The sequence below is a fragment of the Plectropomus leopardus genome, chromosome 8 (assembly GCF_026936395.1).
Source record: "Plectropomus leopardus strain MGB_pleo_1.0 chromosome 8, ASM2693639v1, whole genome shotgun sequence".
Taxonomy (NCBI): Eukaryota; Metazoa; Chordata; class Actinopteri; order Perciformes; family Serranidae; genus Plectropomus; species Plectropomus leopardus.
In genome coordinates this window covers 25,193,702-25,335,139 of record NC_142183.1, presented here as the reverse complement: position 1 = coordinate 25,335,139, position 141,438 = coordinate 25,193,702, and the positions used below count along the sequence as shown (strand labels likewise).

General features: G+C 40.3%; 10 protein-coding genes across 25 annotated transcripts in view; 5 read left to right on the top strand and 5 right to left on the bottom strand.

Annotated features, from left to right (window-relative positions):
- The window catches only part of synpo (synaptopodin), a 54,025-nt gene extending 49,547 nt beyond the window's left edge, over positions 1 to 4,478 (bottom strand). Inside the window, exon 1 of the mRNA XM_088081255.1 lies at positions 4,261 to 4,478. The gene's annotated coding sequence lies outside the window, so the exon portion shown is untranslated. The remainder of the gene's footprint in view (positions 1 to 4,260) is intronic.
- Positions 4,479 to 11,028: 6,550 nt separating this feature from the next.
- Positions 11,029 to 24,603, bottom strand: dctn4 (dynactin 4). Of its 2 annotated transcripts, XM_042493425.2 has the most exons (14): positions 24,410 to 24,603; positions 23,324 to 23,394; positions 23,018 to 23,196; positions 22,739 to 22,782; positions 21,960 to 22,067; positions 20,592 to 20,612; positions 19,968 to 20,041; positions 18,301 to 18,413; positions 18,110 to 18,219; positions 17,952 to 18,025; positions 17,472 to 17,526; positions 16,085 to 16,192; positions 13,091 to 13,188; positions 11,029 to 12,951 (listed from the first exon to the last, which is right to left on the bottom strand). In XM_042493425.2, exons 1-14 carry the CDS (start codon positions 24,542 to 24,544, stop codon positions 12,732 to 12,734), a joined length of 1,410 nt encoding a protein of 469 aa, XP_042349359.1. In that variant the 5' UTR covers positions 24,545 to 24,603; the 3' UTR covers positions 11,029 to 12,731. The 2 variants fall into 2 exon arrangements, with proteins under 2 accessions (XP_042349359.1, XP_042349360.1); XM_042493426.2 differs by lacking the exon at positions 20,592 to 20,612.
- A 3,178-nt stretch (positions 24,604 to 27,781) lies between these two features.
- Positions 27,782 to 32,354, top strand: gpx3 (glutathione peroxidase 3). The gene is made up of 5 exons (XM_042493860.2): positions 27,782 to 27,940; positions 29,807 to 29,954; positions 30,034 to 30,151; positions 31,416 to 31,515; positions 31,808 to 32,354. The coding sequence occupies exons 1-5, from the start codon at positions 27,866 to 27,868 to the stop codon at positions 32,024 to 32,026; spliced, it is 660 nt and encodes a 219-aa protein (XP_042349794.2). The 5' UTR covers positions 27,782 to 27,865; the 3' UTR covers positions 32,027 to 32,354.
- A 132-nt stretch (positions 32,355 to 32,486) lies between these two features.
- tnip1 (TNFAIP3 interacting protein 1) lies at positions 32,487 to 51,566 on the bottom strand. Of its 5 annotated transcripts, none has more exons than XM_042493857.2 (18): positions 51,542 to 51,566; positions 45,587 to 45,769; positions 44,831 to 44,974; positions 44,590 to 44,675; positions 44,372 to 44,431; positions 43,454 to 43,663; positions 42,173 to 42,267; positions 40,685 to 40,841; positions 40,387 to 40,479; positions 40,210 to 40,275; positions 38,277 to 38,408; positions 38,028 to 38,156; positions 37,808 to 37,942; positions 37,185 to 37,310; positions 36,989 to 37,072; positions 36,297 to 36,512; positions 35,943 to 36,027; positions 32,487 to 34,165 (listed from the first exon to the last, which is right to left on the bottom strand). In XM_042493857.2, the coding sequence occupies exons 2-18, from the start codon at positions 45,732 to 45,734 to the stop codon at positions 34,071 to 34,073; spliced, it is 2,061 nt and encodes a 686-aa protein (XP_042349791.2). In that variant the 5' UTR covers positions 45,735 to 45,769; positions 51,542 to 51,566; the 3' UTR covers positions 32,487 to 34,070. The 5 variants fall into 5 exon arrangements, with proteins under 5 accessions (XP_042349791.2, XP_042349790.2, XP_087937379.1 ...); XM_042493856.2 differs by lacking the exon at positions 51,542 to 51,566 and adding an exon at positions 46,873 to 46,991; XM_088081253.1 differs by lacking the exon at positions 51,542 to 51,566 and adding an exon at positions 46,873 to 46,991 and having other exon boundaries at positions 36,297 to 36,422.
- Positions 51,567 to 53,203: 1,637 nt separating this feature from the next.
- anxa6 (annexin A6) lies at positions 53,204 to 67,398 on the bottom strand. Of its 3 annotated transcripts, none has more exons than XM_042492860.2 (25): positions 67,024 to 67,398; positions 65,960 to 66,015; positions 63,907 to 63,991; positions 63,649 to 63,743; positions 63,414 to 63,527; positions 63,231 to 63,321; positions 63,055 to 63,134; positions 62,908 to 62,964; positions 62,057 to 62,150; positions 61,177 to 61,272; positions 61,019 to 61,077; positions 60,727 to 60,849; positions 60,579 to 60,637; positions 60,224 to 60,302; positions 59,552 to 59,633; positions 59,367 to 59,461; positions 59,114 to 59,227; positions 58,016 to 58,106; positions 57,845 to 57,924; positions 57,572 to 57,625; positions 57,386 to 57,479; positions 57,203 to 57,298; positions 57,029 to 57,087; positions 55,778 to 55,915; positions 53,204 to 53,668 (listed from the first exon to the last, which is right to left on the bottom strand). In XM_042492860.2, exons 2-25 carry the CDS (start codon positions 65,960 to 65,962, stop codon positions 53,609 to 53,611), a joined length of 1,998 nt encoding a protein of 665 aa, XP_042348794.2. In that variant the 5' UTR covers positions 65,963 to 66,015; positions 67,024 to 67,398; the 3' UTR covers positions 53,204 to 53,608. The 3 variants fall into 3 exon arrangements, with proteins under 3 accessions (XP_042348794.2, XP_042348795.2, XP_087937374.1); XM_042492861.2 differs by having other exon boundaries at positions 55,793 to 55,915; positions 67,024 to 67,397; XM_088081248.1 differs by lacking the exons at positions 63,649 to 63,743; positions 63,907 to 63,991; positions 65,960 to 66,015; positions 67,024 to 67,398 and having other exon boundaries at positions 55,793 to 55,915; positions 63,414 to 63,544.
- A 1,291-nt stretch (positions 67,399 to 68,689) lies between these two features.
- LOC121947753 (cationic amino acid transporter 2-like) lies at positions 68,690 to 77,458 on the top strand. Of its 4 annotated transcripts, none has more exons than XM_088081252.1 (12): positions 68,690 to 68,808; positions 70,693 to 71,063; positions 71,628 to 71,783; positions 71,868 to 72,033; positions 72,160 to 72,296; positions 73,113 to 73,335; positions 74,891 to 75,027; positions 75,123 to 75,225; positions 75,939 to 76,072; positions 76,217 to 76,383; positions 76,462 to 76,570; positions 76,655 to 77,458. In XM_088081252.1, the coding sequence occupies exons 1-12, from the start codon at positions 68,705 to 68,707 to the stop codon at positions 76,786 to 76,788; spliced, it is 1,941 nt and encodes a 646-aa protein (XP_087937378.1). In that variant the 5' UTR covers positions 68,690 to 68,704; the 3' UTR covers positions 76,789 to 77,458. The 4 variants fall into 4 exon arrangements, with proteins under 4 accessions (XP_087937378.1, XP_042348796.2, XP_087937376.1 ...); XM_042492862.2 differs by having other exon boundaries at positions 68,742 to 68,797; positions 70,690 to 71,063; XM_088081250.1 differs by lacking the exon at positions 68,690 to 68,808 and adding an exon at positions 70,125 to 70,280 and having other exon boundaries at positions 70,690 to 71,063.
- Positions 77,459 to 78,942: 1,484 nt separating this feature from the next.
- LOC121948517 (platelet-derived growth factor receptor-like protein) lies at positions 78,943 to 83,475 on the top strand. Its single transcript, XM_042493933.2, has 7 exons — positions 78,943 to 79,251; positions 80,505 to 80,671; positions 80,761 to 80,903; positions 81,022 to 81,173; positions 81,304 to 81,597; positions 82,432 to 82,571; positions 82,923 to 83,475. The coding sequence occupies exons 1-7, from the start codon at positions 79,170 to 79,172 to the stop codon at positions 83,127 to 83,129; spliced, it is 1,185 nt and encodes a 394-aa protein (XP_042349867.2). The 5' UTR covers positions 78,943 to 79,169; the 3' UTR covers positions 83,130 to 83,475.
- A 1,398-nt stretch (positions 83,476 to 84,873) lies between these two features.
- On the top strand, positions 84,874 to 114,363 carry n4bp3 (NEDD4 binding protein 3). 2 transcript variants are annotated; one of them, XM_042493981.2, is made up of 10 exons: positions 84,874 to 85,132; positions 107,380 to 107,651; positions 107,788 to 107,959; positions 109,160 to 109,369; positions 109,661 to 109,782; positions 109,937 to 110,132; positions 110,525 to 110,617; positions 110,709 to 110,960; positions 111,144 to 111,402; positions 111,893 to 114,363. In XM_042493981.2, the coding sequence occupies exons 2-10, from the start codon at positions 107,413 to 107,415 to the stop codon at positions 112,285 to 112,287; spliced, it is 1,938 nt and encodes a 645-aa protein (XP_042349915.1). In that variant the 5' UTR covers positions 84,874 to 85,132; positions 107,380 to 107,412; the 3' UTR covers positions 112,288 to 114,363. The 2 variants fall into 2 exon arrangements, with proteins under 2 accessions (XP_042349915.1, XP_042349916.1); XM_042493982.2 differs by lacking the exon at positions 84,874 to 85,132 and adding an exon at positions 93,831 to 93,934.
- A 2,208-nt stretch (positions 114,364 to 116,571) lies between these two features.
- rmnd5b (required for meiotic nuclear division 5 homolog B) lies at positions 116,572 to 124,090 on the bottom strand. Of its 3 annotated transcripts, none has more exons than XM_088081247.1 (10): positions 123,997 to 124,090; positions 121,808 to 121,984; positions 121,463 to 121,605; positions 121,247 to 121,384; positions 120,954 to 121,054; positions 120,380 to 120,546; positions 119,938 to 120,103; positions 119,655 to 119,757; positions 119,415 to 119,569; positions 116,572 to 118,523 (listed from the first exon to the last, which is right to left on the bottom strand). In XM_088081247.1, the coding sequence occupies exons 2-10, from the start codon at positions 121,944 to 121,946 to the stop codon at positions 118,460 to 118,462; spliced, it is 1,176 nt and encodes a 391-aa protein (XP_087937373.1). In that variant the 5' UTR covers positions 121,947 to 121,984; positions 123,997 to 124,090; the 3' UTR covers positions 116,572 to 118,459. The 3 variants fall into 3 exon arrangements, with proteins under 3 accessions (XP_087937373.1, XP_042349724.1, XP_087937372.1); XM_042493790.2 differs by having other exon boundaries at positions 123,953 to 124,088; XM_088081246.1 differs by lacking the exon at positions 123,997 to 124,090 and adding an exon at positions 123,514 to 123,756.
- Positions 124,091 to 129,417: 5,327 nt separating this feature from the next.
- LOC121948456 (uncharacterized) lies at positions 129,418 to 139,038 on the top strand. Of its 3 annotated transcripts, none has more exons than XM_088081245.1 (2): positions 129,418 to 129,807; positions 130,385 to 139,038. In XM_088081245.1, exon 2 carries the CDS (start codon positions 130,459 to 130,461, stop codon positions 138,484 to 138,486), a length of 8,028 nt encoding a protein of 2,675 aa, XP_087937371.1. In that variant the 5' UTR covers positions 129,418 to 129,807; positions 130,385 to 130,458; the 3' UTR covers positions 138,487 to 139,038. The 3 variants fall into 3 exon arrangements, with proteins under 3 accessions (XP_087937371.1, XP_042349785.2, XP_087937370.1); XM_042493851.2 differs by having other exon boundaries at positions 130,380 to 139,038; XM_088081244.1 differs by having other exon boundaries at positions 130,359 to 139,038.
- Positions 139,039 to 141,438: the final 2,400 nt, after the last annotated feature.

Below are 141,438 nucleotides of genomic sequence, written 5' to 3'. Positions count from 1 at the left end.
CTCTGCCTCCAGAGGGCTGTTTTAAGCACTAAAAAGTCATGCCTGGGTTTCAGTTCCGTGACCCACTTAAAGGCTATGTGCTGGCAAACGTGCCCAAAAGGTTTCTGTCTGGCAGCAGAGCTAGTTTGCTCAACTCCTGCTCTGCCAAAGCTTAGCAACACCACTCTTATTTTTACTCCCCTCTAATTAGGGGCTGGGTGGACCAGGAGGAGAGAAAGAAAAAGGGATGGACAAGTGGAAAGATGGCCAGAGAAATACAGAAAAGGAGTATAAAGTAAAGACGTAAATAAAAGCTGTGAATAAGAGGGAAAACATGAAAATACATCAGGAGAGAGAAATATTTTCAGTCTGTGCAGGAGGCGAAGGAATGCTTTGTTTAGCTTTTCATGAGGTCATGTTATGATAACCCTCAGCATGAAAATATTTATGAACTCAGTGAAGAAAAGGCAAAAAAAAAGGACGTTAATAAAAGATCCTGTTGGACACAAGTTCCTGCTAACAATGTTGTGCAAGTTACACCAGAAACATGAAGTCATTGCAGTCCTAAGGCTTACACCCACACACTGTTTTACTGAATTAAAGGAATATCTCTACAGCAACACAAACCTCTCCATGTGACTGTAATCTGTATGAAACTACGCCTCAGAGGTGGTCCCTCTTTCAACATCCAGCGAACAGAAAGTTTTTTTACGCTGAACAGTGATGTTGATCCAGTGGGGAATGTGTTGCTCTTGCAAGGTCAAGTACTAAGGGGTCAAGCTCATCCATCCTCTGGCAAATGGAAAGATGTCAGGGATGTATTACTGCTGCACGGCCGGGAGTGCAATCCCATACCTGCAGCTGTGGGTGAGCTGCTGTGTGCACACACTTTCCATTTCGTAGCCCTGCTAATGCTCATATTATTGTAGATCTGATGCTGCCTGCTGAATACCATTAGCATCTTGTTTTGGCACAAATGGTTTACAGATGCAGATGGAAGGAAGGCCAGTACAAATGTATGGCTGAAAAATGGAGTCCTATAGACTGTATGAAATAGTGGACACAGTGGTTGCCTTTTTGAAGCCTCCAGTTCAGCATTTCAGCTGTTGCTATATTGTGTTTTTTGGAGCTAGAAGTGATTTGGACAAGAAAGAAGAGCTGTAGATGAGCGAGAAGTGGACTCATAGGCCCCTTTTACACTGACTAATCAAGGCAGGACCTTAACACAGCTATTACGTTCTGTATAAAAGGTACAGTCACAGAGTTCAAGGTAAGAGTTTTCTCACCATGAAGCTGGCAGCAGAGGTAGTAACAGTTCCAAATCAGTGTCTGTGTAAAAGGACAACTGGGGGGACAGGACCATGGATGGGACAGGTGTGGCGTTTTGATGACATTTAAGATATTTGATCCACTGCTGGGAGATTAAAATAGCAGCTAGCAGCAATTAACAGCTAACCCATAGAATAAGAACATCCAAAAATGTCCCCAAATTGAAAAGACAATGAGGTCAGGGACCCCCTTACCCTCCAAACAGAGGGCGAGATCAGTCGCCATATAACAGAGATGATAAAGGATTGTTATTGCCATGTTTTGCCATTGTCAGTGTTTAGAAAGCATTGTAATATGTCACACTAGAGACCGACGCTGTTATGTTAGACATCATGTCCTTCACGCCTCTAATGCCACTGATATTTGGTTATGTGCAAAAATGCAAAGGACACGTTATGAGGGAACTTTGCAGCAGGTAAACATGTTTATTTCTGCTGTGAAAGCAACATTTTAACTTGGGGATCTATGGGGAATGACTGCCTTCTGGAGACAGAATCACTAGCTGTTCAGGGAACAGCAGTTTTTGGCACCTCAACGTTGGCTTCATTTTTCAGCCCCAGAGTTGCCGCTTGAGGAGTCCCTGTTGCTAAGTCGCAACCATTACCAGAGGATGTTAGGCAGGAAAGCAGTGACAGATGATTTAGATTGGTACCAGACCTAAATATTCCACCCCTTTGAAGACATATTTTCTTCCCTCAGGACTCCTTTCTCCCTTCCCGTCCTCCATCTTCATTATTCTTCTTCTGTTTCTTTGACCTTCCTCCACCCTGCAAACAGGCCGAGCCACTTCTTCTGCACTGTAGTATCACTACACTACACTATGTGTCAGACATACTGTATAAAACCAGATTTTTATTAAGTTGTCGCTGCCGGTGGTAGTTGTAAAAACTGGATTATCTCAATTGTAAACTATATTATGTACTACTACCTGACCGACTCTCTTTCTCATTTTCTTTCTCCAATGCACGCCAAGTTTTATCAAAACTAAATTATGAAACCACCTTCACTGTCTTCCAACAGTGAAGGTGGTGGAGGGGAGTTTGGAGGGGGTCTAAGATAAAGTCGTTGTGGCTCACTGAAGTGAAATTCTCTCCCACTAAAGTCAGCGGATTGGCAGCCAGATTATCTTTCCCGCGTAGGCAGGAAATCAGATCTGTGAGCCCTATCAACAGGAAATTAAAGAGAACAACATGGTTTAGACAAGAGCCAACAAACCGCCGTCTACCCAGATCCTCCCAGCAGCAACTTCAACCAGTGACTAGGCCTGGCAGTGCTTGTGGACGTCCTGACAGTAAAACACTCCTCAGTCCAGAATGTAGATAAATAGCAGCCACAGTTCTCAGACAGCAGATATCCTTATGTAAATAAAAAATGTGGAAATTTCCTCCTCCAACACTAGCGAATGTAGTCTCTACCCTCTTGTCAGGCTTATCTGGGCTCATTTTCCTAATATCGCTGTTTCTGCTTTTGAATAAGCTCAGTTAATACAGCCTCTTAGATTTCTTTTTTTTTTACCTACTTTACAAACATACTCTCTGACAACAATTAGCTTTCCCTAATCACACAAACTGTGTGTCATGATGATCTCATTATAGTTTTTTGTTTTATTATTTGAGCAGGGATGGCAAAGTGTAATCGGTCTTGAATTCCTTAGGCATGACTGAAAATGGTAACTTAGCTCTCTGTTCCCTGCCGAAAGTCCCTGTGGGATCTTTATTCTGACTCTGTTTCCACAGCTGAGCTTAAGTATCTATAAAACTCTTTTACAGATGATGCTCTCATTAAATCAGTGGGTGCAGGTTTAGAGGTAGTGGTGTGCAGGTGGAAAACAAGATCACTTTGGACTTAAAGATAATGAACACTGAATCAAAATATAACCCCCGATGTCTGTGGCTGCATCAGCTGCTGGATATTTTGTTGTGCAGGCGATTTAATGAAACCTCACACTCGGTGAGTTTGATAAACTGTATGCAAATATGAAATTATATATGATTTATATGAACATACAGTAATTTTAGGTTTTGTCTTGCATGGCTAGTCACTTCCCAATATTTTATTTATATGAAATGTTGCATGAATGAAGATGTATTCTGTCCTCACTTTGTGAGGCTTTGCACATGTAGTCATCTAAACACACATCCAATAAGGACTGAAGACAGTGAGCTGGCCTTTTAAAGGGGCAGTTTACACCTAAATCAAAAACACATCAATTTTCATGCTATTTAATTATCTAGATTGTTTCTGTGTCAGTTGCAGAGTGTTGGAGATATTGGCTGTTGAAATGTTTCCGTTCTCTCAACTATGAAGGAACTAGATAGCAGTTGGCTTTTGGTGCTCAAAGCACCCAAAAACTCAAAAGCAATGAGTCTTTCCAAAAAACCATGACTCACTCACTCACCCTTGTCAGAAGTTCTGTGTTGGAACTACTTTTTTCAACCAAACTACACCCACTAAACCGTATCACCACCAGAAGAAAGCATGCATCTACTGCTAGCTAACCTGGCACAACCAAGACACCTAACATTACAGCTCAGGAGGGTGCCAAGTAGGTCTACAATGTACCTTGAAAGCATTATTGTTCAAAGTGTAGCCAGCAGGCCAATGATGGCTCTCAGAAACATTTGATGAGGCACCCCCAAATGTGATATTCAGTGCATGCATATTATTTTTCATCAGCGGTCCATTTACTTCCAATATCTCACATTTAATACACTACTTGCCTACTGTATCACACTACACTACCACAACAAACATCTGTAAAGTTATGACAATCAGTAGAAAGCTAATGATTGCATCATGGCAGACACCACCCTGTGCACTTAATACGACTACTTTGGGTCTAAGTCTTAGGCAAACACTTGTCTAGGGTTTCCAGGGTTTAGCTGCATGTATATATAGTACTAGAGGGTGAGTGTTCAACTGCCAGACTAAAGGTAAGGGAAGCAGGCCTACCTGTAGCCTTGCTGTCCCAGCACTGATCCAATGGCTATCACTCAGTGAGCTCGCTATCCGTGGTCCAATATTGCTTAGTGTCCTTCATTGACAGCCCATTTGTAGACATTAAACACCCAGAAAATAACTTGGAAAAAAAGGAGAAAAACTCCAGAGTCTGTCCTCCTCCTTGCAGTCCTTGTAGCACTCAGAAAAATCTGTCATCAACTGCAGTCCCACACCTGGTCCAAATCATCTCTGTTAATTACTCTGGCACACCCCCTTTAAACCAACACATGCTCTGTGCCCAGGTTAGCCCAACCTACCGAGTATGACAGCCATGCAGGACAGCCAGTAGGACAGTGTGCCATGATACTTTGCAACTAGTGGCACCTTGCAAGTGTCACAGGAATTACATTCAGGCAATGCTAGTGCTGTGAACAAAAATCCAAATATTTCAGTAGACAACTCAGCAGGTTTAAGTGAAAGTGAGAAGGAAAAACCTCTGCCAAAAATGTTGAACAGTTGAGGATAAAATGAAGTTAAGCAGAAAAAGGACTAACTCTTACTTCATTGGACCTGGAGGGACAGATAAAGTGATCTGCCTGATCCTCAAAAAGTTAAATGCCTGGTATCTCCTCTGGTAGAGGAGATACCAGGTTTTCCCTGTGTTGATTTACATTAACGCAGGGAAAACATGTACACTGCACAGTCGCCCACACCAGACTTGAACCCACAACCCTCAGGCTGTGAGGCAACAGTGCAACCCACTACACTAATGTGTGTCACATATACAGTACATAATTCATGAAATAACCAGTGGGGTAAGCAGTTCAATGATGGAGAGTTTGTGCTGGACTGCTTGCTGAAAGTAGCTGACATGGTCTGTCCTGAAACTGTGCAGCCCTCAGTGATATGCTGGCTCCCTACACCGGCACACAGTCATCCAAATTTTGAGCACCCCTTCTTTAAAAATATGCTGTCGTTCAGATTTTTTGAAGTGGCTCTGTATGAGGCACTTATCCACAGTCAGAGGATCATCTATGGCGGTCAGCTCACCCCCAGTTTGAAGAAGCAGGCAGGAGTACCGCCATGGAGACTGAGCAGCGGACAAGGGCAGCAGCAGAAGGTATTTTAGCCGCCTAAAAAAGTATCCTTCACATTGAGTGTATGCTGCACTTTAAATGAGTTCAGTGCTTTACCTTGCCGTCAGACAGCCCTTTTCCGGAGGGAAACTGAATGCGTTTTAATGTAGTCAATACACTGACTATGGATGAGTACTTCATACAACCCCACTTGAAAAAAACCTGAACTATCCCTTTAAGGGCCTCTTCAGCCTGTGAAATGTGCCACTGATAGAGTCTACAACAAATCCACATCTACAGTTTGACATTTCATATCCCTGCACGGTAAATCCAATGAAGCTCTCATTGATTCCCTACATTGATTTAACTTAGCCCCTCCCGAGTGAAATACGGCACTGCTCAGTGATGGGAACTTGTGTGTGTATACTGGATGTGGATATACAGTATTTGTGGTGTGGTGGTGGGTCATGTTGGGCTGGGCTACTCAGGGTTTGGCTGCATGCCTCTAGGACGTCAACTGCAGAGCGGAAACCAGCCGCCTCTGTCCTCAGCATCCATCCACAAGTTCTCAGCTGCCAGCACACTTTCAGCAAGACCTAATGGGGCTTAGCTGCCCAGGAAGCCTCCGGCAATACCGACTATGAGACAACAATAGAGCTTCTATTACAAGTGTTGCCCTAATTGAAATCCTCTATTTATTGAACTTGCATTATTGCTAGTGTGTGGCTGAATTTCTTTGGGGCATGTAATTCATTTCAGCAATTAATGAACCTTGTTGGGGTGGATACTTGTAGACCACAGAGGATTATCTTGTGAATTAAGATCTTAGTGTGGCGGGTGCAGAGATTCATCAGCCTTTTTAATGTCAGGGGGACTCAGGCTCTGCAGTGTTTGCTGATACAAGCAAAAAAAAGAGTGTCATTCGTGTTCAAGGGTGAAATATCCTGTGAGTGGAATTACATGTTAGTGTAAAGAGACCCTGAGCATTCTGGAAAATTCAGGCCTAGGTGCAATCGTGGTAGCAAACTCAAGTTTATCTTCAATATGCCAACAGCCCTTAGCAAACACTAGTGTACGTGCCAATGAAAACCACCTCTTATTAAATCCTTTAAGAGCTGGGCAAATGTCTTTCAAAAACATTGAAAGGAGGCAACTTAATAAGAAATGACCCAAAAACTGGCAACAAATAAGTTAAAAGTTACAAGAAGAATTACATTAAATTAGAAAAAAGTAAAAGAACAAAAACAGGAAATGACCGGTTAAGTTGGAAAATAAAATATAAATAATAAACTTTTTTTTCTTGATATTTTTTCCTTTTTCTTGATAATTTTCCTATAATTTTCTAATGATTTGATCTCCTTTTTTAAAGCTAATTTAAGGTAATTTTCTTGTCACTTTTCATTATTATCATTATTATTTTTTTTTTTTTGCAATTTGCAGGACATCTAATGCCAAGATGCTGATTGCATTTTTTGTAAGAAATGTTTTAGACAGAAATCAAATCAATTTGCCCAGGTTTCCGTGTGAAAAGCATCTGAATGCAGCAAAAGAAAACTGATGTCGATCCAGGTCTCAGGGGGTTCATGGGAAATACACTTATTTGAATTTGTACAGAGAGTGTCATGAGAAGATACCACTATCATATCTATACGCAAAGTATAAACCCGCAGCGAGCAGACGCTTCACTTTGCTTAGCATAAATACTGGAAACAGGGGGAGGCAGCTGGCTCTTCCCAAAGGTGAAAAAAAAAATCAAACTTCCAGCATGTCTAATGGTTCAATATTAGATACGGACAGAGCCCTCTGTTCATACTCTGCGTTCATTTCATTTGTATTTGTGCACGTTTTCTGAAAGCTCGGACAAAAGGAGGCAGGGCTCCTGGAAATTGTAAAGGCAGTGTAGCATAATTCAAGAGAGACATGACCATAGGACATGACAAAGTCATTTTAAAAATTAAAGAATCAATAATATAGTGAAAAGAATTCTATTTAATGCCCTCAGAGAATGCTGCCATCTACAACACCACCTTCGTTAAAAGGTATTATTACATCAATGTGGTGTTTGTTGTTGCAGGTATCTGCTGTATGTAGGCAGTGACATTTATGTTTGAAATGAACAGATTTATTTTCATACATAAAGTAAATATAATGAGCACTCTTCTTATGATTGGCTAGTATTCATTGTTTTCATTGGTTAGGTTGGATACTTTTAGGCAAGAGGAGTGAGACTGGTTAGGGTTAGGGTAAGCCGATCAGAGGCAGAGTAAAGCAGAGCAGAGTAGGTCATGCCCTCTCCTTCCTGTGAAAAACAAAATTTTGCTTGCTGATCTTGTTTTGCTGCTTAAATCTACTGCTCAGGCCGGGAAGTGGCCGGTGCAGCTTGTAGAATTAATGGCTTTAAATGTTGGCTTTGCACTTGGCAAACTTTTTATCTCTTTGGGAAGACAGAAAACATCTGTGGAATCACAAGAATACCCTTGAAGGTGAAAAAAATAGCATTTTGACTTTGCTACTAAGGTTTGCAATGAAAAGACTGTGTGAAACGTGCACACAGAAAATTGCGCTATCCAATTTCCCTCCCTAAACTGAACTAATCCCGATTGTCTGATTTCATTTCTAGTCTTGGATCTCCACTGAATGGAGCGCAAATAGCGGACGTTTGGCCCTCCAGTGGTTTCTGTGATTCCCTCGGGGCCCCAATCTGTGGCACTGGCCTTTGCCCCGGGCGCTGACACCCTTGTGCCCTTACAGACGTAATGCACCCGGTGAGCAATTGAGCAAATAACAAATGAAAGCAAAGAGCGGGCTTGCAGTCTGCATGTCTGACGGGGGCTCGGAGGGGGTGTCGAGGGTCAGCTGCTTTCTCAGAGCGATCTTTTTCAACCAGGCGTCCAAAGTCAACATTCCAACTAACCTACGGCCGTCAGAATGCAGACTGAATGAAAGCGAGAGGAAATGGAGAGAAAATGACAAAAGGGGTATCGTGGAGTTTTTTTTCTTCCTGAAAGCTAATGTTTCACAGGTTTGGCTTCCCCAGCTTTGGAAGCCCACATGCCTAAAGTTATTCATCTGGGTAGACATCATCCATTACCTCTAATTAACCAGATGATGGTCTGGTGAGCAGAAAATGAAGGAGGCGATTAATCACTCACAGCACCTCCAGGCCTACTGCTCAACCTAAAAAAGGGGAAGTGAACAAAAAAAGCTCTTGGGTCTTTTTGTGCTTCGCCTCCTCATGCCCAGAAACAGAGCAGGTCCAAACTATTTTGGTCCACAAGCAGGATCAAATAGACTGCTATGAGGATTGTATTGACAATATTTATGCACCTGATCTAATGAAAAAAGTTTATACTTGCACATGTACTGTACACAGTCCATCTGTGAGAGAGGTACCAAGAATGATAGTCGCGCTGGCCATCTTTTTATTAGGTGGAGGAAATTTACTGCCTCTTTTGAGGTGTAGTTTTTCTCTTTTGCTCGCTTGTGTCATGCTTCTTCTGTGGCTGAGTTACTGGTGGTTTGGGCGATGACGTAATTGTGGAAAGGTCCTGGGTGCAGTCAAACTTGTAATTCAGTGAGGAATTTTTCATCTGGTCAAGGCTGGCCGGGTCTGTCTTTATAAATAAAGATGTTAGTCTTCAAAAGAGGAAAAACAGAGAAGGAGGAGAGGAGAGACACAAAAGCCCTTTGCTAACCCTCTTACTTACTCAACACTGCTGCAGAACCATGATATTAATTTCTAATCCCCATAACACGGTCACAGGTCAGATTTCTGTGCTGTTTACAGTATGAGGTTCTACAAATAAGAACACGCTGATGCTGAGCAAGAAATAATTGAAGTCTTGATCCAGGAAAATATTATCCCGACCAGAGGAATCCAGAATTTGTCTTCCAGACGGTGTTTTTGGGGGCCATTCAATCAGTGGCGAACACAGGCTGTCTGAAGGGTAGGAGAGGAAAAAAAGGCCCCCAGATGCATGTGATGGAGCAGCAGTGTGCAGAAAGATTTTGGCAGCGTATATGGCAATGCATCATGTTCACGCCATTTTAAGGCCACCCTAAAGGACAATTTCACATTTTCTCCCCTGGGAGGGCACCCTGAAGGGCATTTTTATCACATTTTCTCCATTGAAAGGACATCCTAAAAGACATTTCATTATGTTCTCTCCACCAGAAGTGCATCCTAAAGGGCACTTCATCACATTTTCTCCACTCAAAGGGCACCCTGAAAAGTACTGTATCACATTGTCATCACTGGAAGCACACCATTAAGGCCATTATATGTTTTCTTCACTGGAAGGGATCCTTAAGGGCACTTTTTCCTCACTGATAGGACATCCTGTGAGAAGTTTAGTCATGTTATTTCCACTGGAAGGGCAGCCTAAAGGGCACTTCGTGTTTTTTCCACTGAAAAAGCACCCTAGAAAGCACTTTATCAAATTTTCTTCACTGGAAGAGCACCATAAAGTGTGATTTAACAAATTTTCTCCACTGAAAGGGCACCCTGGAGGACATTTTTTAAATCACATTTTCCTAACTGGAAGGGCACCATAAAGGGCATTTTATGTTGTTGTTTTTTTCACACTGCAAATGCACCATAAACACATTTTCTACACTGGAGAGGCACCCTCATGGGCATCTTTATCATACTTTCCTCACTGGAAAGATGCTAAAGGGCACTTTATCATGTTTTAATTACCATAAAGGCATCCAACAGGGCATATTTGTTGCATTTTCTTCAATCATGGGGCACCAAGGGGGGTGGTCTCCACTACCATATGCAATTCAGTCATTTGCAATCACTCTCTTCTCTGTTTATCTAAATTAAATTATGACCATGACTATGTATTTACAACTTTAGCATAGCAAGTGGTCCTATTTTTAATACAATATAATATTCCCAGCAAGAAGGCAAACCTCCCAGTGAGTGCAGCCACAGCACACCACTGCTGTGCTCTGGAAGTCAGCTACTGCTATCATCAGCTGTGCTTGAAGTGGGAGTCTGGGCTGTTTCAGTGGTACGGACTCACCCCATGTGTGCTTTATTACCTCATCTTCAGTGGTGATTTATGGCTCTCACACAGGCCACTCTTCTGGGCTGTTTATATCTGCCGAAGATAAAAGAAAATCATGGCTTTATTACCCAGACGGAGTGGGTCTGTTTACACAGCAGACGGGGCTCATTGGAGAGCTGCAACAGGCCTGCATCACACATATCTGATGGGCCTTTTTAGAGGCAATAAACTGTGCCATGTGTGCAAAGCATCACTGCACCGGACTGATATGTGCTGAATACAAAACGGTATCTGTTGAAATACACGTTCCATTATTATCTACTTCTAATGCTGACAAGAGGACATTTTATCATGAGTCACATCCTGAAAAAAAAAACATCCAGGATTGCTTGGATTGTTATTAAAATGTTTACATCTAAAGACTGTCTTGCACCCTGCCATTACTAAAATCAGATGTACTGTTTCAGCTCGTAGGGTAATTCAATATCATCCTAAAGAACGCATGTCCCTGTATGCTCTTACAGCTCTCTCCCATACAGCTGCTACATAAAAACTGTTTGCCTGTAGTGCCATCCTGTGGTGAAAACACCACAAGGTTTGGGATTCAGGGAGGCAGATTTCATGACAGAAACTTTCACCTGCTTTAAAAGTCATCTCAACCCTGAACAATAAAAGACTCAAACGTCTGCTACAGTGTCACATTATTTTATTAGCCGGTACAGAAGATTAACTGTGTTGTAAGGCTGTTTCTCTAACACACTTGAGACCAAAAATGACAGCAGCTTACGATATACACTGACAGAGTTCAGTGATTCTACAAACCAGGAAGATACTTTTTTTTGAATCAGAAAAAAATTATAGTGTCTTAGTACACTTAAATAATGAACACTTAATGTAAATTTACAGAGCTTCTGATACGTCCTCTCCATAGTGCCAGTGAAGGTTACTGTTTGACTTCAGATGATAGAATTATGGGCTGGTATCATCTCTAACCCAAGAAGAACCTTTCTGATAAGAAAACAGTATAGGATCAGTAACTGTGATGACATTGTCTAATGTGTGCGATATTTACTACAGCTGAAGCATGCGAGTTAATACAATATTACAGTCTGCAGAAAAGGACGATGATGAGGATACATAAGCTAGAAGCGCAGAGGCGTGTGCTGCACGGTTAGGGATTGTTCGGATCGTTCTCAATTATGATTTCTGATTCTGCTCACTTATTCTCCATATATAATCTCGTTGTTATATTAATGTATAACCACTCGCTCATTTTTGAAAATAAATTATTTTCTACATACACTAATGACAAATATTCCACACAAAAAACCCCACAGCTAATACACTGAGCAAGACAAAACATACTTTGTAGTTGCTTTGCCATTTAGGAAAATACTGTATGTACCAGAATGACAAATCCATTTTCATATTCCAGCAAATAACAGGGTTCCCACACATTTTTAAAGATGAATTTTCCATAATTCTTCCATAATATGTCCCCCTCTTCCTATGACTTTGGTAAAGTAGTTTAAAATGAGGGTGTTATAGTGATACAGCCATATATTATTGAAAACCAACTTCCCGGGCATTTGTGGATAAGCACTTTTCTTGCTCATCTGACATTCCTGCCACCAACTGTCTGCATGTACACCAGAGGTGCACATGCGGGTAGGGCACAAAATGTCAAGGTGGCGTCCATTTCTTGGGTGATAAAAAACCAAAGAACTGGTATATTTCAATGCATTAAACGTGTTTGGATTATAATCTTGCAAGTATGTGTTTTTGGATTTTTATGAGTTTATTTCAAATACTTATTTGCTATTATTTCCAAACCATTTCCAGGCCTGGACAAAGTTTTTCTCATTTATAAACTTTTCCAGGAATTTCAGAGGGAACCCTGAATAAGTTTGATTTTCAAACAAAGCTGAACATGTTCAATTTGCAATTTTATGTTCATATAAGGTTCTGTTTTCTCTGAGTAACCTCACACTAAAAGTGCTTTTTTACTGAGAGATGGTATCGTTTTTAAATTGAGGATAACAATAATGTGGCAAAATACAATATATTTTCAGCATGTTTGTGGCAAAGACAAAACAAAAACAAAAATCAGTAAGTGAATTTAAACTTGATTTGCTCATCAGACTGCAGTCAGTCATGGTTTCCTGTAGTTTTATAATCGGGGCTATCATGCAAACACTGTATGTTTTACAATGTATCGGATGATGCAACTTAAACTAAAACTCTGAAATAACTGTGTGCCAAGCAGATCGCAGTTCTTACGCATCAATAAGCAGAATCAGAAATCATTTTTAAATTGAATGTGTAAGTTTACAGTTGTTAGTTCAAAGAACCTAACACTAGGACTGTTTGATAGTAAACATAGTATTTGTGTTCAGGGAGCCAGTGGGCCCAGCCTCAGCTCTACATGATGTGTGAGCCAAATGGGCTCAGCGGTGGTGTCGGCTCCCTCCTCGCTCTGCCTGACGGGAGCTGCGAGGTTGCGGAAGTCATGTCGGATCTTAAATGAAACAGTGACGTCCACATCCTCTTCTTTCTGAGGGATCACTTTGATGAAGAAACCAATCTTGTTGGATTTCCTGAAGGCAACGACACTGTGGAAAGAACAGCGGGATCCTGTTAAGAGTGACCTCACATCATGAAGTCTTTGCAAGTGTGTTTGTGTGTGTGTGTGTGTGTGTGTGTGTGTGTGTGTGTGTTTGTGTGTGTGTGTGTGTGTGTGTGTTTGCTTACTCTGGGTCATCCTGGAAGTCCTGAGGTTCAGCCAGTTCATCGTACTCAGCAGCAGCGTCCTTTCCTGCCAAGACCAGTTCTTTGCTAGGGACTATAACCTAAAAACAAAAACAGTTCCAACATTCAGTGACTTTCAGACATTTATATGAGTCAAAGCAGATTTTAAACATCATATAGCTTCTCTTTTTTTAAGCACATCAATGACAATTTATGCATTTTGGAAAAAATAAATCTGAAAAAATCCCCATTGACTCCAAAATGTGTTTTGCTTGTCGTTGCTTCACTTGGAAGTTTGACCTTCACTTTGTAGAGTGATGTATGTGCAGAGTTTGTCACTAGAAGGCTGTTTTATAATGCATCTGCTGAAGGGGAAAAGTTTTTCTGTACTAACCTTAAATGTGAGTTTAGAACGTGTATGTATGAGCGTCATTTTGTGACATCACTTTGAGAGGCCAAGAAAATCCAGTAGTTAAATGTTTCAAGTGAACAATATTTGCATATTCATAGATTCTGCACATTTTCAATAAAGGAGAAGACGTGAATGTCACTGAAAAATGTTTAAATGGGTCATTAAACTTCTTGCAGAAAAACCACAAACTATTAATCCAGGAAGACTATTCTGTTCACATGTCTGGATGGCAATGGTTTGCAAAAAAGTATAAAATACTATTACTGTGACTTTAGTTTTATCCAACACAACACATTTGTCAGTTTGTAAAATGCACTCTGATAATTTTAGAAATGATTAAAGACTGAGCAGAGTCATGATACTAAATAAAATATTAGGGTAATGGTAATAACACAGACACAAATAATCGCTTCACAATTTCTGGCTCCGGTCCGCTCTTCAGGACTATATGGATGACCACCTCAGTTTAACATTTTAAGTTCCTCAGTGTCCTAATAGCGTTTTCTTTCTTCTGAGGGCTTGCATCTTTTTTTGAGCTGTATGAGAGTATAAGGCGCTGCACCCCGTGTTCTTTTTTCTTTTTTTTGAGTGCTACAACGTTTTCTTGCGCAGCCCATCTGAGCACTTCTAGTTGAAAATCTCTGAACTTTGTAGAATGGCTCTGTTATCGTCATTGCCGCTGCATGATATGAGAGTCAGAAACTATCACAACAATGACAGAAAGGCCCATTTGTGCTGGAAGACTGTCTGGACACTGAATGTTGCTGGTGAGGGTTCGCTTTCATCATCATGCACGCTGCTGCTCTTGTACATTGGGGTCCCTGGTGATTCTTGGGGCCCCTAGTGATTCCCACCCCTAAAAAACATTATATAAACACATGAACTAAAAGTGTTGCTGCTTCTTATGGACTTTATGTGAAGTCGTCCCAAAAACCAATTTGAATACAATAGATTTGTTGATATGTCAATCATATTTGTGTTATGTATGAGGGAAAAAAGGACTCTGGATCAAAATTACCTGTAAAATGCATATACTGTACCCTAATCGTCATCAGCGAACATACTATAACACATAATATATATGTAAGAGGTGAGCACAGCTAGGCTTGGAAAGAGCTGGTTGATGAATTCAACCAAGCATAGCTTGCTGTGGTTCATGCTGCCCTCCAGGTGTTTGAACATCAGATCAAGCAGAATGACAGGACTGCATCCTCTGTTTGGCCACAATGTGAATGGAAATGGGTCATGAAGACGCTCTGTTTTGGCCAGGAGCTCTTTCTTACCCGGTCTGGCCCATGACTTCATCGCTAAAGAGGCCAAGACAAACAGCCCGTAGTCACCGAGAGCCTCGCAGCGGCTGCTGGCAACTGGCAGCCCGGCAGACCATTTACCACAGGAACACGGCACTCTTAGCTGTGCGTGTGACAGCTGACAGATGGAGGTAAAAATGGGACCCAACTGCTCTGCATATGAGATGATGACAAGGCTACCTACTCCATAAGGAACAGGCAGCGTGAAGGAGCAGATCACCCTGCGCTCCCTGAAGCTGGCTGGTGAGATTGTAGGAATACTGCTTGATACAATATGCAATATTTAAGAGCAGGCAGGTGGTAAACAACTGCCGCAATCTGTGACTGTGCACACTTGTGTGTTTGAGCCTCGATGCTCTGTCTAGCAGTTAAAGCTCCATGTGGGACCGAAGTACTCCCACACAAGCTGATAAACACAAAGCCCTGACATAATAGGGCCTCATAAAGTGGTTTTAGTAAACAACCCAGGAGACAACATGGAACACAATTATCATCCTATTACAATGTTGCTGACCACCTGGCAAATTTAGGTCATATGTTCAATGGCCTTTAAGCTCAGTTTTAAAATAACTAGATTTGTAGCTGCTGGTTTGCAGAGTTAGGTGATGATCTACTTCAGACCCCAGCGGGAAGAATTTAGTGGCCTCTGGTGGTGAAGCTGCAGACTGCAGCCAAACAGATACCCCTCTGCTCACCCCTCCTTTTCCAGGCATTTAGGAGAACCTACAATGACCTTCAAGTAATGTGAAAACACAAAATGCCCTCTCAAGAGCCAGTGTTTGGTTTGCCCTCTCTGGGCTACTGTAGAAACATAACTGGGCAACGTTGCAGACTCAAGGAAAAGGACCTGCTCACTATGTAGATGTGTAGGGCTCATAAGCAAAAACAAAACAATTCTTAAGTTTAAGGTGATTATACGCTCATAGTTATGAATATCAGTTCCATTTCTGCCAGTGGATCCCCCTAAATCCTACACATTGGACCTTAGATTAGGCATCAACATACAATATATTGTTAAATATTATTATTTTACCTTGAAGTCTCATTAAAGCAAAGACAAACAGGCACACAGCCTCTTGTTATCCTGCCTAGAAGTCAAGGAGCTGAGCAGGATGTACAACATCAGTGTTTCAATCACAGTGTCAATACTGGTTGTAGCTGGCAGTAATGAATACTTGTGTTATTCCTACTACTTGGAAAAACTGATACTTTCTGTGACTTCAGTGTATTTCAACAAATACAAGGAGAAAGTATAGTATAGTTAGAGTTAAATACCTTAGCAGTGCTGTTGACGTCATCAGGATCTTCCTCCTCATAAGCAGCCAATGTGACGTGGGTGATGTTCTCCACTGGGTTGGTCAGGGTCAGCAGCACTTGGCTCTCCTAAAGAGACAGGATGGGGAAAAAAGAGAAAAAAATTGTCTTTCAAGCTAATGGAGTTCACCTCACAGGTCTGCTCTTCTGTAGAGCACTTAAATAGACCATTTAATTCTGTACACGTTTAGAAAAAGGGATTCTTGCTGAGGATGAGGTTTTGTTCTGATCAGGGAGGCTTGTAGCAAACAGGTTCCCAGTGAAGTCAGGTGCATTTCTGCCTTTTTCTGACCAACCATTGTATCAATACTTTGATCTCTCGGCATTAGGCTGATAAGTCCTGAAAGACGTCTCTTTAGTTTACAACCCTGTCTTTAAATGAAATACCACCAATCTTACCATCGTACACTCTGCTATCAGCCTCTGTTCTGGGTTTAAATGTCCTTTATTATCTTTCGTTTTTTATTTAATTTTGTTAAATCTTTTTTCTACTTGGACTGCATCTTTCTATACTTGAAGAATAAAAAGAGAGACTAATTTTAGGTCAGACTTTACCTTTCCTTTTAAAAAAAAAGTATGGTAAGTTTTCTCATATCCTTTATTTCTGTGTTTTTGTGATATATATATCTGAACTTTTTTGAAAAGCACTGGTGTCGTCACTGCCGCTGCATGATATGAGAGTCAGAAACTATCACAACAATAACAGAAAAGCCCATTTGTGGTGAAAGATTGTCTGGAAACTGAGTGCTGCTGGTGAGGGTTAGGCTTTTATCATCATGCACACTGCTGCTCTCAGCAGCATGGTCAACCCTCTGTTCATACTGCGTTACATTGGCTACCTCCCATATGTGGAAGTATTGCTGCCATAGATACACAAGCGCAAATGTTATTTAAAAAAAAAAGTATATATTTTTTTGGTCTTTACTTATTTTACTTTGATTTTTGCATCACTATTGCCATATTGATGTGTTTATTGATTTTATTTAAATTTATTTATTTATATAGTAGTTGTTATTGTTTTGATGACCTCCTTTTTACTGTTTTAAATGATTATTTTTAATCACTATCTCTCCATCTCGTCATGTATAGAGGTATTTACCTGTGTACTATTACTTGTCCAGGAAAGGGAACCGAAACTTAGACACTAAACTATTGATCCATGTATGCCTCGAACAACTCAATAAACAGAGACTGACTTGACTCAAGTTCAAAAAGCGGAGCTTAAGCAATACTTAAGTTTTGACAGCATGTTCAGCCGACTCAGCTTCTGTAGGTCAACATTATGAACAGAATGAATAAAACATGTAAAAGATATACTGCAGATATCAGAATCAGCGCGCACACTGACCTTCATAGTCCGGAGATTTGGAATGGACATAATTCTCACTTCAGGGATGTAACTCCTGCAGGAGGAACAGGCAGAGGGCTAATCAATACACAGTTGCACTCAAAAACACAGACAGTGTTCAACACAACACTAAACCAAATCTACTAAATGCTGGTGGTATCAGTTAAAACGCAATATTTTGCAAACCATGAACTCCTGAGAACATCAGCATGCCATTTGTACAGTATGAATTACCCCAAAACACCATTTTAGATCATGTATAATTTTTTGGTTTTAAAACGCCAAAATGTGTATACAAATTAAGCTACTTTTTCAGGGATAATTTCCTGGACATGTGTTTGTAGTTGCACATGGCTACAATGCAACTTTAGCACCTTGATCTAATTAAAGTACATCAGGCTTTGGGCTGATTCTTATTTTTCATTAATTATAAAAAGATAAGCATCATCATGAAGACAGACTCTGATGACCAATACTCACACAGCCACCAGCTGAATTTTAAACTTGATTGAAGTCGGATTAAACTCTGGTTTGCTCAAGTTGTGCTCACATTTCTGCAGGAGAAAATTAAGAACACAAATGATTTGATCTGCATCTTATAAAGCAGCCTTTGACTGATGCAGTGAGGTGGTACCGACCCTGCAGCGCAGTGAGCGCTTCATCAGAAGGTGTTTGTGTCTGGGGTGAAGCTGAGACGCCCCTGCAGGCTGGAAGTCGGGCTGCAGAAGTCTCTGACGCAGTGTGGTCACTGAAAGGACACCAGAACTTAGATTCAACTTTAATTAGAGACACAAATCATCAGTAATGTTCAGTGAGCTCAAACTCTTACCCTCCGGTAAGCTGATTGGCCTGGTATAACAATCTTCAGGCAGGGGTTCCACTTCATCAAGAGCCTGAGCAGGTTCGATGGTGATCTCCTTCTGGTCCTCACCCTCTTTAAGACTGTTGAAGTTACACAAATATTGCCATCAACACTCTGTTGTATCATTTTTGAAATGATGCCATTTAATGTTAACTGAAAACTGTAAAGCATAGCGAGATATTTTAATGTTTACACCACTAAGACAACATACACAACGCAACTATTTTACTTATAACACGGGTGGTTTTGAAGATTTGAGCACAGTAACAGCCAATGACCTCATACATCCTCCACCGAGCATTTTCCCCGGATACAGTAAGGAATTAGACATATTTGTACTTTCTTGGGAGCCACTGCTTTCCACAGCTTGTAAAGACTTGGCACAATACCTGAGGTAGGTAATCCAGTTAATAGTCAAGCTACCATTCAAGTGTTGGTTAGGGCTACAGCAAATTATTATTGTCATTGTGTATTCTGTATCTGTTGATTATTTTCTCGATTAATCAATTCATTTTTTGGTCTATCAAATGTCAGAAACAATTGCTGATCAGTGTTTCCCAGGACCCAAAGTGAAAACCTCAAATGTCTTGATGTTGGACCATTTTTACTTAATTTTTCTTTAAAAAAAAAAATACTCAAACTAATTATCAAATTAATTGGTGTTTAATTGATAGTTGTAAACTAATCGATAAGTCACTGCAGATCTACACTTGATGCCTTCGGAGATACTTTGACGGCTACTTTACAGAAACTGTTTAAGCAAGATATCAAATTCACTTAATTATCATCCTGGTATCCTAGCTTGAGTCTATCCTTTCCTTGGCCAGTTTTGGACAGATCATATTTTTCTTATTCTGTCTTTAAGTATAAAGGCAAGTATTATATGTGCAGTCTCATGGAGAACGGTTTTATGCAGGAACGTGATTACTGCGAGTTAGCTTAATTAACATTTTGCCAACATGTAAGTGCAAGTATAAAAAAACAAAACCTTATTAGGTTCAGTGGCAGGTTGAACGGTTTGTAACATCAGAAATATGGACTATTACACAAAAGAGTTTCACCCACTTTGACATAAAGAAATTAAAAGATGGATGAAATTACATCAAATGTTTGTGGCAATTAAGATCTCCTAAATTCAAATTTGCATCTTTTTAATGACTTTTAAGGCCTAACATTAATAAAATTCAATTTTTTAAGGACCTGCAGACACCCTGTGTTTTAAGCATCCACTGGATCTGACAGCACACTTTGTCAATACCGCGCTTTCTGTCAGCTGGTTATTAATTTTATGATGTTAAGTAGGGTCCTTGAATGCATACCGGTGGTGGAATATAAAAATGGTGATCGCTCACAACTGTATTACTACAAGGTGATGATGTAAGTTTGAGACAAAATAAGGGTGATGAACTGTTAACCGTGATGGATCACCTATGTATCTCAAGCCAAGTCTCAAGGCTCTGCAAATTGATTTTCATGGCACACTAAAATTAATGAAACAAAGGCTGCTGGATGGTAAGAAATCCATTTCTCTAAGTCACTAATAATATGCATGTAGTTTTATTAAGGGGAAAAATGTTCCACGTGTGGAGTCAAAAGCAGCAGTAATTTCCTGTATATGACAAAAGAGCACTCACGAAAGGCCAGACAGGCTTGATATGGGAGCTCCAGACCTCTGCCTCTGCAGTCTGGTTCCAAGGCCATATTTTTCCTAAATGAATTTAGAGGGGAAAAAAACAAGATCAGGCATTTTGCCCACTAAAAATGAAGAGAGCTCAAGACAGTTAATGAATTACATAATCTACAATCATTTTTCTACGTTACTACTTTTTACACAAGGTCTGGACACCAAAGGGGAATTTTTTATCTTTCACAACAAAATTTTAAAGCTATGGTCTATGTCATTTAAATTAACAATAAATAAGCGATTCCATTGGTCTTGCGGTATGAGACAATAACAGGAGCCTTTCTGCATGGGATAGTGGGAGAGCATCAAGTGTGACAGACTGGGGGTACAGGACTGAATTAGTATAAACATACTTTGATCTAGCAACACAGACTTAAACAAAGTCTTGTATTCCTTCTCTCCCTCTAACCAACAGAAAGACTCCTGTTGTGTGGATCGCAGTCTCATTTACCCAAGGAGACATTCATGTGATCTGTGAGGTCACTCAGTAACAGACTAGACAGGAGAGGAGATAAAGAGAGGACAGTGCTACTGTAAAGACGAGACTAACCAAGTTGTGAAAAATACAACTCACCACCACATGAATAGTGTGTTGCTGGGGGGCAAAAACCAAAATATCAGAGTGCATAAGCAAAGAAAAAAAGGAGAGAATAAAGAACCAGGTGAAACGAAAGCAATTCAGCAAACATTAGTGGCATTTGGTGACATGCAACAGCAACAGAAATGCATCAGTGACGAAAAACAACTGCAGGACATCACAGCTTACTAAGGATGGGCATGTTGAGTCATTTCCATATTTGAGTGCTTACGTTATATTAATACAGCGTACTCAAGTAATTGCAGAAAAAATTGTAAGAGTTGGTCCAACATGAACACCCAAGCTAAGCAGTAGGTGTAAGGACGAGTCTTCCTTTCTGTCCCGCACAGACTGTAGAGATAAGCTTACATAACACATTTATTTCTTTTATTTTGTTGACATACTTGTAAACATTACTCTCACGCCTGGTCACGTTTCTGCCTGTAACGTTATAGATCAAATGATGTCTGACTGAAAACGTTGAACATTATCTACAACTGTGCATATCTATCATTTCTGCTATATGGAACTGTGCAGATTATCATAGACAGCACTTAAATCCCCATATCCTGTCCAAAAAATGTGAACTTTTAAGACAGAACAGGGTCAATTAAAGATTATATTTATTATCAATATGTTTTGTGTTGTTTTTTTGACAAAGAAAAAAAATATGTTGAACAAGTACTGGTGTCTTAAGTGAGTCAAGTTCTCATGCCCATCCCTACAAGTGTTTAAAATGGTTCAAATACACAATAGGAAAGACCAGTTTGCATTATTAGATGTCAATTACTGTGAAAGCAGAATGCAGGAGGTGTTAAACAAGTGCCAACAGGCTGATGAAGCATGAAGACCATGTCTACACCAGGGGGGACTGCATTTGAAAATTGAGTGAATTAGCAATTTTAAAAATATATAATATTTTTTAGATGTTCAATTAAAAAAAAAACTCCTTCATTTTGGCCTGTCAGACTGACTAGGTCTTGATTTTGTGGAAGAACATTTTGAAAGCAAAGCATTTCCACTTAACCATCTGGGCATTGACGTGTAAATTTTACAATCCAGCCAAACACTTCATCAGCTGATTCAGCTAATTATTTCCTCCTGCTTTGTCTGAAGCTGTGCTAATCATATCATGGCACATACTCTGAGTACATCCACAGTTATGTTATTAAGATATAAGGTTAACGTCTATCAGATAAATCACTCAAATGCATGTAGCTGTTGATCTAAATTCTGCTCCAGCAGTACCTGCACATTTTGTAACAGATCACAGTGAGACAACAGCTGTTTGACATCCGAAAAGGTCAAAGAAGAAGGTATGAAATTTTTAAAAAGGCTGAAGTGGGCTCAGCAGGAACAGAGTACCGAGAACGCCAGAGGCATGCACTGTCGTCTCCTGGCCAGCTTCTTCCTGTCTCTCTCCTGCTTCTCTCTGTGGGCCAGCTGCTGGTAATACTCGATCAGCTTGTTGATCTGTAGCGAACAAAAAGTTAATCCAGAGACTTATTTTATAAAACAAGAGTGATAAGAAATGGGTGAAAGTTACCAAAGCCCCCAACGACAGTTTCCCAACACTAAATACTGTTCAGTTACACAACAGTTTAAGGGGTTTGAGGTAAGAAGATACTATTTTAAAGGGAACTGCAAAATACAGCACAAAGCAATTTCACATCTATAAATTTGATGTACTTTATAATAACACAATAATCCAGGACAACAATGCAGGTACCCTTCAAAATAACAGGCTGAAAATATTTGAATTACCTTGTGAAATGAGGAAAAGTGCAAATCAATGATTGATTGATTCAATGACTTTCACTGAGAGAAACACGTAATTTAATAATTTGGTGCAATAATTGAGAGTTAAAAAATAAAAATCACACAAAGAAAAGATATTTTTTGCCTTAACAAGCACTTGTCCTATGTTAAGAACTATAAGGGAGCATTTGTGATTTGTTGTTTGTGGCTCATTTGTGGCCACAGCAACGAAGTAACAACTTTTCCCTTGGGCCATCTGTCTGTGTGTGTGTGTGTGTGTGTGTGTCATTTATTCAGAGACAAATCTATTCCAGAAGAAGTAATGCGTGATCAGGAAACATGTGAGCAACTTGTGAGACTTTAAATGGCCATAAGGGAAAACTTACCCGCTGAGTATGAGGGTTCTCTGGCTCCTGCCATCCACCGCTGGCTGCAGTGAACAAAAATCACCAAAGCATGAAACTTAAGGCAGCCATAAGCGACAAATATTACAGATGACATCTTTCTTCAGGGGCTTAATCAATGAGCAACTACAGCAGGACTTCAAGGCATTATGTTGTTTTGGTACGGTTAATGTGTCTTACTGCTCTTTGTTGTAAAAGAAGTTTTTAAAAAATATTGTAAATATGATGACATTCATTGGTTTAAATTATATCACCACCCACCAACTGATTTGTCAGCCATTCCCACGTCCCTGGAGGTCCAGCGACAGAAGCCGCAAGCCAGGTAGTAGGCCTTCTTCATGGCTGTCTTGGTGGGATCATCAGGCAGAGGAGCTGGGATGTTGGTGGCTCGAGTGGACAGTGTGTGCATGCAACACGGGCAGTCAAAACAATTTGCACATCTGAAGTAACACACAGATAATCAGGATTAAATGAAAGGGCATTAATTACATTAATATAATGGCGTGCATGAGTGAGTGCTGTACCGCGTGTTTGTAATTTTCTTCAAGCGTGTTCATGTCATCTCACCTGTTTTTTTTAAGCTTAGCCTCTGCAGACGGCATGTTCTCCAGACAGCTTGGACAATAGTGGGAGTCCACCTGATAACCAAAAAGTTCAAGAGAGGAGTTGTCAAACTATGCATCCACATGTTTAAGTTTATGTGACACTGATTTTCTAATTTAATCATCAAATGACTTTGATAACTGCCTCATTAATAAATGTGATTTTAATTACATATCATTAGCATTTATTTGGGCAGCGTTGTGCAATGACGGAGAGGGATTTTATTCACAGGATTCCCACATCTTCAAGAAAGTGTGATTTAAGACTTTGTGACTTTTTTCTTTCATCCACCAGGAATTATATATATTTTGTAGTGATGTTAATTATTCTGAGATTTAACAATGCAACATCAGAAAATCTTTTCAGAAAATACTTTCTATGTCTTATCTTTTTTACAGGACTTTTGAACGATCTATTTTAGACATTTTCATACAAATCAAGGCCTTATTTTAAGTTTATTGGATTCGATGCCTTTTCAGACTTTTTAAGGGTCCGCAGAAACCCTGTAATCAGGCCGCGAGATTGGTGGTTTTTAATATTTGCTGGAAGTAACGTTTTTACACAGAAAAGGCACCGACAAGGAATCTGAGGTTGCAATTTGTGTTAAATATGAAGCACTCTGGGTGTGGTGTCCACAACTATGAGCCACGTTAACAAGATGGGTTTTGACAGTGAGGGCGTTAGGGGTGACTAACGTTGTAAAAAACAGTTTTAACTTGTCTAATATATTATTTATATGTGATTAAGGCGAATACTTTCAACGTTAAGCTCAAATGAAAATAAAAGCTAACTAGCTTGTTCGCTCATTTATGCTTTGCTCGACATTAACGCTAACACCAGCGGAAGTACAATCGTCGCAGCCAATGAGACGAGCAGACTGAAAGAAAATAACTTGATTGACAAGCCGCTCAGCCATACAACGCGCGAGCTGGTTGGACTAATCCCACCCACATGTCAAAGCTACTAGCAAACCGGCTAACAACAAAGTAGCTGCTGACTAAATGAAGCTAACAGCTAGCATGAGCACAGTCTGAGAAAACGTCCACATACCTCGTGAGACACACATTCTAGAGACCGCAGCTCGCTGCAGTAGCGACAGAAATAAAGTTGAGATAAAGGGGCTCTGATCTTTTTTTCTCCACGGACCAGATAGACAACTCTATCTGGCTGCAGAAGGGACGCCATCTCTGAGCGGCGTAGGCGAGTCCGGAGGCTCACTGACTGCACTGCTAGTAACTCGAGTCACCGCCAGAAACACAGTGTGCTCAATGTCGACCTCCTGTGGTCAATACTGAAACTGCAAGCCCCGACCGATAGATAGATAGATAGATAGATAGATAGATAGATAGATAGATAGATAGATAGATAGATAGATAAATTAAACAGACAAAATTTTTTAAAAAAAGATTGAAAAAAGTTTTTTTTTTTTGGGGGGGGGGGTGACATTTTTTTGTTTTTGTAAACTGGGTGGTTCTTTTTCTTTTAAATCACATGTCAAAATCCATTATAGAGACTTGCTTTTATGTGATGTAGTCTTATCATTCCTTTCTATTTCTTTTATCTTTTTAACTTATGCTTTATCTATTTTACTTACTTTTATTTGTGGTTTGATTGCTTTTATTGTTTCTGTTGTTGTTTTTTGTCTATGTCTTTGTATAATTTTATATTGACATTATGTATCCTGCATCTTGCATTATTTGTCCTCTGGTTTAATTTTGTCCCCACTCTACCCTAGTTTCTTCTCACTTGTATTCAGTAGGGCGGTTTGGCTTTCCATTGTTGTATCGCCATCTATGTATCCCATTTCTGCTTGCTTTGTTTGTCAAAGCACTTTGTAAACTCTGTTTTTAAAGGTGCTATATACAAGTTATTATTATTATTATTATTATTATTATTATTACCAGTAGGTCATAATGTGGAGAGTTTTCCATGATTTTTTGAGTTTTCCATCATGCACAACCCAGAGCTCAAGCCTTTTAGTTGAATTCATTCCATTTAATGTGGTCACCAGCTCTGATGCTACTGCCCCAGCCCATTGCAGCAAAGAAAATGTTTTTACAACAACATCAACTGAAAAAAGATTTGCAAAATCCTGTTGCTTACAATAAAGGACCAGTGTTTCCCCAGGCCTTTTCCTGTAAACACCCTGCGTGTTGCATTTCCATTCCAGTCTGTTGTTTAGTTACAGTTCCAGGATACTTATTTTTGTCCACCGCCCCCTCTGCCAGGATGCTAGCAGATCAACAGTTGCAGTGAGTCTAATGGGCTTACTGAACCCACGCCTAAGAGAACAAGGGGTCAGGGGGACGACAGCATTTTGTATATTTGTGGAGATGAGTATCAATATAGTTCTGTTTTCTCAAGAAGCTGTGGAAAATGGGTTAAGAGCCTCTCTTTATATCCAGCATAACCCTAAGTTCAACTAAGAAAAACACTTTACAGTTATGATTAGCTTAAAAAATGTCTCTGAATGGCCGAGAGGAAGAAGCAAATGAAATGAAGTGGTGCAGGTGATGAGGTCTTTCATGTGTCAGGGGGTCCAGTGTCTCATGATCTATCCATGCTCACATATATGATCATTATTTTTGGCAATTCATGCAAATAAAATATAATTGATACTGTGAAGCTATTCGGATGAGTTGTAAGGTGTGCCTGCTTTTATTGAGAAACATAATCACTGTTGTAATAGTGTCCTAGGTGTTTGTTACCCTAATGTAGCAGCACCAGGGTCTGTCACTTAACCTGGGATCATAACATGTGTGAATTGAATTTCAAAATAAAATCAAATAATCCTCCAAAGACACTGAACTAATTCAAATGTTGATTATTGCTTTATGTTGCCTTGCTTGTGGGATACTACAGATCGTAAATGAACACTAAGTAAAATACAGTGGATGTGATGCTCTAAACAGACTGGAAATAGGCCTGTCAGCTGCTCACAGGGCATATGGCCAAGTACCAGCTCACCATGGCAACAGCTGATCCCAGAGAGGAGAAATGATCCATGAATAAAAATTAAACCAACAGTAACCTCTTTCTCCTCTTTTCGGGAAAGATGATGCTGAGGTATATGTCACCTTATACTCATTAAAATACTGTAAAGTTCAACATGACTCTCCAATAGACTCTTTTAATCATTCATATCTCATACAATTTCTCAGGGAACGCTGTTTATGAATGTTCACAGTAGGTTAAACACCAGGCATGCTTAAACACACACAGAGACCAAATCAACTGCTTTATTTCTGACAGACCGTCTTAATTAGGGAAAGCGAATGTTGACTGAGAACATCATTTGGTCTAATTAAATAATCAGAGTTCCCAAACAGTGACTCCTAATCATGTGAATGATGTGATACCACAAGAAAAGTTATTACATTCTAACTTTCCATTCATTGATTCATTCATTTGCTATAGACAAAATGAACATGTACTAAACTTCAGGTAGGTTAAAAAATACCACCACATGTAAAAAAGAAAGAAAAAGAAAAAAGGATGACACAAGCATATACGGAGAGTATAGTACCAAAAGGAGATTGCACAAAAATAATATCAATATAATCATATATAATAATATAAAACAAAAACAATAAAGATGCATTTATAAAGTAATTTCTTTGTAAATTAATGTAATGTATTCCCAGACATATATTTTTATTTGATGAATTTGTTTGTATATTTGCAGATATGTTTTACATTTGCAAAATACTTTTGTGAGTTTTCAAGAAAAAAATATATATATTTGTGAAGGGAGGTGTAAATTAACAGATTAGGCAACACATAAACATGCATAGATTGTCTGTTCGTACAAATAACATTGAAACAAATACTGTCTATTGTCTGGATTAGCAAAGGGACAAATAATATTCCTAAAGTCAAAGGACTTGAGCTTTCAAAGAAGTGCGATTCCAGATCTGTCCAAAATCTTTTGGACATTTTACATTCAATAAAAAAAAAAGATTAGAAATAGGTTCTATATTATGTTTACAGAAGAAGCGGGAAGTATCAGTCTCTGCAAAAAAAAATAGCAGGGTATATTTTAGGTTGAATTTTGAGATTTTCTTCTTTTTTCACTCTTGACAAATCAAACATATACAAAACATCGGGTAGGCTGAAAGGCACAACACAGATAAAATAAAATGAAATAAAAATGATCTTAAAAATACAAGTATAAATAACGGCATACAAATGGTAAAGATGATACCGACAAATAAGCAGACGAGAAAATAAATAAGTAAATAAATACAAACATACAAATAAAAATGTAGATTTAGTCAGAGGTTGACACTTTTTTTTTGTTAGATTGTTAATTAAGGTAAGTGATTTACCATTCATTCATTCATTCATTCATTCATTCATAAACCCATCACTGTGTCCGTTACGTCAGCAGAGGGCATCATCTCAGCCAGCTGCGCGCGCCCTCCGCCCCCTGCCAGAGGAGTTAAGTCATCCCGAGGGAGCAGCGGAGAGACAGTGAGCAGTCACCGTGTCGGGGAGGACGCCACGATGCGGCTCTACTTACCGCAGCTGCTGCTGCTCGGTCTGCTGCGACCCTGCACCGCCGGAACCCCACTGACACAGGTAGGCTACCTGTTGACATCCACACACAACACATTATTCATAATATGACTAGATTTCTAAAGACAAACCTGACAACGTGATACCAGATGACATCACTGTGTTTTCTAAACATGCACCGTTTACACCTGACATAAGCTGGCAACGTATATATATGTGTGTGTGTGTGTGTGTGTGTGTGTGTGTGTGTGTGTGTGTGGTGTAATCTAGATATTAAGTAGTTATAGCCTGTGTGCAAATTTTATAATATAGTCATAATTTGACTTATATGTGAAAACAGATGGCTTATCCAAAGTGTTTTGCATGGTATTCAGCACAACTGTTATTTCTTATATTCCATTAGTTTCAGCATAAATGTGTGAGTACTCTCATGGCTTGTCACGCTATTGCATCACATATGACACAATCAATCACAACAAAAAGGCGGTAAACAGTACTGACGGGGCCAAATATCGATCCAGAGTGGTCGTATTCCCGTATTTTGTGTGGCAATATTTTATCATTGGGCATACAGAGATGCCGAGTGTATTTTTTTAAAATAAATTATTAGCTTAATATTGCAAATCCAAATTAAACTTTTGGAAGTCTACAAGAATAATCAAATTTTTTTTAGTCCACTGCATACATTCTGCTGCAATCAAAAGACTGAGGTGAAAAACTTTGTCTTTTTTAAACTTGGTCATGTTGACATGTTACAAGTTTTCCTCCAATACATTGCAATAGTATATAGCAATGTATACTATCACAATACTCAACAAATTTCAAAACGTTTAAAATCGCAATAATATTGTATCGTGACTAAAATATCAGGATAATATCATATTGCAGGGCCTCTGGTGATTCCCACCTCTAGTAAATAGTTAATCCACATTTGGGGTTGGGTAAAACATTTTCTGGAGCTTGGTTTTAAGTAAATCAGCTACAACAAATGTTTTGTAGAATGGCAAAATGCTTCCCTTTAATTCCCAGTGGTTTAAAGCAGACATGACAATCAGCAGGACACCCATAATACAGACTGTAGCTTCTGTTTTTCACCTCTCACACACTCCCAGGGTCACCTCTGTTACAGATGCACTTTGAGACATATAAAATTTAAATTTTTATGATGAGTTGCAAGCTATAAAGTGAGATATGTGAGTGTTGTTTCTCTGGAGGAATGTTTTGCCGCTCTGTTGACACTGGGCTTGTGTTTTGCAGTTGGGCAGATGTCAGTAGTTTAGCCCACATGACAACCGAGGTATGACGAGGGAGGAAGGTGAACGTGCTGAGCTGTTTATGTGTCTTATTTTGTGAAGTTAGAACCTTGGGATCCATTTGCAAAACAAGTTCCTGATATTTGCATTGGAAACTGGTCATACAACAGAGACTTTGAACAGTATCATTGTTAGGATAATCTTCGGGCCTTCTCAACATTTTTTAGTGCTTTAAACATATGATTTGTTTTCAGTTTCGATAGATATACAAAATGTATTTGTGAATTTTGTAGGGCTGCTACCATTTCGAATGCCTGATTAATGTTTTTTTAAAAGTTTGGAGAAAGTGACTCAGACAGTACAAATCATTAAAAGGAGTGGGTGACTGTGTGTGTTACAAAGCACACCACCCAAAAACAAACAGAGCGACAGAGGTCAGTCCATATTACGGGCTGGGAAATAGCCATCGTGCACAATAGCAATCTAAAGCAAATCATGGACATATAATCTCCTGCAGGATAAATCTATATCATATGGAAGGGATTTCTGTATACATATATATCCAGAAGGCCTATTTTGTCAGCAGAAATACTACACCAAAAAAATATTGATGAGTGTGTGCTGCTGGCCAGTTAGAGCAAACATAACCTGCTGTAACCTGCATATCTACCCTCAGCTGTGTGAACACACAGATGGCACCATTTACAACTACCATGCAAAGGCTTTAAACGACAGTCGCACTGTAAGCCTCAGTGACTACAAGGGTAAGAGTGTCCTCTTCATCAACGTCGCCACCTACTGAGGATACACCCACCAGTATGTGGGTAAGAATCAGCTCGACATGCCATCTTTGTTTTGTGTTGCAGTATAAATACTGAATGCATTTTACCTCTCTGTTATCAGAACTGAATGCACTACACGAGGAGATGAAACCTCTTGGCTTCACCATACTCGGCTTCCCCAGCAACCAATTTGGGAAACAGGAACCAGGACAAAACCATGAAATTCCACCAGCTTTAAAGTGAGAGGTGTTTCAGTGCAAATTAATATCAGTTCACTGGATAAAAACACAGCTGTGAATCGAATGACTTTAGTCTCTACAAAATCAAGAAGACTTGCAACCTGACTCGAACTTTAACATCAGTGACTCGTGACTTCACTCGGACTTGAGACTTTAAAATACTTGATACCTCTCCCCCAAGCCCAAACATCAAAAAGTATAGTAAAAGAAAGTATGCCACCAATCATTTCATTTTCTAAATCAATTTAATGCCATCAATTCTCAGCAAGACAAAAAAGTCCCCTTTTTTCTTTCTTTTTTCTTTTAATTTTTTTTTATCTGAATGCTTTCCATAAACACTCCACCAGCTGTGATGATAAACATTAGATCTTTGTATAACTTCCCCCTTACATTTTTTTTGTTTCAAAAAATAAATGAAAAAAACAAAATGGAGGTGATGGGGGATTTTGATGCCGATTTTGAAGATTCGCCAGTGGCTAAATGCTATTTAAAAATGCAGTGTCAATGCTACTTTTTAAAATGATTAATTTCAGTCACACTTTTTTTTTTTTTTTTTACAATTTAACAAATTAGTAGTAAATAAATAGTTAAAAAGCATTCATGATTTTTGTAAATTTAATATATGATTACTCCCTTGTTGAGATGGCATCATATTTATGAGGAGCACATTATCACTTGTTTGGGACTCACAACTCAAAAGTTTAGTACTTGGGATTTGACCTGGGACTTCAGTTTGAACACTTGAGACACTTATATAATGACCACTGCTATAAACGCAAACAATTAAAGGTAAAGGTATACATTATTTTAGTCAGGTAAAAACCTTCTGCCTCAAAAATGTAAGCTTTTTAGAAACGTAGTAGTCCTTTATATTGGATTTTTTTTTCCGCATAGATGCTAAAAAAATGAGAATCTGCTAAATTTGAGTCACAAGCTTCTCACAAGACCCTATATATTGTAACATAAGAACCTCAAAAGCTGGATGTAGAGAGGAATTTGTAATATTGGTAAATCCTCTGTCAATCAACAAAGCCTCATTTAATCAGGGGAAACATCCTTTAGCAGTAGGATCAGCTTCTGTTCGTGGCCTTTCTAAGATGCATAGATTTTATGTCTCAGGTTCCATCACTCATCTTATATCCACAGTAAAGCCAAGCCATAGACTTGTGTTTTTCTCAGCTTGTTGTGAATCTAGGACAGCTGCCAGGCCACAAAGTGCTCAGAGGCACAGCCACTGATAAGCTGCCCTCTTTCTGGATTCCAGGCATGTTAGACCAGGCAATGGATTTGTTCCAAACTTCCTGCTGTTTGAGAAAGGTGATGTGAATGGAAGAAACGAGCAAGAGGTTTTCACTTTCCTTAAGGTACGTTATGGCCTCTGTTAAAAACTTAAGAAGCCTGTTCACAGTTTATATTCCAACATGTATGACTTTTGCCATTTGTGCACAAACTGTTCTAACATATCATATCAGTCACATTGCTATAAACAGCTATTCATAGATAACTGGGTTTGATTATTATAGAATCATTTATATAACATCATAGATTTATTTGTTGTAAACCAAAGTCCTTGTGCCCATAAAGCTCTGTAAGGTTATGGCTGGTCACTTGACTTTGTTGCTCCCTCATTGTAATCCTCTGCTTCCTGCCACGCAGAAATCCTGCCCTGCGGTCGGAGACCTCCTGGGTGACCCTGCCAGAATGTTCTGGGAGCCTGTGAAGCTCAGCGACATCAAGTGGAACTTTGAAAAGTTCCTGGTGGGACCGGACGGAAAACCGGTGAAGAGGTGGCACCCAAGTGTCAACGTTTCCACGGTCAAAGCCGACATTCGCGAATACCTGCTCCAACTTTACACACAGGAGATTTTTAATTAGATCTCTGAGTCATCATACTGTGTTTTGCATCTAATGAAGTTCCTGTAGTGAGATGCTCAGGATAAGTAGAGCTAATGTAGACTGTGAAAGAGCGTTAGAGTAATGTTAACAGATTCTTACACACGAAGATGGCATGTTGAATGAAGAGGAGGCATGAAAACAGGAACTCTGTGGTGCCTCTTCTGAGTCTGGGCTTCATGTCGGCTCTTCAGTGCATTCGAGCTGCCCTGCAATCCCACAGCATCATGTCATCTTCTCCCTCCGGGACCTGTTAAGTCATTACAGCTTAAATGTTAATTACTTCTAATAAATCAAAGAGAGAAACACACCAATGTGCCGACCTTTCTTTCTAAGAAACATACAGCGGGTGTCATGTCATGGAAAGGTGAACACCGTGTAGCAAATTTGTGGCCCCAACATTAAAAATACAAACATGAATAAGCAGCCTAAGATGCTAAGAGACATTTAGAATAGATTTATTAAGCCAGTCAAATACAAAAAGTCTCACATGTGCTTTTGCCTACAGCAAAAAAAAGAGAGAAAAAAGGGCTACAAACCAAGAAAATACAACTGCCAGTAATTACAGCATACCTTTCAAAGTGCAATTTCTCATTTCAGCTCTCACCCATCAGGATTTTGTTCCCTGTAACTTATTTGAAAAAAAAAAACAAAAAACGGAGCCTTTTCTAATTCATCTGCACACATTTTGAAGCCCTTCATCTGACTACCTGACACACACTAAGGGAATCTCAACGGGGATTCAGTTAAAACAGTGGCTTGATTTGAGATCGGAGCTGTTAAAATCTAACACACATTATTTAGTCTGTTATCAGGGCTCTTGACTTCGTGTTACAGCAGCTCACAGGACAGTCGGCACGGCATGGATTGCTGGTTGTTGAAGTGGACAGAGAGCAAAGCCAGACATCCTGGCAGAGTTTTTTTTTTCCCTCTGAGGAGCGGCTGTACTGCTGTAACACTGGATCTAGTGCCTCAAAATACTTATGAAAATCTTCCTCTGTCTGTTGCTTGAGTAACAGGTGTAATAGTTGCACTGATTATAACTCAAAAAGTGGAATAACAGTATGAAGAGGAAGACTGTCATCACTGCTGCCTATAGAGGGTTTTGGTGCTCTAACTTGTAGATACTGTACGTTGGGGCTAAACTGTGGGCAATAGTACAGGATGCAGTAAGATGAGTATGAATGGTCAAATCATTAAATCAACTGTGGTCAAGTAGAAGTGTTGTGTTTAATGAGATTAGGTCCATCATCATGGGGAAAAATAAAGGTTGTGTATGTACTGTGCATTGTGTATTGTGTCTGATACAAACATACGATGTCAATAGCTACAATATATTGGGATTACACTAACAACATAGAAAGAACAGCATTATTAAAGACAATGATTTACACTTAGTCAATGCAACTATCAAAACAGCAGGTTATAAATAAATTATCAATAATCACAATCATGTTTTTGGTATGATACCATCAAAATTCATTTCCCAAAATTTTTGTATTTCAACAACCACTTTTGAACAGTTACACGTATGGGACAGTTCTATAACATCGATGGTACTGAGGAAATCTTCATAAATCAATCAACATTCACATTGTTAATCCTATGATTCAATGTACCTATATAATCATTCATTGTTGGAATGAGTATATGTTGTCTTAGTCATATTGGGGAATGGCTTCCTGTAACCCTACAAGTAACAGACTAAGTGTCAAGTTGTTACATATTTGCAGAGATACAAGCACATAGGTATATTTTCTGGAAAAAAGAACAATGTTAATTATTCCAACCTATTTAACAAATGACTTCAGTTCCTGATAAAAAAATCTAAATAATATTTCATGTATATATTCAGAATAGTGAAGTGTTTCACAAATAGCCTTATAAAACGCAAGTATAAACAACATTACAATAGGATATCTACAGTTCAGTAGGAAAATTATAGATCAAATCACACCTTGTCAACTCAAAAACAAACTGATTTCATGCTACTACCCAGACTCCATTTGGTGGGTACGGTGATGCTTTAGTGCTTTCCAGGGTCAATGTTCTGTCGCTCCCGTTTCCCAAATCCTGCTGCTGCGGCTGCGGCTGCAGCTGCTGCTGCTGCTGCGGACTGATCTGCAGACACAAAAACAACGAGACTGCATTGTTTTCCACAGCCTCAAACTTTGATACTTCACAATTTTCATCCAGAATGAATACAGTAAACTTTTAGCCAGGGCTTAACACTAACTTTTAAAAGTGGTTGCAGAAACTGAAAGTATGGCTGCCGCTTTCAGTCACGTTTTATATTGACTGATTAATCATGAAAAAGTGACGTAAAAGAATGTTTAAACGCTTCATTACATTACTGATGTGTCACTTATCGAGGTGTTTGCTGTTCATGCATCGCAGAGTAATTGACCATCCAGCTCAAAAAATGCTGGAATACTTTCCCTCAAAAGACTCCAAAAAGTCCCTTTTGGTACAGGTTCATCTGGTTCTTTGTCTGCTGACTCCGTTTGCACTGTTGTTTGTGACAATGACAGGTTAGTCATAGTTTTCACCCTGCAGTCAAATAACTTAATTTTCTTCGTCATTGTCACTAAAACAGATGTGCACACACGAGTAAACACACAAATGCATGTGCTGCGGTGTAACGTGCAGCGTTTTCTGGTTCCAGTTCTGACTGTAACAGCCTTATTTAAATCTAATCACTAATACAACAAATATTAAAGGAATACTCATCGGTAAATCAATTAGTCAAGTCATCTTACCTTGAACTCATTCAGAAAAGCATTTTTCTTGCATACCTCTATGGAAAATGGTGAACATATTGATGTATTGATTGACTGGGGACGTTTACAACATTAGTGTTGGACGTAGGGAGCACAGAAAAGTTTCACGTTCAAGTAAGTTTTTAATAGTAAAGTTTTAGCAAAAATGAATTTGTTTGAGCAGTACTGAGCGCCAGCTGCATGAGTTCTGTGAGAACTTGTTAACAGGTGCTTCAATATAGTTTTGCTATTAAATGTGGTCACCAATTAATAAATAGATCAAAATACTGGCGTTTTTCTGCGGAGGCATCCCCCCCAAAAAATCATCTTCTTCACAAATTCAGGTACCATGGCATGACTAATTGATACAAATTTTGCGGGTGAAGTATTCCTTTAAAAAGATGTGGTGTATTCTCATCAGTCCATAAAGTGCTTAAAAAGACAATGATAGTCACATTCTTGTTTCTTTTTTTGACAAAAATTTCTTGTAAGATCAGAACCAAAATGAATTGACTGCATTGTCTGTGCAGCCACTGATGAAATCAGAGAGCGACTGCAGCTACAAATACACTGTTGGTTTTAGTCTTTTGCTGGCATTTTGTTGACCATAATACAAACTACAGCCTTTGCCTTTGGGCAATAAAAGTTTTTTTAAAAAAATGTGATTTCAGGGTGTCTACAGGTATCAGACACTTTTCATTTTTAACCAAATTTAAGACCAATTTTTGAACAAATCATCTTTTTATGGCATTGCAGGTGAGTAGTATATGGGATCCCTGCAGAGTTTATATGACGGAATCTGGTTCAATAGTGTGTTAGGTTAATTTACATTTGCCAACAGGTAAATGCAAGTATAAAGTAAAACATACATTTAGTAGTTTATTTTTAACATAAAATGTGGACTTTAATGCAGAAAAGCTTGAGTGATTTTAACAAAAAAGAAATTAAAATACAGATAAATGAAAAAAAATTAAATGTTTTTTTTATTAAATTTTTTAAATAAAAGACTTTAAATAACTTTTACCACCCAATATTTATGAAATAGAATATAAGACTTTTTGAAGGCCTGCAGACACCCTGGATTAGAAATAAAACAAGGATTATTATTAAAACACCGTACTTGGCTGGCTGTGGCGTACCTGCATTCTCTGGTGGTGGTCTTGAACTCTCTCCTACTGCTCTGGCCCCTCTGGGCTGCGGGAATGACGACTGCCAAGGAAAACCCTGACCAAAGAGAAAGCACCACCTTAGTTCAAATCACCAAATATACCCATTATTCATCACACTTAGCAGCCCTCAAGTTTTGCCGTAGCCTAGCAATGGTTAGTGAATGTAAGCGTGGCAAGGTTGCGCTACAGTTAGACCTAATTACATCTGCTTGTTCCTCCCAAAAAGACAAGGGGAGTAGAGGTTAGAGAGAGAAGAGCCTTGTTTCCTCAGTGAACAAGAGTCACTCCAGAGACAGAGACAGAGGGGCCTTAGAGGACCCTTACCGGGGTAACAGGCTGGAAGTCTCGTACAGGGGGCGGTGCTGCGGCGGCTGCGGCTGTGGCGCCTGCTGCATTGGGCATCCGGGGAGGGAAGTGTATGGGCCAGCCCTCAAGGCCCTGCGGTCCCACCTGCACAAAGGGACCACAGTAGGGAGGGCTCAGCGGGCCGTTCACTGAGCCTGACGTGGGGTCTGAGGTACGTCTTTCCTGCTGCTGCCCCTACGAGGGATCACAAGTACACACGTGATCCCCAATCAGTGCACGGCTGCTACTCTCAGCGAGCGTAGTGGCCCTGTCATGGCATGGGCCGCAGCTGACCTATAACCCCCCTGCAGCTGCCTCCCACTGAGGAGTGTGAATGTCCCACCTGCTGACCTCCCAAATGCACTGACAAACAACCTAACTGGAGTGAGGCTCTTGTCCTAGAGTATCAATTTGTCCAGTATGACCTTATTACAGTCAACTCTATGTGACTGCATTCTGTCACAAGGGGGCGCTCGTTTGCAAGGTTTAACACAACTCATATCCTACTGCATCCCCAAAGGCTTGTAGTGAATGCCTTGACCCTGTTTTTTGGGCTTTTTTTTTTTTTTAAATGCATGGCCAAAAATGACCAAACACAAAACCTATCCAGGCTGATGGCACCATTTCATGTAAAATTTCCATCATGTCTGCTGCACTGCAAGGCTCAGTACCTGCTTGTGATGCTGCATCTGCAGTCTCTCCAGCTTACATCTCTCTGTACGTTCTCTCTGACACTCGTTCTGTGCCTGATGAAGCTAAAACACAACATGAAAAAAGTGCCACATTAGAGAGCAGGAAAAAAAGCTAAAGCATTCAAATTGGCGTCAAAGATACAGAAGAATATACTTTTAACAACACAAAGCTCACCTGATTGGTCAAATTAGTAATCTGACCCTGGAGCCTTTCAACTTGTCGCCTCAAGTCCTCCTTTTCTTCATTCATTCGCTCCCTGTCACTCCTCTCTTTCCTGAAGTCTTCTTCAAAGATCTTCACCTGAAGTACAAAACAACTATGAAGACTCCCACACATTTACACGGACAACATTTCAAAACTTTTCATGACTTTTCAAGGACCCATTATATGTTGTTTTCTTGCCCCACTTGCTCTGTGTGTTTCAAACACATCACATTAAAACTATTCAAATATAACTTCAGCTAGCTGGAATACATGAAGGGAGAGACAGGATGCAGGAAGAGAATGAAGGAACATTTGTGATGATCAACAAAATGGAACACATCCATGCGTGCAAGAGCTGCGTTAACGTCGACAGCTACAAAAAATAAATCTGCTGTTGTTATGTTACTTTACGCGGAAGGTTATCCATGGAAGACTACTGCAACAATGTCACTGAACACAACAAATTCCACAACTTTTTGAAAAACAAAACAAAAAAAAGGTGGTTTGCTAATTCAGTGAATTTTGCAGACCTGGAAAATGTAATTGTGAAATTGTGTAATTTCAACACTATTTGTGTATGTTGCATATCTGACCTGTTCCTTTAGTACAGCTATTTGAGTGAGCAGTTCCTGTTTCTTCAGGTTATTGGCTGCATCAGCAAAGTTACTCTGACCAGGTGGTTGTTGGGAGGATGAAGGGGTGTGCAGGTTTAAGGCTTCCTCTAAAGCCTGAAGACAAAATAAGTATTATTACACAGAAGAAAAAGTCTCTGAGGGAGAGATGAAATAAGAGAGAGAGGTGAGAGACACTCACCCTGTTGAGGCGTTGGATCTCCTTCTCCTGGTACTCCCTCTGTTTGCTGAGGGGCAGCAGCTGATCTTGCAGGTAGCGAATCTTCTGCTTCAGCTCAGTGGTTTCAGAGTTGAGACACTCCTTTTCACCCTGAAATGTACACACCCAAAACACCTTTCTTTGAGTATCATGAAACATTTTTTTCTGTGTTGGTGTGTCCTGGTTTTGAAATCTTAGACCTAATTTCACTTCAGTTGTGTGTATTCTCACCTGTACATTTTCAATCTTGGACTTGGCCAGCAGCAGCTTCTTGTCGTAATCTCGCTGCCTGTGCTCTCGCTCTGCCTCCAGCTCCAGCACAGTTTTCTGGGACTCAGCCAGCCGTTGTCGGAGGTCTGTGATCTGAGGGACAACGCAAACCATTAGGTTGAGGACAGCATTCAGCGAGTCCACTAATCAAAGTTCTAAGATAAAATTCTCATAAACACACACACACACACACACACACACGCACGCTAAAAACTGATTCAGGGATAACAACTCTGGTAAAGATAAACATCAGCTGTTGTATGTGTTAGGATACGGCCTTAGAAACACTAAACCACAGTGACAAGGACACATTTGCAAATGCACGCAGTTCTGTTTTTGTGTAAAACATGAACGAACACAGTGACGCAAATGGATATATGTAGGGTTCTGTGGTTCAAACCAAAGGCTGCATGGTGTCTCCGTCTCAACAAAGTGTGAATGTAAGTTTGTTCATGATTGTGGGCTGTGCACACGCGTAGGTGTGTGAGCATGAGTGTGAGAGTGTGTGTCTCTGCTGCCCTCTGACTGCACCACAGGAGGAAGTCAGCGGGTACCAGCGAGGTGAGGGGAATTCTTATTGAGGTGTGACAGGCCTTGTGGTAAGATAGAGAGCTATTGCAAGATTGCACCTTTCCACTGGACAAGCATATATAGCACACACAAACACACACAGCTGCTTGGCTGCAAAGTGATGCACACAAACATCAGCCCTCTGTTCCTTAAAGATCTGTCTGTGTTAAAGAATCCCTGCCATGTGTCATTTCACTCGTTTAAAAAACATGAGCTACAAAAAAAGGACTGCTCATTTTGAGCACATTTACTAGTTAGGACTGTTTTAAGGAAATCGAAGGCTAAATACTCTCTGTACTGTACATGTAGATGCATCCTTGTACAATTTTTAAACGGTTTGCTTTGCATCTAAAAAGAACGATTTCATGTGGAAGGGGTCTTTAAGACTGACCAAAAACTAAACGCATAAAAATGAGACCAAAGATAGTTGGTGGACTACACTGAAATGACTTGATTCCTTAATAAACCAGGCCTCACATACAAGGACTTCATATGGATTTTTCATACCCAATTTCCTCAAATTTGAGGACCTAATACTGCTGTTCAGATGCAATTACACCATACCATTATAACACAGAGCTTCTATCATGAAAGGTAGGCTTTACAGAAGCTCAGACACAGAAAAGAGAGGGTTAAATGTGTAAATACTTCTCAGCTGTGCTATGTTACTTTGACAGCTGAACTTACTGCCTCTGGATATTGGAATGGCAAACTCTCTGTATTTTTAAAAGTTAATTAAAGACTGGTCTTTTGAATGTGGCTTTTAAATTTGGAGTAACATTACACTTAATTTTAAGTTTTAATCCTGGTTTTTACCTTATATTATTCTTGCTGTTTTTTTCTTTTTACTCTTGTCATTTTCTGTTTGTTTGCTTTTTTTGAATATTTTATTCTCTCATTGTTGTAATTTTCTAGTCTTGAAAAATTTTATGTGTTTGTTATGTTTTAAATTCTCTGTGTTATTTCAGTTTTACAATGTGAAGCACGTTGGGCTGCATGTTTGTATAAAAGAAAAATAAACTGAGCTGTATTCTTGCAAAAAAAAATTAAGCACTTTCAACAACCCATGTCTATATATGCTACCTTGGTTTCTCCCCCTAAGAGTCACAAACTTTAAAGGATTTCAAGGACCCATGAGAACCCTGAAAAGTGAACAGGGGTGTTCAACTTTTTTGAAGTGAGATATGAAATGACAATGTTTTTCAGAGGAATTTGGAGAGAATTAGCTATTAATTCTCCTTCAGCAGCTCTCTATATTTATCAGTGGAGGACACAGCAATGTCTTCCCACGTCCTCCACAACAGCTGTAAAGTCATTACTGTACCTTCTGTTCAAACTGTGACTTCATGGAGTTCCACTGAATGTCCCACTGTTTGTTCACCTCCAGTACCTGTAAGCAGCACCAGAAAGTGAAACAAATCAACATATAGGAAACAAAAATACACAGACTTTCCCCTATGGCAAAAGAGGATGAGCAGTAAGGGCAAAAAAAAAGACTCACATCCTTTCTCTGCTTCTCCAAAAGCTTGATCTTCTTCTCATACACCTCAACATCACAAGGCTTGGTTGGAGTTTTCTCTGCAGCTTTTCCACTCTGAGGGCACACAAACATTTCTTAATCCACAACAGTCCTCTGTTCAGTTCATAAGCTGGGAAGTTTTAGGTCACAAATTCATTGAGAAATCCTTTGATGTATTTGATGAGGGATACGTTAAAAATGAAAATTTGGTGCATATATGTGACAAATTCATAATATGAGAAAAAGCTGTAAAATGTGTCTGTAATTTAATTTCAACTACCTTCTGCGGTGTGGTGGCCTCCATCTTGGGTCTCACAGCGGCTGATTCCTCCTTCACAGGCTCCTCTTTGGCCTCCGGAGCTTCGGTGTCAGATGCCGCTGCAGATGATGCCGCTGCTCCTCCTGTGACAAGCTCCTTAAGTTTCTGATTCTCCTGCCTGAAAAGGCAAGAAAATGAAAATGATAGCGTTTGAGAGCGAGCTCCTTTCCCAGAGTTTGTTGTAGTTGTTACACAGCTTAAGGATGCCCTTTGGGAAGACCCTACAATACCTGCTGGGTGCAATGACGCTGACAGAAAGCAGCGTAATATTCCCCCTTTAAAAGTGAAAGTGTGGTCAATTGCCAACATCCAGGACAAAGTCAAAATTTTGTAGGATTGGTTGTCAAAATAATAATGAAAGAATGATTCATACTTCATTCAAAAAGGTCATGAGAAACAAAACAGTCCCACAGTTAAAACAAAAAAGAAAAACCAGAGGAATGACGAGGAGATATGAGCGTTTTATTTGTAGACAGTATAGATATCATTAATGACAACTATGACTTAATGTTTGTCAGCATCCTTTTTCCCGCCATGACTAAGACGATTAAGCAACAATGTCATTTTACACTAACAGTGACTATATCAACATGCAATGTTGTTGACAAGAAAAGACGGGACCATTTAAAAATCATTACTTTTGTTGACAATGAGAGAGGAGACAAGATATTGCATACGTACATATGCGTATATATATTTATATTTATTTATTTATTTTTAATGTAGCAGTTTCGTGACCTGTGTTGCACGCACTATATCATGACTACACTGGCGGCACACAATGAGCACAGCCAGGAGGACTTGGAATAAAGGCCAAACTACACCGCCACTGAAAGGCACGCATCAAAACAGGCGCCCCTATTATTTTCTATGTAAACTCCCAACAGTGCTGGGGCAAAGCGCATGCTGGCGCCTGAGAACACGCCATACTACCACACTTCGCACCACTCTCGTAACACACTTAATTAACAATGACATGTCTGGATGTATTCCTTAAACTGATACCAATTAAACCACTGGACCAGACATTTTCTGCAAAGCTTAATCTTAATCATTCAAGCACCATTTTTTTTCTTTATCAGATAACAATACGTTATTTTATGGTAAATAAGTAAGATGAGTAAAATGACAAAATTATTGGTTTTGGCTCATCTGGACTGACTAAAATATTAAATATAATCTGATGGCTACAAAAGAGCAAAATTCCCACAGTTTCTCTGATTAAAACTTTACTAAAATAGCTATGTAATGTAACAACATGTAACAAGGATATTTCACATAGACGTAAGGCTAAAGTTAAAAAAAAAGTTGACAAAATTAACACAATTAGAGGAGAATATACCGTAAACATCACATTTGTTCTCTTTGGCCTCACTGACGGTAAAGTTTCTGCCCCAGCAGAAGCAACGTAAAGCCCAGTCAAATGTAAAGGAGAAGGAAACACATTACCTCAGCTGTTCCAAGTCTCGATTCCTGATATGATGATCCTCTTCCATTTTCTTTCGAAGCTCATTGTTCTCCTGTCTGAGCTGCTCACAGAGAGTCTAAAAAAAAACCAAGAAAAAAAAACCAAAAACTACAATATCAAGCATCATTCTGTCAAAAAAGTACTCTGAGTGAAAATTATTTTTGGATTCCTGTACATGTGTACAATAATCCAACACTTTCCACCTCTAAGATGCAATACTGCTCCCTTTTTTAGTTTTTTGACACATGGGCCTATATTTCACATTTTCAGTTCACAAATTGACAAAAATATGTTTTTTAAGGTTTATGCATTAAGTTTTAAAGAGAACATATTTAATATTAAAACAACAAACATGACTGAAGATATGAGAGCTACTGCAAATGCTGTTTTATTTTATGCATCAAAATTAGGCTGTAAAGTGGTCAAAGTGGTGGTGATGCACTTCCACTGGTGCTTGCTATAAATGTCCAACCTCCTCTTCATGTGAACATCGATGGAATAAAGGCTTTAAGATTCATATAAAAGGTTTTTTTATGTTATGCTGTTTTATTCCAAAGCAATACATAACATTGTCTGTAAATGTGCTATAGCAATAAAGTTATTACAATTAAAATGACACTATATATATCTATATCTATATCTATATCTATATATATATATATATATATATATAAATAATTGTATAATATAACAGGAAAGCTTGTGTTGTGTCTTAGCAGTAGTTGTTGATGTTAATGTCATGCAGAGCAAATGCCAAGCCCACACAGACGACAGTATCAGACACCAAACTACTGTTGCAATGATTAAAAACGTTTGTCAGAAAAGACTATAGCTTTGTGCATATGTCATTACATTAAAACAAAGACCTTTGTCCTTTCTCCACACTATCCTATCAAGACTCCTTTCCCAAATCAAAGCTCATGTCTTTTACAATCTGCAGAGATAAAGTATATTTTACTACAAAATGAGGCCCATTAATTGTCACATAATTGCATCTTGGATCATGCCATTTAAGTCAACGTGTAAATCAGCCTGTGAATTAGTACTAATACTAATACTAATACATTACATTTAAAAACTAAATGCATCAGGATAACTCATTTTATGTACACATTTGCTCCCACTGTATGGTGCCAATTAAAGCAAAATTTTAATTGCCTATCAAGCAGTCTTTGAGAATATTCAGCTTAAATGTAATAAGGAGCATAATGGTTGTTTTGGTCCCCCCCCTTCTTCTTTCATATCGTCATTGTGTCCCATACCTGTAGGAGCGAAGTCCTCTGTTCATTCTTCTGGACCTTAGAGGAAAGATGGTGAAACTCCACCGCCATGCGGCCGAGGTGAGCCAACAGCTGGTTCGGGTTGGACTCCTCTGCGAATATACTGAAGGAGCTCTCCAGTCTCTTCAGCTGGCTGGCCAGCTCAATGTTCTCCTGAGGCAGGACGGGGATAACTCCTACCACTGACCCGGCCTGGGGAAACCCACACAGGTAAACAGTCAGCCAGTCCGCCCTCTCAAGTAGACTCAAGCAAGTATGCAAGCTAACAATTGCATACATATTTTAACCAGCACAAGACTGAAACTTGCATACTGTAAGAGTCATCAGTCTATGAAAAGCAGCAGCTGATTTATCTGAAAAGTCAAACCTGTTTGTCCTGTTGGATCTAAATTTAGTCATAGAAAATAGTTGCCTGTGGTAACATTTTTAATAAAAATATTCAGTTTGGGTGTCAAACTGGACCAAAGTAAGCTAAAGACTGTTACAGTATGTGATAGGCAAGTAAATAATATTAATTTTGACAACATGTGTGCCTGACATATTCTGGCTATTTACACATCCACTAGGATGTAGTGTGTGAATGAATCAGCGGTGTAATTCTAGTCAGTAATAATCCTGGACTTTCCCCTGGCTGACTCAGGCTGGAGCTACCAGTATTGAGTTTGTTTGTGAGTCACCGCACCAAGGATATGTTCCTAATATTGAGGAAATGGCCATAAAGAGGAAAGGTTGAATCTAACCTAAACAAATTACACAAAATAACTACTTTTGGGAGTTACCACTAGGAGCATTGTGATATTCTGAACAAATTAAATAACTTAGTAAACATTTTATTTCTTTGGAAGAACAAAAAATTAAGTTCCAGTGGTAGTTGGAAAATTAATCAATTAAATTACTCACAGTCAAGGCGTCTGGAGTCTTCCCATCTACATTCACGACTTCAAACTCTGCTGAGGCCTCCTGAAAAGATAAAAGAGTAAGTAGCACCATAGTACATGCAAAAACTGTGATTAATTCATTAAACCTGTAAGAATAAAGAAAACATCCTCCAGTTATAATCATCACGAGGATGTTTCCGCCTGCACCAAAAGCTCTCACTCGTAGTATGAGTTACTTACATTCGGCTTCTCAGAATGAAGGGTCTTCCCTAAACAGCTTGTTTGCTCCTCCCTCTGCTCTGCAGTTGGGTGTAAGCAAGGTTTACCTGAAATAACACAAACCAAAACCAAAGTTGATGCAAGTTTCAGTAAAGAACAGCAGACTGTATGGTTACAACACTGTCCAGAATAATAGTCCACAAATATGAACACATGCTAACACAATTACATTCATAGCAACCATCAGTTATGTGACACCTACTTGGTGTCTCCGTCTGAATGGGGCCTCCCATACACAGACTGGCAGCAAAGCTGGAGGACTTGAGGGCCTCGTTGTCTCGCACAAGTTCCTCCACTCGCTGCCGAAGCCTTGATGCCTCTGATTGAGACTCCTCCAGCAAATCACCTGCAAGTTTCAGAGAGATCTTGTCTCTGTCCAGTAGCACTTGAATTTCACTTGGTCTTACTTCACCTTTTTTAAACAAACGCTGCAAAGACTATATCTATTAGCATAAGCAGTCATCAAATCTGACAGGACAGTTGTCCACTGAGAAATTCTGTACAAGTTAGCACTCCTTCAGTGAGTTACAAACACAGCAATCAGGCCATACACATCACATGCAAGCTTTTCAACAACTACCGATGAAGATCATCAGGTCTTACTACATTCCACGTCATTTGCTGCACGACAGTTTGACTGGAAAGTCAGTCATGTAATCTGTTATGGAAGACATCATTATGATGCTTTGTGGGTACATTAAATCAAAACATTAATTTAGTGCTGTGAAAACAATGCAAGCTAAATGATGTTTCTCTTATTTTACAAATTACAATTAAGTAATAAATGTCTTTGTACATACATAACAATCTGGAAAAATAACATCCTAAGGTGTTAAAAAAAAAAAAAAAACCACGACAGATGTGTAATGCCAAAGAGCAGCTGGCATTCACCCTCCGTCCACAGCTTTGAGGTAACCTTGCTGTTTTTAGGAACCAGCTCTTAAGTCCCTTAAGGTACCTAAGCTCTTAAGTCCCTTCATCCGCTCCCTCAGTATGCTGTTCTCCTCCAGTAGCTGTCGATAGCTGCTTCCCCCTCCGGCCTCATCCCTGGCCTTGACCTCACTCCCACCTGGATCATAGATGCGGTACGGGCCTTTCCCTTCCATCGCCGTTGCTTACTTCCTAGACATGGTCCTCTGAACTGTGGAAGGAGACAAACTGTTTTTTCAGCTTCATTAAAAACATGAAAAGTACCAGGAACTGCTCAGTGGAAAATGAAAGAACCTAGATTTAAAGTGGACATAGTTCTGATAGTGAAGCCTTTAAACACAGAGAACTGAGAACTGATGGTCCTCGACCCTTAACAACAGCAGTACTTTGTCATTAGAAAGAGTCACATTGAAAACTAAAGTTAAGGCTGTACTGCTCGATTTGAAAGTATAGCAGGTACAAGATGGAGCAATCAACATCAAATGTCGACACCCAACTGTTCATACAGAGGAAAGGAAGCAGTTAACCAGCAGCATTAGAAGTTACAGTGTGAGGAAAAGCAACTTAAAGATTAAAGATCAACTCTTGTTCTCATAGTCCAACTCTAGAGATCCACTTGAAGCGCAGCTTATACTGTAGTAATATTACAACCAATCAGAAACACATCAAATGGTGTTTCAGTTACTTCTCGATGGAAGATAAAATGAATACCACCCACTCAGACATGGCACTCTATGTGCTGAGTTACCCTGCTAGAAAACCCTTTTCCGACCCTTCTCTCAGTTCACAAATTATAGCAGGACGAGTGTAAACTATCGGCGAAGAGAATTAAGACCAACTGACATCTTTGAGAGGACAAAAGCAGCAACAATATCATTATAATGTTATCCTGCCATAGTGAAACATATGGCAAGAATGTGCTAACGTTTGTGATGGCTAAATATGACAACTACAACGTTCATATCCGAGAGAAAAAAGGACAAAAGCTGAGGAAAAAAATACCAAATGTTGCGTGAATCCTGCCGACAAACACCTACCCAATAGAGGAGAGTCAAATACAGCACAATCTAGCAAATGATAGCTACCTTGATTGGCTGAAGAAGGCTAATATTAGTTTTCGCTGTTGTCATGCAAATTGCTAGCAACATCCTCGTTAGCTGTCGGCTAGCTAACACTAGATGACAGTGCGAGATAGGAAGCCGCCAGATCTTCTTTTTTACCCACTACGGACACTTTTATCGATGCAGTAAGTCAGTCGGAAAGCGGAGTTAAACGACAAACAAAAGAACAAAGACGTGTCTTTTGTCTGGATACCTTTCAGCTCGCAGTGGCCTCTCGTCTCTCTGCCAGACATCTATTGCGGAAGTGGTCTGCTGGTCTATGCTGTAACCCGGGAATTTCCACCTCGTTTGATGTAAACAGCGGTTGATTGACAGCGCGGCGGACCAATCAGAGCGCAGCTCTCTGTCAGCGGGGCACCAACAGGAGCACTGACCGTAATGTAAACACTGGAGCAAAATGCTTCACATATTCATATCTGACGGTAGCGATTTTACCAAGATGACACACGACGGATTTATATATGTACATGGACATTCATATATAGCAAGAATGGCCCATAAGACGCAATGACACTAGGATGACTAAAACTGAAAATCTAAACCAGACCCTGCCAGTCACTACAGAAATATATAAAAAAAAAGACATAAACACGAAGTGCGCGTCTTGTGAGAAACACTGGAATTGTTTTATGTCTTTTTGGCATTATTCTCGCACAAATACATTCTGGACAGGACATTTGAAGTTTCATCATGGAATATATTTTAAAGACTTTACATTATTTTGGGGAAATGTGGTGTTTGGCTCTAGCTAATTAGAAAAGAAGACAAAACTTAAAGTAATAATAATAATAATAATAATAATTTGGTAATTAGTTTAAGCAAAGTACTTCATACATAAACTAATATTGTCTGTTTTCCAAAGGACATTGAACATTATGTGAAACTACTCACTAATCTGACTAACAAAAAGGCTACCAAGACGCTTGATATTTGTATGTCTTATAACATTTTTATTTGATGTTATATCCCTATGGCTTTTTGTTACTGTTTTGTTTTTATATGTTAAACTGTATGCTGGATTTTTGTTACACTCTGCTGCATAAATAAAGAATGGGAAAAAAAACAGCATAATTTTGCGCTTGACTCATAATGATTTTAATTAAATAACCTCTTATTCTTTTTTGTATTTCTTGAAACTCATCCCTCCATAGCCCAGGGACAAACCCAACCATTTTCATAGAATGACTTTTGTCTTCATTGATACATTTAGAGAAGGGGCTGGTGGGGGTTTCTGTGATTGCATCACATATTTCCTCTGAACCAGCACGGCAAGCTAATGAGGCCAAGTTCAGGTTACACTGAGCTTTCTAAATCCACACTAGGTTAAAGTAAAACATTTGGTTTGAAAGCTGCTTGGAGATATGTAATGTTCATATTGTGATTACCACAACAAATGATCATTATCATCATTGATTTTTTTAAATGATTAATTCATCATTCAGAAACATATATAAATTTTAAAAAAAAACAAAGAAGCTCAAGTTGCTACTCAAAGTGATTGCTTTGTCCAACCATGAGTCCAAGGCACTCACTTTACTGAACTGAACTGAATTATTCACAGCAATGCACCAAAAATTCACATTTAGGGATTAAAAATTACTTAAAGAATGAATTCAGAGTTATCATTATAATAGTTTTCAGTCAGTCGTCAAATTTATTCATCGATTATTTGTTTAAGCTCTGACTATTATACATTAATATCACCCACAATTTTTGTTATTTAAAAAAATAATGCCATAATGAAGTTTTAATATTTTGTTCATGTGATTCTCTAAGTCAAATGTATGTTTTTTAAATGTTATGTTGGTCACAGGTTAAATGTATGGTATGGACGTGCACTTTGTCACAACTCTATTTCAGGCCTATGACTGACACAACGTGAATGATTTAAAGCAATAGTGACATCTTGTGGAAATAAACAAACAGGTAATCTGCGGTCACATTTTTTCCTCAGGGAGTTGCACAGATCCTTCTTTGGCTCAATGGAAACACAAAATACTTCTGATGCAATTCAGCTTGTGACCGAACACGACTGAACCATATAAGGCTACTTTGTAATACCAACTGAGTAGGCTATTGCATGTTTGTTAGGCTCTATAATGGATCAAAATTATGCATTTAAAAGATACTGTATCTTTCCATTCATTTCAAAATCAAAAATATGTTTTCCTTCCTACCTGTAGTGCTACTTAGCAGTCTAGATTGTTTTAACGGGAGATGTTGGAGTAATCAGCTTTTCAGACGTCTGCCTTCTCTTCAACATAATGGAACTAGATTAATTGCGCTTGTGGTGCTCAAAGCGACAAGAAAAAAAGAAAATTTTTGAATTTGAAAAATTCAATGGCTCTCTCCAAAACTCATGACCTGGTTACTCAGGATAATTCACAAACTTTGTTTTGAGCAGTTTTATGTAGGAACTATTTTATTTCTACCAAGCTAGGCCTGCTGACCAAATCACTGAAGGAAGCGTACATCTATTCGGGCAAGAGAGGTTTGTGCTTGACAGCATGAGATTAAACATTAATGGTGTCCTCCTGGGCTGAGCTGTAACGTTACCTCAGTGTTGCTAGGAAAGCAAGCAGTAGATATACGCTTCACTCATCCAGTATACAGTATACAGTACAGAGGTATACAGTATACTATACAGTTGTCATGTGTAGTTTGGCAGAAAAAAATAGTTTCTACACAAAACTGCTCACAACAAGGTCTGTGGATTATCCAGAATAACCAATTCATGATTTCAAGAAAGACACGCTGTTGAGTTTATCAAAAGTACTTTTTGGCACTTTGAGCACCACAAGCTTAGTGCCATTTAGTTCCATCATATTAGAAAGAAGGCAGACATCTTCTCCAACACTCGGCAACTCACACCAAAACAATCCAGACGAATAAACGGCACTATATGTAAAGCGCAAAAGTATTTATTTTCTATTTTGGGGTGAACTGTCCCTTTAACTGCCAATGTCTTTCACATTTCAGATCATCAGCTTTGGAGGTCTCATGGGGACGCATGCTATCGTAACACAGGAAAGACCCAGTTTGCAAATTATCTTATGCTATTTATGACATGATTTATGATCAGTTTAAATTAATCAGAATCACACACTTGTTTTTCCATCTCTGTGACCGTCATTATTACTTCCTGTTAGACACAAGGGTTTGATAGCAGGGTACAACTTATTGCAATAGAGAAACTGGTTTAGTAATAGCTTATATAACAACATACCTTAAATAGTACCTTCCACAGTTAAGAACTAAAAACAGAATTTCACTACACTGCGTGTGTGTGTGTGTGTGTGTGTGTGTGTGTGTGTGTGTGTGTGTACATGTATGTGTATAAAAGAATTTCTGTTTTTTTATGTAAATCTGAAATGCTTCGTAAGTGTATGTTTTAAAAAGGGCCATAAAAATTAACCATTATTATTTTTTATTATTATTGTTATTATTTCTCTCCTTGACTTATCATCTGATGAATGAATGAAAATCATAGTTTTAATAAAGAATAAGTGAATTAGTGGAAAAACAAGAGAGTGCATAGACTGCACTCTGTTATGTGTGTGTATGTTTATGCTTTAATAACAATGAGTACAAACATAAAACTGCATCTTAAACTGCTTAGATTGAAATGAAGAATAATGTATTTCAATTAAAAAAACACATACCAAAACAAAACGACTGGCAATAACATTTGAGACCATATAGCATGTAGACCAGCTGTGGCCTAATGACCTGAAAACACTGGTAAAGTGTGTGAAAGTGTTTCCAAGACAATTATCAGCCACATACAGTTCACACAGAGTGCCACCAAACACGATGTTCTTGTTTATAGGTGTGCAATGTTTATCTTGGGTTGCTGAAAAAATAAACAGGCTGGTGACTCTGCCCACATAAAAACAGAAGCCAGAAATGTCACCTATCATTTAGTCCTCCTGGGTAACAAACTGTACACTTTGTTTTCTCCTCCCACTTACTTTTTATAAATATTTTTAAGAATTTTTCTCATTGCACAAAGACAGGACAGTGAGCGGGTGATATGTGGGAAATCATCAGCTTGAAGCCCACAGTGTCACAAGTACAGAGTATGCACCTCGCCCTGCTGAGACACAAGGACAGTCCAGTCTCCCATCTCCTAGCAGCAGAAATCAGCAGCTGATAGTCATTTGCTCTGTGTCGCTTAAAACAAAATGTCCTTTTGTTAGCCAACTAGAGGCTCCAGCTGTCTCTCGAGGCCTTAAACCAGGGCCATCCTTACTGAGGAGTCTCTATCAACTATGCAAAAAATGAGGACTACGTGCACAAGCAGCAGATATGCTTCCATGTACAGGCTTTTTATAACATTTTTCACTGCAAATCTGAACTTTAGACTTTAACTATGACCAAGAACCCAGTGTAACAGATTGCCAAGTACATTTCCCTCAGGTTTATCTATAAATAGTAATGATAATGAATACTTTTATGCAAAATAAAATTCTGTTATTTTCTTCTAAGCATGGATTTAGCAACATGTCCATATTCAAGCTGTAATGAATTTTAAAAAAAAAATCATATTTACCAGTAGATAATTTTCTAAAGATTATAAAGCAAGTACATCCTCAGACAAACAATATAATAAAATCAGAGCTCATGGCATTTTTATAGGGTAAAAATCAATATTTTCAATATGTTACATTGTTTCCCATATAATGTTTCAAACACACAACATTTGTTAAAGTAACAGTATAAATCTATTGGCCTTGCTTTAATTAAAAGAAAAAAACTCAAAACAAACAAAAATAAACCAATGCCACAAGAAATTATAATAAATTTAACACGTTCTGTGACTACTACACTTCAAATGTTAAAACAAATAAACAACAACTCACCCACACATTCAGCTTGTGTCGGAGAGAGGCAAGGAAACTGGTGAATAGGGGGGAAGCAATTTCACTGTCAGACTTGGGGAATTCCCGGCCATAACCCAGTAAAATGGCCTTATACTGTAAGCTAAGCCTTAACACAACCTGGTGTTTGTCCAACTGTGCAGCCTATTCTTTACTGGGTAACACAAAATATGAAAAAAAAAAAAAACCTGAATGCATTTAATTAATCTTTGCACAGTGCAGCGCCAGGTTGCACACATTAATGCATATCAACAAAGCTGAATGAACAGAGGAGGCCACAAAAATATGATGCAGGACATGAAGAGAGCAGCACTTAAGAAAAATATAAAAATGACTTTTAATAAATACTAACTTATGCACACAGTACATACAGTATGGTGTGTTTGCATGATCACAACATGATGCAGCTATAACTGTAAAGACTGTAGATTTAAAAAAAAAACACGAATGCAACACCCACAACTCTCTCTGAGGACATAACAGTTCTGAAATATAAAAACTTCCATCTTTTTATTTCATGCTGTGCAAGCTGCACAGAGCACCTAAGTACAAACATCCCCCAGCTGTCAAAAGGGAAATTCAAAAGTGTATATTTTGACATTGGCTGCATTGTAACAATGTGCTATATCTCTTAATCTCTCCTAATTATCATCAAATGGAGCAATTTTATGTTGGGTGTGCCATTAAAACCAGAGTGTGACTGACTGCTGCAGACTCTATTTGTTGGATTTTGGCGTACTGCAGGGGATTTCCTCGCCACATACGTCTTTTTTTTTTTCTTCTTTCCTCTTTTAACTCAAAGATGGCCTGACAACAGCTGCACTCACAAATATGCAATGAAGTGAGACACTGACAAGAACAGAGACAGCTGTGTCGCACTTTTCTCCTGCATTAACAAGTACGCAAGTCCAACTGAGATGCATGAAATAAGGCATTAAGTGACACGTTAATATGGTGTAAACAACACATTTTCTTTGTGCTCATTTAAATGTGTAGATGAGTGTTTAGTCATGGTGGGTAGTCACACTTTACCTTTACAGTGTGTTTGTATGTAAAGATCCAGAGTGGGTGAAAGGGCTTACAAGAGCCTGATTTGCTTATATTTAAGCCTACAACATTAGCTGCAGGCTGCTATCCAAAATATTAATCAAAATTAAATGAAACTTATAAAAAAATTTTTTTATATATATATATATATATATATATATATATATATATATATATATATATATATATAAGGAGTGCTTCCTGGAGTCAAAAGTATGTTTAAATGGATTGCTATTATTCTGTCACCACTTCACTTTTCATCACCACTTATTTACATGTGGTTAACTTTTATTAACAGTAATAACGTCTGAGTATCTTTTAGTATGTTAAGCAGAAGTGGCATTGAATTGGACTGGGAGTTTCCTGATGTCAAATATTCTAGTTCTCACTCTGCTCGGCCCATTTCTATTGCCAGTATCAACACAGTTAATCATTGAACTGCCACGCCAAACACAAACCAGGCCGCCCCACCCAGAACACATACTGTGCAAAGAGAAGGACAGTGAGGGAAAAGCTAAATTTACAGTTAACATGAACTTAATTTGTACGTAAAATGTTTTTGAGTGTTTTCAAAGAAGAAGAAGAAAGAGAAAAGACTTTTTTGTTTGTATTTTTTATCATTTTATTCAGGTCTATATGATACCTTAAAATCACAGTAATCATTGGACGGCCTGCAATCTGAAGGCACTATTTAACCTTTTCAGTATGATGCACATGTGAAGCACCTTTCTACACCAATGTGAATATCTTTGTGTTACATATTACTCTGTAAAAAAAAAACACCATCCTGATGGACAGAATGATCGGACATGAGAGCAAAAACTGGCTTGGAACGCTGGGAGGTCATAGGTCATTTGGTTTGGCTGAGGGGTGGCAGCAGTTTAGGGACAGTGACAACAGATACTGGTGTTAACCGCTGCAGTTTCACTCTGTGATCAGGCTCGTCTTGTGTTTTTTTTTTTCACTGAAGTCTGTGAACGGAGCTGCAGAAACTTGATGGGTTTAATCTTCCCCTCCACAGAGCACCAGTAGTGTTTTACGGTAGTCTCCCGAAGTATCACCCTGAAAAATGATGGAGAATAGCACAAAGAAGAAACTTAAATTAAAAGGAAATACTGCTTTTTGTCCACTGACATTTGTTCAACACAGCTAAAACTTGAAAGCAGAGTTTCTTCTTCTCGCTCGCACAATAGCAAAACATTGTTCATCTTTCACTGATGGTAAATAAATGTGAGTCATAAGGGAGAAGCAGAACTGACAAGCCACGAAATCAGCCAAAATCAACAAGGGAGTTAAAAGTGGAATTACCCTTTATATCAGCTGACAGTCATAGATAGCCTACATACTTCTATCTTTACAATCATCATCACAAATATTGAGACAAAATGTTTTTGAAGGCTCAGTTCCTCATTTTGGGTACTACAGTCATTTGATTACTTGCTAAGTAATAGATGAGAAGCCTGATAGCTGCCACTTCCACGTCTATACGGTAAATATGAAGCTACAATCTGCAGCTAGTTAGCTTAGCTTAGCACAAAGAATGGAAAAAAACAGGAAACAGCTAGCCTAGCTCTGTATGAAAGTAACAAAATACACCAGAGACTCAAGCTGGAGCTGGCAGCTTTAGAGGTGCTGGCAGGTGTACAGACATGAGATTTGTATGGATCTCCTCATCAAAGTCTCAGCAAGAGAGCGAAAAAGCATATAATATTCCAAAATCTCACCTGTTCTTTTGAATATTTTTTAACGCTTTGTTTCCACCTAGCTCTGCGTACATATGCCAGTCAACAAATAGTCCATTCCGCTGAAAAACTCATTTATGATGTGCTTGCAAAACTTCTTCCTTTTTTTTCTGTTCACAATTTGCCTCAAGTGACTTTTGCTACAGATTTCGGCCAGTAGGTATCGCCCACCATCAGTCCACAATCAGCCCCTTGATCCAAAATCGGAAGCCAAGTTAAAAGAAAGGTTAGGATTCGGTTAAGGGCTACATCTCGTTACTTAGTAAATCACATCTTAATGTCTTATGAAAGTTGTAAATAGATTAAGTGGATAATTGCTACATTTGGCCTCAGATATAATCATTGCAAGGAATGTTACAAAGTTCAAATAACCATTGCGTTAGTGGGTTTGCGTTGTATTGTTGGTAGGTGTGGTTTGCAAGTGGTGTGTAGTGTAGTCTCCAAATGGACTGTGACTGCAGTTATTCACTTTCGGACAGATCGTATTTACTGTGCCACAGGAAGTTTGCAGAAAACAAAAATGCTAAGACTGATGAATGTAGCACAGTTTTATTTATTTATTTATTTTTCTAAGTGGAAAGTTTGACGGTATGGTTAGGTAGCAAACATTGGTAAGACATGTTAGCTGTGTAATATATAAAGGTGTATGCATAGTGGATCTTTTAACAAAGTATTTCATAAAACTAGCCATACACCTGATAGGCGGCTTTTTTTGTCACCAACCTGTTTTTGTTTCTGTACTGCTCCGTGTGCATATATCACAAGACTAAATGACGAAAATTACTTAGCCTAAAACTTACTTTTATGCAATTTCTGCTAACCTGCTAACTACGAGATGTCAGAAATAAAAACCTTTTTGTAAATTGGTTGAAATTCACAGATTTTGTATTAAAAAATTGTTTAAATGAAAGCATCTGTTGCAACTAATACTGACTTCCTAAAAATATAAACAGAACTGCACAACTCTAAAAAATCTTTGTGCAAAAGATTGTAATTTTTCCCTTTGCAACACACTTTAAAAATAAACAATATCTAGCAATCCTTGCTGTTGCATAACCTGATAATATTTCTGGCAAAGCCAATCCAGGGCACCCTACTTGCTTGTCTGTATTGGTGTCACGGTGATTTCATCTCTAAGTTATTATAGAACTGCTTCTGGGTGCTTCCTGTCCCTGCGGCTGTCAGCCAATCACACAGCGGATATGGAGAGGAAGTTACATGCAAGGGAAATTCCTAAACAGCCACAGACCCATAGTCCACCACAGGAAGCTATAGATTGCTGTACCCCCCCAACCCCACCGCAGCAGCAGAAGAAGGATGTGCAACACACACTAACACAAAAGCCATGAGAGCTCCACAGAGACACACAAATGAGATGAGTACACAACAAACCAACCAAGAGTGTTAGTTGACAAAGACTGTGACTTACAATCATAGTTTCTACCTGGATGAATTCATGGAGCGATGCATCATGTGTCTCCTTGAACTCTTTACGAATGTTGAAAAGGTCGACCTCGCTACGGGACACCATGATGCGGATCAGTGCTCTGTCATCTGTGCCAAGGCCCTGCAGTGGACATCGATACATATTTGGTTTATTCTTATTTTATCACAGTAACTGCTACTGCCTGAGAGCACTCAGCAGCATTAATACCCGGAAATATACAGAAACAGACACAAAACCTAAATATATTACATACATCAACAAATGTCACCTCATCACCAGAGTTGATGATGAACAATGATGTTATTTTATTGATAGAAAATCATTCAGCAGCTATTTTGATAATCAATTAAGTCATTTTTTTAAGCAAAAATGCCCAAAATGTGATAATTCCTGGTTCCCCAATGTGAGAATTTGCTGCTTTACTTCATCTCAAATTATAGTAATTTTAACATTTTGGTTTTTTTTTTCTTCAAAATTGAAATAAACTGATTCACACTGGAAATTAGATTTTTACTTTCCATGTAAATATGGTACCAAAATGCCTAAAAAAGCTTTCAGACACTTTCACAAGTATTTAGATCTTTAAATGTACAAAGAAAAATGTCCAAAAAAACTAAAAAAATATATTTGTAATATCATAATTCATTCATTCATTCATTGATTGTCCGTAACCGCTTGTCCTCGTAGGGGTTGCGCGGGAGCTGGAGCCTATCCCATCTGTCACTGGGTAAACAGGTCCATTGCAGGGCTATAATCATAATTAAAAACTATTTTGCAAAATTCTTCTTCTTCTTCTTCTTCTTCTTCTTCTTATTATTATTATTATTATTATTATTATTATCATTATTATTATGCACTTTTTGACTCAGGTTGTTTCCTTCCTTTTTTTTTGCAAATTTTTGGGTAATTTCTTCTTCAGTTGCTTATTGCCTTTACCTATATTTTTGAAGGACATCAAGCTAATTTGCTCAGGTCTCAAAGGGTTAACTGGTCCCTGGCAATTTTGCAAAAGCAGCCCACAGGAAAAGAAAGTTGAGTATCCGCGCTCTATGATATTTTAGGCATTTCTCACTGTTTTCTATGGGTTTGTAGACCACACAATTAATAAAGAAAATAAGATTAATCAGTAAAGATCTATCTGGCATCTGAGGCCCTGATGACATGCCGCAGAACTGCAGCTAGATTTATATAACTGCGTAAACTTGCTATATTGAAAGCATTGTGAATAAATACCTTCATGGCTTTGTAGAGGCGGTCTGCAAAATAAGCGGGCTGGTTCTTTACACTGCGAACTGCAAGGCAAAGACAGAGCAAGAAAGGGCTGAGGAGGAATCACAGAATAAATGCTGTCAGCAGTACACACCGTGACGCACTCATAAGTAAAATGAGGTCAAAGACGGCTATTACCTATTGCATAAAAGGCATTTTTGACGTCTCCTGACATCTCTTTCTTGATAATCTGTTCAATGTCCTTGTTGGTGCATTTGACAAAGTCCTGGAACACTGTGAATAGCAGTGATCAGTTATCATGAGCTGTGAAATTTAGAGAAACACACATTCAGATTTGTAATTAAGTGTCTGGATCTTGACCTCTCCTAAGATGGGGGAAGCTTCTGGTGCACAGAATACTCATGAACTTCATCTCCATCTCATCAGAGTCAGCATTGCACGAATTGGCAAGTTCCTGATGGAACAAACATTTAAACCAATTTGTCAGTTTCATTTTTAAACACAGTAAAAATGTTAAAGGATACATGAAGTCATACACTAAATTACCTGAGCATCTGCAGAGGCTCTCTCCACATCTGCAGGGCCCTCCTCTCTTGCACCCTGAACAGAGTAAAGACGGTTATACGCTCAACTTTGATCTACTGAATAACAGCGGTTCACCAAGAACACTTAGTTTTGTGTTTGATATGTAAAATTAAACTGCACATGTGATTACATTGTCTTTTTTTCATGCTCTTGTTAAAGAAGCAGGCAGACTGCAAACAGTGAGTGGGCGTGGAAACAAAACACAGTCTACGTTCTCATGGTGATGAACATTACCTGCACGAGAGAAACAAGGATGCGGCAGAAGTGGCCTGATGTGTCTGACTGAATGGCTTCCTCCAAAGTCTTCTTATAGGCTGTGATGTGAAAGGTTTGCATGTGAAAAGTTTTCATAATAAGAGAGTGGATTTAACGCCTCTTTTTTTCCCTCTTTGTTTTCAAACTCACCATTCTGATAAGCAGCATTCATGGCTTGTATTTCCTCATTACTCCTGGTGACAAGAATCTCAATCAGAGCATGCTCATCTGTCCCAGCCCCCTGTGAAAAATTAAGAGCTTTAAGCACAATAAGGCAGGGACTTTCACAGATGCAACAACAACAGAAAAACAAACCACATAAATAAAACCACACCACACAGCTAGGAAGAGAGTACGTGTGTCTCCTCATGTCTACTGACAAAATCCATGTTTTGCTATTTGTCTGAATTTTTATCATCTCTATTTGTATTTTAATGACAGACCTTCATGACACTGTATTGATCGCCTCATGCATGTGAGTAATTGATGACGTGTGAACTATCAGAGCTGAAATCGGCTGATTCACTGTTGACTATTTTTTAAGCCTAAAGAGTGCATTAGATGATTCAGTGTTTGTGACAAATCAAGACTTAGAAATGTTGCAACCAGGTGTTTATTAAGTCCTTGTGTTGAGTTGTATAAGCAAAATATTGAATTAAATAATAGGGATATACCAGTGTAAACTATTCTGCACTCAGCTTGTCTTCCAGAGTAAAGGATGAGTCAGTTCTCTGCACAAGGCAACTTTAGTCAGTGTCTGATAAGTTAACAATACCTCAAATGTCAAGTTATCTGAATTCCAAAATACATTCTGAATAACACCTGTCCGGGCATGACATCCACCATTGCAGACTTAAAAATTAAGTGTATTTATAAAAGGGTAAATTCCATCCCCATATGCAGGTGTCTTTTCTAATGTACTGTATATCAGCTGTGTCAACAAAAACTAGAATTACTGCCTCGTATGTCGTGCCATATTTGAAGAAATTCCCACAAGGTGTTGTTGAAATATTCACAAAATGAGACGGACAAGGTCACACTGACCTTGATGTTTGACCTATGACTGCCAAAATCGAAACAGTTCATCATTGAGCCCAAGTAGACAATCATGCCAAATTTGAAGAAATTTCGTCAAGGTGTGTGACGGATGGACAGACGCATGGACAGCTTAAAAACATAATGCCTCCGGTCACAGCTATCGTCAGCACAGAGGCATAAAAATCATTGAATGATTTGGATCAGCTGTACCTCCATCGCCTTCTGCATCATTTTGGCATCAAACTCTGCAGGCGTCAGCATGAGTCCAATGATCAGCCTCTCCAGGTTTCTGGACAGCTCAGACTTCAGGTCCTTCATCAGATCCTGAGGATAGGTCCAACATACTGATTTAAAGAAAACACGTGTGCACATGTGCATCATAAATGAAGAAGTAAGACATGATTTCCAGCTTGAGACTTTATTTTTATTAAGGCTATGATTTTGAGTAATTCATTTCTCTCACCCTTCCCAGTAGGGACTTAAAGGTCTGTCTGATCTCTTGCCTCTGAGCATTGCTTCTCTGTGCAACAATGTCAATGATTGCATCTTCGTCTGTTCCTATAGGAAGCAGGAGGCAGCGACTTTTTTAAAACTAAAATTGTAAAGTAAGACTGTGTCAGTGTAAATGTGCTTTTCAGGGTTGCTTACCGAATCCCTTCATAGCTTTCCTAAGCGCTTGTGCATCAGCAGCAGGGTCAAAACTGGGCGCAGGGCGGATTGTTGGCCTTAGCTGAAATAGTGGGATGACAAAATTAGAAGTGTGAGATTCAGTAATTGCATACACACATAAGAGGTAGTTAAAAACTGAGAAAGTTTCATAAATATATATTAAATTCACTACCATTAAATGAACCAGATGTGTTATATTAAAGTGCATGCAGAACTCAACAAGATATGCAAAAGAGAAAGAGGTTTTTTGATGGGAGTGTGCCCTCTTGAGGTTAGAGGCCATGACACCACCAACAATGAAAAGGTGGGTAGGCTGAAAAACATCTCGTTTTCATAGAGTGTTAGTGAGGCGAGCTTTTGTTGACAAAAATGCTGAGATCTTTTTGATATTCACTCCAGGGACAAAGAAAGGCAAACCGTGGTTCAGAGAGTGCAATATAACAAAAACGATTTGTATCTGAGTGAACATTCTGATCCTCTCTGCAGTTACACAATGCCTTCGCTGTGCAGACACGGTAGCTTTATCAGCACAAGTATGTTGCACTGAGAGAAGCAGGTCATTGCAGGGGTCAGCAGGTAATTAGGATGCATGCCACTGCCAAGCCAAACATGCAATGACACAACTACAGTGGGAGCAGATGGGGCCCAAACCTGGACTTTGGTCATGGCACTTAATTCCCACATCTTGTAGGCTATCTGAGCAGCTTCAGGGAAGAACTCTCCAGCTAAGCTGTAATGATTGGTTTGACACAAGACAGCATGGTCAGCAGAGCCAAGAGTGGGTACATTTTGAAGATGGGATCTATTATAAACACTGATGATTCACTTTTAGACAATCTTTGCAAATTCACCAAAGTTCTCTTTACTGTTGCAATTACAACATGCTTTTTCCATAAGTGAATACACACACTCTGAAGTTATACTCATACGTCACAATTCCTGAAAAGTTGTGCTCTATCACCCCCCTCTGGGTGCTGCTGTTGCGTGCAGCCCCACTGTAACTTACTCATCATCTCCTCCACACAGATTAAGCAGAGTCCTCTTGTAATCCCCGGATGTGTCATCCTGACAGGTTTGAACAAACACAGAATCAAGTTATTGGTGAGCTGATGTCATTTAATTAGAAATAAAAATGTTATTACTGTTTAACTAACCTTAATCATGTTGTAAAGGGACTTCTCATATCTTAAACGGAAACACTCCCGAATGTCCAACATGTCTATTTCAGAGCGAGAAATCATGATCCTGATCAGGGTGTTGTCAGCTGTACCAAGACCCTGGAAATGAAGGAGAGTGTTCAGGGTCAGAATACTAAGGCAGCTATGAGTGGTCCTGTTTTAAATATCATATCAAAACAATCTGCCACTGAGAAGAACAGCATGTCATAATACACGTGTTGCTAAGGTCTACAAACAGCCTGAAACCAGATTGAATGTCTATTTTTACCTTCATTGACTTGTAAAGGCGCTTGGCGAAGAACATGGGAACACTCCTTATGTTCTGGACTGTGAGAAAAAAACAGTAAGAGAGCCCTGTGTCAACTTGACAGCTTGACACCCCCCATATGTTTCCATAAAGCAGAAGAGTCAGTGTCAGTTTCTCACCAACAGCCAGCATCAGCCTCTCAAAGTCCCCAGACAGCTCATTCTTTATGCTGTCCTCTATGGACATCTCTGCAATCTTCTCAAATGCATCGAAAACTAAAACAGAAGACAACATTGTGTAATATTCTTTGTCTCATGCTAAGTGATGTATGTTAATAGATATCTTAATGTTCCGATAATGATGATACCAAGCTAGTCAAGTTGCATTTCACATCCATGTCCGTCTAGACTCATATGTTGCCATGACAACAGACAATGCTTCAAGTATGGATGTTTCTGCAAAGAAGCTACAAATTCTAACACATGGATTCTTCACACACATCTTCAACCGATTAGCAGATCTATACAATCAGCACAGTTTCAGGGTTGACAGGCAAGATTAGTGTCACTAATTCACTATCTGACCAAATACCTCCTGTTTGAGTTACGGTGTTGAATAATGGCCAAAGTTGACTTTTGACCTTTTGGATATAGTGTCATAACTTCATGTGTGAAATTTTGTCATAATTAGCATGTGAACTGTGGTGGCATCAGCCAGCTTCTATGGAGCAGTATGCTGAGACATATCTTCAAGAGACCAGTATCTCATAAGTTCATCTTTGAGCCTAAGTTTCACCAAATCTGAGGAAAAGTAAACAGTAGAGAAGAGAATGTTCTTCCTCATCTTTAATGACCATTTCTCTCTAATGCACATATATCAATGTCAGTTTTCAACAGTAGGCCTCTGTAAGTTTTCATGGCATTGGACAGAGAAGGAACGGTGGCAGAGTAGTGTCAAGACAACGTTTAAAGTGCTGTTAACTCCTGACAGGCTTGAGGTCACAGGAGGAATGCCTAGATGCCTCACTGTCGTGTTAATTATCCCGAGAGCTGTGCTTACCCATGCGGAGGTGGGTCACACTGCGGTTTCCCAAGATCATGATGAATTTGGCCTCATCAGTCCCCCACTGCTCTTCTCCAGCTGCGTACAGATCCTACGCAAAGGTAAGCACAGTATGAGATAATGTAGGAAAAAAGAGAGTTTGTCATTGCATGTAGAGCTTATCTTTCATAATTAGTAACCTCATTGTATATTAAAAATGAATGTTATATGAAGGGTATTCATGTTAAAGAAATTTAAAAAAAAAACACTCATTTCATTAATTTGGTGTGACTGCTTTTTAGTTGCGTTAGCTGTTATGGACTTTCATTTAAAAAACAGAAGTCCATGCAGATATTTCTGGCCTCCTTTGGAGGCCAGAAATGGCTGTTGACTTTGGCAATCCCCTCACTTTTCATTTAGCATTGCCAACAGATCAAAAACTTGCATTTGTCCTGTAAAACTAAGGCCATTACCATCACTGGTTTTGCTGTACTTTGGTTTTAGTACTTATATAATGCTGCATGGTAACATGCTAAACTAAGATGATAAACATAATAGGCTCTAAACAGCATGTTAGTGTTGTCACTTAGCACTTAGCATAGTTATAGACTCAAAATCTTGCTTAAATTGTTTTCCAAAGTTTGAATAATGCATGCTTCTTTAATAGGAGCAAAGTGACTATATATTGAAATGAAAGTTCTATGTTAAATGAAAGGAAAATCTTTGAAAGCATTGACTATGTTGAGAAAACTCTGCACACAAAGTAAAAGTTACACAAAGATTCAATAACGTTTTTAAATGAAGGCATTACAAAGTAAGTCCAATCATGCTGCACTTTTCAACTGCTCATAAAATATTTTGATTCTCACTTGTGCATCCTGCTCCACCAGGTCTGCGTTTACCACTCCTGACTCATCTCTGGTCCCCTGAAACCATCAAACAAAAACAATCAGTCAGCAGTTAAAGCTACAGCAGTCACTGTATGGTTGACTGCATCCACTCCTCAGTGAACTGACCTGAAGTAAAACAACCAGCATCTTCTTAAAGTGACCTGACGTGTCTGCGATGACATCCTCCTCCATGTCACTGCCATAGGCTGGAGATACACAGGTCACCGTCGAATGTTGAGAGGCACTAAGCAAATAGTAGGCCTGCACTGATTTAAAAGGACACATTTTTTAACATGCCTTACCATCCTTGTATGCTGCAACCATGTCTTGAGTCTGTTTGTTGTTTCTTGAGGCCAAAACTTCAATAAGACATCTCTCGTTTGTTCCAACTCCCTTTAAAAAAGAGCATAGAGTTAAATATGAAGTGCCTCCTGCTTCATTAGACGTGACTGATGAAGAATCTTACTATGAAGTTAATGTCTTACTTTGATTGCATCGTGGATTTCTTTGGCATCATGGTATGCTGGAGTTCTCATCAGACTGACGATGAGGCGCTCAAATTTGCCCGTCAGCTCATACTTCAGATCCTCAATCAGGTCCTGTTAAAATATAATTTACTCTAACTACTTGTGTTGTAAGTTACTGTATGGCGGCATGATATTTATACTATCTCTGATTTATTTTTTACAATACAGCAAACAAAAAAATGCATTCTTGTACCTTTCCAAAATTGCATTTGTATGCTGCAATGATTTCCTGCCTCTGTGCATTGCTTCTTGAGGTGACCAGGTCCAGTATGGCCTCTTTATCACTGCCTGAGGACCACAAAGAAACATTTTCAACAGTCTTTATCTCAGTCATATCCCTGTCACAATGTTAAATTCTTTGTGAGATTATTCAGCCTTCTAGCAGAGAGGATGAAAGATGACCTTTTCCCCTCCGCTACAAAAAATCATGGAGGAGTTGTGAGTCACTCACCAATGCCTTTCATAGCATTGTAAAGGGTCTCAGCGTCAGCGCTGGGATCAAAGTCAGGAGCATCTGTTATTGTGCCTCTGAACACCTGTAAGAAAAAAAGCTTGAATGACTTTCAGTTTTAATTGTCATGATCAGGGGCATGGTGCCAAAGTCTGGGCCCTATGCATTAGCAGTCTCTGTGGCCCCCCTGCTCTTCCTCTCTTGATCCACGTCTCTGTCACACACTTTTAACATTTTTTTTTACAAAGTCAGTTTGTTTCAGTTCTGCTTCTTTCTTTTTTTTGAACCAGGTTTCTCTTTTATGGGAGAAAGACATGACAGTGTACGTACTGTGCTCAGGTGTCTTAAACAATCAGTCACTGGGCTCTCACTGCGTTTAGAAACGAATCCTAGTGCAGAGGCAGACTAAAACATTTTGGGCCTTGAAGGGGTGAGAGGGGTCTTAGAGAGCCTCCAATACTCTTTTATACTGAGTTCAGTCATTAAACAAATTTGATTTTATTTAGTTGCGGCACTAATTACTTCGAAATAATGATAAAAAAGGAAGACAAAACCAAACATTTGATTCTAGACTTTTTGAGCCCCCCTTAAATTAGGGCCCAGGGAAATCAGTCCCACTCCTCCCCCCACTACAATGCCCCTAGTCATCATTAAAGAACAAAGTGATGTCTAAGATGTATTACATGACAAAAAAATGCAACTTTTTGCACTTAATTTATGAATAAAGAAGCTGTCATATACATGATCACTTTGTCTCTCTGTGCACTGTAAATACTTTAATATACTACATATATATTCATAACAGTTTCATGGTCCACAGAGGATAAAGCCTACTGAATTTGGCAATCCCCTGACTTTTCCTCTCTTACCAGTGTGAGGATGACATTTTTGTTTTGTCGCAAAATCTCAGTTACTGTTTAATGGATTACCAAGGTCAAGACTTCGCAGTGCACACCCCTTTTTTCACAGTGCACTAGCTTGACCCTCACTTCCTTGCAGGGTGTGAGTAGTGTAGAAGTGTCAGTGACGGGACACTGGGACAGGAGGTGGAGCCCAGTCTGCCATTACAACAGCTGACTGCTTGCACCTGTCTCACCCCCAGCTGAGCAGAAGAAAACCTGCTGTCTGTGTGTGTGTGTGTGTGTGTGTGTGTGTGGTTGCAGCATGTGTGTAGGGGTGGGACAGTGGGTGTGTAGCAGCAGCAGGGAGTCAGGTTGCACATAAAGTCGCTCCCTTTGCAGGGGTCTGTAATACAGCAGCTCCAAATGTCAGAATATACAAACAAACTTGCATGTAAAGAAAATATAAAGCTATAAATAAGAACACTGCTTTCAAAATGAAAGCTCACCCTTGAAAATGATCATTGCTGTATCATTTTGACCCTGTGAAATTGTGAGGTTAGCTCAGTCACTGTGGGAAATAAGAAAGTTTGGCCTCCATATAAAAGCTCAAACTGCAGCTGCTGCTGTGGAGATTACTGCTGCATCGAGGCATTTAGCCAAAGTATGCTCTCCACCCTGGTGAGGGGCCTGCATATGCTCCGATCCTCTGCTTCACTACTGCGACCATCACTCTTCACGACAGCTGGAGAGCTTCACCCACATAGCAACAGGGCCACAAATACAAGCCCCCAGCAACAGGCATTTAACAAAACTAATCACATTATTGTGATATGTGGAAAAGCCCTAATGTGGATTTTATGGTAGGAGCTAAATTTCTACCTCTTCCTTCCTCCTTGCTTGTTTCCTCAGTTGCCAAGGCTACAGATGTGCAGAGTTTAATTAAGAGTGAGCACTTCACCTCAGGTAAGGTCAGCATGGCAGGACACTAACTTGCAGCTTAAACAATAAAGTTAGATCAGATGTGCAGGTGCCACCGGTAGCAATGACACCCTACACTGCTGCCTTTATGATGGGGAGGAATCACATGGTGGCAGGTGGCAGAAAAATGACCTCACTCTGTCCACACCTCATTCAGTGGTACACAAAACCATCCGTGTTTCATAGACACAAGATTTACATAATGCAAGATGAGAAAGGTCCTGCACACTTACCATTTCTGTATTTGGTCTTCTGTGTCAACACGGAGCAGGAATCAATAGTTACAGGCCTGGGAAAACAGAGAGAGAAATGCTGATGTAGGGCTGGATAGCAGGATTGCAAAACATCCTGTCCTGGTGTAGGTGTCATTCCCCTCCAGTGTGCGGGAAATCGTGTTGCATTAAGACATAATAGGCATGACAATCTATGTTTTCTTCCTGAGTAAATCAAATGAAGGGGTATGTTCACTGCACTGTCTGATTAAAACTGATCACAACATGCAGCAATTCTTAGCAGAGCACAGTAGAAAAGCATAAGAAAAAAAAAGGAGACAAGTTTCCATCAGATTTGACCTCACATTCACTGAAAATGGCTCATTGGTGGATATAATTTGCATTAAGCCAATGGGCAGGAAAACTATTTAGTCACACTTTCCCACTGGCCATACTCTAACATATAATGCAGCCATTCAGTAAAGCATAGGGAGTACCAGCTGCTATAGAGAGACTACTTCTGCTAGCCTTTCCTGACTGACTGTATTTCTAAATTTAGAATCATAATGCAAAATTACATTTTACAACAAAAGAGGAGTTGACGTCAGGACAATTGTTTGACAACTGTAAACTTACATTAATGTAGCTTTTTAAAATATATTTTTTTACAGAGGCTGTTAATGCTGCACTGTTGGTTTAAGACAGAAGTGAGACTCTCCAAAAATAGCCTGCACATTTTAACCTGATGTCAGAATGAAGGTCTGGGGGAGTGGGCCTCTATATATACAGAGCCGCACCCTTCTCTGTACCCCACACTATAGAATATTCTAAATACTTTAATGTATTATATTAACTATTGATTCCCCCCCAACTTTAGATTTAACTCCGTGACAAAATAATGCTGTTCTTTTTTTTTTTTATTTATACCACTTTTACATCCATTAAGTTAAATTCTGTAAGGGGTATCTTGGTGTCTACTGCAGTTCATTGGCACGTGTAATAATGACGCATCAGCAAACTTCTCCAGTGGCAGCGTCGCTTCCGACTGACAAGGTCTCCAAATAATGATAATAATTACTGCTTACCTTCTGTGTGCAGGAAGTATCCGGTGAGAGCGGTCCCGCTGTCTGAGCTCTGTCCCCCGCTAACCCTGTCTCTCCGCCTCCTCCGGTCAGATTCAGGCAGTCCCGTTACGTGTCCTCTGTGACGCAACTGCTGCGGCGCTCTCTCGCGCAGCTCCTGAGGCTGAGTGTATCAGGGCAATGTATTACAGTAAACGGTATACTATTTAAAACGTACAGGACTGTACATCCAGTCCTAAAAGAAGCGAAACGCACTGAGGCTGCGCAATTTTACGCAAGAACATGTGCATGTTTTTACACATGTAGCCTTTGGCGCTTTCAAATTCGCAAAGATTCACGCAAAACATGCTGTGATTGTAACTTTTCACTTCAACCGGTCCGCGTTTGTCGAAATTTCTCAACTTTGTCACATGACTAAGAGTTCAAATGTGATTTGAGCAGAGGGGAGTTTGTTGGCTCTGATGTGAGAGCGTGTCTGCTCTATTTCTGTGCTGTCAGGCGTTTCTTCCAGTAAGAGTGGAGAAGAGTCAGCAGCATATTTAGGGTGGAAGGGGGGGAGACAGAGTGAGGCCGTGTCAGCATTGTAGACCACAGAGGGAAACATATAACATGAAACAGTTTCTCAGAAACTCTTAGTGGTGCTCTGATGGGAGGAATGGGGATGATGGAAGGACATTGATACAAACTTCTTTTGAACTTTTAACGCCCAGAGATGTACGCCTTGCGTGAATACCCCTGTGATGTTTCATGCAGTTTTGTTGCATTAATTCTTGGTGGCAGATGAGACCTTGAGAGAGTGCCACACATGACTCAGGAGCATGACTCAGTGAGTTTCATCCTGACTGGAAGCTGATCTCAGTGTCTAGCTTTAATGGTTTCTATCAGTGGTTCCCTGACATCACATGACCTCAGCTTACTGCATAAACAGGAAGGACACTTTTTAATCATGTTTGAACAGATCAGTAAATCAGGAGGAATGTGGTTGTTTCTGACTTGTTTCTTTATTCTTATGTCCTTGGCTTCTTAAATGTTCCCACGACCAGTGTGGAGAGTAAAAGGGGACCATATGAGGTAAAAGTAGATAGAGGTGGGAGGCACCACTGATGAAATGTTGTATGCTGACCTCTTCAGCTCTGAAAATGCATTGCACACTGATCACGACAACCTACCTGTAGCTACATTAGGCAGAACAGGGAAAAACTGCAAAATGCCAGCCTAAATGTAATCTGTTACAAACAACTCAGAACTATCCCCAAGGGCATAGTAATGTTAATAAAAATTAGCATTATTTGCAGATTTTAAGGTTTATTATGTATTTAAAACTAAATACTATTATTAATAAACGTTTTGATTGTATCTACATATTTATTTTCCTTTATTTCCCACTTTTTTCCCCCAAAACAGGTTATGTCGCTAAAAATCTATTTATCTTCTGCACAAATTCACAAATTTTAAAAAAAAAAGGGAATGAAAACACAACAAAACAACAAATGAAGTGAACACAAAAGCATTTTTGACATTCTGAATGGGATTTTCTGTTCACAATTCTCACCCTGTGCCTTCCATGCAATAATGAGCACATTATGATCCAAACTGGTCGGGAGTGAGAAAGGCTACTTTGTAAGTAATTCCATTGAGTGGGAGGGTCACACAGGCCAGTCTTGTATATATCGCAGTAAAAATCATGTTTCCTTCATCCAAGTCAACAGCACGGATATTTTTGCTTGCTGTTTTCACCACACAGTCAACAGTCACGCCTCGTGGGACTGAAGACAAGGTAAAGAACTTGTGTATCTACTGAATGAAATTCCTATCAGCAAGTCAGATTCAGATCACTGACCTCTGCTTTTAACTTCTGTGAATGCTGCACTGCAATATTTCTCCGTAACATCTGAGATGTTTCTTTAATTGCACAGTGGACTGATCATAAAGCTGCACATCATATGCAATGCATAGTAGCTGTTATTTAGTTAAGCATTACCCCAATTGTTCCTCTGGAAATGGTATCTCAACCTGTGAGATATGCAGATAGGAAGCTTAAAGTCTGGTCAAAGGTAGTCAGAGCGTCCACACTGGCTTCCTTCTCACTCGCCTCCTGCCTGCTGAGTTAGATGCCAGGAGGGATTAGGTGAGCCGAAATCCCCTGATGGGAGATGAGAAGGCAAAAGCTACCTTTCAAAGTGTGCAGCCTGCTGCATGCATAAGCCATGAAAGCTGCTTTGTCCTCCTCTGTTTCATTAACTCTCTGGGCTGTTAGTCTGGCAGGCTCACACCTCCAGGTGGAGACGGGGACATAGCTCCTATAAAGCCAACAGGAAAACTGTAACATAGCTGCAATGATAAGGTCACAGGCCATAAAACCTTGAAGCAACATATGCATGTAAACACACTTTGAGAACATAAAGTGCAGTTAGGGGAGGAGTGTCATGTATTGTCTGAAAAAATAACCATGTATGATTAAATCAGAGAGTCGCAGGGAGTTTTTCTCAGGTTGTAATGTTGCTACAAACAGACGTGGCATTTTTTTATTGGTTCCTTTTTGTGAAGGACAAAATCCAAAGTCGTAGACAAATGTGTACCTTTAAAGTCTTGGATTATCTTGAAGCAAGATTAAAAAAAGCCATAGCTTTCACTTACATTACAAGCACGAGTTACATAAAGGAGAGTCACATAAATTAAAAAAAAAAAAAATCTGTTTAATTTCCTTAGAGGTTTTTTAATATACTTCTTTTAATTTCTTTCATCCCTGTTGTGTCATATATTATAAATATGGATCAAATAACTAAATCACTTTTGTTTCAGAAGTTACTAAAAAAACAGTCATCATAAAAAAAGTAAAGAAAATTAAAAATGCATTTTTATGCAAAAAAAGCAAAACAACACAGGTGTTTTAAACTGAATCAATGTGAGAAGAGACATTATATCTCTAACATGATACTGCTCACACTTCACAATTTAGAAAATCTTTTTTTTTATCATTGCCAGGTGGAGAACTAATTCTAAATTAATCTACTTTCCTGATATATATTCAAGGAAGTAATTGTGTAAGTAATTGAAGGTTGAGTAAAGTGCACTTCTCGAGCAGGGCGTTGCTTGTGTGCTGTGGGCAGCAGTGAAAAGTCCAGGCATCAGCAATACCATATCAGTGGGGTGATAAAGAGGGGCATGTATAAAAGAATAAATGTGATTTAGGTGAATGACGGATCCTATTAATTGTCTCTTTAAAGCACACCTGTAGGGCAAGGGATTACACAAGAGAGGTGAGTGGATTCTTCTGTCCTTAATGTAAATTAGGATAGATGTTAGCAGAGCATTTGAGCTACTTTTTTAAAATATAATCACAATTCATCTTTAACTAAATGTAATGTTCCCAAGTCTCTAGGGTTTACAGGATTTCTTTGATGCCTTAATCTGAGTGTTTTTTAAGAAAATAATAGTTTCTTAGACAACTGTTCCATTAACAGTTGTGTTTCTTTGAAGAGGAACTGTTCTGCTGTGGTGTTGACCTGACAATTATTCACTGAAAGGTCCACTGATCCGCCCTTTCCTTCCCACTCCTCTCCTATCCCCTCACTCCTTCTTTCACTCTTTCTCCATAATATCACCTGCATTCCCACCTGTCTCTTCCTCTGTAACTCCCACATTTTGCGTCCTGATCCAAACCCAAAGAAGCATGCCGTGCGGTGGAGTGAAGTCCTTTCTGGTGAGCCTGTCTCGGAGGAAGCCCCTGGAGCCAGAGGGGGAGAAGTCTACGTTTAACCGATGCCTAACCACTCTGGATCTGGTGGCCCTCGGTGTGGGCAGCACCCTGGGGGCCGGGGTCTACGTCCTGTCTGGGGAGGTGGCCAGAGACACAGCTGGACCCAGCATCATCCTCTCCTTCTTCATCGCCGCCCTGGCATCTATATTCGCTGGGCTGTGCTATGCAGAGTTTGGGTCCCGGGTTCCTAAAACGGGCTCAGCATACCTTTACAGCTATGTGACTGTTGGAGAGCTGCTGGCTTTTATCACTGGATGGAATCTGTTACTCTCCTACATCATAGGCAAGTGTGATACATCAGACTTGTTTCATACATTATCAATAGCGATAGATTATCATGTAGATTATTGTCCTCTTATATTGTGAATAAAATAGTTGCTTGCATACAGCAAAAACGTACAGCTAAAAAAATATTTTCTTTTTAATATCTGTTGTGCTAATAATCTCCTTTTCAAACTTGTGATTTACATCCTCTGAATAACAGATTTACCTCTTATGTAACATGTTTGTCTCATAGTAAAACCCATAAATGATCAACCATCAACATGAGACTTTCAAATGCTCTGTGACCTCTCATCTGCTCTGCAAGCAGATTCTTAATAGCTCATTCAACAGTGAAGGTTTTGGGGGGTTTCTTTCCCACTAAAATTGCTTTTCACACCACCTGTTAAATTAATTGCTTATGTATCATTAACCCCACAAACTAGGAGTGTCTTTTAAAATAACTGAGTCATGAAGTGTAAAAAATGCAAAACTGTCACAATCAGTATTTCATGTTTATGACTACAATTATCAGGGTGACTCAGGCTGATTGGTTTATTGCATGTTTCTCTTATTATCTGCTCAGGGACATCCAGTGTTGCTTTGGCATGGAGCGGGACATTTGATGACCTCATAGGCGGCGTCATATCAAAGTACTTTGAAAAACATGCAGCCATGGGCCTCCCTGGTCTGGCACCTTACCCAGATGTCTTTGCTACTGTTCTCATCTTGATACTGTCAGGTACACAATAAGGAAACTGGTGTTGTTATGGTGGTGGCTGCGATGCACATGAAAAAATTTACATTTGTCATGTTTTCCATTAAGGTGTCCTGGCATTTGGAGTGAAAGAGTCAACGACAATCAACAAGATCTTCACAGCGATCAACATCCTAGTGCTGCTGTTTGTGGCCATCTCTGGATTCATCAAAGGCGATTTCTCCAACTGGCAAATCAGTGAAGAGGCTCTGATAAACGCCACAGCAGAATTCAAGTAATATCAAAGAGCAATATATACTGTCTGTTCAAGATTCTGTATAACATAAATACAAGTAGAATGGCTCTCCTGGTTATCTCAGTGTAAAAAAAACATAAAATAATGCTCTTTCACCCACTGCAGCAACTTGAGCTCTACTGTCAACGTGACAAGTTTGTATGGAGTGGGAGGATTTTTCCCCTATGGCCTTGGTGGAACGGTGGCCGGAGCTGCAACATGTTTCTACGCTTTTGTTGGATTTGACTGCATCGCTACAACAGGCAAGAGAACAACATCTCTCTTTATCAGTATTTCATCAAGTTCAAGCTCTTTATTCCTATCATGTGCGCAACAACTACAAAGACGCAATCTTTGAAAATGAAAATTATAGGCCACAGGAACTCTCCAACAATGCTAATTAAATATGCATAAAAAAGTAACACAAAAAAGAAAATCATGCACAAAAAATCCAGTAAAATAGAAATTCTTAAAAAATAGAAAACTACACAAAAAAGAAATTCACAAAATTCAAAATCACACAACAATGAATAATCATGCAAATAAAATCTGGCAAAAAAGAAAATTGTGCAAAAAAATACCCAAAATCATGCAAAAAAAACCAAAAAAGGAAAGCAAGCAAAAAATCACACAACAAAGTAAATCAAGCAAAAAAGAAAATAATATGAACAAGAAAATCAAAAAGAAAAAGAAAGTTGCACAAAAATGGAAACCATGCAAAAAGAAAAAAAATGAAATTGCACATTTATAAATCTTATTATGCATTAACTCATTCTGAAAATACCTTAGATTTCCATTCACATTAACAAATCTCTTTTACACATTTACAAATCTGGATTGAGATACAGTTATATAACTCTACACACACAACTAGCTCTGCTAAACTAGTGGCCTCATAAAACTACATCTGATGAAGGTTATGAGATGTGGCATAAAGCTTTCTCCAAGATGGGTATCAAATGCTCACAGGTTTTGTTAAGTTGATTGGATATTACTTTTCAAATTTTACAAAACTCCAAACAACTGAAGGAGAAACATAATGAAAAGTATCACTGACTTCTTTGTGTGTTTCCTCGTAGGTGAGGAGGTGAAGAACCCCCAGAAGTCTGTCCCTCTGGGTATTGTGGCCTCACTACTTATCTGTTTCCTGGCCTACTTTGCTGTGTCTGCTGCGCTCACCCTCATGATGCCCTACTACGAGCTCAATGAAAAAAGTCCCCTGCCAGTGGCCTTTGACTACATTGGCTGGGCTCCCGCCAAATACGTTGTGGCTGTGGGTTCGCTCTGTGCCTTGTCCACTAGGTAAGAAAATATTGGCGGTACATGCAAGGTCATGTGATGTTATAACATTTTTTACCTTTATTTAACCATGCTAGCAACAGTGTCCTTTAGTCATTCCACCACTTTGTCACAGACTACAACATGTCAATAACTATTGGATTGATTGCCATAAAATGTGGTACAGACATTCGTGGTTCCCAGAGGATGTATTGTAATGATTCTGGTGATCTCATGACTTGTCCTGTTGTGCCATCTTGAGGTCCACATTAATGGTTTGAGTGAAATATTTCCACAACTATTGAAAATATCATCATGAAATGTCATACAAATGTTCGTATGCTCCAGATGATGAACTGAAATAACACCTTGTCCAATACTCTGGTTTATGATCTAATGACATTTCCATGAGCCTCAGCTGCACTTAAAGTGGGCAAAAGTCTGAATACTAACACTTAACTAAGATGGTGAGCATAGTAAACATTACACCTGCTTAACATAGGCATGTAATAATTGTCATTGTGAGCATATTAGCATGCTGTCATTAGTTCAAAGCATCGCCGTGTGTAATCACAGCCTCAAAGAGCTGCTACTCTGGTTGTAGACTTGATCTTTTTATCAAAGTTTGATTACCCACAGATTCATTTTATTCAAATGTTAACAGCTTTAGTCTGTATTTAGCCTGCATTTAATATTTGATGCTTACCAACTCAGTATGTACAAATGAGAAATCAGATGGCTCAGTTTTTTAATCTCTACCATTATGTACTCTTCTCAAAATGTGCTCTGCAGCAATTTTTACGCAGAAAATCACCTTCACACAAAACCTGGAAAGCATCCAAAGCTGCTGCATGGTGTGCAAAGCCAACAGGTTGCTCACTTGGCGTAGCTTGAGATAATTACAGCCTGTTATGTTTCATATGTTAAGTGTCAGAATGTAAAGTAAGTTTTTGTGAGTTTAAAGAAAAATATTAACTGTCAACTATAAAACTGATAAACACACGGCATATTCAGACCTAAATCTGTCATGATCAGAGGTTATACTGTTGCATCTTAGATTAGACAGAAACTAATAGTGCTTCTTTTGGAAACTACTGTAGCAGAAGAGCTTATACTACCAGTGTGGCTGCCAAAAGTGTTGTTTTTTATGTTTGTCTGGCAAGATGAAATACAATGAGACATACATCATTAAAAAATACAACATTATTTTATCCAGGACATCCGTCTAGGAGAGAGAAATGACCCTGAATGACAACAACAAAATAATACAATACATTGTTTTGCATCAAGGTCACCACCTTAAATCTAACAAGATGGCATTTCTTTAAATGCAATTCGACTTTATTAAATTAGGAAAGGGTGGGGTCTTATATATCATTAGCATCATCACCGACTATTTTCCACTGCATAGTTTAAGGCAGTTTGCCAGAAAAGAAATTTAGGGGAAAGACTGACAAATTTGCCCTGAGATGTTGTGAGGAATTTTTTTTTTTTTTGCCCCTAAATTAAAGATAAGTGGAGCTGACCTGGTTCTAAAAGCATTTTGATGGTTTTTGACTGATCCTGTTTGTCTCTCTAGCCTGCTGGGCTCGATGTTCCCAATGCCCCGAGTGCTGTTTGCCATGGCAAGAGACGGCCTGCTTTTCCAACCCCTGACCAAAGTCACTTCCAAGGGCAGTCCTGCTATAGCTACCATATCGTCTGGAACGGTGGCAGGTACAGATGTTCTAGCTGTTCGTCAGCTTATAATATTCATGTAGTGAAGTGTATGGCACTGAGGTAACTCCATTTCCCCTGTTTGTCATCTTTAGCCATCATGGCTCTGCTGTTTGACCTAGAAGCCTTGGTGGAAATGATGTCCATCGGCACTCTGTTTGCTTACACACTTGTGGCCATATGCATCTTAATACTAAGGTATACTTATTTTTTCTGCTCCTTCTCCCACTGTGCTTTACAAAGTAGGCATGTCACAATATCAGGAACTTTGTTGTTGATACCAATACTCCAGAGTAATTCGAAGACTCATAATTCCCAATTAAATGTTACCATTTAAATAACAAAAGGAAACCAGTTGAAAGTGTTTTCTCCTTTCGTCTGAAATGTTTGACAATACCATTTGCAGACTTTTTTTCACAAATTCATTATAAATTCCTATTAATCGGCCTCAAATACAAACTACTTGCTGTATATTTGTCTTTCTATGAGAATCTATATAACATTTACTGGGAACAAGCCTATTCAAGTTATCCATAGACCCTATTTTCACCCTGTTATCTTGAGCTGAGAGTTTAAGGAACCCCTCTGAAAATCGGCATGCCATTTTTAACTTTCCCAAATTTCAGCCTAACTTTGGGCTATTATTTAGCCCCCCTCCCAACAAGCAATGCCATCATGATTGGTACCAATGGATGCCTTTGATATCTAGTTTCACAAGATACCACCACATTTTCACTAGTTTAATTGTATCCTAGGTACCTACGTACGGTACTTGAGAAAAACCAGCGCCATCATATTGTCCGAATTTTACCATCGACTTCATACGAAACATTTGTTCTTGCGACATCTGTATATGCTTAGGAAACTTAATTTATGTTAAATATTTCTGTTTTTTTTTTTTCGCAATCAAGGTACCAGGTGGGTCCAGATGAAGACTCAGACCTACAGATCATAGAATCAAACACCAGGTTCAGCTTCCTGACACCTCCATCAACTCCCAATTCAACCACCTCGAGAAGAGTCACAACTTTGACTATATTCTCTGGTAAGTACAACAAAGTAAATCACTGGTGGCTTGTGTATTTCTTAAGCACTCTAGCACCTTTTTTTTTACCACCAGTTTCTTTGCTTTTGAAAATGTCTTTGTCTCTCGGTTCCTTCAACTGATTCGTCTTTTGTTTTTCTGTAGTTGCATGTTTGGTTGCACTGTGTACTATCCTGACCGAGGCCATAGATGCTCTGGCAAATTTGGAAGTATGGAGCCTGGTGGTTGTCTGCATCCTTGCCGCCATAGTGCTGTTTAACACTTTCTTAATCTGGAGGCACCCACAAAATGCATCCAAGGCATCTTTCATGGTGAGAAATCTGACTAATCTGACTAAATTCCAAAAACATCAAGAAAATCCTTTTACATCTTCTATTTTCTGTTCACAGGTGCCTTTACTCCCTGCTCTGCCATTAGTGAGCACATTCATCAACGTCTACCTGATGGTCCAGTTAAGTAAAGATACATGGATACGATATGCTGTTTGGATGTCAGTGGGTAAGAGCATTTTTCTGCTTGGAAAGTTTAGGGTGCTTTTGTTTACATGCTGAACTTCGGTGATTCTGTTTCCTCGCTCTCCAGGTTTAATCATCTACTTTGGTTACGGTGTGCGTAACAGTGTTCAGAGGCAGCGTCTCAAGGCTAAAGAGATGAAAATCGAAACTGTCAGTGGCAAAACAGTCAACAAGGACACCATTAAAGAAGAAAAGTTCTGAGCTCAGCTGTGGCAGAGAGAAAACGATTGAAATGATACAGTGAGTGACTGCTTTAAGTGTGTAACTACTGTTTTACTTGGAGCAATGCTGTTCTGTTCCTGCAGTGTTGAATATCTGTAGACAAGTGGACAGATGGACTGATGTCTACTCCACATTATAATGGAGTTTGTAATTTATCTAAATATTCTCATTGCCAAAATTGAACTGACATATTTTTGGACCTGTAAATGTTGCCCATAGCATTGTGAGTTCTGGAGCCTCTAAATCTACTGTCAAAGTAGTATACACCCGTGTTTAAAAAGAAAAAAGGGCTCAAACATTTTCTGTCGATAATTGCTATTTTATTACACTTTAATAAAAAGTTTACACTTTTCATATCATCTGTAAAATATAGAAATGTAATTGTATGCAATTCTAATTATGATTTTGAATAACAAGACAGTTGTGGGGTTTTTTTACATATCAAAATATGGAGTTGGACTGTACAAAAGTATGTACTATGTAGATATGGAAACTCTTACAAAATGTCATATTTTTTCTGTTTAAAGATTCAGCTTCAATCATTTATTGTGTTAAAGTGTAAATACAGAAACTGTACATGATTTCTAATTAAATATTGTAAATGTTTGCCTTAATGTTTTAAAGAATTCAGTTTTCAAGATGGCTACAATCTGGAGTTCATTTTCTGCAGGGCATGCTGAGAAAGTTCAGTTCCACTCGCAATCTTGGATATAAAGCCAGAGACGGCTTACTACCCATATTTCACTGAGAACAAAAGGACCTTTCACAACAGCTTACCTGTGTCATGTTCAACATTGTGGCTAAGCTAGTCATTCAGGAGGAGAGGTTTACATTGTTCTCACTGGGTTCAGCATGCTTTGGATTTAATCAATTATGTAAAACCTTGATTTTTTTTCCTCTTTGGAAATATGTAATTCCACCAAGGAGAATTAGTAGTAAAGAGATGTTCTCAAGTTAAGTTTATGTTTAAACTGTAGCCTAAAATCTTTTCTAAGAGGACTTTACTGTGGAAGAAGATTAGGGCCACATGTGAAATTTCCTCAAGTTTTGAGTAAAGTCAGAATTCTGTGAATGAAGTCAAAAATCAAAGTTTTAATTTCAGTGTTCAGACCTGAAACCCAGTAAACAGATTCAACTCAATAAATATTTCACATACAGTATAGCCCAAATCTCAAAACCCATCAGCCATCTGTCTGACAATAAAGCCTCTGGGGCTAACAATAGCCAGTAATTCGGGAGATATAGTACAAACACTCATCACACATAACAAAAAAGTTTCTAACTTCTGGATTTACATCTGGAGTATGCAGCAAGGAGTGTGCAGGAGTGCTCCGCCAGGATCCACCCAGGAGTTCCCACTCGGCTCAGACTTTACATTGTGATGATCTCACAGATATTTTAAATTTTGCAAAACTAAAGCATAAAGATAATAATAATATAAATAGTCATGATTTACTTTGTAGTTCGAGTTGTCCTGTAACCAGTTTCACAGACGTGTCTTTTACAGTGGTGGTCTATGGGGAAAATGCTTATGGAGCCACCCAGGATCTATTTGAATAGCGTTCCTGGAGACCAGGTTATGCCTCTTCACATGAACTGGTGACCTGTGGTGCTAATCCTCTTCCGTACTTCAAAATCTGCACAGCAGTTTTTTTTTTTTGTTTTTTTTTTATGGATTTCCACTTTAAAATCATGCTTTATCAGATTTTTTAAAATCATGTTAGTGTTTCAAAGCTCCCAGTCTCTTTGATGCATTACATAAAACACCAACACATTTAAAAGCTGTATGCTTTTCCCAATAGACAAACAGGTAAATATCTGATAATGAATGAATGATAAATATCTACCACTGAAGCTAAATTGATCATTATTTTTCATTCATGATTTTTGTGAGGATAGTGTTCTAAGGTGATCAAGCCTGTGATTAGTTTCAGCAGTGGAAAAACAATTAGTAAAAGTAGGACAAAAGGTTTACTGGGCACCAAATGCTTTTAATATCCTTGCCACAGTCTCAGGCTGTGTGGTGTGTCCCGAAGGGCCAGACTCATGCTGCTTGCACACTTCCAGTCCAGCAGCTAAGCAAACAGGCTGTGCGATTCCACACGCAGGGGCCTCTGCCTCTGTACTCTCATTGGTCCGGACAGGCTTGAAAGCCTCCATTGAGCTTGTGAGGAGGAATTTGGGGTACTAATGCCACTCTCAGGAGGAGGAATTTGTGTGATTCTGGTAAACAGCTGACCACTCACTTTGCAAGCACTGCCCTCCTCCTCTTCTCTCTGGTTTCTGCAGTGCATTCTCTGTGTTGAACCGCATGAACTAACAATCCGCAGAACACTTTGATTTAACTCCACTGATCAATCATGCCTTTGGTGAACTTGTTTGGATCAAAGTGGAGGCTGGTGCTGAGCGCTCTCCTTTTTTGTGCTTTAATCTTCGAGTTAGGTGAGTGACTTTATTCATTCGCTGAGGAGTTTTGTGAACATGTGTTCCTGGAAACACTAAAGAGGGGAGATTTCTGTTGCATGACACAGCATTTCTTCCAAGATATTAACAACTTGTCACTCACTTCACATTAAACACTAACCTGTATGTATACTGAACAAACATTTGCAGCAATTTTGTTTTTCCCCCCATGTTTTTAAGTTAAAGATGTAAGATGTTTTTCATATAGTCCGTAGAAATATTTCTCTCAAATTTGTTCTCTAAATTGTTAAAAATCCATGTTAGTGAACACTTCTCCTATTTCAAGGTAACCCACCCACCTTACAGATGTGGCATATTTAGATGCTAATTGATCAGCATCATTACTATGCATGTGTGCCTCGGGACGATCACAATAAAAGGCCCGTCTTAAATGTGCAGTTTGATCACAGAAAAATGCCACAAATGTCCCAAGTTTTGAGGGAGTGTGCCATTGGCATGCTGACTGCAGGAGTGTCCACAAGAGCTGTAGCCCAAAAACTGAATGTTCTACCATAAGATATCTCCAATGTTGTTTTCTTGAATTTGGCAGTACATCCTCACAATCACAGATGTGTAGCCACACCAGTTCAGGGCGGCCACATCTAGCATCTTCACCTGCAAAACTGTCTGAGACAGGCCACCCAAACAGCTGGTGCAACAACTAGTGTGCACAACAGAAGACTTTCTGCACAAACTGCCAAAAACAGTCTCAGGGAAGCTCATGAGCATGGTCATCATCCTCACCAGGGTCTTGACCTGAGAGTTCAACATCATAACTAAATTGTATGGTTCTGAGGCCCATTGCATGCCAAATTCAGGCAAACAACACTGGAGACTGTTTAAGGTTGTGAAATGAACATTCAGTTCTTGGGTAACAGCTCTGATGGACATAACTTGGGATGTATGTGGCATATGTGTGTTGTATGATCAAACTGCACATTTTAGATTGGCCTTTTATTGTGACCAACCCAAGGCGCACCTGTGTTGTAACGATGCTGTTTAATCAACATCTTGATATGCCACACCTGTCAGGTGGATGGAAATGCTCACTGACACAGATTTGAACTAATTTGCACCCAAAATTTGAAAGAAGTTTATCAAGTGCATGAAAAAAGTCTTTGATCTTTAACTTAAACCTGCGAAAATGGGAGCAAATACAAAAGTGTGGCATTTAAATTATTGTGTATATTTGTGAACTATTGGGTGCATTATGTGCTCTGTATACTATGTAGCTTATTGTCAAAAAGACGCCCAAGAAAAGAGGACCACTCCTGCGAGGAAGCCCAAGACAAGCAAACCAAAACTTGGGAAATCAACAAATAAAGAGCCCAGAGCTGTAACAGCCAAACCTAAGATCAAAGCTACACCTGCAGCTGCATCACAGAGCCTCCTCACACAGGTATTCCATCTATTACACAGAAAATATTAATGTATTCAATCTCAAGGAATCTGTGCACAACTGTGTGATTATATATGTGACCCACAAAGGTGCTAAACCGAGGGAAGTTTAAGAGGGTGGGTGAGACCATAAGTGTGCAGACAGGAGACACTCTGGAGCTGAGGTGCAGGGGCAAACCTGTGCAGTGGAGTGTCCCCACATACTTGGAGGAGGACGATGATGGGAGGCTCAGGTAAGTTACGTGGTCAATGAGTCTTTATTATGCATGGTTTATTCTTCTAATAGCAAACTGATAAAATCTGCTTTAGAGTCTGGATGGTCTCTGTCTTAATCCTTTTCTGGCTCTGCAGAATCATCCAACAAGATCGATATGGCGTCCTGACATTAGTCAACACCACTGGTGCAGACACAGGGGAGTACACCTGTTACCCTATGTATTGTGAAGACGCAGACTGCAGGAAGGAGTACGACAAAGCTGTCAAAGTCTTCGTCTTCTTTCCCGGTACAATCAATAAACTTAAGAGTGCACTTCTCTGCTGGCCTTTGAATTATTTCACCACCAGTATGATATGAAGCCTTTTAAAATGTTATCTTATCATTGATCTGCCATATCTTTTTATTGTGTTAACCAGACCCACAAGAGCTATTTGTTCCAACATCTGACTACTACGAGGTCATTCAGCTGAGAACCAACTGGCCGACACTCCTCCCCTGCCAGGTGACGTCACCTGAGGCTAAAGTGACTCTGCACCGTGAGTATCCACCAGTGGAGGTGGCAGTGGATGGGATGGACATCTCCTTTGACGTCAGGAAAGGCTTCACCATTCATCGACCGCGGCCTTATCATGCTGGAGCCTTGTACTGTGTCGCCAGTCTGGGCAACCTGAGGCAGAGCTCCACTAAGTACATGCTCATCTATGTCAACTGTGAGTGCTGCCACCAAGTTGTCCATTCAATTGTGAATTTATTTGTTGCCTGGTGATCAGGGACTAAGACTCTCCAAGCATGCAACAGATAGGAAGGCAAAAAAAATACTGTGTTCAAGTAAATGAACCATTGTCCTTTTTTTTGCTTTTTTGTTTTGTATACTTCATGTATTTCACTTCATGTCCAAACAAAAAACTGAAGGATTTAATCTACACATTCAAGCATATTCTCAATATATATCCTTTGAAGGATTTCACATTATTTCACATCCTTTCAGGTCTCAGGTCTTTACGTTTTGAACAACACTCAACTGTATTTGGTTCTTGCACTTCAACTTAAATAATTTTTCAGTTCATACAATAGAATAGGCTCTAATGTCTCTCAAGACTTTTGCTTCAACTGGTGATGATTGATAGATTTTTTTGAAAATCCTTCACAGTATACCTTTACACATTTAATTGCAAAATATCAGCAGTGTTTTCAGAACATATTGCCTTTTCTAGTTGTACTTTTGTTTTACAACCAGTCATTATTTGTATATGGTACATCACTAAATGATGGCCTGACAAATGATTTACCAGTAAGAAAAACTGTGTGTAGCATTCTTGTAATTGCAGCATTATTATTGTCACTGCTTTTTTTGCACTTTGCACTGTGCATGCTTGAGATTGCAGGGGGAAATCAGACATGACAGGCAGAACATGCAAACTCCAAACGGAAAAAGGCCTGATAAAAACCCAGTTTCATTATCTTGACTAATGCAAGTTACTGTTAAATACGCGATTTGTTATTTGTCACTTACATTATTCACTTATATTCCATATTGCCATCAGACCCTATGGCCCCTCCTGCTCCAGTGATCCAGGCCTCATCAAGCTCCGTGGCTATGGGGGATAATCTGCGTATCAGCTGCTCTGTAGTGGGGGAACGTGACGTGGTGGTGGAGTTCACCTGGGAATACCCAGGACAAGAGGTCAGATACTCAAGGAGAGGGCGAATTATCACTTTTTAAAAAATACTGTATAATATAGCAGACTTCCTGTACTGTAGGTTTTAAGGTTGGTTGTTTGACAAAGTAAGTGAAAGATCTGTGTCACTGGTATACATCCTGTGTCATATAGCTTAATTTGTATGTAGCTCATTATTAATTAAGAGGCATCCAACCTATGGCCCGCAGAGCATCCATGCCTATAACTATCTGTTAGTGATTTATTAACTTTTTAGCTGCTGGTTTGTTGACTTATTGTAAAGAGGTTACATTTCTCCCATGCTTTATGGTATGTGTTTGTATCCAAACTGAGTGGATCACCTGCTCTGCTTGCAGATTGGAAGGCCTCTGTACACACAGGACAGCACCAGTCCAGACGGTGGAGGAGCAGCTCAACAGCATTCTCAGTCTGTTCTCCTGGTGGACGAGGTCAGGGACGTGGACCAAGGAACATACACCTGCACCGCCCAGAACCTGCAAGGAGCCAAATCAGCATCCACCACGGTTAAAGTAGTACCCAAAACCAAACCCAAGAAACCATGAACCATCAAAACTGGATGATATCAATATGTTGAGAGAAAGAGAGAGGGTGGGGAACAGGCGCAATATTTTGCTCTGTCACAACAGTATTCTGTCTGTCACATATGAATACATAATTACAACGTAGCATCATCTTCTTCTTTTATTGCTCTGGGTAGTGGAAACATATTGCAGCATTACAATTGTAGCAGAGATTTTATTGTTTAGATGAATGTATGTAAATTGTTGTGCATTAAGCTTGTGTATTCAAAGTTTCATATAAGCACATTGTGTTCCTTGTATTTTTCTACATATTTCTTATTGTGCATGACTTTGCGAAAGACAGAACATAAACTGAAAAATTGAAAAACAGCCATGATATTATTATTATTATTATTATTATTGTCATTATTAGTAGTAGTAGTAGTAGAATCATTATTATTTTATAATTATAATAATAATAGTTATTATTATTATTATCATTATGAGGCAGAATATTTTTCTCAGACATTTATTATGAGGTTAACTTCATTAATATATAGATAAAGTATATTAAAGTTTGTAAATATATTAATGATGTTGCTAATTATTATGAATAAGTTGTGATGTTCACAATACAATCATCTCATAATTTTGACTATTACATTAATAGAGAGCTATAGTTGTACAAAAAAGTCAAACTTTTGCAACAGTTAGTCAGTTCATTGCTTACATTGTCAAGAAATAATCTGCAATGATGATGTCAGATATTGCAAACACCCAGCAGGTCACACCAAGCAAAAACGATAAATAACATTACAGGTAACAGGAAAAATAAATATACTGAACAAAAATTTAAACGCAACACTTTTGTTCTTGCTTCCATTTTTCACAAGTCTTAAGTTACAAACTAAGCACACAATAGATACATTTCTCTCAAATTATAGTTACAAATTTGTTCAAATCCATGTCAGTGAGCACTTCTGCTTCTCAAAGATAATCGCTCCACCTGACAGGTGTGGCACATCAAGATGCTGATTAAACAGCATGATTACTACACAGATGCGCCTGTCCCTGTGTGCCTGTACCCCAGGCATGATCATTTCTTTGTGTAACAATGTTATTTTATGCATGTTTGTTTGTTGTTAAAGATTTTTATTCATTTTTTAACTGTTAACTCTCTGAAATCTGAGCCAACTGGTTTGATTACTTTCAAAAATGTGTGAAAGGCAAATAGAAACTTAACAAAACATGGCCCAAATAAAATTTTTAAAAAGTGAAAAGTTACAAGAAAATTACCTGAAAATAAATGAATAAACAAAAAAAAAAGAAAAAAGAAAATGACATCTAACATAAGCATTATTATATCATACTATATAAACTGTTCTGGACATTTCCCATTTTCTTTTTTGATATTAATCCTCCCACTCACCCCCCGCCCTAGTTTCCGTCATTTTCTTTTTTCTATTTTTTTGCAATTTGGGGGACATTTCTTGCCAAGTTGGCCATTGCCTTTTCTTTACCCAAGTTTTTATTTGCAGAGATCAAATAAATTGCAGGTTTCAAAGGGTTAAATAGCTTGAGAAAGGCATCTGAATGCAGCACAAGAAAACTGATGTCGATTCTGGTTTCAAAGGGTTAAACTGGACCCTTTAATTTGGTTAAATTGTTTCTCTTGATTTTTTTTTTTTATTTGTTTGTTTGTTTATATGGCGCACCTACATGCCTGATCGCTAGATGGCGTTGTCCCCCTTCCCAACCCGAAGTGTGTCGGTCCAGGCACCGGGGGGACAGGCACATGTTTCCCTGCCTCTCGTGTTTCCTCTCACTCCGTTCAAACCTCCGAGAGGGAAAAGAGACAGTCCCAGCATTCTGTCTCTGCACTCCGCCAGCGGGCTGATCACTGTCTGCTGCTCCGCACTAAACTCCTGGAAAATATCCTGCGGAGCCACGTAAACGCCGTTTGCTTCATTATATAACCAGCGAGAGACCAAACTGCAGCAGAGTATCCAGTGCTGGTCCGAGAGATGTCCTGCGTGCAGAATATGGTGAGCGCCAGATTTTTTTTTTAATCTTTTCGTGATCCTGTCCCTCCTGCACATGCGGCGCTGCAGCCCGAATCTGTGTCGGTGTTTGTGTGTGGTTTATTGGTTTGCATGATGATTGCATGTTCAAAACTTTCTGCAGACTAGATTTAAACAAATAGACTTGAGAATATGCTTGAATGTGTAGATTAAAGCCCCTGAAGCACTGACACAGTGCTGCTCTCCACTGGATCAGGGAGTTTTAGTCCCTAAATCAGGGTTAATCCTTACAATTTGTTTTCACTGTTGACCTGGCAACTGACACTGTGTGTGCCTGTGTGTGTGTGAGACAGAGAGAGAGAGAGAGAAAGGAAACTGATAGATGATTTTTTTGCCATTCATTTCCTGCCACTTTGCAGCTATGGTGGTCTGTACTGCAGTGTGTTGAATAGTGTTTGGCCTGCACGGCTGTAAATGTTTGGGTTGAAGCTCACACTCCAGGGTCTCCTTTAATGCACAGGAGTTTGGGGACAAAAGCTGTTTCTGTGTGTGAGAGAGCCTGAGTGTGTGTGGGTGGAGGTGGAGACACCAGCCCAGTCTTGGGGACTTCCAGACTGTTGTCGTGGAGACCAGAGGCCACAGGTGACCTCTGACCTGAGGACTCATGGAGCATTGCAAGAAGAATCCTTTGAGTTTGGTAGTTGTGGGTGCGTGCTGACGTAAGTGAAGGAGTCAGTCTGACAATAGAGAGACAATAGATGTGTGAGCTGTTGTTGGAGATTGCGTGGTAACCATTCCTGTAATTTAGGAATGGATTATAGGAGAATTCAGAGAGGTGATAGTGGGGTGATATACTGCTGTCTCTGTTGGTGTGAATGTGCATGACTGATCTCTGCATGGCAATCACTGAGACAGCTTAAGTATTGTTTAGGGTAAAAGTCACCTCACAAAAATGCACTTGTCCATCTCATCCTTCCCACTTCTTTATGACACAGAGGTGACTGAGAGATGGGATTTAGCAATCAGCTCTCCCTTATCATCAACTGCAAAAAAATAGTGCAATGTTGCTAGAGTTGTGTGTGGCCAGGATTGACTGTGAGATTACAGTTAAGAGTCAGTTCACATCACACCCAAAAGTTACATTTGCTCATTTCTTTGTATTTGCTTGTTTCTTAATGAACTTGTGTTAGGAACTCCTGCACCAACACAATAAAATGGAAAAAAGTTAAATTCCATTTAAGCTGCTAAAGTCTGATTCAACAACACGGACTATCTGCATGACTAATGCACTAGTGTTGCAGCCTGGTCTCACTCGCAGGGCATCAAAACCACTGCTTGGCCTTCGCATCGGAATCTGACGCACAAGGCACCCTTTAGTGTCTGAACGAAATGCACCAGGCTTTCGACAAACTGTGTATCTATCTGTGTTATTAATAGATCTAAGAGCAACTGGAGTAGTACAAAGAGTGAGATTGTCAGCTTCGGGTGAGTGGGAGGGGAGGACAATGGGTCCAATAAGCACAGGACTTTGACCCAGGAGACTGATGTTTGTGTCCTGTGTGAAACTAAAAGTCAACTTTTGAGGGTTTTTTGTCATACAAGTCATTTGTTATGTGAGTCAACCACAGTCTTTTCCCAACCCTGATCAAGTAGCACTGTTGCTAACCCATGACCGCAGAACGCTTCTGCAGTAAGATAAAATGCTAAAGGCTGCGCCTTGTGTCCTTATCGTGGGGGTAACTGATGCATGTCAAAATACGACGAGTAGGGATGAGATCACATTGCATGTTATTTGACAAAATGTGGTCGTTTTTGTGATTTGGGTGAACTGACCATTTAAGGTTGGATAAAAATATAGTGAATCACCTGTTGCGACAGTTTTGGCATCTATCTGCTTAGCCAATTACAACTCAGAAAACTAATGTGTTGCATTTTGATGATTATTTTTTTAGGAAATTTATCAAGCAAATACAGCAAATGTCACTTAAGAATGAATACTTTTGGAGTTTTTGGTCGTCTGTCACTTTAAATCAGCAATTTGAAGAAAGCGTATTAAGTCCTGATGTCATCATTTTGAACAGTTATGAGACATCAAAGGTGTCTTGTCTAGGATTTAGTTGCATCTAGTGGTGAGTTAGCAGATTGCAACCAACTCAAATTTCCCCTGCGTGCCAAGCAGAAATGCATATTTCCTTACTCAGAGCTCAGATCCAGCAGATGGTTTGTCTGTTCTGGGCCACTGTAGAAACAACATGGCGAACTGGAAGAGGACTTGCTTTGTATGTAGATATAAAAACTTGCTCTAGAACAACAAAAATGCAGTGACTCTTATTTTCAGGTGATTATACGAATATGAAAACATACTTATGATATTATATTCCATTTCTGCCCTAAATCCTACACAGTGGACCTTTACGGAGAAAAGTCTTGTAAGAGGTGTACTGATCATTGCTACATTATCCATATTTAAATATTTGATCATTAAGTATTCTGATGCTTGATTTTATCAATACTGCAAAGCCCATCTGTTGGCTAAAAGCTTATTGGGAGCTTTCTGACGACAGCCTATTAGCACAGTCTGTCTCTTTGCTGCTCTTCTCTCAGCAGAGTCAGCCAGACAGCTGATGTGATGTCTTCGTTCAGCTGTTTGTGCTCCCAGGAGGCTGACACTCCCCTGTGTGTTTGTGTGTGTGTGTGTGTGTGTGTGTGAATACATGTGTCTCTTTAAAGCACTAGCAGCTGATGAAACACTAATTCTGCTGATTGCTCAGATGTACACTGACCATTTGCTTGTTGTGGCCTAACCTAAAGAGAGGAAGATACAAACTCTTCTTCATCAAGCACATTGATTTTGAGGAAACTCCACACCTCCGTATTTCCACAATATGATGTCAGTAATGTTGTCAGTCCTGACGTAAAGCTTCAATAAAGGTGCAACTACATACTTTTTTCCTCTCAGAGTACCATAAATCCAAAATCACCACCGTGAGCTGCAGCACAATTAGACCTTTTCTCTCTTTTTCTATTAGGTGTAGCGTGTAAGTGCACAGCAGGTCAGTCATGCATACTACAGTCAAGCAGATGGTGCAGCGGGGAGAGCTCGGTCATAATGGCACTGTGTTGGTCGACATTTCCCTTCAGGCCAGTCAGCTAATCAAACACTAATCAGCCCTTCTTACCCTCACTGTGCTCACTCTGTCTCCCCTGAACTCTGTTTCCTCTCATTCTCCTCCTCTTTTCTCTGCATTTTTTCACTGTTCACTCCTAATCTTGGGCTTATCCTATTACCTCTTTCTCTCCCTCCTGTCCGCACTCATCTCATAGACTCTGTATAGACCAGGCCATGCATGATCGCTCTAAGGAGAAAGTGTTGTGCTCTTATACTCAGAGCTTTCACTCCTTGGTCATCCCCCTGCCCGTGGCTGGCCTGATCCACTCTCAGGGCCGTCTGTCGCTGCGATTAAAGCCTGGCCAGGTTAAGAAAATCACTGTGGGGCTTGGCCAGGCGTGCAGGGCCGCTTGCCTAGATTCTGCCACTGTCGGATATAAGGCTGTTTAGCTCATAGCGATCACAGTAGATGGTGTGGGTTGGCCTGACATTATTGTAAGTAGAATCAGAGGAAAGTGTCTGTGTAAGTAAATGCCAGAAAATATCTGCACTACATGATCAGTTGTAGGGTTGCAACAGTTTGAGATTTTTCACTGTACGATAACCGTCACAGAAAATATTGCAGTTTCACAGTATCACAGTATTACAGAATTGTTACTGTCAGTCAGAGTGACCCTTAACAGAGGAAAAACAGGAGAAGTAGTTTTGTTTTGACAAATGTTTTATCACTGTAATTAAGATTTGAAACAATTTTTAATGGAAGTATGAGCAAAGAGTCTCCCTTTTGCAAATAATTAAACTAAAGGTGAGATGTTCTATCCAGTTGCATTTATCACACTATACCTTAAAATATCGCTGCAATCCTTATCAGCTGTTTAACCACATTAACTGTAACTAGTCTACACAAACACGCAGTGATCCTCAGTCTTGTGTGAGCCTCAGTAAAACACCGATTTATTTTAAATAAGTTGTTGGTCAGGTTGCAGGGTCACAAGGGTGAACAGAGTTAAGTCCAAGTGCCAAAACAGACAACACACCCAAGTTAATCATTATCCCCAAGTGACAGGTGTTTCCTTATAGCTGAAGATATATCTTTGTTTATATGTTGCCCTTCCTGATATTTCCTATTGACAAAGGTCAAACTAAGATAAAAAACTACAACTTAGTAAATAAAAAGGAAAATGCTCATCCTAAAGACACCTTGAAGCTGCACTAATAATAAAATAATAATAATAATAAAAGCATGTATGAATATATTATTAATATGATACATTTTATCTCAAGAATTGCTCAGTTGACTATGTGAATGGAGTTGTTATCACCCACGTCTGCTGTCCTGATCAGCTCTATGGAGCGATTTAGCACTTGTCATCTCACTGTTTTGGTTTTACAGTCCAGTCCTGCATGTGAACCGTAACAACTTCAGAAGGTGATAATATGTCACAGTCTGTAGTTACAGGTTGTTCCATTGCCCCTAACTGATAAAAATATTAGATTTATAAACACTTCAACATAAATTTGGTGGTGTATTTTTATACCTGCAGGTCAAATGTAGATATTGGCAAAGTGTGTGTTTCACTGTCTTAAGAAGCAGCAGATAAGGCTTGTTAAAACAGGAAAGCCAGGTCTACATAAGCACTAAAATAACAAAATAACAGCTGGAATGCAACCATCACAGATATATGACAGCTTGCAAACAGAGGTGGGAGTTTCCTTTGGCAACAAACTGGGATGTCTGATGTAGATGGTAGTACATTTTCTCTGCTTCCCTTGTCTTATCCAAATTGGTCAGAGCTCTCTCTTCATACACTTTATTGTAAAGCCTCTTTCCGTCTCCTGCAACCATCATACCTGCTGTATACTGCATAAATTAGATGATAATAATGATTGTGTACCTTGGATTTCTATGTTCATTTTAGATGTAGCTTAGTTACCTGCCAGAACTCAGAAACAACTTTGCGCAAGGTAACAAGTTGATCATATATGTATGTGTGAGTATACATGGGTGGATTTGGCATAATAAACAGCTTAAGCAGCCCACATTCTCATTTCTATCAGTCAAAATCTCTTCTGCTGCCAGAGGAACCTGGCATATATTTCATAGCTAACAATAGCAAAGTCCAGTATTTCCTGGGTTATTGCTGCGTGGTTGGTTGACCCGCCACCGGACTGCTCAACAATAGTTTTTTCATCATGGGACAAGAGGGACCCTGTGACCTTCAGAGGGGAGAGGTCTGAGAGTGTGGGCGGGTGGACAGACCCCATGCTGTGACCTTTGTCTCTAAATGTCACCATCTCAGAGGGCACACGGAAACACTCGCTAACTCTGGCAGCATCTCATCCTGGGACTATTGTCTTGTTAACGAATGTAGCCTTTCCACCCGTGAGTCAGCCAGGCCTTATCGTTTCCTTGTGTTTTTATTGATCGGGCTTATCTCCCAAGAAGGAGCACCCGCACTCATCTGCCTTCCATAGATATCAGCAGCATTGGTGTGTGTGTGTGTGTTGGGATGAATTGTGTGCACGCAGAGTACTTGGCCCTTGTCTCTGTTATTTAGTCTGAAGAGTTGTAGCGTTGCAGAACAAAAGGCCACAAGTTGAAGCCCTCCTCTGCGAGTGGGCAATGTTGTTTATTTATATCTGCGTGTGCGAGTAGCAGTCGACCACGCAGCCGCAGCTCTGTTCGCTCTCTTATTTTGGTTTGCTGTCAAATCCTGTTCCTTTACATGAAATCAGAAAGAAAAAAAAGCCTGTGATTGACTATGGTGATGTTTAATATATGCATGTATCTTCTCAATGGCTTCCCTGCTTAGATAATGCCATGCCTGGGTTGCCTGTCTGCAGACTTAAGGCTTTTGCAAATCAAATCTGTATTTTGGCCAGGTCACTCTTGGAAAATGAGGAGATGAGTCTTTTACCTGGTTAAATAAAGGATATAAATATATATTTTTCATGTTTTTTAAAAATCTGTCATCTGATCAAAATCGCTACACAGAAACTTGCATTGTTGTATTCATTGCAAAAATTTGCAATATGAGATTAAAGAGAGACACATTTGCTACTTTGCTACTCTCCACTGGAAGTTCCTTTCTGCTGTCATGACTCTCTGCTGGCGCTCTGCATTTAGCAACATGACTACCTAAAGGAGCTGAGCTTTCCCCCCACCCCTGTCTTCACACTGTTTAACTGTTTCCCCCTGTCTTTCCCAGTCTTTGTGTTAAGCTTAACTAAAACGTGCTTATTCTAGCTTTAGATTTTCCATACAGGCACAAGGGTGGCATCAATATTCTCGCCTAACTCTTTGAAAGACAATGAAAAAGCTAATTTCAGAAAATGTCAGACCATTCGTTAAAGAATGCGACTCTGAAGTTGTTCATTTTTGTTTATCTTATGTGAAATCTGTCTCTGTGAACCCAGACAGTCCCGCTAGCTGCTTCTTTTAAATCCTTACTGTCAGAATTTGAAAATGTCATGTCATGTTTTTCTAAAATAACTGACAGATGAGCTCAGTTGGGTGTCTGACCCGAGATAATGTTATTTCTAAGGAGCCAGACATCCATGCCTCCCATAGCTGCTTCCTGTAATGTTATTGTCCAGAAGAGCTTAGGCAGAGGAAATGAGTCTAGCTTGGGTTGTTGTCTCGTATAGTTGACTGATCAGACAGGTACAGTATCTGTACGCAGGCCCCTACTTGGCCTTCTCTGTGGTTTCCGCTAGAGATGTCCCAATTGGATCTGAAGGAACGGTATCGGGGCCCAATCAACACATTTTTTAATTGTTTTTGACTGGTTGAAATTTTTGTTGTCCATTCTCCATCAACTAGTTTTACTATAATGCTGCAATATGTGGAATTGTGACCGATTTATATTTTTCGTGACTGAGTTCTGCTATAACACTACTTTGAAGTGGAATTGGGAAAAAACAAATGCTGCACTAAGTGGCATTGAGAGCTATTTCTGAAGACATTTTAGTTTCTTTACTTGGTTATTTTACAACGACAAATGTTGCAGTAAGTGAAATTATAATAAGAGCCATCTAACCTATTTTTAGGTTGTTTACTTTGTGGTAAAAATAAAATAAAAAACCCATAAGTAGCTGTTTGGCTGCAGACATTTTTTCTTGTATTGCATTGCAGAGATATTAAATTGTCAACCATATACACTGGATTGATTTTAATACCTTGGAAGTACTTGAGTGTGCATTGTGTAGCTGTATTTTCTAGGTAAATAAGTTTCGGATCAGGACATCCCTAGCCTCCTCCTTGCATTTGCATCAGTGGATCTCCACATTCTCTCTTTGCCCTTTCCTTCCTCCTGCTGCCGCCATGTTCCCATCCACTCACACACACACACGTGCGCACACACACACACACAAACATGCACCACCTTCACCACTCCTCCAGGTTCCCAGAGCTTGGTGCTGCTCTGTCGGCCAGCTGAGAGACTTAGAACTGAGAATCTGAGGAATCTGAGACGGGATATGCCTGTGGGGCCCAGAGGTAATGACAGGGGTACAACGGCACCTGCTCAGCTGTTAGACTGGGCTGCCTAGCTTTGATGGGGTTATCCCCTCCTTTCATTTTTCACCTGATTTTCTTCAAATTGCACCCGGCGGGCCGCATACATCACATTCTTGCACTGGAATGTCTTTAATAGCTTGCCAGTCGCTACACTGTGCATCTCTGGTTGGCAAGGTGCTTTATTAGCTAGGATTCCTGCGTGCCCACCTATTGGTGCCAGCTTTAAGAAGTCCAGATACCTCCTTCACTCCCCTCAGCTCTATGGCCTGCTTCACATGGTAAAGAAGAAGAAAGAAGGAGTGGCTCTCTCCTGGTGAAGGAGCGGAGAACAATGTCTTCTCTTTTCTCCCCCCTCCGATGCAAGCGTCTCCAGTTTGAGTTATGTAACTTGATACGATGCAGAACCCGTCCAGTAACCCAGCCTCAGGAAGGGGGACTTACACTCAGACTATTGTCCAGACGGTCCACGCTGAGACAACCCCCACATGCTCTCATTTTCCACTCCTTCCTCATTTGCACTCTTATTTTTTCCTACCCTCATCCCTCTTTTTCTGTATTCCTGCTGTCCATCTTTTAACCCAAGTCTGAGCCCTCATTATTGTCTTATTGTCCATGAGCAAACATTATGTTGTTGGTATTTGTCCAGTGGAGCTCTCATATGTCAATGCATGGTCTGGATTGACTGCCTCAAAGCTGGTTCACATGCGGGGCTTTTGTTTTTGAAACTGGGAGAACAAGTTGAACCACAGCGGCCCCTGAGAGGGCTCACAGAGCACAAAGAGATGAGCAGGTGAGAAGGGGAAGAGGAGGGAAAGGAGAAGGTGTAGTGTGAGCGGGAAAGTACCAAAATGGACTTATAGCTGCTCCAGAGGTCAACCTAGTGATTTCTCCCAGTGTCCTATATTATAAAAAAGGGTAAATCTCCAGGTAACTGCATGCTGTTTGTATTGAAACAATCCTCACGCACAGATTAAAAAAAGCTTAGTCTTCAGTGCAAAGTCATCCTGTGGTGGCCTGCAGGTCAGCAGTAAGGACCAGGCTGCTCCCTCCCATCCACACCTCCCAACTGCCATCACAGACTGAGAAACAGGAAGTCATGTGATGTGATAATCAGTAGCGCGCGCATGAGACAGAAAGAGAAATAGAGTGAGCATGGGATCAGGGGCAGAGGAGTGAAGTATCAGGTGGACAATCACAGGTAAATAAGTGACTATATTTTTTATCTCCATTATTTAGGTGTTATTTGCTTTAAAAAGTCTTATGATACTGAAAGTGCCGCAAGTCCACAGTCTAGTGTGTGAAACTGGGCTTCAGATCAAAGCAAGAACTCGCCTAACCTGCATGTGTATATTTTATACATTCCTGAGCCTGCTGCTTGGAAAGTTTGAGTTATTTCTGTTTCTATTTCTCTGTGATTTAAGGCTGCATGGTCAGAGGAGAAGCTTAATCTGCGGAGATGAGAGGAAAGCACCCTGATTGTTAATTACTCATCCTACAAGGCATGCTTTTTTGCAGTGGAGCTGAAATTAGCTAACTTTTTAACTAAATCCACCTCCCGGGTGAATGACGTCATGCTGATCAGCAGCCTCCCTATTCACTTACAGAGCTAATATGCTAATTAAGTGTTAATTATTGAACATCCCAAAATGGAGCCACATGGTGCTTTAAAAACAATATATAGGATTAGATGCTCCGCTGAGCCGTGTGTCCTCAATAATAAGCCTTTCCGTTACGTTCTTGTTTATGATTGTCTGTCTGATGGTCTATTTGTGTCCCTGGAATTCCCCCTGAGGACTTTTCATGGCTCCCGATTGCACCAAAGCTGTGGAACAAGAATTTATTGGATTGACTTGTTGTGTTATTATTAAATTGCATAGCTTAAGACGAACTGTAGGTTGGCACAAGGTGAAATTCTCCTCATGTTAATGTTGTTTCTTGTTGCTTTGCTGTCATTAACAGTAAAGTTGTGACCCGAGTCGGCTGAACAAGCTGATTTTTAGTAGTTCTTGCTGCGCTGCCCCAAAGCACCAACAAACACACTTTATTTACAGAGAAACTCCAGGAGGAAAAAGTGCTGATCCTCTGACTCTGCATCAGCGTGCGTCAGCATCGGTGTTTACAACCTGACACACAGCCTGCTCCGCTCTTCTCCTGTTGTTAAAGTGCAGATGAGATCAAAGAAAAAGTTTGCTGGGACGTGATCAGGAAAGCTTTTTATATATGCGGGACAGCATCAACATTTAAAGCACTAATATTGTGGTTCAACCCATATCCGTGTATTCCTCTGATTCCCAATCAATTTTCAGCTGCAGCCTAAACACATCCCTGTTTGTGTGCGGTCTAACATTGAGGGTGTGTGGACGGATGCACACAAGCACGTTCACTGCAGCTGTTAAGTGGAATTGGTTCAGGTGTGGGTCGATGTGAGAACCACTCGATTTCTATCTCTGTAATCACAGAACGGTGACTCCTACATGAACCGCTCTAGAAAACAAAGGAGCCACAGAAAGAGAAGAGAACGTCATGTCCCCCCTCTGTCCTCGCTCTAATGATTTAAATAAGAAGCTAGCTCTCATGCTTTTGTCTTTATCAGCTCAATTTAACACTGTATGGCTCCCGCGCTCTGATTATGAGGTAGAATTATCAGTCATTAAGTTTCTGATATTACCAACTAAGCTCTCGTGGGAACTAAGGTGCTTTGATAATAGACACTGTTGTTGAGTTTTTTGTTGTTGTAAATAACCCACAACACTTCAGAGCCTGTAGAAGAGAAAAAGGCTTCTGTCCACATCAGCCATATCAGTGCTGTACGGGTTATGTGAAGGCACATTAATAATTACCTAGTGAGAAATGTAGGGAATGTGAGTTTGTTTCCTCACATCGCTCTCTCCCTTTACATTCTTCACTCTGAACTTGTGGTCTGTGGTGAGCACACTCTGCTGATAGCAGCATTTGGCAAACACTGTGCAGAAATTGCTCACTGACAAGGTGAACAAAAACCAAACACAGAATTTGTACTGTATTCAGGATAAGGTGAAATAAATTGCATGCCACTTTGTTGTTTGCTTTCTCATAAATTCCAATGAAGTTAAGTGAGGAGGTATTTATTTATGTTGTTGATGTCCTTGATGACGTCACGGGAAAACGAGCAAATATATGGTATGGAAACGATCTAGAGGGATAATTATCTCAACACTGTAATATTCTCAAAAGAAGTGTTTGTTTTTAATTATAACACTTCCATCATGCCAGTCACTGTGCTTTATTAACACCTGAAAACAGAGCCAGAATCATAAGAGATGTATAACATGGTGTCAGAATTTGTCATGCTTCCAAGATTGGTCAACATTACACGAGCAGTGGAAAGATGCATCATCCCGACTTGTTCAGCCACAAGTCAGCAGATTTTGATGAGACGTGAAATTGTCTGTTTAGCCTCTGTAGTCCATCACCTTAAGTTTACCGCATGTCTCAAGCACAGCACATTAATTCGTATTTCTCTTTATATTGCTTGTCTCTGAGCTTAAGGACATACTGTAACTCTCATGTAGTGAAGGATTTGGTCAGAATAAACTTGACCTTAAAGTCCACTTTGTTTTACCGTACTGAGGCATGGTTTGTAAAAGATGTTCTGGGTTATAATGAATCACTTGCACACTGCATGACTCTAATGTACACTTATTTATGTTTCGAATGCAACTGCTTTTCAGCATCTTATTTGTATATACTCATTTGAAAAGGTGGTCTCGGGTATGGGTTGGCATCGGGAGTGAAAAAAACAACAGCACCAAAACATGGAAGTCAGCTGTCATTTAATGCAAGTAGCAATTGGCGAGTATTGTTGTAAAAAGCATTTCTAGGTGCTACAGGTTTCCCTCAAAATCTGCGTATGCTTGCCTCAATCTCATCCACTGAACTGTGCAAGGATGATAGAGTAGGACGGCAGGTGAGAAGATTGACATTTTATTCAAGAAAATAAGAAAAGTAGGTAGACACTGTTTTGAAACAAGTCATGGAGCTAGCACTAGGTCAGTTACTTAGTTAGTTTGAGCTGATAAGATCCCCCAAGCAACAGTTAGGCCAGCGTCTGCCCTATGTTACTGCTCTCTTGTTCACTCAGCATCATAGTCCGCCCTTCAGTTACTGGGTTATGGGTTAGGGTTGTTAATGTTAATATCTGTAACTGTTTGTCTAAAACAGACAAACAGACAGACAGGTACAAAACAATACCTTATTGGCAGAGGTACTTATGTGAGGGAACGTAGGGCCTAAAGGAAAAAGTTAGAGAACACAGACACACTTCTGTTAGGCTTAAACAGAAAAAAATGACATTTTTCTAGAATCGAGATGCCACTTTTGTCTGTCTGACATCAAGAACCTCTTGTTTCACACGAGAATTTTGAGTAGTAAACCTGCCAACACTATAATAGTTAATTAACTACATTATTTGCTGTGCGAGAATAGAAACGTTGACAGGTGCAGTGACAATAACTAAGGAGGAAAGAGTTTAGCAACCAGGCAATTGTTTGACTCATTTGGATATTGTTTTCTCCAGTTCAACCCCCAGATTACTAATGCAGTCACTTGTGACGGTGGAACAGATGAATAGTGTGTTTCCTGCAGTTGATGCTGGATACATATAATATTAGAAATTCTATTTTAAAGATGGAAAAAATGACACAATATTTGAATGATATTTGCCTTTATGAGATTACCTCCAATGTCAGATGTATTTTGTTATCAGTGTTACCGCTCAGGGTAAACGTGTGTGTGTAGGATGAGTGAAGGGCAAGTGGATGTAACTTAAAACAACACTGAGGTCAAGTACTTGTCCTTATGCTTCGAGTACTAATCTCTCTTTATCACACACACATAGCCATAGCGTTAGCTCTCCCTGCCTGCTTTCGTGTTTTGTCGTGCCCAACAGCTGCACCTGCGTTATCTGAAAACAAATGTTACACCAGCTTGGCCACACAGTGTCTCAGATCCACAAGATGCCTAAACAGTGCAGCTTAGTTGGATTTAGCAGCTAGTGTTAGCTACTGGTAAATTAGCAGCTAGCGTTAGCTGGTAAATTAGCAGTTAATGTTAGCTACTGGCAAATTAGCAGCTAGCATTAGCCAATTAATGCCAAAAGAAAAACACAGTACATGCTTAATTACGTTTTAAAATATACTTACAGCTCCCACATCGACAGTCTCTCCTCAGACAGCTGGCGTTGATCCAGCTTTCGAAAACAGCTGCTAAGCAAATCCAGTTGTACTGTCCCAAGTTGGTATAACAGTTGGGTGAAAAATGCCATCAAAAATAAAATGCAGTCTCTCCGCTCTTGTCCTCCTGAGCTGGTAGTCCATGTAGAGACTTGTGCTCATCTTTACAGTTAAGAACAGAGCAATTAGCGTGCCTACCTTGTACTTTCGACATTGCCTCTACCTAGTCAGCTGCGATGCGAGGGAAAAAATGGCTGCCATTGGAATAGCTCTCTGGAAACTGTGACATCACATCACAGCAATTTCTAAAAGGCCTGTTTTATCACAGCACTACATAGCACTACAGAGCAGGCCAGTCCACAGTGGAATGACTGGGGCATCTTATTTCACAGTTTGTGCGTCAGCAGGAGACCCAAATTCATACACATGCACTAAAATAGTGGCTAAGTGGCCAACCCAAGCATTCATCTAAACAAAGCCAGGGATTATGCAATCAGTCCTTTTTCACAGCACAAATTAAAGACTCTGATATTCTAACAAACCTGACTTTTTGTACTCCTGGAAGAGAAGCAGAACATGGTTGCTGTTGTTATTGTTGAATGAATGCCCCTCTAAATAACACTAATAATACATTTATAGGTAAGAGGTGGCCCTGTGAACACACTCCCTCGGGGGCCGTTTTCTCACACTGAAGCAGCCTTATGTAACGACGGTCAGATTGAGATCAATAAGGTTCCATGAAACATCAGTCCAACCAGTCACCCGAGATAACCCCGACATTGCTACTGTTGTCAGAGCCAGAAATCAAGTTCTGTGCAGAAATACAATACTGTAATGTCAGCAGAGGCAGTAAAGACTGAGGCGCACTGTGCAGGCCGCCATCAATAGACTAACAGATGCAAAGTAAGGAAACCCACCTCAGCTGCTACGTCTCAGACTCAGAGTGAGTCCAGGTCAATACCGCCAGTCGTGATCAGGACTGTGCAGAGTTACAGTATAGAGCTGAAAAAATTGTTTAACTGCAAATCTTCTAAAGCTCTGTTCGTATCGGACCAGTATACCAGGGGACCTAATATGATTTCTATGTAGTTTATAGAGTGGTGAAGGTATGACGTATTTTTGTAGGCCAACCAGGAAGATGACATCACAATGGTTCCCTTGTCAAAAATCTTATGGGATTTTTGAATGGGATTTTTGATTATTGCCAAAAATAAACTCTGTGACGAACAAGAGTTTATGATACTTACATGTTTTTTTTAGCATGGTAATCTTCACAGATGAACACCGCTTTTGTGTGTTTTGAAACTTAAATGAAATCGCCAGAGGCAAAAAGCTATTGTTAGGCTATAAACAAATTATATTTTGGTCGCACAACCTAAACGTTACAAATACAAACACTGTGAAAATATGTTAAACATAATGGAATAATATTATAACCAGATAAATCTACAAGTTTGAGTGTGACTCTGTAAAGCTGTAAAGGCAGACAAGTGGGTTTAATGAGTTTCTGTGTCCCATTATGATAATGTCTAACGTCTCTGACAAACAATGTAGTCCCATTTAGCCACTTGTTAGAGTAAAAGACGAGTAAAACCTTAAAAGTTCAAAAATCAGGTTTAAGAAGACGTATTTTATGGTGCAGAGCAAAACATCTTTATATCTTCAGCCTGTGTTAACCACAGACCTTATTTGAGGCATTTTACCGAAAACCCATTTAAAAAACCCATAGACTATAAGACGAGGGAACCGGAAGTGCTAAAAGGCTAACAGACTTCCACGTTTTAGGACTCAGTACTTCACCACTTTATTTGCACACAATTAAAAACTGCATCAAATTCAAATGAATAAAATAAGAAATGTGTCAGGAGAGGTCAAGAAGCTAGAGGCTAATGCAAACAGAACTTAAAAAATAACAAACAATAATAAAAAGACAACAAAAAAATGTAGAGTTCGTATGAAGACTTTATTATATCATGTGAATATCAGTTAAACGGTGCTTAAAATAACCACATTAGTGTAACACACAAGCTGTGTCCCAATTCACAGTCTGCATCCTCCGGAGGACGCATCCTACACGGTCTACGGAGGTGACTCCTTCGGAGGCACCTCCGGAGTTATTAAATGGGACGGTCTAGCCTTCAGAGGATTTCCTGGTTGCATCACCAGAGTTCCCGCCCTTACCCCCACATCACAGTTGATTTCTGCTGTCAAGGCTTGCCAGACAGAGAGAAAGACATAGAGAAAGGGGGGGAAAGTACTAAAACATACAAAAGAAATAAAAGATGGAGCCAGAACTGTTGCTTTTATTTTTTATTTTTATATTTTGCTGGAGGAGGAGGAGAAGCGCCTCTTTTGGCGTCAGTAGCTGATTTAACTCCGGGCAGCAGAGCCTTGCTCAGCGGGCAGAGCACTCCTTTGCTGCGGGCAGCACAGCGGGACTACAGCACCGAGCTGGCTCTACATTTCCATAGCAGAACAGTTGGGCTTTTATTCATAATCATGAGTTCTAAGCTTATACGATGGTATGGTATGGTATATAACAGGGATACTCAACTTGCTTTGTTTGAGGGCCTTTTGCAAAATGACTGAAGGTCAGGGGCAAGTCTCACTTTATTTTTTATTGTGAATTAGAAAATGGTTGGGAGGCCACCCGACACCCTGTCGAGAGCCAGATTTGGCCCATGTATTGTACGTTGAGTATCACTGGTATACAAGCTGCTCCAGTGTTCCCTAAAATGTGTCAGCTCTCCCTTGTCAGTACTCAAGGAATAAAACGTCTGCTCTTAACTGTGTGTGCTCAATAGCACTCTGTATCCGCGGTCATGACCAAATATGACCTGTTGACCTCCATCAAGACTCAAGTGTTGCTCATCAATGGAGACAGTGTGAGACTGAACACTGGGCCTTCAGCTTTAGCACCATCACGTCTGACCGCCAGTGAGTTATGGCCCGTGTTTCACAGAGAGGCTGCTCGTCATCTTGAGTGTCATGAAATATGAAAGTTGACCTTTTTTTACGCAAAGTTCTGTCTGCTCTCTCATTCAGAAAACAGAAGACAAGAATTGCCTCAAGGCCGTTAAGCTTGAGGCGTTTGACTAGATTCTGTGTGTAGCTTGTCATATTTTATAAGCGTGTGACACTGCATGACACACAAACGGCCCTCAGTTGCACAGAAGGAACATTTCACGACCCCTCTTTTTAGCATCTTGGCTCCCCTGAAAGGCCTCAGGATCTGTGGAGAGGAACAAGGTCTGTCTGCCTGATTGTCTCCCATCCATAATGAATAACCTGCTAACAATTAGAGGCTGCTGCCGAGCTCTCTTCTGCTGTTGTGCCCCACAGCCAGAGACACTCTCACACTCACACATTACATGCTACCATGTAATAGTCAATCAGAGAGCAGAGCGCTACTTTGCTTCTCATGTGGCATGGTTCCTTCCTTCCTATTCAGCCTCCTTTTGTGTCAAAAAGTGACATTTTTGACATGCTGAAATGTCATTTCCACTAGAAAAAACAAAATCAATACCAGTCAAGCCTACAGATACAATTTTAAATGAGCTGGCCGGAAATAATGTCTATAATTAGCCTGTTTTGGCCGGTAAACATCCTTCTTAGCATGATGCGTCAAAGTTATGACACTGCATCAAACCACCACGGCATGCTGTAATGGCAGAGTAGGAGTTAAATATAACACAGCAGTTCTCTGTGGAATAGATTAAATAAGGCCAGTGGCTGATTTGGTAATCGCTCTATAGTGTTTTACACAACTAACAGCTGTGGCAACTAGCGAGCACAGCATTGATAGAGCTTATATAATGTAACAGTGTGAGCTGTGTGGGAGTTTTAGATGTAACCTGCAAAGTTACCCCACAAACGTAAACAAACTTTGTTCGTGGAGCAGGGGAGAGAGAGCGCCGAGGGAAGAGGGCACAGGATCTGGAGCTGCGAGCCTTGCGTGTGCTTTTTTTCCGGGGCTGTGTTGAGTGACCTGCGCGCACACAAGTGTGAGTGAGCGTCCGTGGGAGGGAGCATTTTGTGCATCAAAAGCTGACGAGCCCGAGCTTGTGTTCTGTGAAGCATCTTTGGAATTTGGTTTCCCTGTCCTTCTCTCCTCTGTCTCAGTCCCAGTGCTGACCTTTGTGTCTCTGAGGGTTTGAAATATCCCCTCTTCACGCTCAAGCATTTCATTGAAAGCTTTGTCTTCCCTGCAGGACACCTGATTACAATAATTGAGGAGAGAGCGTCCTTGAAACCTCCCACTTGAAGGCTGTGTGTTTTGTTTTCTTTGTGATTGTAGTTAGGTGGCAGTTGTATGGTTTTCTAGATGAGTTAGGATATGAGCCTGAGAAAACTAGAGCCAAAACCTTTCACTGTAAAGCCTCACTGAGAGCCTTTAGAGACTCACACCCTCTCAGGAACATGTTCACACATCTCCTCTTTAGTGTGCAATGCTCTATATCTCTATAAGTGACAGTGTTGACAAAACAAAATTAATTTAATTTTAATTAAATTTTATAGTTCTTTCTGTTTGAGAACTGCAGTATTTACTTACTTCCCAGTGTTTCCCACAGAATTAGAGTCTATGTGTTGCAATAGTGTGTCCCTTTTTTATCATTCTGTGTCCCCTCTCTAAATGTAGGGGTTTTTGCATGTTTGTGGACACAGTACAGGCAGAGCTCTTCTTGAGTTCTTTTTTTTCCTCAGCAGAAAATTGATTCGTCGTTCCGTTGATAGCTGATCAGATCAGATTGATGGATGAGATGAGCAGCTGCTAGACCCAGCAGATTGAATGGTTGTAGCAGATGGACTTGATGTTCTGCTACTCCATCCGTGCCCTGAGTACGCTCTGCACTCCAAGAGTGTGGTGCAATGAATAACCAAACTGCATATATATTTCAACAACACTCCACTCACTGCACGTTCTGATTGTGACATTCTGCCATAAATAAATTAATGTGTCAGAAAGCCTGCTTCCACTGTTTCAGGAACACTGTGCGCTCCCACAAGGTAATTATACTGACTCTCAGCTATGTTTAGCAGGCTGATAAGGTTTGCTAGCCAGATCTAGTCAGTAATCTGTTTCATTCATGTACTAATTTTACTTTAGAGTTTCAGTTTGCAGCAATTAACCTTTTTGAACGAGGCAACCAGCAACATGCACAGCAGCAGATGCAGGGAAAGGCTCATCAATTACCTGCGCAGCACTTTGATACACTGATGTTCAACATTTTTGATCAAAGTTAGCAGCTTTTGAAAGAGCTTGTCACTGCTTTGAAAGAAGCATAAATCAAGAACAGAGCACTTTTCAATTAGACCGTAGCTGTTCAAGGCTGGTGGAAAGCACTGCTTTGATCCGTGTGTGTGTGTGTGTGTGTTTGTGTATGTGATTTAAGGATGTGTGTTGCATTTCAGGGCCCCATGGTTCATCAGGGCTGGGCTGTAAATCTTGCTGTGTCTCCTGGTTTACTCGAGGCCCATAAACTACAAGGCAATTATGGAAAACAACTGGATGCAAGATTTCCTCAGTCCTGCAAGATTTGTGGTTACTGCCTAAAAGGATTTTTAGCCTCCAATCTACCCAAAAGGAATTGGGTCGCCTTCCCTCACCTCAGCCCCTGCTTCCCGTCAAGCATCGATTGGCCTCTCATGTCTTTGGCAGATACAAGACACAAACAGAGTAAAATACCGTGCCTAAAAATACTGTGTCAGCCCTTGGCCAGTGGCCATTAGGTTTGGCACACTCATGATTAATTCATTTGGTGTCAGGCACATACACACTCAGCATGACCTGCACTGACTCATATCCATCATGTCTCACTTTGACCCATGACACAGACTTCCTGCTTGGACGGCACCAGAGGAATACCGGGTTGTCACATTGTATTTGATTATATCCATCATCATTGATAATCAGGTCTCTTTTCTCAGCCGGTATTATATTGGCTGATTAGGAGCCGGATGCTTTAGTGGAAAGTTTTACATCAAGAGAAATTGTACCTCATGAATATAAACATGAGCTGCTTTGGCTGCTTTGATCTCGGACTGGCTGAGAGCCCTGAGTGGAGTGGGCTGGAGCTGCCGTTGCACAGCTCTCTCTGCCTATTTTAACCATTTGCATAATTGTTATAACTGTCGAGGCCAGCAGTGCAAAGTACTTGATAAATGTGGATTGTATTAGAAGCAAGAGGAGATTCCAGAGTGTAACTGCGGGTTTCGGTGCTCAGGCATGGTATATTTCTGTGTGACAGCAAGAGAGAGAGATTGCTTTAAGGTAGTGTGTGTGTGTCGTTAGTGTGTGCTGACTGAGAACGGATGGTCAGGCGGCAGGATGTCCTAGTCATTAATTTGGACGAGCCAAGGTTTGATTCCTGAAGCAACCATGCCCTTGCAAAAACATTGTAGAGTAACTACCATACTGGAAGCAATTTTGGAACCCTTCGGCTATTGGTCTGAAGATGATGTAGCCTCTGAGGTAATGGCCAGTAATTCAGGAAATTTGGTGTAACAAGCAGATATCCTGGACAAGACTTCTGCTTCCTTGTGCTGCTCATTGGTGACAGTTTAATTTGCAACTTGATACCGGCCCAGACAATATTTTTGCTAATCTAAATAAACAGATACCTGCATATGAATGCAGATAAGTTAGAAAATAATCCAAACTACATTAGTGTCAGACAACAGCTGATGGGTTCTGAGACTGCATTTCTGCCAATGTACATCATGTACATGTCACACATTTAATTTAAAACAAGTTTTAAAAGCTTGATTTCCTAACTTCCAGACACTTGCAGCAACCTGAATCTTGTTTCAGAGATTTCAGAAAATCAATCTATCCCAGTGGCCATTTTTTGCTCTTGCTTTATAATTATGGGGGAGCCAGCAGGAACAGACTTGAAGCTCACCTTTAAGGACGTTTAAGGACATTTAAACCTGAGGCCTAAGAGTCAGCTGTCAAACAGGACCTTTTCTAATGAAGGAAAAACCCAGCATTTTATAATGGTGAGCCTCCAGGTTGGATCTTGTGACAGCATACCTTTACACTAGAGTGCTTTTTGGCAGCCATGTCTCAAATAACAGAGGAAAACGATTTATCACAGAGCAGTGGCATATCCTTGACAAGGACATGTTCTTTGTGATGGATTACCAATCTGAAGCAATTTATAAGCCTCTCTCTGGGTTATTTTAATAAAATAAAAAATAATCAAAACCAAGAGCTACAAGTTAAGAAATAAATCTTAAAATTTGTGGAGTGGTTTAAAACAGGGTTGGCAGTTATGTTATATTGAGATTGGATGTTTATGGGGTAAAACTAGCAAAATGTGTGGTATGGCCCTTTAAACTCTACCTGTGTACCCTTGTGGCTGAGCACATAAGGAGACTTTGCCTCCCTCTGGTCCTGTTTATAGCCAGAGAGACTGCGGCGTGTTTGTGTGTTTTATGGTCTCAAGAATGTTTTATGGTTACTGGGAGGTGTTTATGCACAGGGAAAGAGGGTCAAAAGGGTGAAATCAATAGTGAGCCTTAATGAGGTTGTCTGAAAAGAAGGAAGGGAGGGGATATGTGGGTGATTTGACAGACGATATTGAGAGAAGATTTGCTGCGCAGAGCTGAAGAGGCTCAAACTCAAATCGACAAAACAATAGTGCCTCTTAGGTAGGTGTTGGGGTAACTTGGCAACTGGTTTAGTTTAGTCAGAGTCAAGAGAAAATGTTTTTCATTGTGCTGTTTCTTTTCTGCCTGCAGTGACTGACAGAAAACTTAATCTCATGCAGACAGCCATCATATCTGTGGGAAATGTGTTCAGGCCATGCCAGACTTCTGAAGGCTCACTGTGTGATTGGTGCATTTGGATACACATGCTTTTGATGACAGAAATTTGCAAACAAAATAAGCTGGCACTCGATTAATTTGACCATAATGTGTATTGTTACCAAAGCATTTCTGTCTGATTTTCTATCTGATCCATCGTTGGATCAGAGTTATGTAGCAGGTTTGTGATGTGACATATGCCACCATAAAAAATAGCAAAACCCTCACTCATGTGATACTGTTGTTTTTGACTTGCCTGTTGAGGAGAGGATAACATGAGCTTCTAAGAGGCAGGGCTGATGCTGTAACAGCTACATTATGAAATAGACATTTTCAAATTGGTTTGGGATTTGTCCTCTTTGTAAGTTTTACATTCATTGTTCTCCTATAATAGGGTTTTCGTGCAGGTCAGTTTGTGTGTGGGAAGGCTGCGTTGTTGTAGCTGTGCTCTGAGACAGCTGTCTGTACAGAGAAACACAGCTGATGAAACGTCTGTCAACTCATGCTCGTCCTCCAGAGATAAGCCTCCACTCAGGGTAGTAAAGGGGCAGGAGGTGTAGTTTATTTCAGTTACAGAGTAAAGACACACACACTTCATTTTACTTAAGCAGCACGGCTTTATTGATGCCAATTTTGGTCGGTCCACCACTTTGGTCAGACTGATATCTAAGCAATTTTTGGATGGACTGCCATGACATTTTGCGCACACATTCATGGTCCGCAGAGGTTGTGTACATGTGTACAAGACCTCCTCTGAATTTTCATGTAGCACCACCATGAGTTTGACATTTTATGCTATTGGTGACATATCTTGACAACCATTGAATGGATTGGTTCAGATATTCATGGTGCCCAGATGATGAATCCAGAGTGATTTTGGCTTACATTCTATGTTTTGTCCCTATTAGCAAATGCTGCCATGTAAATGTGTGCTAAAATCAACACTGTAGCCATGGTAAACATTATATCTGCTAAATGCATGGACTTAATAAAAAAAAGTGAATGTGGCCTCCTGGTCTGAAAAGAGAAGCCATTGAAGAGCCACTGTCACGGCTGTTGACTCTCAGTCGTTGTTGTAGTTTATTTGGTTTAAAGCCTTAGAACTGCAGCAAATAGGCAATTAGTCAATCAGCTGATCCACTGAAACTTACTCACCTACGATTTTGATAATTCATCATTTCAAGTCATTTTTTAAAGAAAGACTGCCAAAAGTCTCTGGTTCCAGCCTCTCTGATGTGTATATTTTCTAGTTTCTGTAGTCTTCTGTGAAAGTAACTGAAGGTCTTTGGGTTTTAACTGCTTGTCGGACAAAACAAAACATTTGCAGATGTCACCTTAAGTGCTGAGATTTTTTTATCTGACATTTTAGAGACAATGACTAATCAATTAATTGAGAAAACAACTGATAATGACCATAAATATCAGTTTCAGCCCTAATAAGCACAGAACCAACAGGTACCTTCCCTTAAAAATGGTAATGTGCTTAAAACACAGCTTACCAAGATGCAGTGAAAATCTGAACAGAAATCCTGTGATGGTTTGTTGCTATCACAATCATGGTCAGCTCATTATTTACTATAAACAGGTCTAACTTCTTCACCTTCCTTTTTCTCTTTTTTTACAGAGCACCTCACCTCCCCACAGAGCCCTGTAACCAATGGCAACCTCAGTTCAGACTCTTCCTCTGACCCGTGGCCCCAACAAAAACTTCCGTAACCCGTTGCCCCTCTCGGCCCGTTGCGGCATGGGAAGTGTAGGCAGTCTGGTGGAGAGGCCAGATGTGTCCCCGACTAAAGGCAGCCGCGCAGTGCCCCAGGTGAGACCCAAACAGACCAATGGCCTCCTGAAGAAAGGCTTTACCCAAAGAGAATTACTCAACTACCTCAACATAACCAGGTGAGTGCAGCCATAAAGACACACATGCTTTCAGTAAACATTTCACATGCTGCAAATTTGAAGGCAAAGTAGTTTGCAAGGTACTATTAAACCTGACAGGACTCGATCCTAGTTGACCCACTGTGCCTCCAAACAGAAAAGAGCCTAAAGCAAGCGCAAGCAGTGACGGTAAGAAGGACGTTATCCCTTGCCTCAGCCCTACCAGTGGCCGTGAGGAGGACAACTTATACGCCAAAGTCTACCATAAAGACGGCACCGAAGTAGATTTGACAAAGAACTCACTTCCAAGTGGGGGCAAGTATGAAAAGGTAAATATTGTTGAAAACCCCGAAAAAAGTTTCATTTTATAAGGCCTTTTTTATTTTTGGAACTGCACTTACTTCTTTTTCCCGTGTCTTTTTTTGTATTCTCTGGTATCCATGCTGTACTCTTTTCTTTTCCTTGCTGTATGAGAAATGCCATCTTAGTGGCGACTTAAAGTTTTGTAAAATCGGCAGGTAAAAGGCTCGGCACCATACATTTCACAAATGTAACCGCTCATTTCAGTGTTCTTTAGTCAGAGCCACAGATATATTCCGAGCCTGCTAGCGTGAAACCTCTCTCTGGACTGCTGCTTCGCCTTAGTAATGCGACCGTTACGTGTTTGAGGAACCTGAGTGTTAACGCTGTTAACATTGACATCACTGCCATTTGCATTAGTCCTTTTGGGTTCCGCCAGGTACCTTTATGCTTGCGTGCCCTTAACTTCAGATAATTTAATCCTGTCTGTCACTAGATATTCTGAAACAGTACAGGGGGCTTGCACCTTTGTGGAGAGATGAAGAGAGAGCGCAACATGTGTGTTGTCCAGTCCATCCGCATTCTGCACTAGTGCAAATGACATTAGCTGAAATTTATTTGACCTCTCTACAAATGTGCGCAGAAATTGCCTGAATTGTAATTGCTATATTTGCGAGAGTCAACAAAATTATGCACAATACTCTCAATCCTGCACTGAAATTCAGGCCCTGAAAAAAACATAATTTTGGAAGCATCATGTGAATTACATTTTTAAACTCTAGTACTGTAGGAGTAAACTTTAAGTTAAACGTATTCAGGCACAGATGCAGCTGAATGACTTCCCATTGTGTTCTTTTTTTAAATGATATACAGCCAGTAACTGGCTGCTAGGGCTGTGCTAAATTGATCAGTATCACATTTATACATCTCTGGTAGCGTGGTGCAACACCCCCATAGCCTGTTACCAGCATAAATCAGCCTCTGGTTCGCCAGCATGGATTGAGAATCTGCCACTTGCTGTGCTGCTGAATTTATTGCAGCAATCAAATCTCACCTTTTTTCTGCTTGAATTGATCAACTCTAACAACACAGAGGGTGGGACAGCTTTGATTTAACAGCCACAGCCATATTTGCTGTGAACAAAGTCTGTCTCTCCCCTGTAGTTAAAGTTTCTACTATAAATGTTGCATCCTCTGAAAGTACCCCCGAACTTTGTTCTTTTTCTCCAGGCTCGTTTAAGGTCTGCCTTTAAGCCTGTCACCCCCAAAAATTTCAGCTCAATGCAAAACCTCTATCCGTCATCCAAATCGGAGGATGTGGACCACGGCCTTTCCAATGGGCTACACAGAGCATATGCCCATGTCCCTAAGGCTGTCTCCACCTCGTCCTCATCTTCGTCACCCTCCCGTCATGACAGACCCACATCAAGTGGAAACAAGGTAACACATGATCGTAACTTTAAGTCTTGATCCAGGTCTCATGAACCGATGTCCAGTTACTGCCTCTAGTCCATTTATTTGATTGTCTCAAACTTTTTAATGGACTTTAGTTCAATTGAAAGTTGAGCTCTGGGCCAGCGAACAAGTGAATTAGGTCTTAATTACAGAAGCAAAACTACCAACTTCTCTTGATTTGTCATTTTATTGAGCCATTATTTGGAATTAAAATAAAAAAAATTTCAGCCTATTACTGTTACACTGACGAATAACTGCATAATTATAACTGTGTAGGCGCTTTCCTCGGTGCGTGGGATGAGCCAGGAGGATGATAACCTGTCAGACTCGGGCCATAACTCCATGAGCAGCCTGCCGCCATACCGGCCTCCGTTCCGCCCACACCTGTCTCACATCAGGTCTGCTGCATTATTGTCTTAGCTCTACTTTATATTCAAAAGAGGTGTTGCTATAATTGATTTTTTCATACTTAATGACTGTGTGGGTGGTGATAATGGAAGAGATTTTAATGGCCTTTGGGGTTTATCTCTCTCTTTTTTTTTTTTCTTTTAGTGCATCAATGGGCCACATCAACACCATTGGCTCCCTGGACCGCACCCCTCTGAGCCCAAAGGCTATAGGGTCAGGGGGCGTGGCCATGGGGGAGATGGCTTGTCGGAGCATGGCAACCCTGAGCCGTCTGACTCCATATGGAGGGGAGGCTCCACCTCCTTATGAATGGACACTGTCCCTGTCTGTTGAGGAAGTGGTGAGTAACGTGCAGATATATGGATGGAGGATGAGCGGGTCAGAGTGATTAACAGACTCACTAACACAGGATGAGGTTCAGATTACTTTATTTGTACCCATAGATAGATTTGGTTTTCAGCAACATACAGGATGAAACATGACAAAAAGATATAAGACAAAAGCTAAAACAATTAAAGTGCCCTAGTGCTAATCAAAATGTTAAATATGTAATAAATACCAATGAAACACTTAACTACAAAACCAAACCCTGAAATAATAATCTCAAAACGATCAATAAATAAATCATAAATACAGGTTCCTATATGATCATGTGCAGCTTGTTCACCAGTGTGATGTCAGCTTGAACTGTTTTTATAGCACTTGGTTTTACACCTTGGGACTCTTTTCCAGGTCCGGGATCTGGAGGAGCGTCTGGTGGAGAAAGAACACGAGCTGAAACAGATGAAGAGAAACCTGGATGAAAGCGAGGGCGCCATCGCTCAGGTGAATCCCATTGTCTTTTCTTCACCATAAATCTATACATCCGTCTGCCTCTCTTTTGAAGTTTGACGTCCATCTGCTTTCCTGTATGCAGGTGTTTGAAGGAAAACAGCGTCTGTGGGAGAAGGAGGTTGAAGAGCTGAAACGCCTGTATGCCACTAAGCTGCGTCAGGTTTCCCAGCATGCCCAGCGGTCCCAGCGCAGCCTGCAGTTGCAGCTGTTCAAGGTGCAGCAGGAGAAGAACAAACTGCAAGAGGAGCTTGATAACCTGAATAAGGAAAGGAGCCAGGAGGGCGAAGTCATGACAAAGCGGACTAGTCCGACCCTGGAGGAGACGCAGTGGGAGGTATGACCTTGGAAGGACACTTGACGGCCGGAGAAGCACTTAAAAAGCAGTAATTACAGGGAACAGTAGAGATAACTGAATTCCTTCCTTGTTTGTCCTATTAAAATGATCACAAAGAGGTACGCAGAGTCAGTAAACTTCATATCTCTCCTGCCCCAATTTTCCATTTACTGTGTCTCTCAGGTTTGCCAGAAGTCAGGAGAGATCTCCTTGTTGAAGCAGCAGCTGAGGGACTCCCAGGCGGAGGTGACCCAGAAGCTGAGTGAGATCTTCCAGCTGAAGACACAGCTCAGGGAGACACGCACAGATCTGCGCAACAGGGAGAGCCAGATAGACGCACTGAAGCTTGTCCTGCAGGGGACACAGCGTCGCAGATGTCCCTCTCAGACTGCTAACGAAGACGGAAAAGGAGGTGAAGAGAGTGCTTCAGCTGGGGCAACAGGTAGCTTCATGTGTACTTCTGTTACATGTGTGTACATGTCATCACTGGCATCGTTTAACTCCTTGCTTTGATGGTTAAAAGGAATATATTCATGCCGAGGCGCCACAAGCACAGATAAAAGTTCATTTGTTGGTACAACATTTTACCAAGTCTCAAAGACTTTCCATAAACCTGCACATGCCAAGCTGACATGCATGGAAAGTTTGGGGGAAAAGTAAAAGCAAGATAATTATATGTCACAGATGTGTGTTTAATATCACAGCAAGTAAGGCATCCAAACTGGGTTTTCTTATCAATGCAGCTGGGTCTGCTTGTCTGGGTTATTTTGAGTGATGATGTTTACATCCCCGGACCCAAAATCAGGTTATTTGACTAACCAGGTCAAGAGCAAAGTTTTCTGCACATTTAAAAGCAGCCAATGTCTTTCATCATATTTCCCCTACGGCTCTGCTGGACTGTAGTTGAAGCCATGTGAACCTTTTGCTTGCAGGAGGGTGCGGGGGCCCTACAGAGGAGCGTCTACGAGCAGAGCTCCTGCTGGAGCGACGCCAGTGCGAGGCCCAGGCCATGGCTTTTGAGGAGGAGAGGCAGACGTGGCAGACAGAAAAGGACAAGGTCATCCGCTACCAGAAGGAGCTGCAGGCCAGCTACTTAGAGATGTACCACCGCAATGAAGCGCTGGAGAGGGAACTGTACCAGCTGAGGCTAGGCAGAGAGCGAGGAGGAGGGGAAGGAGGGGGAGGAGGAGGAGGAGGAGGGAGCAGAAATGGGACATTGGAAAGAGAAGTGCCAGAGCTGAGGAGTGAGAGAACGGCTGAAAAACAAGAGGAGAGACCTTCCTCTGGTTTGCCGTGGATAGAGAGGATTGAATCATCTGAAATTTGAATGTGATGGACGTACTGCTATTTGCAATGCAAACTGTTTTCTCCCTGAAGTATTGCTTCTATGGAGGCCCACGGCCGGCAGGAAAATAGAAAACAAAAATAGACAAAATAAGTCCAAATTCTGGGATAAGTAAAAAAAAAAAATCCTGAGACATCATTTTATGAGCCAAGTTTTGACCTGTCAACATGAGGAGTTATTACCAAATTATTAATCATGAATAAATGATTTAATTTACTTAATCAAAATGCTTCATTTAACAAATCTCTGAAACAAAATTATGTGATCATAAAAATATTCATCTAAAATGTAAAAATGATCAGATAGTAAGTCAAAATGTGGACTTTCTAAAGGTTTGTTTCAAGGTATTGGACGCCCTACAGCACAAAGCTTGTTCTTTCCCAGTGTAGTGGCTACTCCTTTCCAATTATTTAAGGGTATTTGACTTTCCCTGTGGTCACTCAATGAAGAGTCTAAGTGTTGACTGAGCACCGCAACAACTTTCAGAGCCTTCAAAGTGGACGCAAAAGACGTGACATCATTTTTTGCGCGTGAATTGTTCCACGGAAACGACAGCAAGCATAGCTCATGTCAGAATTATGAGACATTAAGTCAAAACTGAGATTGTACCATTTTAAATTTTCATTAACTTATAACTTTGACTTTGATGAGTATTTTTACTTTTTGTCATGCAAAACTTTTAATCAATTTCTATTTCCTGACTTCTCATGGGCTTCCATAGCTCCCTGTCCATTTGCCATTCTCTGCCCATAAACCCTTGTTAATTGTTTGATGCCCTGATCCTGCAAAGACTGGACCCATAATCTCTTACAGAACACACTAATACTGAGGGTTGCTGCACAGAAACACTGTCTAAGCCTCATCTGTACTCTGGCAAAAGAGTTGTGTTAACTCTTGTGTTGTCAGGAGTCATTGAGGGGAGATGCACTCCCTCCTGTTGGGTGCAGCAAGGACTACAAACTATTATGGCATCCACTATAAGACTACAAGACCCACCATGAGCCAGAAGGCAGTTAGCCAGGGCACTGATTGCTACCCAGCTGAAACAAATCAGCTGATTGTCCTGGTGAGAGAGCATAAAGGAGGGGGAGTCAGTAACAGAGTTTTTAATTATGTTACCCAGAAGATTGTGAACTGGAGTTTTGATTCACACACCTGTTTTGTTTAGTTTAACTCCTGCCTCAAAGCAATAAGTTGACTTTTAAAGAAGACTGAGTTTAAGTTGGAAAGCAACATTAGTCTTGCATTTCCTGCACCCACACCCCCAAAACTCCAGGAGAAAACTCCTGACCTCTCAAGACATCACACTCTGTAAAAATGCAGCCAAACACCTAGACTTTCCTTAAGGCTTCTGTCCATTTATAAACCTGTAAATGAGCAAATTCATATCCCGACTGCTTCTATTTTTGTGTTCATTAGACAGTTACTTTCTAGTTTGGACTGCTGTATAGTCTTGACAATATCCAAAGGATTCAAAGGGATTTAGTGTGGCCCAGTAACATCTCAGCACCTGATCAGTCTGTCCAAAGGGTTCTGTGGATTCAGGGTTCACCTGGGTTCTGTGAGGGAAGCTGCATCTCTGGGTTAAGTGTCGGGGATTAAAGCGATCTGGTGCCAAGGCACTCATACTATGCCATCAAGAAAACTGTGTACCATACTTAAGAAAAAGTTGGACTTTTATCTCATTCAGTTTCTAGCTCCAGTCAGGTGAGATCTATATATTTTGTACATAATGTAATTTTGATATTCCTTTTGTCATTGTGTTTCAAGCACACTGTTGTCTTAAATGGGCACATCTTTTGATTTCAATGAACACGACTGCCCTGCTTAATGGTGCAATTTGTTGCACATGCCCGGCCAATAACATTACAACATGCATGACATAGATGAAGTTGTTCTCTTGTATTGTTTATTATTATAAATATATGAACATTCAAAAGCCAGCTCTCAACCAACCTTTCAACATACTGTGACCCTTGTCTATTTACTGGAATTAAACCTGTACAGTATAAATATGTTTGGATTCATAATAAACATTTATGAAGTGGTGAAAAAGCAGTGTAGTTGGTGTTTTTTGTGTAAATTAAGGCTGCTAACTGCTTTATAATAGGCTTTTCAGGCAACCATTGTCTGTATTAAACGCACCAGAGATCACTTGTCAAAATGTTAGCGGCGTAACCAATGGCGTTCACCCGAGGGCTCAGACGGCCTGCTCAGAAGGGGCTTAAAATCTCCACAGACTCTGCCAATAAAACCCAAGGACAGGAGCTTTATGACAGAATGAACAACAGAGCGGTGGAGGCTTTTGGGACTAATGTGGCTTTTAGAGGTTGAGCCTTGAATCCTTATCTCAGCCTCTCCCTAAGGCCCTCCCTGCTCTACCCCAGCCAGTCCTCACATACCATCTCCTGCAGCACAGACAGCGGGGAGGTGGAAGGTCAGCTGAGCTGGAAACACGGGAGGATCCCTGTTTGCATAAGAAAGTGAGCACTTGTATGGAAACCATCAAATGTGCAAACTTGAAAGAAGTGCCAAGCATATCTTGGCATCGATAAAAAACTTAGCACTTAAATCCAATGTCTATAATTTTGCAGGAGAGCATATCTATGAGATAGTGTGAAAAGTGAGAGGTAGCACATACAGGTCCATAACAGATTTATTTTTTTACAGGGTCATAATCTGAATAGCTATGAGCTGTGGCTGACTCACAAGGCCCTTACCTTGGCATTTAAAACATTATATAAACTGGGGCTTAATATAACTGCACAGCTCAGGAGTGGTTTGCTGAAGTGGGATGAGACAGGATTCTTACCTCACGTTATCACTCTGTGGGAGGGTTGCAGCACTGAATGCCATCAGTGCTCTTTATCTGAGAAATTCACTTGATTATTTAAAAAATCGTAATTTAGGTCGAAAAAATGGTTCCTTGTAGTGAAACTCATTCAAATAAAAACCTCTAGCATGAGATCTCATGCATTTCAAGGCTATTTCGTCAGTGTGCAAAATACAGCAACAGCACCACCAAGTGGTGCTCTAAGGAGGGCCGAGCAGCTATAAAACCATGACAGTACCATGATCAGGAAGTTAATTAGGGCTCCCACAGTCAGTGAAAACCAGGAAAAGTCATGGTATTCCACAATTTTGTTTTCCATGCCTGGATAAGTCATGCAATTAGTAAAATTCTTGAAGTTTTTGAAAAGTCATTGGATTTTGTTGCTTTTAATAAAGTTGTTGCAGTAATCTGTCAGTGGATAGCCTCCCACATTATGTTGCATAACAGCTAATTTATTCTCTGGAGCTGTTGATGTAATGTAGCTCTAATACTTGTGACCTTTTGTTTACCATCATGTGCATTTCCTCTGTCCGCCTTCTGTCTCTCCCTTTATGTTCACCAGCCTGCCAGAAGTCTTGAATAATGCCAAGCATGTGAGGCAAATAAAAATCCCAGTTTCAGTACCTATTCCCAGTGGTGGAGGGTAACTAAGTATTTATCTGGTAGCTTTAGTCACTAGTTACTTCACAAGTTAACATTTTTGTATAATCATCATTTGATGAGTTTATAAATATGTTTTATAAATTAAACTATCCAGCAGATTCAAATTCAGATACAAGTGCATCTGAAACTACTGGTTGACATATATTTTTGATGTATTTTTGATATTTTTAATAATTTGAATTTTTTTGGGTGTCCTTTCTATATATATACACACACACACACACACACACACACACACACACATATATATATATATAATTTTTTTTTTTTAGATTTTTTTTCAACATTGAGTTATTTTACTTTTAATACTTTAAGTACATGGAACTGATTATACTTACTTTTTAATTTTAAAATTGTACCACGTTTTTGATATGGACAATTGACATAGGAAGTCTAAGGCATTCAGATGCCACTCAAAGCACCAATGTGTATTTTCTTTTTGGTGTAAGTGGTATGAAAGCAGAATGTGGTAGTTTAAAGGTACAAATCATTGTTTTTTGTTTAACTTCAGGCAAATTAACCAACGGGCCGACAGAACTATGGAGCTTCATCTCTGCAGGCCGCCTATAATAACAAAATCAACATTTACAGTATGCTATACAGGTCTGTTCTTGTAATATGTTGTAAATGGTCAAGAAAATGTAATCATGGGTTCCTGAAAAGTCATGGAAAAGTTTTGAAATTTTGCCCATGAGAGTGTGTGAGAACCCTGATAAACCTGTTAGGTGCAGGCTGCCACCAAATGCCATTGCACATCTCCAAAAACTGCCTTGGAGTATAAATTTTTATTTTAATTTTCAGATGCAAGTATATGAAACATGTTAGAGGATAAATATTTACAATAAAAGTTGCATAACACACAAAAGCAGGAAATGCAAACATTCAACAAAATTAATACGACAGAAGTACGGAGCGCTTTAGCAGTCTATCAGAAGGAACACCCAAAGAAGCAATGAATGATTGTCAACCAAAGAAAGAAAAAACACAGGAAATTCAGTGAAAGTCCACGTAAAACATGTGCTTTAACCCATTTCCAAATGAAACCAAGGTAAAAATCTTAAAATTGAGTGTGATGTTGCATTGTCAGTGTGAGCTATGCTGGTGCGGTGCTTGCTGAACAAATTAGCCTCACGAGAGTGTGAGGTGACATCACCATTTTCAAAAGGACACCGGGGAACTTCCACTTTTGGTCATCATTTGTATTATACACCCAAATGCCTTGGACCTCATGAAATGCTTTTCCCCCAGTGTATGCTCACACAGCACCCTCTGAATAATATATACAAACTCCAATAACACCCAAACTATCAGCCTCACCCAGTGAAATATGTGTCCATCTTTGTTGAAGACTTCTTATATAAATGTACAACTTTTAACTGCAGAGTGTGGCATGAAGTGTTACAATGAGCCCTGAGGAAATGTATGGATTTTTAATGTTTCTGTGACTCCACCTGAAATAAAAGCTATGCAGCAGAGGCATTTTCTAAGTATATATTAAACAACAGCCACAATGATCAGAGGACTTTCCCCACCCACGACGAATAAAGCTGAATCACAAGCCTACAGTCACTGCAAGTCAGACCATACGGCTACCATCACACCACTTTAACATCTCCAAATCACATGGCTTGCAAGCTTAGGATACACAATGCGGGGCAGAGTGAGGCGATGACAAAATCGTGATGTGAACTGTTGATAGCTCTGAGAGTTACGCAGTAGTTGATTACGTCGCTGTTCGGTTTAATTTACTATTTTACATGAGCCGTCGTTGCAATGAGAAATAGAAACAAAGCACATTTCACAGTAGTATATATTTTTTGTTTCCTTTTTGTCACTGTTTGTTAAATACATACATAGAACAAGACAAATGGCTTCTCTACAATGAGGAAACATCTTGCTGGTGCAGTCAGTCACAAAAAAAAGCTGTTCCACCATTGATGAGTTAATTGTTTTACTGATCAAACAGATACATCAGCCAACAGTGACTTTCAAGCTACGTGAGGCCTTTATTACATCATGGAGGAGTAATGGGTCACAATCAAAATTTGAGAGCGAGACCTCCACAGTTCCCTTCACCAGCAAATAATAAACCTTCAACAGTTTGTTTTTCTGTGGGTTTTCTCGTGTATAATAGAAGTTTATTACTATTCTGAAACCAGAAACTGCCTATCTATACCATTTACCCACACTCACCCATCCATAATCATTCAACTGCTTCTGTCACAAAAAAGGAAAAAAAAAAAAGAAGCAGTCATCCAACTCAAACAGTTGATAAAGCCGAGAAAACAAACACTATAAAGTATTACATACTTTAAAAACATAAGCCTATAACTGCAGGCATTTGCAAATGAGTTTCAATGAATGAACCTTTTTGCTTCTTCGTGAGGATTCTCTCATATCTGACAGAGTCCTCACTCTACTACAGGTCGTAGTCGGACCATCCCCGCTGGACTCTGTATACTACGCAAAGTTGGAGGGTCCGAGGTGGGTTACGGGATGGCCAAGGCTGTCCAGAGGAGCACTGGGATAAAACCTTAATGCTTACAATAATAGGCCAAGAGGCCAGGGACAGAGGAAAAAGGGCCAGAGCAAATGGTCCTGGAAATGCAAAGAGCTCCAGGGAACTTCATCCTTACTCATGAGGAAAAATGTGCGGTATCAAAAGTAGATCTGCTTGGCATGTGACGGATTCTGCTCCATGGGGCAGTACGGACATTTCAACCTGAGGACAGGACAGAGGAGGAGAGCAGGAACAGGATGTTACAGTGTGTGGTTTGTTTGTTTAACTGATCCTATTGGTAGTTTCGGCTGATTAACCATAAATCTTGTACACATTATAGAGCTAGCCGTATTCTAAAATGAGCAATTAGTTTTTGAATAGATTTCTTTATTGATAGAAAGTCATTGGTTTTAGTAAGTTTCACCACAATACTGCAGGCTTAAAACAAGGCTTCTTTTTGTTGCGCAGCTGAACAAGTTTTTAATGAAAGAAATCATCACTAATGGTTTCAAGTCCATGTTTACTATTCGTCTTCTGGTTGTGTTTTTCAAACATATTAATGAATATAGCTCTTAATTAGAATGCAATTTTGGCAGAGACAGTGCTTGTGTAATTTCCTCTGGTTAACCACCTGGAAATAATTCACCAGGAATGAGTATGTAAGATTTGAATGTTAAGGAGCCCACCAAAGACAGAAAGTTTTGTGTTACTTCACAATATTTTGCACGCCCTCACAATATGTTAAGACTTTACCGGACTCTGAATTATCTCAGTGGAATCGGGTTTGGCTGTTGGCAGTAATGTAGTGGTGCTGCAAAAACACTTTTCACCAGAGCGCCAACACAAGTCTCGGGCTATGATTAGAGCCGAGAGGAGTCCATGTTTATAGACCAATATTTTGTTATTTTTCAATCTTAACTGTAATGTTTGCTATTGACTGCTGCCATTTTCACCGTATCCACTGCAGCAAAACTTTTGTAAGGTAACACACATCATATTGCAAGGGAAAATGTGATCCAAGATTATACAACATAACTTTTTTAACCGTTGCTACTCACACAACCTTATCCCATCATGCACATATAAATAAACTGGGCTGTATATCCGACTTACTTCCCAGCATTAGTCAGTTTGTTGAGGGCGTCTCTGGAGATGACGTGGCCGCAGATGAGCTTCATGGGAGGATTGCTCTCTGATGTTTGCTGCCTGAGGATCGGGCAGGCAAACACAGAGTGGTACCAGCATTTCTTCCCAAGGTCGATTTCAATCTACAGGAACAGACATGATGGGAATTACCGGAATGATGAAAAAAGAGCATTATCAGATGCCATTTGGAAATTTAAAGGGACTTACAGGAAGCTCATCTTTGTGTGTCCAGACACCGCTGCACTGTCTCTGCTCTATCACCTGCTTGATGTTCATCAGTACTGGCAAGGCCATACAGCCTGATGCAAAACTGCAGAGAAACAGACATCACACCACTGACCCATTACATGTGCAGACATTCAGACAACATGGTGATTGAAAAGAAAAGAAAAATCTACTAATTAACTGTTTCAACTGAAGTCTTAACTTCAGTATCAATGTAACAATTTTAAAAACAAAACAGAGGAGAGATCTAGTGTGTTTGCCTGACCTAACACTGAGTGGAGACTCTACAGAGAGGCCAAGTAAAGCGCAGGCATCCCTGGTGAAGATGTTACAGATCTCAGCCCATTGATTTGTCTCCAGCAGACTGCGGTACGGAGAGTTCTCGATGCCATGACGCAGGTACACCAGACTGCCCATCAGGATCTGAATATCTGCAGGGACAAAAAAAATAAAGAATTGGAAAACACTAACAAACATGAGTGTTGTGAGGAAGACCTCAGAATAATGATGAATTTACATTAAGAAAACTTTCATTTCTTCCTGGCTGCTGTTATACAATTCCCAAATTGTGAGGAATTTTTCTTAAAAGACTAAGACCCTACACTTTTTTTCCAAATTTAGAGAAAATGGTGAAACACAACTCAAATTAACTGTCTCTGCGCGTTCATGTCAGCAATGTCACAATGATGCCACTGTATACTGTATACCTCTCTGGTGCTGAGAGGCGAAGGGCTGGAAGTGTCTGGCATACTGCAGGGCCTCCATTTGGTTGCCAATTCCCCCACTAAGCAGACTGATGAAGTACAAGCGGTGCAACTTGAACTCTAAACTGCTGTTCAGGTCCAAAAGGCGCTGCCGATTCGTCACAGCCCACCTAATAAGGCACAGACATGAATAAGGACAGTTAACTATGTTGACACTTATAATATAGCAAGCAACACCCAAGAGTGATTTTTCTAATTATCATTATGTGTTCAAAAGAGATATCTTTGGCATTACCAAAGTAACCTTTATCTAAATAGAAACTACTAAACGTCTACTAAATGGCCTAAGAGTTCCCCAAAGCTTGAGGTTTTAACCAGATTTAAGTATTTTTGCAAATTTATAACAACTTTTCTATGTAATCCCTCGTGCTACACTGAATGAATGTCTTGTAGTTCATTTTGACATAAAGCAGCTAAAATGTCCTGTGAGAAAAAATAGTGCAGGTCATTTTGTGCTCCTTACAGAGCTGATGGCAGTCTAGACACAAATAGCAGAAAAAAGAAAAAGAAAACATACTCTAGTGCCGGCCTGAGGTCCTGCATCCTCAGAGCTTCAAGGATTCTGTTCAGCTCCAGGAAAGGCTGCTTCATACTCATATCTATAACTACACCAGACTCCTGGAAAACAGACAAGCTTATTTTGAATTATAAAGAATTCTTGCATTAATTATCCTGACAAAAAAAACAAAGATTACACTACATTTGAAGCCTCACAATATTGATTGACTTAATTTACATTTACACATTTTGGAAAAGAATAATCTTAAAGCCAATCGAGATACATTTAGACCACAAACGTTAGTTACTTACCTGACAAAGATCCTCTGCTACACTGAGCATCCCTTGTCTGTACAAGTGCTCCACAATCGTCTCACTCAGGTATTTCTGTCTCTCTGGGGTGTCCCACACTGTCTCTGCCACCACAGCGCTGATCTCTGCATCAAAATTCTGTAGAATAGGATAACAGAGGTTAATTATATGTATGCTAAATGTTGAATGTTAAAGACAGTTGCTGCCTCCTCTTACCCTGTCAATTGCTTTGCCCACTTTTGACACACTGCCATGGATGTCCTTATGTCGGGAGGCTAGCATCTGCACTGTTTCTTTGATATTCTTACAACACTGCGCCATAGTCTGAGATAGGACTGATAAGTCTGCATCTTGTACTCCTGCAAAAGAGAAAACGCAAAAGGCTTCAATGTGAGTGTCTACAATAATATGTGCCTGATTAACTGGGATACAGCACACAACAAAGCACCATTTTAATTTCTGATGGGACAAAGACATTACAACTGCTCAGAAAATAAGATTTTTCTTTCTTACAAAAATATATCTTTAGTTTTCAGTCATCTTGTATGCACCAGTTCTTACCAAAAGCAACCAGCTGTCCTCGGATTTCGCAGACACTGCGCAGGAGCTCGTCTAGCCTCTCCTCAGACTGGTGGCCATACATTACAAAGCGATGAAGCACTTTCTCCAGCTCCCGCTCAACACACGCACACTGTTCCATGATTTAGGCTGGAACACTCACACACACAACAACAACACCTACATTTAAGAGAGAGAAAAAAGGATAGGAAAAAAAAATACAGGTCAAAGAAAGGGAACACGTAATATAGCCCCATTAATAGTGGATTTATTTTTGGCCAGTACCCATACAGTTGTTAGAGAATATGATAACAATGTAACAGTATTATTATGAATGGTTTGGGCTGCAATTATGATTTTTTCATCAAGATTACCATGCATCAAAATAGAAAAAGGTCCACACACTGTTAAGCTCCTGATGGGCATTTTTTATTGTTTTCAGAAGGCAAAGATCTTGTAGATCAAAAAGTTGCCTTGTGATAACTATAAAATTTGCCCACTGGGAACTTAACAGTGTGGGGATCTTTTACTATTTTTATCCACATTAGTAATTTTTTTTGTCCTGCCCTTGTGAGTTTTTTTTTTTTTTTTACCAGATGTGCTCACACTAGTTTTTCTTATCAAGATTAACATGCAAATTATTTTTCAATAAATTGTTTCATCAAAAGATTAGAAAATGAGAAAAGGTCAGAAAACAGTGAAAAATGCTGAATTCCCTAAAGCTCAAGGTGATGGCTATCAAATCTCTTCTCTTGTTTGGTGAGCAGCTAAAAACCCAAAAAGATATTCAGTTTACACTTGGCACCAAAAATCAGCAAAACATCACATCTGAGCAGATAGAACAAGGTTGTATGAGGTTATTTGGCTTGAAAAATGACCAAAAAATCTATTTTTTAAACAGCAGGAGATCAATGGCCATGCAATCAACTAATCTTTTCAGCTGATTTTTTAACCTGATAACAAAAGCATAATAAATTATTTCAATGGCTTAAAATTTGTCTTTAAAAACCTGTATTAGGCATCACAGTTAAATGTTGGAAAATATATGTGTCAGTGTAGTCTAAGGGTGAAGCTGTTTCAAAACTACCTAAAACATATATTTGCAAAAAAGACATGCCAATAATAAATTATTGGCCCAGCTGATGAATTGAGCATGCCCAGATGATTAAAGCTTTGTTTTTTTCTGTAGTTTACAGCTCTCTGTAGTTTGTTGCAGTGGGTTAAACACAAAAGAAATCCAGTAAGTATGGATTGTGGTTATTTTGAACAGTGTATAAGGCCATTACATTATTTCAATGTCACAAACCAGTTGCTGGCTATATTTGGCATATTTGGTATCATACTGGCAATCCCAAGACAGCCCAAGTTACACAGTTTAAAAAAGACATCTAGTAGACTCTCATTTTTCATAAAGAGAAGAAAAGGGTAAACCGAACCAGTACTGCTCTAATAAAAAGTTTGCTAACTACTAGCAGGGCCTCAACAATGTTAAACGCAGGCACAGTGTGTACTCTGCGGCCTGGTGTTTACTAACGCTAGTCAACACTAGCGTCTAAACCATACATATAACATATAATCTCATCATCAGGTTACCAAAGCAAATGCTGATCAGTGACTTTGTCCAACCAGCTGGTCTGCACGCAGATAGTATTACGTTTTTATTAGAAAAACATCTAATTACTGATTTGTTTGGCTTTGCTGTAACTCACCGCTTATAAGCTGAATACAGAAAATGTCCACCTAGCAGTTACCGTAATACAGCTAACCATCATAACGTAAGCTATATTTCTATTTAAACACTAAAACGCCGCGTTGCGTATTTCAGTTACTCACTACCGATGAAAAATGCGAAGTACCACCAACCACTAGTCGTGTATTTTGTTTCGATGCGGTAGTTTAAGAAATTAAGCTGCCGCACAGCTAACATAAACAAACGGTATCACTGTGGCTGGCTATCTACAAAAGCTCGCCATTGCTAGCAGATACTTAGCTAGTTGGTGTTAGCCAGCTGCTGACTGACAAGGCCCAAATAATATCAGGAGAGAATGACAACCGGCTCGTCTTCATTATTTAGCGCTGCCCCGACGCGTACAGCATCTATCGCCTTTTGACTAAATTATAAAATATGTTTAAATAAACGCCACTCACCTATCCTGCTAATTAGTTAGCAGACATTAGCGTTAGCCACTTGCCTGTTATGGCAACACTTGACCAGCAGTCGTAATGCGGATCTTCCTGTGTCGCATTCTGCCTCAACGGGACATTTCACAATAAAAGTCACTTTCTCTGCGACATCAAACAGCTTAGTGCACACAATATGATTCAATCAGATTTATCTCTTTTGCAAGGGCGTTTTGAAGCCTTCACAATTTATCCTGAAAAAGTCGGCACAGTAAGGATACTAATGCATCACCATGTAAACAACATTTAAATGTTATAGCTGTTCAATTAAATGTTTGAGATCATTTTAAAAACCATTATTGGGTAGTTTCATCTGCATCATATTTTTAAGTCAGTCATATGATATGAATGTAAAGTCTTAATCTGCAACATAACCAGTACGTATAGCAATATGTAGTGTAGTAAAAAATAGAAATGGGCATGAAATAAAGGCTGAATATTCAGGTACAGTACAATAACTCAAAATTGTCCTTCGCTGATAACCAGAAATTGAAAGGCCTAGTGTGTAGGATAAACTAGCATCTAGTGGTAAGATTACAGAACTGAAGCGCCTCCCTCATGGATGTATTATAAGGCCTCCCTTGTACCAAACCTGTAGGACAGACATATCCAAAGTCTGGCCCAGGGTCTTGACCTTTCGCTAAACCCCGCCCTCATACGCCACGAGCCAATCACATTTCGTGCATCCATACAATGCGCGCGGACATCCTGCTGGTACACCTCCACAGAAAAGCATTAGAAGCTTTGATTTTCCTGTGGTTTCATTTAAATGTATCCAGTTAAAACTTTTTAAAAATGGTCAAATGATGTGCATGGGGTAAATGTAACACTGATACGACGTATCCTGAGAGGCTATGGAGTGTTTTTTATCCCCTTCCCTAAACTTCACATAAACAACGCAAAGTGTCTCCTTTGGATTAGGTTTGTGTGGCAGACCACACAGTCAGCTCAACGTGAAGAAGATAAACAAGGATGTCTATGTTTGTCCTAAGGTAAGACAACTTAGTGTTAGCAAAATCTGCTGCAAAGTGACAAGCATAACCTCATACACTACCTCATAAACTTGCTAGGTAGCGTTATCTTAAGTTAGCTAAGTTAGCTAAGTTAATGTTATGGCCAACTTCAGCTTCATGCTGGTAGCTCATTATGTTGTCTATTCAACTTAGTCTTAGTATTTTTGTTCTTTGACAATTGGACGTCAGTGTTAACTGTAGCAAAAGGTTGTAGTTAAAGCCCACCCAACTGAAAACTATCAAAGTTAACTTAGCTGTAACATTACAAAGAAAGCAAAGGCTGGCTAACGCTAACACCACAGCATTGCAAAGTCCCTTTTGATGGCTTCTGGGTTTAATAAGGGACTTCTGTCCCCTAAAGTTCTGTATAGCATCTTTGTTTGTGACACTGACAGCTGTCATTTGTAGTTTAGGCAGCAAACCAATTGTTTGTCAGAGTGAGCTAAGGGGGCGGGGGTTATCGATAGGTCAACTGTGGCCCTCAAAACAATTTCAAAGGCCCTCAGCTTGACAGTTGCAAGAGTTCATAACGAGCCGCTCATCTGAATCAGCTGTGTTGGAGATCTAACACATGCAGGTCTAGTGCTGCTCAAGAAGTGGTTCAGGGAACACTGTCCTAAGGTAACACGGAAATTCTCATTTTCAGGTGACTGTAAACTAAAGAAAACATATTTATGATATATAACATTACTGCCAATAGAGTGCTGCAGGAATGAGTCCTAAAATGCGGAAATGAGTTAGCATTTTAACACTCCTGTTTCCCTTGTCTCAAAGTCACTGAATCTTTTAAACTGGTTTTGGGTTAGATGCCCGAAATAGGGTCTATGGTTAATGCAAGCTAAAGAAACTTTCACGTTTTGATCTACGACATAAAATGCGTCAGTAAATACACCACTCATGAAATTTACAGCTTTTACGTGTCTTTAAAAAGGCAGTTGCTAACAAGTGACTTAATGGGACTACCGAATATAATCACTACAAACACAGCTTTACAGCCTCGTTAGAGTGGCGAAAATTAAGTCGGGCAACTGTAGAGTAATTTGTTTATAGCCTAATGTGAGCTCTTTACTTCTGGCAATTGCATTTACGCTTAAATAATCACAAAAGTGGTGTTTATTTGTGAAGATTATCTTGATGAATAAAACATGTAAGTGTCATAAATTTTTGTTTGCCACAAAACTAATTTTCTGCAATGATCCAAAAGCTAATGGAAAATCCCATAGGCTTTTTCACAAGGGAACCAGGGCAATGCCAACTTCTGAGTATCCCAATGGAAAAATGTCAGCCCTGCATCAGTCTGTTAGCATTGATGGAGGAAGTATTTAGCTCATTTGAGTAAAAGTACTAATATCAAATTGTAACAATATTTCAATGTAAGTAAAAGGCTTGCATTGAAAATGCTACTTACGAGCTTTCAGCAGAATGTACACCACTATCAAAAGTAAATGTATAAACTGTGAGTGTATATACTGTTTAATTATATATATATATATATATATTTACACATACATATACATAGTGTGTGTGTGTGTGTGTGTGTGTGTGTGCAAAATGGTGTATATTATAGCATTACATTATAATTATTATTCATGCATTAATGTTTACACAGCATGTTATTGCTTAAATTGTAGGTAATTTTTTTATTTAAATAGGGCTGCAACTTTTCATTCAGGATTAATCTGCTTGTTATGTTCTTGATTAAGTCATATGTCACTTTTTTTGGTAAAATTAGGTAAATGGTCAGTAATGCCATTCACAATTAGTGAATATGTTGTGTCAAATTCTCAAAATTATTCTTTGTGCTATTATTAAAAGCAAGTAAAAACAGCAAATATTGACATTTGAGAAGAATTTGATAATTGTGTCATGAACTTAAAATATTCAAGTAAAGTACAGATAGCTCAAAATTGTACTTGAGTACAGTGCTTGACTAAATGTACTTAGATACATTCCCCCACTGAGTAGTAGAAACGTGGCTTGTGTTGAGCTCGGCCTAGAAGAGTAACTAGGTCAGTCCAAAAAAGATAGATTGGAAATGTGATCTTACGTTTGATATGATCTTACTGTTTGTCATAAATACTGGCACTTAAATAACTCATCATGAGACTGGACCCTTGTTTAGCATCTAATCCCACAGAGAGAACACAAGCTGTGATGAATTTTAGAAAGTAAGTCATGTTTATTTATCTTCACACATAAGGAAGTGCAGTGCCAGACCACATTTGACATTTGCTCAACATGTGGACGCTGCACATCAGTCTCTCTACCAAGCCCGTTGATTTAGAAGAGTAATATACATTTGTCTGCTTATGGATGTCCACGCAGCACATTGTTTATGCATGACTTAATGGTGTGTTGCATTGCTGAGGCTGGGTGAGGTCGTTGGACTCGAGCAGGCTGGTGTGACTAATCTACCAGTGATGTAGACTAAAGCTCCCCATTGCTAAGGTGCTCATCATTCTTTCCCTCTGAGTCCTCCTCCAGTCTACTGTGCTGCCATAACCGCAGAGGTTAAAATATATCAGCGCTTCTGTGCACTTCAATTCACACAATCTCACACTCAGTACACACAAGTGCTTTCACGCATGCATGCATGTTGACCTTTCCAACCTATTAAAACTGTTTAGTTATGAACAATCATGTTTTACACTTTCACTTTGTTTTTGATGTAACATCTGTTTTTATTTATAACACATAAAAAATTGTGCAGGTCCATTTATGAGCTATAATCATAGCCATCTTCACCTTATAGTGCCTGTTTAGAGTTCAGCAAGGTGATGATTCATGTTTGTCATGCCATTAGAGCCTCCAGTGAAATATGAAATTATTTACAGGATATCCTTGAAAAGGAGTCTTTGGGCTTTACTAACAGTAATTCAGTTATACACAATTAACCATTTAAAACCACAGCAAATTGGCTTGATATCTTTAAATAACATGGGAAGAAGGTGACATGACAATAAATGGCCCAAACATTAGCAAGAAATTTGTAAAAAGTTATAAGTAAATTACCTAAAAATAAGCAGAAAACAAAAAGCCATTACTAAAAAGTTATATGAATTTTACTGGAAAGTTTAAAAAAAAAAAGTAATAAACAAACAAGACATTAACCTTAAGGGAATGCTAAAAAAAAATCTAATATATAAGTAAAACTATGATGTTATTTTCTGGTGATTTTTTGTTTTTTGCTAAAATCTAGCTAACTATTTCTTTTGGTCACCTATTACTAATTTTTAGCATTTTGCGGGACATTTCTTGCCAAGTTACGATTTTCACCCATGTTTTCAAAAGAATTCAAACAAATGTTCCCATGTTTCAGAGGTTTAAATGTTTGTGAAATGAGTCTGAACACAGCACAAGAAAAATAATCTAGATCCAGGTGTCAAAGGGTTAATGATGTAATAACATGATATATAACTCTTTTGTTAAAACCAAATCCGCCAAGGTCACAGACTACGCTCCCACTTTGGCCACAGTCACACCAATAATGTGTGCACTTGCGGCAATGTATGACACCTCAGACAGATAAGAGAGCCAAATAACATTTACTAGATGGTTGACTTTTCAGTGTGGTGCCAGCACATATAATATACCCTCAGTCACTGCCTTTTGCAACATTCAGTCAGGCTGCAATCGAAGATTTTCCATTGGCTTGCCCTGAGTGACTTAATGACTGAGAATGGCTGGTAATCTCATAAGGTATTACGTTAGGGACAGGGGGCTTATGCAAACTCCCTACCATCAAACATGCCCAGACAACCACAATATGGTCTGGAGGGTACTGCTATTGTACCAATAATAATAAGCACAGTAAAAAAACATAACCCCCTTTGATCAAACATTTGGCATGTGTTTATGACAGGAAAGCTTAAATGTGAATTAGAGACAAAAACATTTGATCCTCAAATGTGAAATATCCAGACATGAAAAGAAAAAAGCATGACTTTAAAACATGTGTGAGCACCTTACCGAGTGTTCATAACCATGCAGTGCACAAGAGTTCTGCATGTGACCTGTCAAAGTTGACAGTTAACCTTTGACCTGTTGTACCCGAGCTACACCTTACAGTATCATTCACCCCGGCACACACTCACAAACACACACATACAAGCATACATTAACCACACCCTTAATGTTAAGTATAACATCATGTGTAGAGGTTAAATGGACAATGTGTGGGCTGTACTTCGATCTCTGTATTTTCCCTTTCTTCCCCCTTCCAGCATTCCCAGGGAAACAGCTAAAGCTATGGCTATCTGGCCCTGATAGTATGGGTCTATATATAGAGGAGCCCTGTGACTGATTTGGCTCCAAGTGTCAGATTCCAGGCGCACTCACTTGTCCTGGCCGGATCAGCACCTGCTGCTAACTATAAACCTACCCACCCCTGGTGCCGCCCCCCCTTTAGCCCAGCTCACACAGGAAAACCAATGTCCAACCAAATCCTAGCCAGGAGAAGAAAAAAGATTCAGGTTAGACTCTGTAAGCAATTTCCCCGAGGCCAGCTCAGAGGGGAGGGGCAGAAATGGAGATGGAAGCATTAGAGGATGTAATGGGCCCGAGCGAGATGTCCCTCTGTGCTTTTTCTATTCAAGTCTGATACAGTGCCTTTTACATTCTGAAGTTGTCTAGACAGTGTGGCTCTGCCAGACTGGGCCGTACGGAGCTGCTCACTCCTCAATTCAGCAAAGAGGGCTTGTAAATGTGGAGTGTGCTGTGAATTTCGAGAGACAGTTCGGTGGATGAGGGGGAAATATTGCAACACAGAGGAACTCCATGCCCTTGGGAAAGCCTCATCATTGGCCAAAGGTACAGTACCAATCATTCTGTCTTTTCCTAGTAGCATGAGGAGCAGGCTCTCTTTCTTTAATCAGTCCCACAGAAGGCGATGTGGATGGTTTAGAGATAGGGTGTGTTTTTAGAAAAGCTAATCTGACCATTGTCACTTTCCATGTTCATGTAAATTGATTAATTCTCAGGTTTTGTGTATTCAAACAAGTCGCAAGTAATATATAATGTCTAGATTAAATCTTATGAGCATTTAAGCAGGAGTATTTTTAGTCGGTGTAAAGTGAATCTTGTGTATTCTTTTGTGTAAATTTGAAATTTCTTGCTACTGCTCTTGAAGGCAGAGTGACCATGATATTTTTGTTCTGGACCCTTCTTTGGGGTTTAAAATATATCTGTGTACTGCACGTATTCTCAGAAAATTTGAGTTTTGAAGCTACATTTTCAGTTGACAAGGAAAACAAAATAGAAACATTGCACGATTTAGCCTTTATATTAATATTTTCTTTGTCTCTCTGTGATATTCATTAGTGTTACTGGTGATATAAATGAATGAGCTACACACTTTCCAGGTGACCATATCTTATTTCCAGTCCAGGAGCAGAGCCCAGAGCAGACGAGGGGAGCAGACTGGACAGGCCACAGTGAGAATTTGGAGCTTGTGGATGAGCGATGGACAGCTGGACTCTCCAGGGGGACAGCTACTCCTTCCTGCGTAGTGCACCCCACCGCAACTTTTCCCTTTGCCATCGTGACGGCACCCCCAACCACATTGAAATCTTTGACATCATCAACGTCCCTAGTCAGCGCAGTGCCATTTCAGAGACCACCTGCCTTTGTGACATTTTTGGAGACGACTGTGAGTCACCGTCCCTCTCAAGCAGCCCCGCTGTAGGGGCTGTTGTCCCTTCCCAGAGGGAGGTGGACGGGATAGCTGCTGCATCACCTCTGGTGGATGATCAGAACGACTCCTCGGGTTCTTATCACACAGCGCCGGGTTCCAGTGAAGGAGAGGAGGGCTTTGAGGATTCAAGAGAAAGACTTTACAGCCCCCTGTTTCAGAGAGAGTCTGCAGTGAGGAGGCAGTCAGAGGGGGAGGAACTGAGCTCTGGGCATCCTGAAGTCTCTGAGGACAATAGCCCAAATTTAGATCCAAAAAGCAAATCACCAGCACCTCAGCTTAGTACAGCTAGCCCATCATCTGACATCCTCAACACTGGTCATAACCGCCCCTGTACCCTCAGCACAGAGAGAAGAACAACATCCTTGTCTTCTTCCTCAGCTGAAAAACGATGCTCACCATCATCCCCTAGCCCTAGAGAGGTTGAGCCAGACACTGAAACAAGGAGAACCACTCCCTCTTTCAAAGATAGACATAATAGCCTCTCGCATCAGTCTTTATCTCCAAGTCCCTCCCCTGAGCCTCGGAACTGTGTCAGCTCATCCTCCTCTGAATCTGTGAACACTCAATCGTTACCTGAGCTAAGGAGCATCTACGTCCCTCAGCACAGCAATTCCTCACCTGAACCCACATCCAGAGATTGTTCTCTAGATTGTACAAAATCAGCGTTTGAAACCAGAGCCATCCTTTCATCTCCTTTACCTTCATTCATTGACACAGAGCTATCACCCCAGTTGAAAGAAACACTGGCTTCTCCTGAGTTGAATAATAGACCCTACTCCCCTGATACTCAAGCATCATCTCCTTTTTCTGAACTACGAGGGAGGATCTCACTCCCTGATCTCCTCAGCAGAGGCTCCACACCTGATATTGAAGATCATACCCCCACCCCTGAGCTGATCTCTGATCCCTCCAGTGCAGAAAGGGACACCACGACTACTCCTGAGTTTAAAGACACAAGGTTATCATCTGAACCTGTCAGTGCTGTGTCTACACCTGCCCCTCGATACACACCTCCCTCACCTGTCATTTCAATAGCAACATCTCCTGAGCTTGTTGAGAGTGGTGTCTTACCTGAATTAAGACACACAGCTTCCTCACCTGGCCTGCTCACTGCTGCTTCTCCAGTTACAACCGGGGCAAGAACTCCCTCTCCCAGACATATTTCAACACCTTCTGAAAGCAGAACCCAGGTGTCTTCACCTGCTGTAAGTCATAACTTATCACCATCACCAAGGAACTGCTCTCCCATAGAGCACAGACATACAGCTCCCTCACCTGAAATCAGGATTACAGCTTCATCACCCAAGGTCGGTAGGAGAGAGTGGTCTTCTGAAGCGGAGACAACATCAGCATCTACACTCCTAGAGCCTCACTTTGCTTCATCAAGAAGCCTCACTGCGTCCCCTCATATTACAGGGATTTCTTACTCTGTTGTTCAGCCAGAGGACAGGGAAACTCCCCCATTTCCTGAGCTCTCTCGTCTCTCTACCCCAGAGCTTCATAGGACACTTGCGTCCCCTGAAGCAAGGAGCCCTACACCAAGCAGAGACAGTATACAGAGCAGTATAGCAGAGTCCACTGGCACACCAAGAGGCTCACCTCATATATCGGACTTTGCAAGCTCTGCCCTGCAGCCTGAAATCCCTCTGTCGCCACAGCCCAGGTACCAAACACCTTCACCTCAGCAGAAGAATCACACTCCTTCACCTGAGCCAAGATATCAAACCCCTTCATCAGAAAAGTATCTAAGTCCCTCACCTCAGCACAGAAGTAGAGATCCATCACCTGTTGCCCCATCTCCTGAGAATTGTTATCAACAGTGTCCATTGGCAATCCAGTCCACAGTGAGAGAGTATAACCCTCAGAATACACAGCCTATTCCTCCTCTAAGAAACACAACTGAGGTTGAGACGGATTCCTACTCTGTTGATAATACAGAAACAAAAGAGAGTGCGTCACCCTTATTTGAATTAGACAGAGGAGACAAACCAGGTATAGTTGACATTAAAAGCAGTTCACCATTGGTGCCAGATCAGTCACCTGCATCACATTTACCTCTCTTAGCTGAGAACAAGGTAGAGAGTTCACTAAAACAACAAAGCACAGAGACAGAAGCAAGTGTAGCTTCCTTCCCCGAGGAAAAACAAACAATTAGCCCTATCTTTGAGCACAAAGAGGACACTTATAATAATCCATCATTTGCAAACAAGTCTCCCTCTCCTAATCTTAAAGTCTCTAAGGACAAGAGTCCAAATATTTCACTTGTCCACACCTCACCTGTGCAGAGACTGGAAAACCCACTGCAGCAATTCAACACTTATTCCCTAACTTCTGAAAGTAGCAGCTCATTAAAATCATCTTGGACACCTGAGCCTGCAAGAAGACAGCTGTCAACCAAAGTTAGACGTGAAAACAGAGAACGGATAACAGAGGACATGGCCCACCATGTAAACAGAAGGCGCACTCCTTCTCCGCCACTCACCAGGTTTACACCTGTCCACATCATAGCCCCTGAGAAACCATACAGACAGTGGCAGAACAGAAGCCGCAGCCCCTCTCAGGTTGTAGCATCCTCACTGAGTGGAAATTTTAAGGAAGTGGTGACAAATAGGGAAATCCCCAATGTTGCTTATGTTGATAATAATAGCCAGGCCCACTGGGTCAGGCAGGGAAGGCAATTGGAGATGGAGAGGGAAATGCATCTGGAAGAGAATAGAAAAGTAGGTAGGGAGCATCGAAGGGAAAGGGAGATGGAGAAGGAGAGAAAGAGGGAGGAGCCGGTTCCTGAAAAGGGGAAGGGTTGGCAGGGGGACGCCAGTTACAGAGGGGAACAGGTTGAGCTGTCATTCAATGCCAGGAATAGAAAAGGGCCTGTGAGTCGCGGTGCAGCTCCCACAAGCAGAGAGACCCGTCAGGGATTGCCAACAGTGCATTCCTATTCAGAGGGCTTGCTTGCCACCAGACAGCTACAGCAACAACAGCTTAGACTTGCTTCCCAACAAGACCCCAGGGGTGGTGTTCCTAGCAGACGCCTTCAACCTCCTGCACCCCACAACAAGAGCAGTGCTCCTGGACGCGTGGCTGCAAACAGGCCCTGCCAGAGTTCCAGCTCCAGCATGGGGAGTGAGCTTGATGACGCAGATGATGAGGTGAAGTGGTTCACAGACTTGGCTTTCCGCAGCCTGTCAAGCCCTGAAGTAGATTACCTTGACATGTACAACTCCAGCCACCGTTCATCTACCAACATTTCTCAACCATCTACCCAGGACAGCCCAGCTGGGGTCAGTGCCTCCTGGCCGGCCTATGCTGACTTCAGGGGTTCTGCTCAAAAGCTGGACAATGATGAACTTTCCCTCCAGCAACCATCTTCATACTACTCAGATGGCCTCGATCCAGCAAGGCGTTATGAGATGGGTAGCTTTGAGTGCGTAGATGTGGCTGTGGAAAGAGAGGACTCCAGGAGGGTTAGAAGAGGAGTGCCAAAGAGACAAATCCAGCTGAAGAGGAAGAGTAATGCTGAAGGGAAGCAGGATGAGAGCAGTGAAAATAGTAGTCCAGGGTTACCAGGGATGTTGGAAAGCCCCTCTCTAGAGGGTCACTCCAGAGAGACATTTATTAGACAACACAGCACACCAGCAGCAATGCAGGAATGCTACCCTTCTGAGTGCAGTCCTGAGCCCAATCAACAAAATGAAAGAAAATCAAAACTCCAGAAATCTGCTTCTCTGGATGAAACCTGCACCAAAACCAAGATGGCCACTTGTCTTATCAAGAGTGTGTTGTCTAAGAAGATGCAGAGTGTTGATAAACAGCCTGATGACCAGGCAGAAGAAGAAGGGAGCCCTGCTTTTGAGAAAAACAACCCACCAACAGAAAGTGCAGCTGCACCACTCAAAGAGTCCCCAAAACCTGATGCACATAATTTAAGTTCCAGCCTTCAGTCAGATTATAGTGTCTCATCTGAGGGTGTCCCTGGGAGAGGAGAAACAAGCACAAAGGATGGAGCCAAACCACCAAGAAGCTTTGGAGGGAGATCCAGTAATAGGCCAGGTTCATCCAGCAGCAGCAGAAGTGTTAGCTTTTCACAGACTGAGAGCGAAGAGACTGATTCTCAAAGCAGGAGTGCCACATCTTTAAGGTCTGACAGTTCTGAATTTAAAGCACCATTTGATAGTAAACAGTCAAGAAGTGGAGTACAAAGAGCAGATGACAGTAAAACATGGGACGGAAGAGAGAGTGGTGACTCAGCAAATGCCATTGCCAGGAATATGGACGCTCCTTCTGCCACTGGAGCCGGCAGCAAACAGGCCAGAGTGACAAACAGAGACCAGGAATTTGAAAACACAGAGGACCATAAACAACTGCAACAGAGTGCCAAGGACACCCACATGTCACAAACACAGGATATCACGCTCAAAGCAGTGGAGAAAAAGAAGGCCTCCCTAAATGTCCGTCTCACACCTGAGGCAGAAAACAAATCTGAAGCTTCTTCACCAGATATAAAGGAGGAAAGGCTAAAGAGCAGCGTGGATGACAAAACAGAGGAGGAAGAAGGAAATAATAAAGTAAAGGTCCCCATTCACAAAGTCAGAGATGTGAGGCGGCTTGTGAAAAATACATATAATCTGTCCTTCAAGGCGACAAGTGCTGTAATGCCAACAAATGTGAATGAAGAAAGGTTGGAAACTTTTAATGAGGAAAGGAGGGAAGAGGTCATAGCAGAAGAGGAGAGGGAGGTAAGCCAAGAGATAAGGAGGGTGGAGAGGGAAGATGAGTTCAGGATGGAGAGGGAAGAGGGACAGAATGAAGAGGTAAAGCTGTTAACCTTATCTCCACCTCATCAGAGCAAAGGAAGTCCTCGACCACAACCAATGCAAATTGAGTACAAGGCTGTTTGCTGGAAAGAAGACAAAAATAAAACGCCATGCAGCAAGAAAGATTCTGAGTACCCAGGTGAAGAACCCCATTCTTCTCCAAAGCTTGTCACAGAGGTAAGCAGAGAATCGCCCTCGAATGCAAATACAATTAATTACACAACTGGAGACACAGCAATTGCAAAGCCATGTCAACGTGATCTAAACATGGCAGCAGAAACATCAGAGACAGAAATGCATAGAGTGCCAGACAACGAGGACAAACCATTGGTGGTTAGAAAACCCCCCATGCTCGGCAGCCTCCCCAAACAGCCCAGTAAGGAAAGAGAGGTGTCCACTGCTGTAGTGTTAATCAGGGATGCATCCAACAGGACCAAGACATCTGCATCGCCAGCTCAGGAAGAGATTCCAATCCAAACCACAGCTGCTTCACGTTCACCTGGACCTACTACACCTGCTAGCAGTGGCCACTCAGTTTCCATGTTATTAAAGGAAAAAGGCTACCAAGCTGACATTGGAGCAGTAGTGGGTGACAGCCAAAATGGAGGTAAAGGGGCTCCACATAAGCATGTGAACTGCCTAGAGATCCCCCTTCAGACCACATTTCCTGCAGATGGAGGGCGCAGTGAGTCTCACAGAGAGAGGACATTTTCCTCCTCATCCACCACATCTGGCCCTTCAGCAGCACCTGATAATACAGACACACTAACAAAGACGAGAGAAGACGAGGGCAGTAAGCCTACACTAAAAGACACAGCAAAGCAAAAAAGTGCTTCTCTGCTGAGGAATTCCCAGGATCAAACACCACTTCCTGCCAAAGCGAAGGAACTTGGAGATTTTGAAGCCGTTAAAAGACTAGATCCGACTTTCCCCCCAAGGTCACCTGCAATACGGAGATTCAAACCACAGCCAATTGAGGTTAAGTCACTCTCTAAAGAAACACAGAAACAAGAGGTACCCACAAACCTTACAGGAAGCAGCGGGCCTCAAACCATTGAAGTAAAATCTATAGCTAAAAATTCTCAAAAGCCGGTGGTGCCTCCAAAGCCAAGCTGCAAATTTAAACCTGCGGATTTAGGAGCAACTCCAAATGATGCACAGAAACCATCGGCAACAATATCGACTGTAAAACCACAAGGTGAAGAGAGGCCTCAAACTATTGTAGTGTCCTCGCCAACAATCTATAGAAAGATCTCCAGTGAGTCCACATCAACATCAAACTATACAAGAAAACTAGCTGTGTCTGCGGTATCCAGCCTCAAACCTCCTCCTTGCAAAGCAGCAGCAACCACCAGCTCCAATCTCTCATACCAGTCAACAACACCATCAGAGACAGAGGCATCTAATGACAGAGGTCAGCAACAAAAGCCAGTGGCCTTACCTCAGAGCTCTAGATATACACAAAGACCCACAACTTTGGCTGCAGCTCCAGTATCAGCCACTGGGCCGGGATTGACCTCAGCCCCAGGTCAAGTGTCTGACCTGAAAGCAAACCTTGTACCTGGACCTGACTCAGCTGGAACCAACCAGCCACACCAGCCAGCTGTTATGGATACAGACAACCAATCACAGAATCCCAGGTTGGCATACCCTCAAGAACAAACTATGCCGGTAGCTTCAAACAATACAAAACAACCCGCACCTGTTTCCACAACACAGGCGCCAGGATACACACACCAGCAATACCGCAGATCGCTCTCCAGCGAGCGCTCCCAACGAACAGATGACATGCGTTTTTACGCCTCAGATGACCCTCCAAGCTACGATGAAAGGGAGAGCTTCAGTCCACTCATGCTCCCAGATCTGACTCCCAGGAGGTCAAATCGCTATCAGCCCTCCTCCCGCCCTCCTCCCTGCTCCTGCACAGCTGGCTGCCCTTCCCACCCTGGTCTCACCCCTCCTCACCATCACCGCAGCCCCCATAACCTCACCCCTCCTGCCCCTTCACACTCTCCAGGCCAGACACTACCTTACCCAGTGGCTCAGCCCCCTCTCCGCCCCCATCAGTGCAGACCTGACCCTCAGCCGATGAGCTACCAGCCTGGCTCTCCCAAATCAAGTCCTCTTGGTCCAAGCCAGCCACCAGGCATGTACCAGCCTCTCCACCAGCCTCCTCCTTGCCCTCCCCACCCCTCACTCATACAGGCTTGCCCTGCTGACCGCCAGGTACAGCCACCCCAGCATATCGATCCTCGACGACCTCCTGTCCACAGGTCCCCCCAACAACAGCCTCCAAGCATGGCTGGGGCTCCTTACAGCGATCATGGTCACAACCACTCCCCTGGCCTTCCTCCTATGGATCCCCAGTACCTATGTGGCCCTCAAAGCCTGGGGCCATCCTATGGCTCTGAATATGGGGGAGACAGCTCCAGTTTGTACTCAGAGAGCAGCTATGCACAGCCACCTCGCAGAGTGCTCCTGGATCCTGAGACTGGGAAGTATTTTTACATTGAGGTGCCTGTACAGCCACTGAGAAAAATGTTGTTTGACCCAGAGACTGGCCAATATGTGGAAGTGCTCATCCCGCAGCAAGCAATGTCACATTCAGGCCTGTATCCTCCCTCAGCAGCCCCCTACCCATCTCTCCACAACCCCAACATGTACGCTCCTGCTCCGCAGTACATGCCATATGCAGCTCCCCCTCCCCAAGCCCACCCCCAGGCTCAGCCTCAGCCACCCCGATATCCCGAGGCTTCTGCTACAGCAACAATGCACCCAGGTGGGCCTGGGGTCAGCTACAGAAATCCCTCGGGTCAGGGGTCCAAGCCAGAGACCCCCAACCATCCACCACTGGACCAGAGCTACCTGGAGAGTATGTATTATGTCCCTACAGGGATGAACGCAAGCCCCAATCCCACCCCACCAGACTATTACCACAAACATCCCCCCAACCTTCCCCCAACAGGGGGGAAAAGGTCCTGAAATAGAGGACAGAGGCCGCCTTCCTGGAGCCTGTTGGGTTTTAAATACACCGTGTATAAAGGAGGTGTCTAATGTTAGCCTGTAATGTTACTTGAGTTTTCACATTGCAACTGAAGACAGCAATTCTTTGGTTGTTGTTCATTTGCCGCTGCTGCTGCTGCTGCTTGTTCTGTGCTACATTGCCTTTATAGCCCAAGATATATTCTTGAGTTAATACTTTCTAAAACATGATGGAGAGTAAGCCTTTTTTATGAGGTGTTCTTAAAATTATAACATAAATCTAAAATGATTTATTACAATTTTTGTCACTTTTGATACAGGACACAAACATCATACTGTACGTTCACCAGTTATGCACAGGCAGTACAAATCAATAGGTTTACTGATTTAGAGATGTGTGTACTTTGACAACCGATATTCCCAAAAAACTTGAAAATACTGTTTTAAAAGAACCTCATATTTATATTATTTTGTTTCTCTTATATTGGATGAGTGAGTTTGTGCACATGATGTCTGCAACAGCAATGCCAATAAAATATGTCATATATAAATTGCTCTGTACTCATATCTGTTTTTGTTTAGAGTTCTCCATCTCTACATCTATTTATTAGAAAAATCATGTAAGCATGGTGTTATATACTAAAACTATAGTCACGTAGCTTTACGAAATAATGCAGTCTTGCAAAGTCTTTCTATGAAATGTTATTTCACTTTGTAATGTCTTTAGAAATTGCATTTGTTTTCATAGTTTGCAGTGAGAGGTGTGGGTAAAAAAACAATACAATTAGGGAGTTTCTCAGGGGGCATGTGCACAGACATTGTCCCTGCTCCTCATCTTATTACCACATAAGTGTACCAAATTTACTCATTTACAATATAAAGAACTCTACAATCTCGTATATATGAAACCATATATTAGTTTTAGAGATCCATAAAAGATTCTGACCCAAAGAGAGTATTCTGACTAAAAAAGATAAAGTGTATAAGAGGAAGTTATTGCAAGATATTTCACTACAAATGCATCAATCATTTTGGCCAGCTTCTGCTTTGAAACCAGCATTGCACCTTCAGTTATTTCTGTCTTTGCTTTTGGAGGGCACTGTCACTATTAACAGGGTGCAACAGAAAAACAAAACAAAAAACTTTATTTATAATACTGACTTATCAACCAGTGGTTTTGATTTGGAGAAAGTATATCACATAACATAAATGTAATTGAAAAAAACATCCCTTGACTTCTGTAAGACATACAAAGCAATAATATTCAGTATAAAGAGGTGTCCCCAATATGCATAATACATTATACTACTGTGACCACTGGAGGGTGCCACAGACCACCAGAGGAGCACAGGAAGTCCAACCTGAAGTTATGTCTAACCTCTCGTGAGAAGACCCAGTCACTGTAAAACACACTTTAATGATTTCCTAATCAAAACCTGACACCATAACTAGAACCAGAGCCCAATTTGTTTGTTCAGAGGGACAGAAATGGTCTCCCCTTTCTTTGATATGGATGGTAGTAAGATTAACACTAGGTCTGACCAGTAGCTGAGGGGGCTTCAATGTGTGTGTTGGTTGTGGCTGCGCATGTGGCCCGAATGAACAAAACATTGTTTCATATGAAAGAGGAAAAGCCCTTAAGGTGCGGTTTTGCCAGACAGCACCTGGCAAAACGTGAGGAATCCACAACTCCTTATCATGAGGAATGCTAACTGAATCAGAGGACAGATACTGCCATGTCCTACTAAATAATCCCCACAACAGCCACTTTGTTACTAAGGAGGACACTAAACCTACGTAGATATGGCATGTCATATAAGTGAGAAGAGATGTGGCCGCCAAGTTTATCAGTTAAAAAGTTATCACTGCACAGCAACAGCATGTAACAACAAAACACTAGTGATAGCACACAGGTTCAAAAATTAAAATCAAATTTAAAATGACTTTATGTTGAATAATAGTTCACAGAAAATAAACTTGGACTCAATCCATCTCTTTACAACTTCCTCCTGGTCAATGGAATGCAATGTTTTGTCAAGTTTATTGCCTTCATCCTGCATTGTCACAACCTGGATAACGATTAGAGACACACCTTGGGAACACACACTAATCTGTATAAACCCACTGACACACCTAATACAAAATCACTTCCAGACAAATACACACACTTCCGCACACACTGGACCTGTTCCAAGAAGCAGCTTTACAGTGTTATCCTACTTTTTAAAAAAATGAACCTCAGAACCTGCTCAAATCTGACATAAAAAGACTAATTTTGCAATGTTTTTTTTTTTTTTTAAATAATCCAGCATATCAGCTTCTTTAAGCAGATCCCAGCACAGTGTTGGTTTATTGTATTTATTGTTAAGGCAGTCTACATACACAGACTACCTGAGACCCTTGGGACATGTAACAAGTGCTTTTCTTTAAATTAGTTAAAATATTAAATGACTAGTGCAGCGGTCAGTTCATTTTTGGCCAAAAATTTAAAAATCTGTTTGGAGCCTCATGACATCCAATGAGGATGACACAACCTATAAAGTCTTAATTACCCTATCAATAGGTCTAATTTGATATGTTTAACCACAAGGTAGCTACTCTGCAGTGGACTATTTATGATTAATTGGTAAAACAAAATGATATGTTCCATTTTCTTCTGAGACTTTCTATTTTTTGGATTTGGAATCCATAGTTAGCCTTGCCAGAGAGACTCAACACTAGACCACCACTGCAAAGGTAGGGCAAGATTTAGAGGAAAAGGCACCAGGCTGTGGATGTGTGATTGTTGTTGACAAAATATTCAGATATTTTTAAATATTTTGTGGAGAAGCTACAGTGGAGAATGTCAGAAACACTTTCCACAATATTATAAATGAATATTAAAATGAAAAAAAAACCATTAGTCATTGCCTTATAATTTTTGTCAAAGCTACAAGAGCCACTGGAGAGTGG

What these genes read in the sequence shown, in the direction of transcription:
- dctn4 (XM_042493425.2), bottom strand. Translation starts at nt 24,544, where the DNA reads ATGGCGTCCCTTCTGCAGCCAGATAGAGTTGTCTATCTGGTCCGTGGA. An exon ending in TCAAGCCTGTCTGGCCTTTC is followed by an intron (nt 18,414 to 19,967) that starts GTGAGTGCTCTT and finishes TAACTTCAACAG; the next exon opens with TCTTAAAGAGGGTGAGGACC. An exon ending in AGCGCTCACTGCGCTGCAGG is followed by an intron (nt 18,026 to 18,109) that starts GTCGGTACCACC and finishes TTTCTCCTGCAG; the next exon opens with AAATGTGAGCACAACTTGAG.
- tnip1 (XM_042493857.2), bottom strand. Translation starts at nt 45,734, where the DNA reads ATGGAAGGGAAAGGCCCGTACCGCATCTATGATCCAGGTGGGAGTGAG. An exon ending in AGGCCACCACACCGCAGAAG is followed by an intron (nt 40,480 to 40,684) that starts GTAGTTGAAATT and finishes GTGTGCCCTCAG; the next exon opens with AGTGGAAAAGCTGCAGAGAA. An exon ending in TGGAGAAGCAGAGAAAGGAT is followed by an intron (nt 40,276 to 40,386) that starts GTGAGTCTTTTT and finishes TGCTGCTTACAG; the next exon opens with GTACTGGAGGTGAACAAACA.
- anxa6 (XM_042492860.2), bottom strand. An exon ending in CAATGCTATGAAAGGCATTG is followed by an intron (nt 63,744 to 63,906) that starts GTGAGTGACTCA and finishes TGTGGTCCTCAG; the next exon opens with GCAGTGATAAAGAGGCCATA. An exon ending in GAAAGCTATGAAGGGATTCG is followed by an intron (nt 59,462 to 59,551) that starts GTAAGCAACCCT and finishes TGCTTCCTATAG; the next exon opens with GAACAGACGAAGATGCAATC.
- LOC121947753 (XM_088081252.1), top strand. Translation starts at nt 68,705, where the DNA reads ATGTTTCCTTCATCCAAGTCAACAGCACGGATATTTTTGCTTGCTGTT. An exon ending in CTCTGTGCCTTGTCCACTAG is followed by an intron (nt 73,336 to 74,890) that starts GTAAGAAAATAT and finishes TTGTCTCTCTAG; the next exon opens with CCTGCTGGGCTCGATGTTCC. An exon ending in CATCCAAGGCATCTTTCATG is followed by an intron (nt 76,384 to 76,461) that starts GTGAGAAATCTG and finishes TTCTGTTCACAG; the next exon opens with GTGCCTTTACTCCCTGCTCT.
- LOC121948517 (XM_042493933.2), top strand. Translation starts at nt 79,170, where the DNA reads ATGCCTTTGGTGAACTTGTTTGGATCAAAGTGGAGGCTGGTGCTGAGC. An exon ending in CATGCTCATCTATGTCAACT is followed by an intron (nt 81,598 to 82,431) that starts GTGAGTGCTGCC and finishes TATTGCCATCAG; the next exon opens with ACCCTATGGCCCCTCCTGCT. An exon ending in GGGAATACCCAGGACAAGAG is followed by an intron (nt 82,572 to 82,922) that starts GTCAGATACTCA and finishes CTCTGCTTGCAG; the next exon opens with ATTGGAAGGCCTCTGTACAC.
- n4bp3 (XM_042493981.2), top strand. Translation starts at nt 107,413, where the DNA reads ATGGCAACCTCAGTTCAGACTCTTCCTCTGACCCGTGGCCCCAACAAA. An exon ending in GTGGGGGCAAGTATGAAAAG is followed by an intron (nt 107,960 to 109,159) that starts GTAAATATTGTT and finishes CTTTTTCTCCAG; the next exon opens with GCTCGTTTAAGGTCTGCCTT. An exon ending in TGCTTCAGCTGGGGCAACAG is followed by an intron (nt 111,403 to 111,892) that starts GTAGCTTCATGT and finishes TTTTGCTTGCAG; the next exon opens with GAGGGTGCGGGGGCCCTACA.
- rmnd5b (XM_088081247.1), bottom strand. Translation starts at nt 121,946, where the DNA reads ATGGAACAGTGTGCGTGTGTTGAGCGGGAGCTGGAGAAAGTGCTTCAT. An exon ending in CGCCTCTCAGCACCAGAGAG is followed by an intron (nt 120,104 to 120,379) that starts GTATACAGTATA and finishes TTGTCCCTGCAG; the next exon opens with ATATTCAGATCCTGATGGGC. An exon ending in CACACAAAGATGAGCTTCCT is followed by an intron (nt 119,570 to 119,654) that starts GTAAGTCCCTTT and finishes CTGTTCCTGTAG; the next exon opens with ATTGAAATCGACCTTGGGAA.
- LOC121948456 (XM_088081245.1), top strand. Translation starts at nt 130,459, where the DNA reads ATGGACAGCTGGACTCTCCAGGGGGACAGCTACTCCTTCCTGCGTAGT.